Genomic DNA, 138253 nt, shown 5'->3' with positions numbered 1-138253 from the left:
AGGGTAAGTGGTAGTGTTTGAAAAAAATGTACTGAAAGAAGTTCGATCCACCTTCCCCCACCCCACCCCACTCGACCCACGAATTAAGGATTTTCGTGTTTGGACTATGGACAAATACTCTTTTTGTTTTGCTTGGCAAGTGTTTTTTGTTGGAATTTTTTCCTCTTTCAATTAGACCCCCCCAACCCCATTTCAAATTGCTTCCGACGCCATTGAAACTCTAGCAAAAAAGGACACATGGACCATGCTCTTTGTATCTCGTCATTTACTGTAGTAATTTCAATTCGAGCATCTGATGGATGGGAAGGGGTGTAAAAGAACTTGTACTCTTGTAAGCAAAAGTAAACTGTTATGAATCTCCTTTGCTTTTGAATGAATCACTTCCTTTAATACATGTAGTTCGCTTATTATAATAATATTTACCAAAAAAATAAATAAATAAATAAATAATAAAAACATTTACCGACTACCTAGTAGAAGTATATTTTTTATAAAAATAAAAATAAGTAACTTCAGGTGCCTGTGTTCAGGACGTAGACTCACCTACTGTAATATGTACCACACTACGGTAAGATTCTTTACTATGATCCTGCTTTACTTAAGGTAAAAATAATAATAATAATAATAATAATAATACTTTATTTTAAGAGGGTAACCCGATTAGTGCAATGCACTAGTCTTCCTCGGGGCCCTCTAAGCATGTACACAATAATACAATAATAAAATCATTGTACAATAATAAATAATACAACATGACGTAAAAATACAAGCACATATAGATTTCAGGAGATTTTAGTTGCGACACGTTATTATGAATTTTTCTACATTTTTACGAAATGTGTGTAAATTCTGTGAAAAACGTATGTACAAAGGTAATTTGTTCCATAAATGAACACCGGAATAATGAAAAGAATTTTTAAATTGATTTGTTCGATATTTCGGTAGTTGAAGGTCAAAAATGATATTGAATTGGTTATAAACATGTATATACATGTATTGTACAAACTGATTTATGTATATACATTAAACCTATGAACTGTTCTTGGTAATAAACTATACATTACAATACTGTTAAAGAATGTATCATGTTGTAAATTTTTAATTTACTAGGGGGAGGTAAATGCAAAGTTTACAACATGATAACTGTTGTAAAATTTGCATTTACCTCCCCCTAGTAAATACAAAATTTACAACATGATAAATGTACCCTGTCCTTGCATGGTAGGTCACCGACCAAAATAACCATTTTACCGACAATATGTATACAGTTACCTTCTTTCCTCTTTTGCTCCCTCTTTCGGAAGTGTAGTTGCATTAAAGCTACCATAACTCAACTTTCGAATAAAACGTATTGCTTATTGTAAAGAACAGACGATGTACATATATTATTATGCATTTCAAATTAAAAGAAGAATTGGATGGACATGATTAGAGAAACACGTTCTAGAAGTGATGGGGTCTTACATTTTGCATGTTTATGCGCTCACTCAAGGATAGCCCATATGTCGATGTACATGTAACAGGCACCAATAGTATAATAATATCAATTGGCATATTTCTAATGGAACCATTGTAAAAAAACTCGCTTAAACATAATCGTCTGATTTTTTATTTTGTTGAGGCTATACATTGTGTAATTACTATAAGTACACAACGTTACAATTGCTAATCCAAGGGTAACTTTTTGGAATTTAATCTACATAATTCTGGGATACTAATAACTTCAGTTCAACTATTTGAAGTATATACTACATATTTTTTCGTAGATCTATAACATTGTTGAAAATTAAATTTGTATCTTTTATCAAAAAAGATTGTTTGTGAAACACAAAATCCATGCATCCGCATATGGTACCCCAAAGTCAAAGGCCAATGTAGGCAAAAAATCCTAACTCCAAGAAGAGTTCAAAACTGGTGGTACCCAAAAGAAAGGTCTTATCACAAGAAATGCAAATGGGAAATATATAAGTCTGAAAAAAGACACTCAGAAAAAGACCATGGTCAAAATTTTTTAAGAGATCATACTCCAAAGTCAAGGCCATGACATACAGACATTGATTGCAAATTAAAAAAAGTTTCTGTTAAAAGGAATATGCATGTGAAATATGAAAGCACCAGCACCCATTTAAAAAAAATTAAGTTGGTTGACTATAATTTTTTTGTCAAGGTAAAAAGGTAGGAAAATGTTGCTACATGTTCTCAAAGATGTAGACACATGAAATACGCATGTAAAATATAAAAGCCCTTGCATAAAACGTTCGGAAATTATTGCAAAGGTTAAAGTTTGGTAAAATTTGCAAAAGTAGGTCAAACATCAAAGTACCAAGGTAAAGGTCAAATAAATTGATATCCGAAGAGAGGCCTGCCACATGAATAAACAAGAGGCCCATGGGCCACATCGCTCACCTGAGTAAGTTAAGCTATGCTGTTCTTTCCCAGATCCCTCCTTTTAATACCTATTGTGACCCCTCCCTACTCCCAGGGGTCATGCATGATTTGAACAATTAAGAATCTACTATTCCCCAGGATGCTTGCACATACATGTAAGTTTCAGCTATTCTGGTCCAGTGGTCCAAGTACAAGTCATCCGTGTACTCTGACAAACGAACAGTAAAGCACTGACAGCCTTTCCCAGTGCTGGCCTATTAAAGAGGGCAATAGGAAGATTATTATTCTGGGACAGGGAAGTCAAAGGACAAATCCGAGCTTATGGATGTATCCATTAATATTACATTTTAATTTTCAAACATTTTTTTTAATCTTTAATGTAATTTTCTTTTTCAAAATATTAATTTTTACTTTTTGATGAAATTAAAATTACATCACGGTAGAATTAAATAGCCCGTTGAATACATCTACAATACATTTTACATGCAAGTAAATCAGTTAAACGTAAAGATACCTATTACTTAAATATGTAATTCTTTTCAGGGGATGCTCTCTCCTCCATGGCACCTGATCCCACCTCTGGCGTTTCGGAGGTCCATGTTTGCTCTGCTACTATTTTGTATCGTTTTATGGACTTTTGATCTTGAATACTGTTCGTTTTCTCCATATGTTTCATTCCATTAAGTTAAAGTATGACAAGGTTTTTTTCCTATTGTTGTATTTATTCCAAAGGCCTTAAGACATCTACTTTTTCCTACTTCAAATATTTAAATCAATTAATCTTAGCCAGGTTTAGCACACTTTCTACCTTGACATAAATGAAATTCATTGCCCTCAATTATCGGCCACCTACAAATAATACACTACAAAATAAAACCGTTGACGGATTAGCATTGTTCTAAAATGAAGTCTGATTAAATATTCGTTTTACTAACTAGAGTAGATATAGCGGCAAGCGTATTAAAAACCTTTGGACCATTCAACACAAAGATTAACCCGACGATTTGTTTCTTTTTTCTCCTGGATAAGGCACCCTATTGCCAGAGTATAAGATCCTTGTCAACGTTTTAACGCCTGATGTTTATCGACGGGTAAATCGCAGCAAATGTTCCCATGCTTTAATTATAAATGAGGGACGGGACATCTTAATTAAACCTTCTATATTAAGGTAGGTGGTAATGTATCTAGATGCGTTGTTAATAGCCACAATCGGGATCTGATGCATACGCTTAGACACGAACCTGAAATACCCCTGGTGCCTAATCTTCAGGAATGGATAGCTAAGGAGACTGGATTTTAAGGCGATGCTTTTATAAGTATATTGGTAGGTAAAAACAATTTTAAGTAAAATCGATACGCAAAAATTACTGAAAATACCGAAGAAATTAAAAGGAATACCAATTACTAGAAATAACTGATATTTTTGTCTGCGATCATCGAAATCGGAGGGAATTATAGGTTTCTTTTTCGTCTGTCTGTCAGTCTGTCCAACTTGGTTTTCCTCGTTTTTTTTTTTTTTTTTACGAAACGCATACAAATATTGAACTTATTTTCGGTATATAAGTGTATATTGTTTCTTCTATCATGTTTTAATGGAACAAAGTTATACCGAACAATGACGAATGAAGCTGAAGTACTAGGAGTTCAAATGCTAGGTATAGATTACACTTTCTGCCTTAAACTTTAATTCTTAATTTGAATGATAAAATACATGTACAATACCATTACTCGTTGAACTTGGCTTTGTTTGCATATGTTGGATTTTATTTATTTATTTTTTGGCAAAGTAAGATTTTCATGAGTAAACTTTTGAATTTGAGTTTTTTTTAAATTTTGACAATTTTCTTGCATTTTGTTAGACGGCCGTCAGTATCTTCATCTATCCTGATGAAACTGATGTACTCCTTATCAGAAATATTCATTTGTTCTTAAAAACTCAATTTGAAGATATCAATAATTTCTACATTCAAATTCTTGGAATATTTAACTTTGTTTTGCGAGGACCCCAATATAGAAAATTAAATTTCTGTTGACAGGTCATACAAATTTTTATGTGGACAACGATTTCATTGTCAAAGCATGTGTGCTACCGAGTAATTAAATACCTTACAATCAAACATGTGCATTTAAATCTTATGTATTTGCTTTAATTTAATCAATATTTGTTGAAATGCAGAGATTACGGTGTCACCGTGAAATGGATTCTTATGAAGTTTCTCCAATATATATAAGTGTTCAAATTCATTTTGAATATTAAAAGCTTTATTAAAGGACCCTTTATTCTTCAGCTGCCTATATATGTATAGATTTTTTTAAATCTTAAAAAATCTTTCAGATAAAACCTTTTCACTAAATGGATACATTAAATATCAGGACTATATTATATTAGTACTGTTGAATCTAATCAAATATACTTTTAAGAAAACATTTATCAAATAAATGTTGGCTACTAGTATATCAATATCCAGGAACTCCAGAAAGTCCAATAAGATTTAACCTTGACTTTTTTAAAACCTTTCTTTTCATAAATATAAAAAAAGCAACCCTTTACTCTAATACATGTAATAATGATTCAAAGAAATTTGTATGCCGAAGAATATTTTAAGAATATAAATCATATTTCAAAGACAGGCTATTTAAAATACATGTAATAGTCTTTCAAAATTATATCTACTTTTCAGATTGTGAACAACTACCATGCCTATCATGTGGCCTTGTCCAGGAAATCCAAAATGTAGAAAAATCTACCTCTACGGTCGAGGACTGAAGGCGCATATCGCTTCCTGTAAGCATGCGCAGTCCAAAAGAGTTCGCGGAAGGCGGGAAGCTTTGGAGACCATGTTCAGTGTGGTGTGTTTTACAGAAAGCAGGAACTTAGGAAACATAACTCTGGCCAGACGGAAGGTGCCGGACTTCAGATACGAACCTGCTACCCTGATAAGAATTTAACAATGTATGGTAGCTTTCTAATGCTAGTCATTAACACTATTGTTCAGTGAAATTTAATGTGATGAAATATCGTAAAGCATTTAAAGTCCTATGTGTAAGTGCTAGAAAAATGGATTCTAAGTAAAGAATATGAAATGTGTTTCAACCCTTTTACTTAGAAAGAAATCCTTAATTTTGCTGCATATAAACCGGACTTTTTACGAGCACGTCTTCTACTAAACATGATATCTTGAAAATAATCAGGAAAATTAGATTGCTGAAAATGTTTGAATATAACCGAATAAATTACATTCTACTTTTATTCATTAATGTACGAATCAAATATGATAATAAAATGCAAAAGGTTTTTTTCCCCTGTTGTTTCTTCAAGCAAAATGTATTGTTTGTAATGACTTTATCTTTGAAAAAGTGAGGGTTTTACAAATATCATTAAGCGTTGCAGCTGCAACGCTTTAAACCATGAATCATTGCATGAATGGTTTACCTTTTCAAACCGCTTATGCTAAACCGCTGCTTAATGAAAGAATTATATCATTAAGCGGATGAGCATGTCAACTATTAATGCAACGATTTATGACATTAAGCGTTGCGTTGCAAGGCAACGCTTGATGATATTTGTATCATTAAGAGGAGTTGTATCATTAGAGGTTGATACAATTCATAGGTACACTGCTCAATAACCCTAAGGTAGGATTCTCCTCTGGTTTCTGACTAGATGAACTATTCAAAGTATATTTGCTTATATGTCTTATATATTTAGGTATAAGAGATTTAAAAGACATTTTTCTTTCCTCATCACAATTGTACAACTTTAAATAGAAATGGTAAACTGCGTTTGAAAACTAACAGGGACTATATTTTTGGAGGAATGGTGGCGTATGAAAATATTTTCGTTTCTGTCTCTCAAAATTATTATAGAAAAATTATTCTAGTTATTATTTTTACACAATCAAAGACTTGCAGAAATTTTCAAATGAAAGTTAAATTAATAATAAGGGACTAAAGTTTCAAAATATATAAAATAAATATGATTTTTCAAGCAAACTAAAACTATGTTAGCTTTTAAAAGCTTCAAATCTAAGTACAGATTTGAGCAAAAAATCCATTTTTTAAAAAAAATGAAGAGTTTTTTCTTTCTTAGTAAACGATCACTGTATTGTTTTGTATCATTTTGTACTTTATGTGACAACTTTACCATATGTGAAAATAAGAAAAATTTTAATATAGAAAGCACATGAAAATAACTAATATATCCTAAAAATTAAGAAAAGTAGAGAAAATTCGTATTAGCCAATATCCCTTTTAGTTAAAATATTTATGTCAATTTGGTAATATCGTCTTATATATAGGCCCTTCATGGTAGTATCTTTTTATGAAAAAAGAAAAATCTTTTGAAATAGAAGTAGGCATCGCAGGATTGGCAACAGTAATTTTATATTCTTAATGTCCCGAAAAAAAGGTAATGACCTTGACCTGACCTTTCCTCTAATATAAAACGGTCAAATTTAATTTCACTGATACCATCACTTAGTGATATTGTCTTCTTGATTCTGTGAAAATTTCATTAATTTTTAAATACAAGAAATATGAGAAGAATCCTACCTTAAGTTTCGAGTAGAGGTGTAAAGTAACAGCCTTCCCTTAACATTCGATGGGATGTAAAGCAAAGAAACTAACAAACCCAAATGTGTACATTCATTTATACATTTATAATTTACTTAAATCTATTGAATAATTTCTCCCTTACTTTAAAAAAAACATTGTCGTTTAACAACACTAGGCATAATACCTGTAAAAATTTCTTGATCAGTGACTGATCCATCAATAAAACATACCAAGACGTACACATCTATGATACGACAATTATTTAATCTTTTCAATCCTATATTAAATGATTATTTATACGGATATAAACAGAAACCTTTCTTTGGTTGTTAGTAGGGGAACTAACGTCGCAGCGACTGGGGAGAGAAAGAACTATATGCGGTATATTGCATATGTTTGCCCCCACAAAAGTCAAATTTTGAAAACTTCCTGATATGTGCTGAATTCAATAAATTGTACGAGAAATATAAGTTAACAGAAAATATTATAGTTCCAGAGCAGTGTATTCACAATTTCTGATTTTATGACGTCACAAACTAGTCCGATTTTATATCCTTTTTCAGAAAGAGGACAAAATGGACAAAATTTCAACAATTTAAGCTTTAAAATTTATAGAGCGCATGTGTGTTCAGGAACAATATTGACATATTTCATTGATATTATCATTCTACACATTATATCAAAATATTTATCCTGAACACACATGCGCTCGGTGACTTCTATTTAAAATATCGACGAAATATGTACATTTTTCTGCAAAATTCATAAAAAACTAAAATTTACGTCATATTTGTGACGTCATTACGTACATATGACGTCATTACTTATGAAATTATTCAGTGCTTTGAAGTCAGCATATACTCCCCTGTTTAAGGACTTAATTAAATATTACTCCGTCAAAGTTTGATTTTGGGGGGCAAATGTTGGTTAATACCGCATATAGTTCTTTCACAACATAACACCCAGACATTGGTTAGGTATTCTTTCTTTCTGCAAAAGCTACGACGTTAATTTCGTTCATTTTATTGTTAAAATGCCTCCAGGTTCTCGATGCTCGTCATAACTTTGATGTTTTGTAAACAAGATCCTATTATGAATTATATGAAAATAACGAACAGTATTCAGGATCAAAATTCAATTCAGACTACAAATCAGAAGCAGAGCAAATGTGGACCCCTAAAACATCTTTGGTCAATACAATCACCTTGTCGGCAAATAGATTCAGTCAAATGCTGACTGACGTTTTCCAGACTTATTGTTGGGCCATTATATATACACTGAATTGTCAACGGATTTTTCCAATATTTCTCGATCAGCACACGGCGGGTGTGGCAGGTTGGCAGGAGATGCTCACTTCTCCATGACTCCTGATCCCACCTTTGATATTTTGGAGGTACGTGTATGCTCTGCTTCAATTTTGTTTTGTTCTATAGACTTTTGAGCTTGAATTTTGTTCATATTTCCATAATATTCATGCGGTAATATTTGCAGAAATCGAAGTTTTGGGGTAAATATGTTTTCGATCGACATCCCAATTTGAAAACCATGGAAGGAATAATGATTTCAATTGGTCAATTGTTTATAGTTTAAGAAATTTTCTGCCTTATAGTTAAGGTAAGATATTGCTTAAGTTCATCAAAGAGCACACTGCCTCTATCATAAATTTCTCCATGAAACATAAAATATGTACTTTAACCCCTTCACTTCCGTACCGGTCAACTTGACCGGTGGCGCGTTAAAACACGACTTCGCGAAAATAAGATCTCCGTATCTATTTTGTGGTAGCATGAAGGTATATAAGCTATATATCATCTTTTTGGAAATTTTCTCTACTTTTTAAATATCTAAAAAGATTATATCTTGATTGCCGGTATTTAATCGATTTTACGTTGTAAAGACAAACGAGACTTTTTGAAAATTGAGTAATTTTCCAAAGCGATTGCCGATTTTCCAGACGATTGACAATTTTTTTCCTGATTAACTTTATAAGAAAGCATGGTATATTCTTAAAGCATATTTTCTCTACTTTTAAAATATGTAAAAATTATTGTTATTACTTTAAGGTATATTTTAAAAACAAGAATTTTCTTGCACTTATGTGTTTTTTCTCGATTTTATTCGTAATATTTAAACAAAGCTCAGTTTTACGTTTATTTCTGTGTTGAAATAGGGAAAACAAAATAAAGCTGGTAAAAGTAGAGAAAATTTCCTTTCCAACAAGCCCTTATAGGCCTTCTTACGCTCAGTATTTTCTTAATTACGATAATTTGAATGTGTGACCTTCGCATAGTTTTTATGGAAAAATCGGTCAATATTTACATGTAACGTCAAGGTCGATATTGTTGCGTCTTACTCGAAACAACAAATTCTTTTATAAGAGTTTTTTGACCATTTAAATATATTTTTTTTACTGAAATAAATGCATAATACAAAAAAAAAAAATAGATTTCAAAAAACAAATATATACTTTCGTTCTGCCTTTTGTGAAGTGAATGTTGATTTATTCATCTACATGTAATGATGTATATTTCATGAAGTGATATACAATATATTGTTAAAAATTGTAGATTTCCAAAACGTCGATCTTTACTAAAAAAAATCAATCAGATTTTTAATATTGTTGTATCTTGTTATACTGACTACTTATTAATTTGCAATTTTATTAGATCTATATTTAACAATACAAAAACTCGCATTTATAAATAAATACGACTCATCACTGTATGAGTTGATACGAATTGAAATAACCACGTGTTTCCGCTGTGGTAGCTGTAAACAAAAACATGATCCGAAATCTGAACGTCAGTTTTCATGATTATTTCACGACGAAGATCCTCACATCAATGAATCAAATAATACGGACATGCCTTTGGTATTAGCAGGTGAGAATACGTGTATATTGACTGAAAAGTTTAAGTTTAAAACGCATTAGTTCACGTTCAAAAGAAAACTAAATGTACACATGTACTAGATCTTTATGTTTCTGTGTGCATATTTCGTATCGTTCAGCCAATTTTGCATTGCTTTTGAACTTTGATGCTTTTGACAATCACTCGTAAGTTCAAAGCAAAATCAAAGTTGTCATAATAATGGATAGTTGTTTTCAGTATGTATGTACCAGTGTGTACATGTACCACTTTCACATTGAATTTTTAGGGTGCTTTCACCATATACAACAATACTTTCATCTGTGAATACCCACTTTCTAAGCCCACCATGAACTACGAAGGTCAATTAATATGTAAGGACGCCAATGAACAGGTAAATTTTTGTTTTGGTATTGAAAATTTCTGTATTTCTAAAATTTCAAAAAATAAAGTCTAATTTCATTTGTGTCATTCTCATGACATTGCATTAATTCATACTACAGGATTAAACGTTCTTTTTGAAAAATTTATCGATGTGTAAACTCTTGACATTTTACTCACAAACTGAATAAAAGTGCGAAGCACTTTTATGTTAAGTTTGTGAGTAAAATGTCATTTTTGAAAAATTTATCGATGTGTAAACTCTTGACATTTTACTCACAAACCGAATAAAAGTGCGAAGCACTTTTATGTTAAGTTTGTGAGTAAAATGTCAAGAGTTTACACATCGATAAATTTTTCAAAAAGAACGTTTAATTCTTGTAATTCCAATATCGAATTTTTAAAAATATTGAAATTATTTCTCTTTGAGGCCTCCATACAATCCGTTAGTTCTGGACGGCGAAGGAATACATTTTACCGCAAAGGAACGTAAGGCCTAGAAAAAAAATATGTCTGTTTCCGCGTAAACAGAGGTCTGGCTTTAGTCAGATTGCCATATATGCTATTTGTTTTAGTTCAGTAATTTTACCATGATGGTTTACTACAAGGTTGTTGAATTATCAGTCCTGATACATTGACTTAACAATATCATTTAACTACTTGGATCACATAATAAATACAATTTTAATTTTAAAAGGAAAATCAAATAAATGTAGTAATATTAGCATTCTTAATTTTATTTATAAATATAAATTTATATACACAATGACATGTATCTGTTTCAAAATATTTAAATCTTTTACAGGATAGAAGCTGATCACTTGTACTTGACAGCAAATAATAATGTTATGGACAAATCAAAGAATTTCCTCCAGTCTTACAGAGAAATGACAGTTGATAAAAGAATGGTGGACACAAAGTAAAAGTGCTCTTCAACATTTTGTTGAAGATTTCAGTCTGATTTGGAATTCATCTTGCAATATTTCTGGATTTGTAAATTTAAATATAAGCGTCAGATTTTCAACTTATTGACTAAACAGTTTTGTGTTAAATATTGCCAATGCTATCTATTATTATTATTTCCCTCCAAGATAACATGTCAAGTCTTTATTGTACCCCTTAAGCTCTGTTATACCAGAAAAATCTTGTAATGAAATCATTTAGTTTTTTTTCTTGTTAGATTAAATCCATGAAAATAAAGATTATTAGGGCCCCGCAAGGATTTGCGGGTGCCCTATAGTAATCACTCTGTCTGTCTGTCTGTCCGTCTGTCTTTCTTCCGTCCACAAATTTCCTGTTTTTTCTTAATAACTTTTTTTATGGTTGCCCAATTAAGATCAAATTTGGTATGGTAGTTCAATAGGCAGAAAGACATATTTTGATGCTAAGTTTGTTTCTCTATGTCCCTTGGTTTGGAGCTGGGGTGGTGGGGTATATTCCTTAACTTTATATAAGAATGCTTTGGCAAAGAGAGATAACTGCTGAAGATGTTTCCATTGTAAACTGAATGATGCAAGAAAATTTAGTAGGCCTATCTTTATCCGTCATTTTAAGATTAATGAAAAACTTTGTCTGCAACTGCTGTTTGTTTTGAAGTTAAGGTCAAGCCTTCATGATACATGTATTTGCATTCATTGAAGACTGGCATTTTATATAACACAAACACAAACTTCATTATTGTTTATATATACATTCAATGTTAGGTTGTTCTTTACTGCCAGTGCCTAATGTAAATATACAAGGATATTATTTACAGGTTTTTGGATATTCAGGAATTATGTTGAAAATTTTAAGAATACAGTTGCTGTTGCTTATTTCTTCATATATTTTTTAATCATTCCATAAGCTGCATCCTTATAATTCCACCCCATGGCGGGGCCCTTGCTGACTGGTCAGTTTTCTAGTTTTTAATGGCATCAAGTGAATGGATTTCTTGTTAAACAAAAAGATAGTATACATGTTTTGCAAGGACTTTGTAAGAAGCAGACCAGAATTCTTTCCTTGTAAATTTTGTCGTTCGCCATTTTTATTACGTCAACTATTAGATGATTTGTCCATGTTTGAAGCATTTCAAAATTGATATTTACTTACAGTTTAAAGCAGAATTCTGTACTGATATGACCTTGACCCCCCGAAGAACAAGAGTGTCAAGGTCAATTTTTAATACAAAAATGTTCTTTCATCTTTATGGCCCATATCTTATAAACAATATCATGAAATATACAAAAAGTGTCTAGAATGTGTCCAGAATGTGAAATAACAAACATGTATATAGCCAAAAACTTTAAAATGATGTTGCTAAGCAACCACTTAAAGGTCATTAAACAGATATTTGAAATAAAATGATGCATGGATATTGCAGTTTTGATCCCTTCTTGAGAGTATATTCAGAATTTTCCATTTCAGCATCCATTGTGTAAAATTATGGCAAGAATATTGAAAAGTGTTGAAAAAAATTTATGAAACTTTTGCACTTATTTGACCTTTGACCTCCTAAAAATAGTTCTAATGAGGTCAAAATTTAAGACAATTTATCTGTTGTATGTTCCTTGTAATTTTATGACCTCACATCTAACTTTTATATGTGCTGGGATGCATAAATGTTCTAGGATAAGTAAAAAATGAAAATTTCTGCCCGAAAATTAAAGAATTCTGCGTTGCTTAGCAACCTCTTTTAGGTAGTTATATGCAGAATTGAAAAAAGGTTTATGTGTTTCATGTAGTACAGTATAATGCTCTTTTGTTGGTATATCCCAAATTTCCTATTTCAATATACATCATACTTAATATTTAGCTTAAAGATGAAAAAGTATCAAAAAATTCCATAAAATTTTGCACTTAATTGACCTTTGACCTCAATTTTTACTAATAAGGTCAGTGGTTGAGTATCTAAACAGTCATAAAAAATCATCTGTAAGAAATTTCCTACAAAATGGTATGCATTATGCCTAGCTTTCCCCTTGGATAAAATAGTAAGAAATAATTTAATAATGCCATGTCAAAAGGCCTCCAAAATCACGTAAAATGCGCCGGAAGAGAAAGGGTTAAGGTTGTTTCCAGATATACTAGTATTTACGCCTGAAAGTATTGAAGAAAGGCTGCAGTCTTTAAACGTTGTCAGTTACCATTCAACAGATTCTGATTATAATGGTTGTTCCTTATAACATGACTGTCATTAATTGTTACAACACAGACCTTGATTCACATTCCCTTTTCCATGATATTCACAGCACATGACCTTTAATGAAACTTAAAGTTTAATGTAGGTAAAAACCCTAAAGTATATCCTATTTACAACAACTGATTAAAATTTTTAGCGGTTTTCTAGTAAAATGTTATACTTATTATTATAATTTGTCAAGTGTGTTCATTTGTGTACACGTAAAAACACAAAGAATCAATATCAATATTACTTGAATATTGTAGTAATTCATCATTACTTGCAATATTATATATGAACTGTAACGAAGGAGAACATCTAAACACCCACACCTCAATTAAGAATCAATTTTGTGTACATTAAAAAAAAATCTTTTCCATATAGAACGGTGCAGAGGCTCTTTAGTAATATTGTTTATTAACATAGATGTCTTTCACTGAGAATGTTATACGAGGTTAGCATTAGGAAAAATTCTTCATTTGTGAATTCAGCAAGTTTCTCGGAAGAGAGGGGTGGGGCTACACTGTCATATTCTTTCTTTTACTAAGTATTTTAAAGAGGGATTTATAAAATACAAAAGAGGTAAGTGTGCATGAATAAGATTTTTTCAATGCTTGCATTACAAGACTATGTATATATCAATTTTGTCATATAAATCACATTTATATTAATTATTTTTATTTTTTAACATGTGTCTTAAGATGTTTTACATTTATATTTTTATTTTTTATGCATATTTTTGTTCTAAAAGAGATAAATTATGTGGGAGTAAAATAGTGAAAATAGTGTGCGTAATTATTAGATCATTTGTACGTATGTATGGACGAGTCAATATTATTACGAATACCACGTGACAACAAACAGGAAGTTTAAGATACAACTGACTTAACATCGCTGACTGTGGACACTCGCTTGTTGAAAGACTTGTGGGAAGTCGACCGTCTTATTTCGGGCATTTGTGTATTGAGATTTGAGAAGAAGGAATAAATTGAGAAAATGCCGGTGGACTTTACCGATAAACAAGGTAAAGTCTTGTTTTATCTTTATACAAACTTCTCAATATACATGTAAGGCATTTAATTAAAGGCCAAACGTAATTTTTATTACTTGTATTTTTCTTTGTCAAATTTACTTTCGATAGACTTCATGAATTGTTCTGCCTGATTTTAGGTTTTTAAAATCATTTATGCATGCATATCCTTACTTGATCAAAGTGTTGATAGCGTATTAGGAAGGTAATGTATTTTTATTCTAGAGATTACAGGGAAATATTCTTTCTGTAAAACTTCCCCTAGCCCCCTGGATCATACATATACCGAATTACTTTTCCTAATTTTAGGTTAAAAATTCTATACATATCAGTTTAATACTAGTCAGTTTTCAACGTTCAAAATAGCATGTTAACACGGCATATTCCTAAATGACCTTATATATATGGACATAAAATAACTCCCTATAACGATATCTGTACGTAAGCTTGATACCATTTTTACACTAAATTTTAATTCTTTGCAAGTTTACAAACTTTTAGTTAATGGCACGCATTTACAAGATTTTGTAGTTTAAATTATACCAGTGTGCAATCAAGCTTCTATGTATGACAAGACCCCCTGGGCCAAAGTTAACCAGCGAAGCAATCAATTAAGATGTGGCCTAGTTCAGGGATGGTCTCGTTATGTGTAATAATAAGTTTATTTACTTCCATTTGGGGAAGTGTAGACAATGTCCATATTGAGAGAGAGAGAGAGAGAGAGAGAGAGAGAGAGAGTATTAAATTACTTCTAATTATAAAACTCCGGAGAGAATTATCATTTGCCTGTATAGGATGTATAAATCTTAAGATTAAACTATATCTCTAAGATAAGATCATTTGACAACTAGTTCCCGTTAATTATGCCACAGTGCGTTTGTAGTGACATAAAAATGTCTGGGTATCTAGGTCATGTCAAACATCAAAGTGTCCCAGAGCATGTGAATGTTTTTTAAACGACAAGCAGTTAAAAACCATTGTCTCCAATATCTATTTTATTGAGCGTTTGCACAACCTTTTCTAATATAATAGAAAAAAATCAACTAAAATATACTGAAAGATTATTAGTAAGGGATTTCCCCCTGACAGTTGCAGTTTGAAAGTTGGGGTAAGCTAATTTAGACTTTCCTATCATTAGCTATGAATGGGAGTCGACTGTTGTAATCCGGAAAACTTCATAAGTACCACTTACGTACATATGACAAAGCAATCATGTACCAAAGCTTCCTACTATAAAGTTATAATATAATCAAAACAAGGGAATGACTTAACGAGATAAATTTTATCATCAGAATATGCGTTTGCTCTCATTATTGGTCTTGAATGTGTTTTATTTATGTAATGAATAATTTTAGGAGGGAAGACATACGGACAACTAAGGAAGAAACAAGAGGATGCTCTGGACGAGATCAATAAGGTTTATATATAATTTCATAACAGTTACAAGTATTACTATATCATCGATTAATATCAAACTATAAAAATGTAGTGTTACAAAATGATCTGTTATAGTGTATTATAGCTAAAGATTTTTGTTTTAGGATTGTGTGGATGGTGGCGACTATAGCGATGTTGAAGATTTAGAGGAGAAATTAGTGGCATACAAAGGTTTGTATGGAGATTTATAGTCCCAGAGAGGGCATGTAATTGTGGAGGTAAAACTTTTGAATTAGAAATTGCTTTAAATGCGTGAGATAGTCAGAGATGAGAGCATGAACGAAGCTAAGTGCCAGATACATCAAGTAAACTCATTTAAATAAGCACAATTTTATGAAAACTAGCATTTTTCATTATTCTTAAAAAGCCCAAAGAAATCTTAATGAAACATAGAGGTGTGTCTATACATTATGTTGCATTTTTGTTTTGTTACAGCTAAGTTTATGGAATATGATCTGGACAACTCAGGAGATATAGGTAATTTATTAAGATTTGATCATTTTTATAATATCTATTTATTATAAAATCACTAAACCAAAATGATTTCTCCTTATTTTCTAAAGCGTTTACTGAAATTGTTACATGCAATGCTACAGTAAAACATAGTTTGCTATTAACATATTTTATCTGTTCTTCTCATAATTATATAATAATCATAATTTTGTTCTTTTATTTGTAATTTAAATCCTCAAAAATTATTTACCTTGAATTCTCCTTAAATAGACATAATGGAGTTGAAACAAATGATGGAAAAGCTAGGCCAAGCCAAGACCCACCTGGAATTAAAGAAAATGATAGCAGAAATCGACACCACTGACTCCGGCACAATAAATTACACAGAATTTCTCAGTATGATGCTTGGAAAGAAAAACTCCATCCTCAAAATGTAAGTGTAATTCCATCATTGTTTTATGCACAACTTAAAACTTTTTCTCTTTTCCATTGTCAAAATGTCCTTTGTTCTCAAATAGAACAAAAAAAAAAAAAACTCATCCCAAAGCCATGTTGCTATTTCAAGAAAATAGAATAAATATTAAAATAATAATCTTTAATTTGTAAAAAGTAGCAGAAATAATTATAAGTATACAATGCTTTAACATATTGCTCAAAATTTAAACAAAGTAATATCTCTGTTGTAGCATTTTGATGTTTGAAGAAAAAGGTAAAGAAAAAGAAAAACCAACAGGACTTCCCCCGAAAAAGTCCCTCGCAGATTTACCATGAACAATCAGGAATTTATACGAGCAGGTGCTGATAAAAGTGAATGGATAATTATGAACATATCACGAGAGAGAGAGAGAGAGAGAGAGAGAGAGAGAGAGAGAGAGAGAGAAATTTTGTACTGAATGATGGACATTACTTTGCATTTTTTTTACAATATAGTAAATGTTATATAAAAATTCAAACTTTGTGTTTATTATTTGTTTGTTATATATTATTTTAACATTTCCCCTTCCCCAAAACATACTTTTCAGAGAGTTTCCCATCACAGATGCTTCGTAATATGCAAAGTTTTCAATATGACGAATTAAACAAGACATTATATGTTCTACAATGTCAAAGATACTAATAAGTGACCTTGACAAGGAACGTACTTGGATGTATAGAAAATTCAAATGTTTAGGATTGATATAACGTCTTCATCTAATTCTCACTGAAAATCAAAACCCTCACAATGATCAACATTGCATGTCTATTCAGCTAAATTTTTAAGTGCAACAGACAAGATACTGATGCATGTGCAAATAATACTCACCCTAAATGAAATTAAAAGACAACTTTGTTTTAAATCCATGCCTTAATTGTACATAAACAAATTTAATAGATACTTCAATTTACATGCAAATCACATCATTTCCTTGAACTACTAAAATTAATTCTACTTGCTCTTAAGGTAAAATACACCATTGACACATGGACTAGTTTTGATTTTCCATCCCCTTTATTCCTGCAAAAGTTGGAGTTCGTATGATTAAAGAATTTTTTTGAAATTTTATGATGCCTGATTATGCTGTATATTTCTGAATTCTGATGAATCAAAATAAAAAAAATACCAGTCAAAGCTAAATATTTGTTAATGTTTTTTTAAAATCTTATCATTTTATATTTGTTTAAAGCTCCTGGTTTTGTATGCTCGTTTTTGTTTTGTGTAATAACATTTGATGCTATATATAATGATTTTAAATTATAACTATTTTGTCAAATTATCAATGGGAAGGATACATTGTAAAGTTCATGTAAGCTGCATATGACCTTGAATGCATCCAGTATCTAGTACACTTTCCTGTTTATACATAAATGAACACGGACATTTTGGACAAAGTTGTTACATCAATGACATAAAGATGACAATTACTTGAAGTAACATACTAAATTTTAACCATAAACATCATTGACATGATTCTTCGAACGTCCACAGCGTAAACACGATCTACATGCACTTGAAATCAACACGTGAATTACGTAACACTAAACCACTACAGAACTGATTATCAGATACCAGGTTCCTACTTCCTGTTATCTAAACTAAATTGTCAATACAATGACATATATGTATGTTAACAGTGAAATTTACAATTTTACACATTGATTTAATTTTTCTCAATGAAACTGTATGTGATTTCCTTTCCTGCAAAGTTTCGAAGAAATGGAGTTATTCTCTTATCAAACTTTTAAATTTTCTCTTTTTACTGAAGATTTTTTTTAAATTCGAGTTATCTTTCTCTGCTCTGTTATGTACACTATTACAACAACCGAGACGTTTAAGACATTTGGGTCTCAGATTTGTCCGCTTTGAAAAGTTCTGGATTTGCTCTAGACACTTAATATTAAGGAATGAGAGGTACACACCAATTCCGCAAAAACTTAGGCCACCATGAAATCTAATGATGATGGTCATTTAAGTATAACACAATTCATTTAAAAGCATGAAAACATATCTCTTGCTGTAGATTTTAAGATAAAAGGAAGTTTTCTCAGTTAAAACTTTATTTTCGTTTGATTTGATATATTCCACTGAACTCCAAATAAAGACAATCAGAGGCTGCTTTAAATTTGGAAGTTTAATAGAGAAAGACAATTGATGGCAAACTTATAACAAAACATTACGGCAAAAGTCATAACATTTAATTTCTTTAGCGTTATCTCTCCTTATTGATGTGGAATATTTTTATTAACTGCATATGAGTTTATGTCTTCCAGTTGATCAAAGGCTTGTTATACAATCTTTGCTAGTTTTCAATTTAAGATTTCGCAAATTCTACGGTTGATAAAAATATCTAGACTTATGAGCATGATTTGTGTTTTTTTAGTTTCACAATAATTATGTTTATTTATAAATAGTCACTTTAAAAACAATCAACGTACTTGAAATATAATCAGATTAAAATCACAAAATAACACGTGGTACATGTACTTGTGACAAAACTTACCTTGAAGTTCTTTCTTATGTCAATTCGATTTATTCCAGTAAATGTGAAATTAAAGACACCATAGACTGCCACATCTTACTGACTATAGACCACAAGGACCAACATGGTTGTATTTTAACTGACTTGTTTCATACCAATTTTCAGGCGTTTGTTCTTAAACAGAATTTGACTACGGAATGTCCTCTTTACCTGAGCAATTTACCAGGACTCCTGGGACCTTATTCACAAAGCCTCCGTATACTTACCGGACCCGTAAACTTTGCGGAAACGACCCGCAGTCGAAAAATTCTTATTCACAAAGCCTCCGTAAATACCGCATCCGTAAACGTTGCGGAAACTCTCCGTAAAACATACGTTTTTTTTACGGAAGGTTATGACTACCCGTAAAGATTCCGAAAATGAGCACTTGTTATAATATTTTCTAAGATTAATTGAAATTTTGTCTTTTTAAATGTAAATTCAAATATTCAAAAATGCAGCAACTTCATTTTTTTATGTGATTGAGATGAAAAACAGCTTGGAGCACAAAATATTTTAAAGTACACTGTAATAACATTTTAATGTTATCATTTGTATAGAGTTTCTTTTACTACGAAAAGTTTTAGAATATGCGATTCATATCAAATACAGTATGATTAGAATATGTTGTTCATATTCAATACAGTACAATACACTTACGACGAACACTCATGACGCCAATACAATTGTTACGTTATTTATGACGTCATATTGCACAGACATGGCGTTCCAGATAATGTTTCAGCGTTCTGTTTCAATAAGAAAAGACAGGGTTTTCCGAGATCGGTCACACCCCTTAGACATCTATGACGACACGGAATTGATTCGACGCTACAGAATGCCAAGATGGTGTATTCTTGAACTTATTGATACCTTGTCGAATGACTTAGAGCCTCCCACAATGAGGTCACACAGCATTCCTGCATCGCTGCAGGTATTTGCAGCGCTTCGGTTTTATGCTACGGGTTCATTTCAACAGGTATTTTTACTTCAAGAAACATTCATGTAGTGAGACATTTATATTTCTAAAATATTTAATTTGCTAATGTGTAGAAAATCCCATTTTTCAATTAAGTCAGTGATATATTAAGCATATATAAAGCGTTTCTTATAGACCCCTACCTTGTTATGACGGACAATTGCGATTCCTGAAAAATAATTAAAACTTACTATAATTGATAATTATTATTCCTAAATTCTTTTTTTTATATAAAAATTTAAAAAAGAAGCTCTATTTATTTTTTTTTTATTTAAAAAAAAAACAAAACAACTAAATATGCAAATGTTTGTATGATGTCATACTTTTCATTAGACAAAACCCCAAATAACGGTTGCAAAACTCTATCAAGTTTCTGTAACTAACAGCTGACTAAAAAACTTATTTATTAAATTTAGATATTTTGAAGCTCTTCACCTTTTTTACTTTATTTTTTTGGGTACGCTCCAAGAAATTGAATTAAATTCTTTTACAAATTAGTTATTTTAATTAAAATATAACATGAACACTGTACAAATCACTATACAGTGTATTTAGCAAAAAGCGACAAGCTCACAAAAATTTCATAGAAAATTCTTCACCGATCAATTGGCCTCTAAAATTAATTATATGACTAATAGCCTGGTCAGCGTCAACAAATTATATATATAGGACTATATATGTACATGTACATGTACAATACATAGACATGCATGATTATAATGTGGAAAACGATTAATTTTCTTCATACTAAAATAGAGTGCAGCTTTGTTTGCGATTTAGTCCATTGTGATCATATCGAAATTTAAATGTACATTATAACAGCATTGATTAAAATTTCTAAAATTCATTGATTACGCACATAACCCTATCCAACACTGTGCTCCAACAGGTTATTGGGGACATATCAGGAATAAGCCAACCCTCTGTGTCGAGGATTGTTAAAAAAACATCCAAAATTCTGGCTCAAAAAGTAGGAAATTATATAAAATTCCCAGCAACACCTACAGAACAATTGACAGTAAAGCAGGGCTTTTCCACGGAATTCAACATGCCCAACACTTTAGGCTGTGTTGATGGAACTCTCATTGCTATAAAGCCACCATCGGAAAGAGAAGATGCCTACGTATGCAGAAAGGGATACCATGCCATCAACGTCCAGAGGGTGTGTGACCACAGAAAGATGCTTACAAATATCGTGGTCCATTGGCCTGGCAGCACTCATGATGCTTATATTTGGAACAATTGTAAGCTGAGAGAATGGTTCTAGGGTCAGCCTTACGTTGGGCATCTCCTGGGGGATCAGGCATATGCTTTGCGCCAGTATCTTTTGACTCCATTAAGAAATCCTCAGACACAGGCTGACCGGGCTTTTAATGTAGCTCATAAAAAAGCACGACAAAGGATAGAAGACACTTTTGGTCGTTGGAAAAGTCGATGGCTCTGTATTCACAAATATGGTATGTTTCTTTAATATCTAGATGGAATTATTCAATGCCAATATTCTTTATTTTATTTTTTATAATGTAATTTTTTTCCCTTTTTTCAAATACATGTAAGGTAGCAACTAGCAAGACCAAGAAATTAGCAGCTTTTATTATTATACTCCGCGCTTCAAACGTGGGGTATATAACTATTTTATACTGATTAGGGTGTCCGTCTGTCAGTCCATCTATCTGTCTATGTCCGTCCGTCCGTTACAAACAGTACTCTATGGGATACCCATCTCTTATTCGCAATTTGTCAGCCATTATGCACCTCCTAGCTTACTTTTAGCACAACATGGACACCGCCATTCTTTCTGTAATAATTCAAAGCCCCCCCCCCTCCCCCGCCCCTGGAATTTGCAGATTTTAGAAATGTATGCACTAAAATTAAATGATACCGTAAGTATCCCCCTCTATAAAATGCATTAGACTTTTTTTCCAAGTACCGCATGTCTTTAAGAACAGTGGATGCCAAATAATTTTTTTAAAACATTATTGTCTTCATGAGGGAGCACTGATTTCAATCAATTTTAAATCATTTGAGAAATATCAAGCATTAATACTTTATACAAGGGAACTACAAGCCGGATTGAAAATCAATTAGAATTAATTGGTTGTTTTCAACGAGGTCCGCGCTGAACTTTTGACTGAACAGATGAAACATATGCTTTGTATTGTCAATCTTGCCAGCCAATATTTTTTTGGTCTAGGTGGACCCTTGACCGTTGCACTTCAGACTGCAGTGGATGTTATCACATCTACTGCAGTGCTTCATAACTTATGTGAAAAGCAAGGGTTCCCTGTTGAAATGCAGCAGGATAACGACGACAATGATACCGACGAAAGAGTGGACAACGATGTTCAGGATCGAAGTGGACAACAGATGAGGGCCATGATCATCAGAGATAGGTTTTAGGTAATACGTCTCTCACATATTTCAAATCTCTCTCTCTCTCTCTCTCTCTCTCGCTCTCTCAAATTGCAGAATGTGATAAAAAAATTATGTATTATCTAAAAAGAAGGTACGTTAAGCACCAAAATCCGCCTAGTCCCAAAATCTGGTTGTAATATTTATATAGGGTGTCTTGGATACCCCTGTTCTAAATCAATTTATTTTTTGAAAATATCTCAAACCGTTTTCCCTACACAACTCATTAAAAATGCAATGTTTTCTTAAGAAAATAACACTGACGACGTCATGACGTTCACATGGCGTTATCACATTTCAACGTAATGATTCCGGTACAGCGTAAAGAATTGTACATTTCTCAACCTAAAATATTATATTCTTTTAAATAAATTCATATTTAAATGTATTTTACTTTATTTTTTTTTAATTTAATCTGTTCTAAACCTTTCGGGTTTTTTTTTCTTTATATGAATTGATATTTACAATAACCGTGGGTCATTTAAGGAGATAATTTTCCTAGAAAACTATTTCTCCAAGAAAGCGTATTTATTGTAAGAATTTTTCCGCTCTCCATTTCCCTAAAATTCATGATATTTATTAAAATAATAAATTAAATTTTGAAATACATGTACCAGTATACCATACAATCATGCTTACCTTTTATTTACTTGTTATAGGTATATACATGTACGAGAATATACAATCATACATAATTACATGTATTTACGCTTGAAAGCGCAAGATGTGATTTTACTGCGTATAAAATCTTGACCGCAACATAATTATTATAGTTTTTATGCCAGTATTTTCCTGGAATTTTTTTCCTATTAAAGATTTATTTTTGCTTTAGCTAAGACATTATCTTTGCATTACTTTGTTTTGGTTTTATTACTACAATATAGTACTTTTTAACAGTATATAATCATTATTGATGTGAAGCTTACTTAATAAAGTTACATATTTTTTTTAAAAATAAAGAACCAACAAATATATTTATCTTACGTGTCTGAGAGAAAATATTCACAACAACGACAGCTATGTCACCCCCTGTCCTTTTGACAATTACGCATACTCTGTAGTTAGTATTTGTGGTAGTAGTGTCTGTTATTATGCTTCTGTAATAATGTACATTGCACATGTATTATTGTAACGTGAAGCGGTCACCCATCCAAGGGTTAAACAGGCTCGCCGTTGCTGAAAACCGGACACCCTAGTTAGGCATTATACGTTTCATATATACTGTCCGCTAACCCCCCCCCCCCCCCCCACTGCGCCTAGGGAATCTTCGACCCTAAGCTTAGCTAAGCATGAGTTCTCTCTGAGTGTCTGGACCTCTTCAGTACCGGAATAATGTCGTCCACGAATACAAAGTCCGTACCTGGACACAAAGTCCTTACCTTAGAGCTTGATGCTAGCTCTAAGACTTCCTAAAGCAAAGTCGCCAAACAGCAGAGTCACAACGCTGCCATCAATTTTGTACATTTCCTACGATTTTTAAATAGTTACGGTAAGCACTTATCATCAAACGGTTGCCAAAATATACCTGCATTTACATATATTTTCCTCCTTATACATGTGTACAAATGCATACACGTACGAGATATACTATACGATGAATTTATTTTTAGAAAGTTTAACAATTTAAAGAATGTCGATGTGTCTTACCGATCAATAAAAACCGGTGTAAAAGATTGCTGCAATTGAAACAAAATAATAAACATCTCAAAAATGTGAAAATGACTTAAGACAGTGGTGATAAAGGAGAAACAGATTTTGCTTAGCTCTCGGAATTAAGAGCATGCGCGGAACTAGAGGGGGGGGAAGTTTGGGGGGAGGGGTCAGGACCCCCTGGAATTAGGAAGGTTATTAAATTTATATACAAAAGCAAGAAAAAAGTTACCTTGGACCCCCCCCCCCCCCCTCGGAAAACGCAGACCCCCCTGTTAAACGCGAATTTCTACTAAATCGGTATGAAAAGTCAAAGGTTTGAAGAAGTAAAAGTCCTAATCCCCCCTCCCCCCCCCCCCCCCCCCCCCCCCCCCAACGAAATAGGTTTTTGAAGTTTGGGCGAGTTTAGGTTTTTTTTTGTTTTTTTTTCTCCTTGTCAAGAAATTTCTGGGTTGAAAGTTTTTTTGGGGACTGGGGGTGGACCCCCCCCCTTGGGAAAAATATCTGGATCCGCGCCTGAAGAGGTACATGGTAAATTACCTTAAGTCGCGGAAAATCAAAAAATATAATCGCGGAAAAGCAGTAAAACTTGTTTTGGAAACGCGAGATTTTTTTCGTGGAAAAGTTGTGTCGAATCGCGGAAAAGAGAAACGTTGTGAAAAGAATAGTGATAGACTCTACCATGCTGCAAAACATTCTCGCAGCTCTACATGTACATTAATAACGCACAACTTTGTTCGTGCAACTGCACATATAGTCAATTTTAACTTTGTGGTGTGGATTCAGAACTTTTAGGAGTCTTCTTGGGAAACTATGTAACAAGGTCACATCATAGAAGAGAACACCACCCCCCCACTACACCTCCCACTCCCCACCCCCCAAGACACTATATTTCTGAGACATGAAAACCGTTCCGTACAATCAATATATTCGTAGCATAGCTAAAACTAATGTTTTTTTTTTATCAAGTTTAATACAAAAAATATCTTTATTTTCATTTTTAACAGTCTGCCATATTTAAGGACCTTCTCTACACCAGTACAAAATGTTTTTTGGATATTGAGAAAAATATATTCTATAAAGGTGTTTGTAGTGAGCTTATTTATATGATTTTCAACATATGGTGCGTGGCATTTACCCCCAGGAAAAATAATCAAACACAACACAGTATCAGTGAAAAGAAATCACTGTCGTTTACTTCCATAGGGAAAATACATAAAAATAACATGTTCAATTAATTTATCTTGGCCTTTTAAAACATTTAGAATGCCTGAATTGATTTAAAATTGTGTAATAAACTGTGAATTTCTAATTTTAAGAATTTAGATCAAAGGGCAGATCACTCTAACTGCCAAAAAATACCATAGAATTAGTGTGCAGTGTAGAGAGGGTTCTTAATTTGATATATGTACATGTAATATGTATCATAACAGAATATAAGTCAACATCAATAAAACTCTTAGTTATTAATTAAGGGACGGCCGTTTATTTAATTTACGGTAGGGGTCATAATTTTCAGATTATGCACTTTTATACCGCTGTATGACAGAATGAGCTTTTCCAAGATGATTAGAGACCATTTTATTTCCCTGTAAATTTGACAAGCATAAAAATCAAAACTACGTAGTGTTTGGCACGGGTGTAGGTACCTCAAGTCAAGGTCAGATTATACTTCATTCCCTGAGGAGGATAGAATATTTATTTGCAATAATGGCTATATGCCTGTTTGTTTGTTTGTTTTTTGTTTTGAAAAACCTGCTACCCCCGTTCGAGAAGGAAATGTTCCTCCCTGTAAGAAGCTGTAAATCGATAATATTCCTCATAATTTTAGCGATTATAAAGCACGTTTTATTACTGACAATGCAATGTGATAAAAAAAGATTGAAAAAATCGCACTCTGAATTTTTTTTCTCTAGCAATAAAATAAATTTAGTTTATCGTGAAAATGGCAATCTGAGGTCGGCCTTTCGCTCATTTAGTCTGACAATCTTTTCTCTCCGATTGTTCTTGAAAAGATTTATAGAAGACACCACCCTCTTAAGTATACATTTTCTTTTAATATCGTCGATTAAAATTCAATTGTATTTACCGCTGTCTGTGTTCAAGTCGACGAAAGAAAATTCCGAATCCGATTTTACACAACTTTTTAGAACAATGACGCTAAAATGCTAAGTAAAATAAGGAAAGCAAGTCACGGGAAGGGACAAGGGGAGGGGGTGGGGGGATAGGTTAAGATTTTTTTTTTTTGGCAAGAACATGTTTATGAATCAATCCAAAAACTACGTTTCTGAATGTTACGTGTGGAATTATTTGAGATTATTATTCTGGTAAATTGTACAAAATAATAATAATAATAATAATAATAAAATTAAAAAAAAAAACCAAACTGTTCTTTCAAACGAAGGGGCCTACCTGCCCCCCCCCCATTTTATAATTAAATTACATTCTATACTTACAGTATAATGAACTTGTAACATGTATTATGCAATATGTACCACTAAATATATATAAAGGCATTGGTTTTTATTCACAATACCATTTTATGTAATACACTGAAAACAATGAAGCCCACTTATGTGATCTTTAATTCTTTATACAATCGGGTGTACGAGATATTGATATTTACAGCGACGATGACTATAGTTCTTACTTTGAAAACTTACCTTGAAAAAATAAATCTATCATATTTTCTTATGCTGGATTTCAGAACGTATTTCAGAAGGAACATGCAACAATTTATTTGTTAACAATTTTACAAACACTTTTTTAAATTTTAAATAAGTAGATCGATTGACTTTACTTAAACAACCAGACATCTCCATATTGATGGTGAAAACACATTTAACTTTCACGTCCACATAATCTCAGGATCTCTTCACAATTATAAATTGTCATATATCTTTCAAATTACTTTTCCTAAGGAATTTTGAAGTTCTAAATTAATATTATCAACAGCCACTTTTAAAAATAGAAAAAAACGTAAATTGTTTTACACGATCTATTGTGACGTCATCTATGAGTTTATTGCGTAATATTCATATTTGTATAATATTCATACACAGGAAAAATGTCCACATGTGTTAAACATATGTTTGGTTTCACATGTGTTCAACACATGTTTTATACATGTAATACATGTGTGTAAATAAACACATGTAAAATATGTGTTTCAGTTATATGTAAAACATATATAATATACACATGTTATACACCTGTGAGATAATATATATGTTAAACACATGTTTTTCACCACACATGTATAACACGTATTATATATATGTAATATATGTGTGCGAAAATACAGATGAATTATACATGTTTAATTTATATAAAATATATGTGTATTCATAAACACATATTATACACATGTTAAGATTTATCTCATATGTGTGTGTACATTTATTCAAAAGAATTTGTAAATGTTAGTAAAATTTTACTCATGTAAAGTTTTACTTTGTTTATCCCCCTCCCTTCACTTCTAAAAAAACTTTCACAATTGTTTTTTCTGTAATAATGCATTTATCAGACAAAATTGATAAAGAATGAATTCATTTTCTTTTCATTTTAAATCTTTTGGGCTTGGCTTACTTCTTGAGTAAAATTAAAATAATTCCGTATTTGTCTCCAGGCCGGTTTTGTCTTTTATTGGATGAAAATGTACGTCATTTTTGACGTCACTGCTGCAGCAGACGTGCTGGGTGTATTGGAAAGGTAAGTGATCTCCAAACAATTTTTAAAAGACTTTTAATTCATATTGTTTAAATATCATTTCATTATAGTTACAGGTGCGTATGAACTTTCTATATAAATGTAATACTCTTATCATTGTGACTTGTCATGCATTTCGTAAACCTAACGATAGTGATCTGTAATTAAGTAATTTTGGTGAAAAATGTTTCTGACTGAATGTAAGCACGGGCACTGGAAGTTAATGTAATATATAGTATGTGTATGTATAAAAAAGACCCTTCTTTTTTTATACATACACATACTATATTATTTATATTAACTTCCAGTGCCCGTGAATGTAAGCGGTTACATGTTAGGCTAAAGGCATTACTATTTTTTTATAATTTGTATACAGGTAAGTAATTTTGGATAAATTTGTTTCTGAATGAACGTAAACATTACATGTTAGGCTATTTTTTAAAGGCATTATTGGTTTTCCTTTTGTTACGTACTGATATGAAAGTGAAAGTAGAAACCTTGAAACCATTGTGACTGTCAGTTGGTGTTTATGTATGTTGAGATGGCTGTCAAGTCTATTCTTTCATCAACTTAATAACAAGTGTTTGTTTTATGGCCTATAGATGCATGCAGTAACTTGAGTTCAGTGTCACATTGCTGCGTCTAAAAAGCCCAAAGCTGACAAGACTGGCGATTGATCCTAAAGGTGATTTGACAGAAGATTGCATCTTCACAATATTAAAGGTAAAAATAAATACTACTTGCAATAAAAAATCAAAGTAAACATCTGTAATGACTCCTTCATGACAAAATATTTCTTGATACATTGTAATTTCTTTTTGTTCCTTTATAATTCTACATTTGTTGTTTGCACGACTTCATAAATAATAAGTCCAACTCAATATTACAATTATTTTATTCTATATTATAAAACAGTTTTAATCCAGTGCACTTTTAAAATATGGAAAGTATGAATAGAATTTGCTGGCTTTAAAAGCTATGAAACTGGTACATGTATATACGTACTGTAAATGACTTCAGGGGGAGGGGGGGGGGGTATTGAATTTTTGAATTTCAGTTAAAAATTAATAATAACAGTGACATCCAATTTTCAAGGTACAAGTACATGTGCATATATGTTGATTGTTGAAAGTACATCAGCTAGCTAATCCATTGGATATTTACATCTATTATGTACCGGTATTCATTACCTGACATTCATATGTGTTGATTGTTGAAAGTACATCAGCTAGCTAATCCATTGGATATTTACATCTATTATGTTCCGGTATTCATTACCTGACATTTATTATTTTTTCCAACACTAGAGAACATAGTTTCTGGTAAAATGTAAGATATTGATTAAGACTATTAAGAACCTACAAACATGTACTCTCTCTTTTTTGTAGTTGTAGTTTTGTAGTTTACTTAAGTTATGCTCAGAAGATATCTACTGCATGAATATTTGTTTTACAGGTTCAATATACAGCCAGCGTCTCATAAGAATAAATCCCAAGATCTAAGACATGCTTAAAAGCTTAATTGAAGGTAACTACACACTGTTAAATAAACTTTGTTATATTCTTCCCAACAACGTTTGGGATATCCTGGAATCACACTGTCTGTTTTTCTGCCTGTCTACTTCTCTGTAGTATTTTTTGTCCAAAAATAAAATATTTGTGTCAGAATCTTCTTAATTTTTGGCTATATGAATTAGTAATACTGTTTGAACATTCCAAATTTAATTGTCAAAATTAAAAAAAAAATGATTTTAATGACTTTATTATGAAGCATATCTTCCAACAGTGTAATTGTCTTGCAAATTACATCATAGGATTCCACAAAACACCTAGTATAGCATATATAACATTATTTTTATCTCTTATCATATCTCTGTTGGTGAATTGGGCATACATTTGTTTGCTGAACTTTAATATTACAACTGTACTTGTAGAATTGAATTTGTAATTAAAGAATTGTTTTATTTTTACTTTTGAAATTTTTGTAGAGACCATTCTGTGCCACAAAGAAATTGTTCAGGAAAGGGAGAAATGGTGGATTTGCATTTTGGGTACAGTTCAAAGAGAGTTCAAAATGGTCAAGCTCATGGAAGATCAGAGATAGAACAACTGAAGAAAACTGAAAGATACAGAAGGAAAAAGAACAAGAAATTATATGAAATAATTATGAAATTCGGAGGATGTACACAATTTTGTCTGCATTTGACCTGTAAAGATTTAATTCCCATTTTTATTTGTATGCTGTAATATCAAATAACTTGATTTTTCATAAATTTACAATAGAGAATACATGACAAATGTTATATGTGATATTTCAATTTTGCTTTGGACACTTTCATGTCAAATCATATAAATTATAAAAAAGAACATGGACTAATTATGTTATTCATTTGTACATGTATGCATATTTAACTATTTAATCATTTTGTGGAAATCTTATAATTGTACTCAACTTAGAATATGTAAAATATATGTATCGACAAATGCTACTGACTTGTTTGTATACTTTCCTGTTTAGAAAGTACACTGAAAAATAAGTTATTTCTCTTGATGAAAATAATATATCAAAAAAGTTTTGTAAGCATTTTAAGATATTAATTTTCAAATATTTAACCCATGAAGATAGATCATCGGAATATAATGGATTTTCATCTAAAGCAGAAATATCTGATTTTTAAATGTGTACAAGAATGTGTTTTTCCTTGTGATAAATATTGAAAGAGAACACATGTAACTATTTCATATGACTTACATATGCTGCCCTTTTCATATGATTCACATATGTGGACAGACATGAAAAAAGTATAAAAATGATAATAAGTACAACAGTAATATTATACACGTATAATTCACATATAAAGTTTAACATATATAAAACACATGTTTAACACATGTTTCATATGTATAAATATACAATGTGTTAATTTTTACACATGTTAAACACATGTGAAACATATGTTTAACATGTGTAAAAATAAACACCCTATGCATGTGTGCTCCTTTTATGTGTTTTACATGTGTAAAAAATATATGTTAAACACATGTTTAACATATGTTCAACACATGTGGACATTTTTCCTGTGTAGTCATTTCCAGGCGAGAAACAAACAATTATATCAGTTGCAAAACAAACATAAAAAGTGCAAAAAATCTTGCTTATTTGCACATTTTCTTATCTGCGTACTTTTACAATCTTTCTCTTTTTTATATTTTTTGTTTTTGGTGGTCATATGAACACTTTTACTTCTATCGTTAAGCATGCTGATCTAACGTTATCCCTATCGGTAATTTTCACCTGACGGGTGGCTTAAATATATTGTCTGCCTAATTTATTGTTCAGTCTATGTTCTTAATGATAATGATTAGATATAATTACTCATTTTGTAAACTTTTTATAAAATTTTACAGCAATTACGGTGCCTTAAATTAAAAAGTAAGTTCACATCAGATTTCTCAACTTGAAATCCGGAATAACATAAACTCAATTTTAACATTGGCCGCAGCAAACGCGATTCACAAGATGTTGTTAAATCGAAACATTGTTGCGTTATAAAAAAATATATGTAAGTTTCATGAATCGCGTTCATTGCGGCCAAAGTGAATTTTGCGATCAAATACATAAAAACTGCCATTTTTGGAGAATATATGGATACATGGTATGGTTTTGAAATTTACGTAGCGTTTGTGTGACGTTTTGGCGCCATTTTACATCCGTAATCAGATAGACCTGATCGTGTACAAAATATATCAACACTTTATTTCTGAAGATATCATTGTTTATTTTTGACGAATTTACTAGGCCGATGGTGGTAACAACCGTATTTTATTCTTTCTTTACATTTCTTTGTAGATTAAAAAGAAAACAGAGATAACTACGATGTCTAGAACTTATTGTTCATTTGTTTAATGCCTTTTTTCTGGAAAAATACATTGTATTTGCCAGAACTTTACAACTTACATATATGCTGTTCATAATGAATGGAACTTTTATGTTTTGTATGTACATGCAAATCAAAGAAAACAGTGGGTATAAGAATTAAAAGATTTATCAAGTGCAAATTAACATTGCTCATATTTGCATAAATGCACCATTGAACAGTTGAAATTCCGAAGCATTGCGTTCTGAATTATTACATGTGGCGGAAAATCCCCTAGCCCGCTCTTCCATCTCCAAGCGTCGACGCTCTATCTGAAGCCTGCCGAGTCTCTCTTTCTCCACATCTAGCCATTCCCTCTGAATCTTGATCAGTTCTCTCTGTAGTATCAAGCTACCAAAGAACAATCATTCAGTATACCCCAAAAGTCTACTAACGTATAGTTATGTCCAGACAGGTTTATCTTTTAAAAAGATGGCTGAGGTAGTGCTGTAACAGTATAAAACACAGAGGATCTCTGAACCAAATTTTAATTTGCTGAATCAGATTTTAAAAAAGACACATTGTTGCACGGGGGGGGGGGGGCACAATTCAGAATAATGAATCTATAAGAGTGTGCTTCACGTCGGCAATGGATGACTCTTTAACTCTTAACAACATTCTGTATTTTACCTTGCTTTCAATTTCGAGGTGAAAAATAAAAGGTCAGAAGAGCCAATGAGTACCTATACTTAAAAGATTTCCATTGTGTTACTAATTGTTTTTTACTCGTATAGCATCAATTCGGGCCTTTCAGTCTGGCGAGCTCGGAAAATATATCCGAGGTTGCCGCGATTTCCCTAGCTTTTGGAAAGATCCATGAAGGAAGATTAGAAAAACTATGTATTTATTACAATTTTAGAAATACAACTGTCATAGTCTTGGTTTTATAAAACCCGACTTACTGTTACTTTTTGTACATTTAAGTGCAAGTTAGACAATAAAACTCTAAACTTCCGATCGTACATTTATGTATGTTGATCTAGACTGGTATTGCCAGTGTCAATTTCAGAGCATCTATATTTGTATGACAAAACCAAATTGTTATCGTTCAGTGAGTCTATCTTAATTTAGTACTTTACCCAGAATTCCCGACCGTGACATCGAGCATGCGTATTCAGGAATATTAACTAACGTAGTTGCTAGCGCTCGAGAGCGCTAGTAAAAAGGTATGTATTCTAGTTTTAGAGCTAACTCAATAAAAGCGGAAATAGAGTTTCCCCAGAGATGTATGTAAGCCAATGAATGTCAGCAGTTTTGAGTGAGGGATCAAAAGTTTTACTGGTTTTAAATTAGAGCTAGAATACTTATTATTTAGAAGTTTTTGAACTTTTTCCCCGGTTTTTTTTTCTTTGATGAGTGAAATGGGGGGGGGGGTGGCTCCTTGCAAATCATATGCGGTTAAAAAAGTAAACTATAATAAAAACTGTAGTAAACTAATCGTTCAGTAAAAATTAGATGCATTTCAAATGTTTAAGTGTTACGAAATCTAAATATTTCTCCTAGTATACTAGTAAATTGTACCGCGCATACAATGACTTTTTTTCCTTTGATTTTTTAAATTTTCTTCCAGGCTTTTTTTGCAATTTGGGAACTTGCGCCCAGTGCATTTTACTTACTTTGTAAATAAATGAAGTTTTTTGAAAAGAACTATATATTTACTTCAGGGCACATAGGATTACTTCCTGGGGAATAAATTTATTTTTTAAACTACGAAAACTTAAAACATAAGATCTCATGTGTGATTTGCATTAATTACACTTTTATTGACTTCATCGCACAGGCACTTGTTTCTGTAATAATTTTTAACCCATTTTATAAAGAAATTATTATATTATGGGTTAAAAATATTCAAGAAACAAGTTGCTTCATTGCTATCGAAAATGGACGGGATTTCTTGGCATGCTACTCTGAAAAATGCAATCAAGGTGTTATTCAAATACTAGTATATAAAATCACCTCTCATCGGCCTCATATTAAGAAGGCCGCCTTTTCATTTTCTTCGCACAGAAAGCAGATTCTGGTGCTATTTCACTGATGCCTCCTTCCGTAGTCGTCTGTACCTCTTGTACTTCTTGTGGTGGACTCTCTCCAGAAACAGCTTTGCTTGGTGTCTGAGTGCATGGAATTTGGTACATGATAAACTTGATAATTTCTGGCTTGCTAATAACTCATGTCATAAAAAATTATATATATACATATTTTGTAGGAGGGAAATTCATAATAAGATCAATAGTTATGATCTGCATTTTTTTTCAATGAAGACTTCTAACGTGTTTAGACTACAGTAGTTTTAAGGGCATACTATCCCTATAATTGTAATTACAGTATCATCTCAGAATAAGTAACACAAATTAACCGTCAGTTGATACATATTTTTTCACACCCTCTCTAAGACGGGGGAAGTAACTAGAATTGTACATTCGGAAACGCGGAGAAAAAAAAATTAAAACACCGATATGTAACACTCAAATTCTGAATTATTATAATTATTTGTAATAAAGAGATTAGGCTATTATAATGATTTATGTAACCTATAGGTTGTGTAACCTTCCCCAGTATTATATAGTTTCCTTTTTTGACAGGTACAACCCCCCCCCCACCCCCACACACACACATACACACACACACCTTACATGTACATGTATATCTTGCCTCAGGCCAAAATAAAATTATAGTTTGTTTGGAATTGCCTCCCGCCTCATTGAAATGCCCCCTCCTGAAAAAATGTTATTGACCAAAAGTAGGAAGATTTTTTTTTTATTGAATCAATTTTTTTGCCCATTACATGTATCACATGCACCATACAAAACACAGAAATATAGTGTCAGATCTATGTAAAATTAGGGTTTTTTGTTGATGGTAGTTACTTATTTTAAAAGTCAGAAAATGTATTTACTGTTTACTGAGATTTTTATCAAAAATTTAAAATTTATCTTCAATTAAAAAAAAAAAAAATTTTCCTCCCTCCCTCCTGTGTCTTAAACCCTTCAGGCGGCAATTCCAAAACAAACAATTTTTTAAGGATGGCCTCAAATGAATTTTTTGAGAATATCGATAACATTTAAGGCTATATACATGTTAATAAAATTGTTGAAAGTCTTGAAACATATTGTTGAAAATTAAAGCAAATAAATGACGGATGAAATTAGGCTCACTTACAGGTGGAATCATGGTGTCTACATACGAGCTGAATCCAAAAATTCTCTCCTCTCCCATTACAGACACAATATCTTCTTCCATTGGGCTTAATGGTATAATCTCCAATTTTCCACTCCCCGTCTTACACCGTTCTTTCTGGACAGCAGAAGCTCTCTTCTTTGTGCCCCTCTTCACATCATCCCACTTCTTTTTAATTTCTTCGACAGTTCTTTTTGAGAATGAGACAGCATTTACAGATTCCAAAATTTCCACCCACGCTTGCTTTTTCTTTGCATTGTTGATCATGTCACTGAATTTTGAGTTGATAACATCTGAGCGTTCTTTAACTCCTTGAACTAATATTTCAAGTTCTTTTTCACTAAAGCGCGGTTTCTTTTTTCTATCTTCCATAATTTCAGCGTTAATTTGTCAGAATTTCAATGATGTCATTTTCTTAGTCATGACGTCACAATAGGTTCACGGGACAAAAGAAGTATAAAGAGAATCTATCTAAAACTATGTACAAATTATATGTTACGCCGAAAACGTTTATTATTTATTCATTATTTGTAAAATGTTGTTTATTCATTTATTACATATATGATTACCAGTTTCAATCGTGTATATTTAAAAAATAACCCCCCCACTCGACTACCCATTTACCCATTCACTAACTAATGATCACAAAAATATGAATAGTATCTTGATTTTAATTGTAATAAATAACCTTTAAAAAACTTTATATTTGTTCACTATAAAAATATATACACGTGATAAAATACTGTCTTATTCTTTTTTTTTTTCTTATAAAGTTATTACTCATTTAAGTTTTGATTCTATCCTGTTCTCATTTCATTTTTTTAATTTCGAGAATGCAACACATTTGATTAAAAAAATTAACAAAACACGCTCAAAACATTCAAGTTTTAATATGTTCGTAACTCTTTTTCTTCAATGCAAGTGCTCGTTCAGCGTGTTTCACTTGCGGAAACTTTCCGTAAATTTCGCAAAGTTTACGGAAGCTTCGTGAATACGCCGTAAACCATCCGCAATATTTCCGTAAACTTTCCGCAATCCCTCCGTAAACGCTCCGCGACTGCGGAAATTACGGAGGCTTTGTGAATAAGGTCCCTGGCGGGTGTGACTGGTCAACAGTGAATGCTTACTCCTCCTTGTCATGTTATCAAACCTATGGTTTTTAAAGGGGTTTATATTCATGCCCTCTTTACAGTTTTGTATTGTTTATATATATATACTAGTATTTTTTGATCGATCACTTTTCATTATCTATATACTTTTTATTGCAAAACACCGAACTCAATCACTTTCTCTCTCCTGGCAAATAATTACTGTACTAGCATTTATGTTCCAGAGGTATCAATAAACTAGGAAATGTTTTTGATTAAAATATATTTATAAAAAGGATATGACTTTAGTTTGATGTAAAATTTAAAAATTGTGACCTTCATCTTACACAGCTGCACTTTCTGTACTATGTAAAATATCTCCAAGCTATTTTTAGTGACATCTTTTATTTCAATAGCATTGACAAAAGTATCACTGAAACGATACTCCAAAATCTTCATTGCATAATTTATGACAATCAATTATAAAAAATTGTACGTTAATCTCATGTCCAAACAGAACTAAAACAAAAAAACCTCTGGAATGAAAAAAGCACACAAAAAATCCTGCAAGTAGTTTAGTTGAAAGTTTTTAAAGTAAATGTAGAGAAATACACCTGTCTTTATTCATTGTACAACGATGATAATACCAGAATATCAATGATGCAACTCAACATACGGTCGTTTGAAAACCATTCAAGTATCCCTATTAAGTTATGCCACTAAAGTATCAAACCATCGTTGAATATTGAATCATTATCTCTCATCGTCCTTGCAACTGATTTAAATTTACTACGATAAATACCATTACATATGAACAAAATGCTGTGATGGTTAGAAGCCTTGCATTCTGATTCAGATGTCTTTAGATCTTATATGTTAAGTCATTGAAAAGCAAAAATAGCAAGATTGGAAAAAAGTATATACCTTTTTATTATTATTTATGAGACATTCAAAAATAAGAAACAAATATATAAACAAATTGTAAGTATACATCTACATGAAAACTTGAAAAAGGGTCACACATTTTCAAGAAAATACGATTATTTAATAAAATATTTGCACCTTTTTTACGCTACAGGCGTATTTTATGGGGTTACATTTTTCTCGCTTTGGAGGGTATTTTGCAAAGTATGGAAAGCAAAATTGTTGCTTAAGATCACCAAGAAGGTAAGCATTAACAGCTATCAAAAGGACTGCATTATGATAATGCAGATTACATTTTACATTTCTTACCTATGTATTTATAAATCAAAACTTTCTATATATTTATTGCATCAGGAAAATTAGTTATTTCCATGAAAGTGCAAGCGACCGGTGTGACAAAAAAATTATATGTTTTTTAAAGTTTGAGAGACAATTAGATTTTGGAATCGCTGTTAAATAAGGAAAGTAAAAAAAAAGAATAGTTAACTTATTGAGGTGGATTTAAAACAAATTTTCTTCTTCAATACTTTTTTTTAAATACTTTTTGCAAACTAGTATTGTTTTTCATCATACAAACATGTAAATTTTACAAAATATAAGATAAAAAAATAACTATATACATTGTATTGGATTTCATAGTATATAATAGTTTCAAGTATTTTTTGTTTTCAAAATACTGAGGTAGAATCTATTTTAATCTGAAACAGTTTAGAACCATCACAATGGCGAAGGAACATGTTGCGATTCCAGTTCTACTCTACATTTACAGTAATTCCTGGGACAAAATCCTTGCTTACAAACTGCATTACACCACTCCGAACCACGTGACTGCAACTTAAATCTCAGGTCGACCGCTTCACACACAATCTTCCTCCGCACGGGATTACAATTACATGTACACGTCCGCTGTGGGCAGAATCCCTGGCGACAATTAATTTCACACCAGTCATCATATCCCTGTTTTAGGGACGGTGATAAGTCGTGAGTAAAAACAAAGCAATACCGGTCACACTTTGGGACGCTTGTTTTAGTACTTTTCACATTTTCTTCAGGTTGTATGGTGTTTAGAATGTCTGTATTTGGTCCATTTATGTCCATAAAGGAACTTGGAATGTTTTGCTTGCTTTGAGGGGTTGGATTCATTGTTGTTTGGGTCTCAGTTTTGTCTTCTAAATTACCAGAGGAGGGAAAATATGTCACTTCTGTACAAATAAAAGTAAAGTCAAAAGCCTGATGATCATGATCATAATTGTTTAATTCTTTTTATTTTGTATTATTTGGTATTTATTGTCATAAATTCAATACGATTTACCATGAGTCTTTTATAAATATGTCCTAGTTTTCTCTATTATTTTCTAATTTTTTTTTTCTTACCTAATTCTGACTTTGGCGATGAGCATGACAGAAAATCAGACATTGGTTTAACTGTGGCATCTACGTATTGCTGTAGATAGAAAGCGGCAGGCTGCCCACAATTTTCGTTTGCTGTTAAAACAAGACATGAGCGAACTGCGGAGGCAAACCTAAAATTTAAATGAGAGATTATTTGATACATGGCCTCAATGATAATCAAATTAAAATGATAATCTTAAAATGTTTCATAAATATGGGAAAAAAATTGAAATATTTCTTCAAGAGCTGTATAAATATTTTGAAAAAATAAAAAGATTACTTTTCAAATTATGTCTTATTATTACAAAAATATATAACATGCTTACCCACATAATTCTTTTGATATTCCTTTTAATTCCGAGAGATCAGACATTGGTAAAATGAAGTTTTGAATCAACGTCACTGCCTCAGTTGTACATTTCTTCATACTTCTATGTGAAGCTTCACTAAAGAGGCATTGAGCATGCTCAATATATCCTAGACAAGAGTAAAATAAAAAAAATCGTAAAATGATAAATTAAATGTTGATGTTTGTCCTCTTCATAATAATGATGTTCTCATTCAAGATATAAAGTTAACATTGAAAATGGTTTCCAGCATGCTGAAGCACAAACATTTATTATCATACATGTACTCTATGGCATGTATAAAAGTTATTTTTTGACAGCTATGTTGATTACTTTTATAGAAGTATGTCAATGCAAGAAACGTCATTTACACATAAAGGTTGATCAGCTGAAAAATGGATGAAAAGTCAAGCAAATCAGTTACTAGATTTATCGCTAGAAAAACGAACCTTGTTTCCCCTTGGTACAAAGAAAGGTGCTGGAGGATTTTGCAGTATCATAAAGAAGACGGTCTCCTGGATTGCATGCCGACATTTTACTTTCAGAACAACTGAATACTTTATGAAGTCCACTGAAATCAAATATATTCCATATATAAGCAAAGGTATGGACAAAATTTTGTATTTTTAAAAACAGTCTATTTATCATATACATCCATGCTTATACATGTAAATGCTCTTAAAACGTCAAACAATATTGTGATCGTTGTTCAGTAAACTCTTGGTAATAGATGTGATTGCAAAAGTTCGAGAGAAATAACATTATATTATTGTAAAATTTACATGTGAGAGCGCTTTTTAGATATGTTTTGCTTACCTGCACACGTTGTTGACTTTAAAAGATGGTGAAATATGCTTGGGAGTCGAGCTTGGAACTAAATCCCCCATGGTGGCAGTAAGAGGAGACCAGCATTTGTTAGCTGAGGTAATGTCACAAGTTTGACTGAGTACTCCTGTAATGACACAGAACCCTCTTCATAAAAAGTAAGTTAATACAATCAATGAAAAGGAACTAACATACATGGAATCTAGGTAAAGTACTTATTATATTCTCTTGATAATTTCTCTGTTTGTTCTAATTCAGTGAGATAAATCTATATTTTAACATTTAATTCAAATCATGCATTTGAAGACATTTTCTTAATGCTTCTTTTGGAAAAAAATAAAAAACAAATCATTGAGGTAATAAAAGACAGAAATTTATCATTGAGTTTCAAAATTATTTTAACATTTCTACAATGTATCATACATACCATTTGCAATACTGATACACAACAACGACGTTAATAAGAGCATTGGTTTTCCTGATTATGGACGAAAAAGAATGAGTTATCTTTCCTAATAGCTGTGAAAGTAGTAGTAAATTTTGACAATCGTTGATGGGGTTATGTCTTTTCTAGTAATGCCGTCTGAATGGCATTCCTTACGTTTTATTTGGAAAATCAGTGAAGCGTTCCTCATTACGTAAACAAAACATGACACACTTGGTTTGTTGTGGGTCGTGTTTTACATGCGTCCATCTGTCAAAGACGTTTCCTCGAGAAGGAGGTGAAATGTGTAAAGTACGTCAAAGAAGAAATATCGTGAAAATATTGTGAAAAAATTACATCTTTAAAATATATGTAATACTCAAGTCAGGCTTTTATGAAAATATATATCAATTAATTCGTAAATAAATAACAAACATGTAGGAGAAATTAATTGCCAGTGTTGATGAGTAATAAAAAGACTTCATTTCTTCCAATAAATATTTTGTCATTTATATTTATATAGATAATCGTTCGTGTTGATGCTTACGAGAAAGGCATAAGGCATAGGAAGGTCTATGATGTAATGTGTGGTAACAAATCAAACGATTGAGTGGTTGGACTCTCCACTCATTGACCTCAATTTTGATGAATTACCCAAAGTTTGAAAGAAATTAAAACTATCATGTTGAAAATTTTCACTTCAATGGGGAGAAAAAATTAAAGGAATAACACCAGGACAAAAATATTTCTTTTATTTTTTATTCACTTGTCATTATAACCTTTTAAAAAATCATTTCTGTGACAATTAATATAAATGTTTTGATTGTATATAGGAAAAAATGATGGTAATATACAATGATCGAACTGAAAAAATCTTAAAATTAAATACAGCATTTTTTTTCTTGAAAAAAAAAAAGGATGAAAAGGGAATAAAACACAGACCTCAGAAATTCTAGAGATGGGATCGGGGGTAATTGTAAATATTACATATTATCTGGTCTCACCCACCATATTATGTATTAATCAAGTGGACGGTACTACCTCAGTAAAATAAGTTAAGAAAAGGCCGAACAATTGGTATGGCACACATCAGCCAAAATACAACCCCAATTATAGGTTATAATTTGTTAAACTTCATTATAATGACCATCGAATTTTCTAAATAAACTACTGCAAAAGGGAATTGTTGAAATCCCTTGTTGCTTGTTGTTTTACGTAATTATGTTCCCCAAACGAAGTTGGGGAACATATTGTTTTTACTCTGTTTCTTATTATTATTATTATTTTTCTTCTTCTTCTTCTTCTTCCTGGGTACTTTTTTGTCCGGGAATGATCTCGTAAACTATACATCTGACTAAGGTGAAATGTTTTTAGGGTCAGTAGACATGTTATGTAGATTTGCGGAACGAAGGTCATTTTGCGCGCACGTGCTTGCAAGAGCGTGCACGTGCAACATGTGAAATGACCGATTTCATTGATATAGGCGTAACTTTTTAAATTTTTGATGAAATGCTTTGAAACTTATAATATAAGGATATATTAGAAGCATAGACAATATGACATAGTCAAAATAGCAAGATCTCACGCGCATGCACGTGCGCTTTGCTCTGATTGGCTGAAACTAAAGTCTCAATATCTTTCTTATTTTTTGACGAAATCCTTTGAAATTTTGAAAATGGCCATGCATAAGGGTATCCTACAAAAAGATATATAACAATTATCATGCAACACGTGCATGCACGTGCGCTGCAATCTGATTGGCTTAAACTTTAAATAGCTATAACTCCCTTGATTTTCAACCAAACAGGATGGAATTTGGAACATAGATAGATATACTGGACTACTACAAGAAAATATGGTCACCATGCACATGCATACACGTGCATGTACGTGCGCTGCAATCTGATTGGCTGAAACTTTAAACAGCTATAACTCCCTTGGTTTTCAACCAAACGGGGTGGGATTTAGAACATAGATAGATGTAATGGACATCTACAAGAAGATATGGTCACCATGCTCATGTATGCACGTGCGTGCACGTGAAATGAACACTTGAACGAGCGTATGTTTTTAATACTTTTGGATTAAATGCTTTAATATTTAGTATTTAAAAATATATAGATTGTGTAGACAAGATGATATGGTCATTACGCACATGCATTCACATGCGCACGCAAAATTTGAATGAACTTTGTACACTTCTGTGTAAACGTTATTAAAGTCTTAAATGCATCGAGTTCGTCTTATTTAATGAAGCTTACAGGGAATATGGCACCAAAAGGGAGTTGGGGAGCGTTTGGGGAACATCTGTAACGGTCCCCGTTACAATTAGCACTAGTTCCTTTGAGGATTTTTCACTTACATTGAGACATCATCATTTGTATGGCAATGCTGGTTATCTATAGTCTCTCATACATTTCAGTTGTTACTTGGCCAGTCAGTAAAACATCTAACTATACAACAGATGTGACAGACTCTGTGGTGTCTTTTGTAGGTGTATAACGAAGAATGAATCCTTATGTTCTCCTTCGCTTCGCTCATCCGAACATAAATTATTTCCTGTTCTAATATAAAAATAAAATAAAACAAAACACAGAATATAGGATAAGACATAGTTAGCCATTTATTAAAGTCAAATTGTACAAAGATCATCGCGTCCGTAGGAGGGCAGATCGGCATCCATTATGAAGGAGTGGGCGACAATGTTGGGCAGATTAATAAATAAAACTATTTGTAGAAATATAAACTCGTCCTGAGGTACATCCCACAAAGAGGCGCTTGCTTGCTGCATTTATTAGACGTATACATTTATAAACACAAGTCTTCAATGGTACCAAATCTTTACCTTCCTTCTACAATGTATCAAAGAAATAATTAATCAAATATCACAGAACAAGAGATATTTGAACACGATATTTAAAGTCCCCACTTCACTGAAAATTTATTTAAGATTTAAACGAGGCAATACCAGAGCTTAATGGTTTGGACTCCTTAAAGGAAAGTTATATGAAACACGCCTGAACATAATTATGCTTCCCTCGCCGCCCAGGAAAAACCATAGATTAAAAACAACATTTATGTTGAAAAAAACTATGGAAACCTGTAAGTCCGCAGCAATTGCGAGGTAAACGAGTTGAATGGCGGACTCATTCTCACAAACTTAACGCAAAAGTGTCATTAATTATAATGTACAATAAATTGACTAGTTTAAGTAGAGCTGTGCAAAATACATATATACTTGTCAAAATTTCTAAGTCCCCACTTATATTTTTTCAAAAATACCTTAACTTCAATTTACTAGTTCCTTACAAATTTACCTGTAATTTCTAATACTTACCTGTCAAAGCCAAAAAAAATTGTAATCGAATGTGTATTTACTCGACCGTGACCGTTTTTGTTAAAAAGCATGAAGTTCGAGTTACATATTTTTTTCGGGTGTATTCTTCATATTTTTACTTCCATGTGTTCTCCATCTTTAATTGATAACGAAAAACAGAAAAAAGCTTGAATAAAATGCGGTGTATGTCCACATAACAATGTGCAAGTGATGTTAAAATGGCCCAAGCTGGTCGTAGTTAACAAAAGTTATTTTTTCTTTCACTGTATGACTTTATTTTAATAAAACCTTTATAATTATCGCCCGAAAAACCTACAAAGCATAACTGAATTCCTTTTAATCGTTAGAAATCGCTAGATTTTCAACAAACACCACAAAATCATCCTAGAGTTTATCCGGAAAAATCAATGGAACCGGAACCGGAAGTGCCCTCCCCTCAATGTCAAACTGGAGAAGTGGGGAATACATGTAAGAAGACGTTATGTAACTATTGTTGACAAGGCACAGACAATTTCGAAAAGCCCCCTTGTCATCCTCATCTCAACCATAATTAGCATGTATGGAAGAAGATAGACCGGAGTGTGAGACAGCTTTTCCAGCAGCAGAATCTAGTGGAACTAGAGGACGATCTAGCCTCCACATGGAAATAAATTCATTAAAAGAATTTTTCTTAAATAGTGTGAACTCTTTGAGGAACAGTTCTCTTGCTGTGAATTCGTTTGAATGGCGTATAATGCAGTATTTAACGTTGTGAATTTTTAATTCTAGGGTGCCTTAACATTTCTGCCTATTGTGTTAATGCGCTTCAATAAAATAATTTGATTGAGAGAAAGTGTTTTTGCAACTTTATTATCCTGTATACTTATTAAATTATACTGTTAAAATAGTTCAATATAAGAGCATGGTAAAGCAAAAACTTGCCTGGGGACTTAGAAATTTTGACTAGTATATATTAGAAATATCTCTAAACATACATTAAAACATATGCGGCATTATTGAAGGGATTCTTAATGGAGAGCTATTCAAATCTGCAGCTGAAAGGTGAAACCAGTAACATCCTACATGTAATTGAGAAAGGCTTCCTGCCAATGTTCAACAAAGCTATTTCCAATATCTGAAAATACATCTAAATGAATCGTTGAAAATATATTTTCAAAAAACTTGTAAGTCGTTGGCTAACTTTTGTCGAGTGATTACAATAGCCAATTCCAAAGTTTAAATACCCTAAACCGAATGATGGAAACTTACTACGATAAACAAAATAGTGCCATTTAAATTGCCAACATCAAAATTCATTTAAATACCCACTTCGTTCAAGCCTTGCTGGTTCAGTGGATTAAGTGAAAGCTTTCAAAATCAAAGGACCCCGGTTCAAATCCACTGAGGCACACGTATTTTTTCCACTTTTTACAAACGAAAAGAAATTTATGTCTATTATCACCAAGTAAATATGTTTTCGTCACTTCGTCACCAACTTTAAACAAAAGAACAGATGAAAATTATTTAAGGTAGTCCGATCCTCAGGTTTATAAAATTAGCAGTTACGTAATCAAAAATACTCATAAAGTTATCTCTGAATCCACAAAGTTATGTAAACACCACAAATCACTTCTTATTTCATATCATGCTAATAATCATTGGTATCTAAGGCTGGATTCAAGAAAATCTTATTTCTCTAAAACTGTATTTTTTTTTTACTTTTATAGGGTACAAATGTCAACTTTTATCAGACCTTTTCTAAGACTTCCAAAAACCTTGAATCTTATAAAGATGAATATAATGAAAATTGTTGCATGAAAAAAATTCATTTTCAAGCTTCATTTTGATGCATTTCAAATTTAATATTAATTTTTGGAGTTATCTTTCCTGGCTGATGATCGGATATCCTTAAAACATTTCTGTTCTTTAAACAAAATAATGTTTGGCTCTAAAAATGTGAAAGTATAAATTAGGAGATTAAAAGGAATGTTTTAAAATTTATTTATTGATAACATGTGACTTATTTATAGCAACAATACCTGGGGTATGCACTATTTGTATTACAAACAAGGGCATATTTATTTTTCTCTATATTGATAATCTGTGATTATGAATGAGTTCAACTTCTCAAAACTGGCAATTCTCACAAGAAAGTTTAAAAAAATTGTTTTGCTCAGATATTGATAATGTGAATGATGTAAAGTATTTTTACTTATTACAAACACTTGTAGTTTTCATAGGGTTTTTGCAGTTGTAAGAAACCCTGTGAAATTGATTGTCTTAAATATAAAACAAGTTAAAAAAATAATTTTCACCATTAGTGAGTTTAAAATATCTGTTTGGGGAAATCTTAGATATGAATTTCTCCCACTTTTATAATAAGATAGATCTCCCACTTTTCATTGGATTGCATTTTAATAATTTTAAACGATCCATTTAAAACAATAATTTATTATTATGTTCAAATGAAAATAAGGGATCTGTGGGAAACAACACATTTTTTTCTTATAGTCTTATCATGAGAAGATCATAAACTCGAAGTTGAAAGAGGTATGTATTCTAATAAAGCACTGATATTCATGAGCTTAACTAAAGGTGTATTAATTTGTATATGCACAGCATCAAAAATGGCAAACCCCACAGTGATATACGATCCTGGCTTTATTACCTTTTCGCATTTAATTAGGTACTCTATAAATGGGTCAAAAAGCATACATAACAAACAATATGGCATACTGCGACTGTTGTTAACTCATTTTAACTCACTCAGAAGTTTCGATATGAAAAGTACATTATTTGAAATTAAGATTCTTTAATTTATAACACTTTATTACAGAAATAGTAAAAACAACATAACAAAATATACTGTGCTTCATACTCTACAATACAAAAACAATGTGGAATTCCTTGATAATAAACAACAAGATTTACATTAAGCATATTGACATCTGCATTGAGTTTGTCGACACAATGGTGAACGTTGTCTACACAAATTATTACACCAACCGTCCCCTGCCCAGCGCCTCCTTTGTCCTGTATACGTACAGACCAACTTTCTGGAACAGCCACAATTCATTGTACATACACTTGTTTGGCAACTCCCAGCACTGCAAGTTCTATCACATAAAAGGTCATATCGCTGTTTCTGTATCGAAGTAAAAAGACTAGAGTCCCTGAACCGGAAGCAGAATGTTTTGCAAGTTTGTGATACGTTGGCTGTCACGAGCTATTGTAGTTGTGGTAGTGCAAGAATTCTATTACTTTTGGAACAGATTCATTAATAGTCGATTGGTCACCGTTGTTTGAAACTCTTTCCTTTGTGTTTCTTATGGCATGTCAAACGTTGCAATATTTGATAATCTTGTGATGTATATTCAAAATCTTGTGATGTATGTTCGAAATCTTGTGATGTATATTCAAAATCTTGTGATGTATATTCAAAATCTTGTGATGTATGTTCGAAATCTTGTGATGTATATTCAAAATCTTGTGATGTATGTTCGAAATCTTGTGATGTATATTCAAAATCTTGTGATGTATGTTCAAAATCTTGTGATGTATATTCAATATCTTGTGATGTATATTCTAAAACTTGTGATGTATATTCTATAATCTTGTGATGTATGTTCGAAATCTTGTGATGTATATTCTATAATCTTGTGATGTATATTCAATATCTTGTGATGTATGTTCAAAATCTTGTGATGTATATTCAATATCTTGTGATGTATATTCGAAATCTTGTGATGTATATTCTATAATCTTGTGATGTATGTTCGAAATCTTGTGATGTATATTCGAAATCTTGTGATGTATATTCAATATCTTGTGATGTATGTTCAAAATCTTGTGATGTATATTCAATATCTTGTGATCTTGTGATGTATATTCTAAATCTTGTGATGTATGTTCTCTTGTGATGTATATTCGAAATCTTGTGATGTATATTCTCAAAATCTTGTGATGTATATTCGATATCTTGTGATGTATATTCGAAATCTTGTGATGTATATTCTATAATCTTGTGATGTATGTTCGAAATCTTGTGATGTATATTCGAAATCTTGTGATGTATATTCAATATCTTGTGATGTATGTTCAAAATCTTGTGATGTATATTCAATATCTTGTGATGTATATTCGAAATCTTGTGATGTATATTCTATCTTGTGAATCTTGTGATGTATATTCAATATCTTGTTATTTATATTCGAAATCTTGTGATGTATATTCGAAATCTTGTGATGTATGTTCGATAATCTTGTGATGTATATTCGAAATCTTGTGATGTATATTCAATATCTTGTGATGTATATTCGAAATCTTGTGATGTATATTCTATAATCTTGTGATGTATGTTCGAAATCTTGTGATGTATATTCGAAATCTTGTGATGTATGTTCGATAATCTTGTGATGTATATTCGAAATCTTGTGATGTGTGTTCTACAATTCAGTGATGCGTGGCTGGACCGGGAATCGAACCCGGGACCCCTATATCACTAGTCAGGTGCTCTACCTACTGAGCTATCCAGGCCGATATCCACGGCCCTAACCATTACACGTGCAATAAAATTGCATGACGCAACAGAAAAGTAAGGACAATTTTCATTGGTTAGAAATAACGAAAGTAGCCGGAGCGGTCGTAATGCACACATTGACACAACTTCGCAAGCATGAAATTGGCGAATTCAACCTAAAGTCAAAATTATAGGTAATAGAAAAATTGTTTTGGTATCAAGAAGCACTAAGTCAGTCATAACGTGAAAAGTGGGAATCAAGAACATTAATTTGATTTGTTTGAAGGTACATCAAAAACAATTTAGTGGCTTATTCAGTTATTGCTGGACTAAAGGATGTTTTATCCTATTTTTACGTCCTCATATTGTAGTGATGTTGATTAATCGGTATGATTTATTCTATATTGGTGCTAGTTAGAATAATCTAACTGTGTCTCGGGACAAACTCTCACCACGCAGGGTTCGAAATTGCATGGCCCAATGCAGCTGCATTGACCGTAGCACTAGTCCAGGGACGACTTTGCAATAAATAAATAAATAACACGACAAATTTTTAGGAGAAGGTGAATGTCAGGAAAAGATTAATTGCTATGCATCATTGAATATTGTCATTCACAAATTTGTCCAATTATTTTCATAGTAAATGTATTGAGCCGGGCTCATTTACAGGATAATGAACAAGGACTGTGGTGACAGTTTAAAATCACGTTCAGACGTTTAGAGAATATGTAATACACACAAAAATATCTCAATGGCATGTATAATATTAAATAGTTTTAAAAATAAAATAAAATATAGCTAGAAATTAACAGCGAAAAATATTTATCACGTATCGTTTTGGGGTAATCCGGTTTTATATACAAACAGAAGTAAATAAACACCGATGCAGCAAGATTAAGGTCAAACGTCTCTGCACTGATGTGTCCTCAGCGGTGAGATTTGCATCAAGTCATTAATGATGTTCCCTGCATTTGTGTTAGCCTGATAGTACAACCTTTATTTATAGAATCAATCTAATTCAAATTAGATGTTAGATCCGCTTGCATACTCGCTACACTAACATCTAACAACATCCCGTTGAGGGTCACGTCAGAGGTCAAATTCTATCAATTAATCAAATCGCAGCTGGCAAAATCATCATATATTGTTGAAGCAAATAAATCTTGAGGCGTTCCGAATTTAACCTCTTACGTGACCCTCAATGGGATGACTTGTTAGATGTTAGTGTGTTGAGTATGCGAGCCGATCTAACATCTAATTTTAATTATATTGTTTATAGAATATGATGCAGACAGGGATACCTGGTGAAAACCTTTCGCACCCGTTGAATTACTTTGTAAAATATTAGTCAAAGGAGCCAGGAAAAAATATTAAACAATTTAATATTATGATAAAAATATTCAATTTACTATTTCTTAAGGTGATTTTGTTTTCTCAACAGCGGCTGGTCACGTACCATACTTTTACTCGTAAACTCAATTTGGCGGTGAAGAAGCAGCATTTTCTGTTGCTCACCGTCGCTATAGCTGAGCATTGCTCTACGAGCAATGTGCCCGGCTAAAAATCATAATATTTGTAATGATATATCATATTCTAGACTTGACATACAATAAACAATGATAAGAATTATTGTCGCATATCTGCAGTGATTTTCTTTGATCTTTCTGTGGTGATAATTTATCCCATATCACATGTGTGATAATACTTTCCAAACATGTTTCAAAGTTTTTACACTCTTTATCATACAGTTTTAAAGGACAGTTTATGAGCTCATAAGTATATTAAATGGTTAATTTATCAAAACCTGCATTTAAAAATTCAGAAGTCTTAAGTTAAACCAAATTGTCCAGGGTATTCTTAGTAAGGTATGTCAAAGGTCATGGTTAAGTGACTTTGTAAGGCTGGTATTTTTTCTTTAGTTTTATGGCAATCAGTGCACATGGTAAATATCATAAAATTACCCCTTAAAGGTCTTATGCAAGGAGATAGCCAATCAAAATGAACAAATGTAGTTCTATGTATGATGTATATAGAGACAATAATATTTCTTTTCTTTTTTCATGAACTTTACGTAGGTCTACAGTTTTAATGTTGGACTCATGCACTAGGAATATCATATCAGCAGAATTGTGCCACTGAATCAAAGGGAACTCTTTTTTTTTTAGGTACGCATGATCGATGTAACTTCCTTGATGGTGTGTTGGCTGTTTGCCCATGTGTATTTCGGGGTATAGGTATGTTTAGTCTCAATTTTCTTTCTTAAAAGCTGCATAAGGGGTATATTTTTTCTGATCTCAAATTTTGTCTAAGCATTAATCTTTTTTCTCATTCATGAATTATCTGCTGAGAGTCTAGTTAATTAATTTATTTAATTAAAGCTATATAGTAACATATAGTGAAATTATTTCCTTGTGTGAGACCTAAAGAAAATCAGGTTACTCATTTTTATGACAATTTCTTTGATTTCAGGAGTAGCCTCCCCTTTTAAAGATCCAAAATGGTGATTTTACAGTGCGGCATGCAGTCTGTCATCAACGAAGAGTTTTGACACCTGTAATACCCATATTTCTACCATTCACCTCTGTAACCTTTGTTGAGTTCATCAGACTGGTAAGAAAAACAATATTGTTAATTGAAATAATTTTATCAAGATAAATAAAATAATTAATGAAAAAAAAATTACATGAACAGACTCCCTCATATAAGAAAATGTCACATTTTACACATTGCAATTATACATCATTTACATTATCCACATTTTCCCCATTTACACATGCAGTTGAATAGATTTAGTGCTTAATAATACATAGCAACAATTATTACATGAATCCTAAGACAATTCACAAAATACATGAATGCATTAAACTGTGAAATACAGATTTCGTACATTTAATTAAAATGCACAACATCAGTACCCCCCCCCCCCCGCCCCTTCACAATCTAAAAACTTTCTTTTTAATTCAAAGTCACTAGGCAACACTAAAGATTTCCACTTATTGCTTTTCAGTCCAAGACAGGAAGTTGAGGAATAAAGTTGACAGGACATCCTGAACTGTCCTCGCTACCAGCTTATGAGGGAACCAGCTGCAGTGGACAAAGTACGTTACATCATAGAATAATAGGTAAGTCTCCGGAGTAGTGTTTGTAGCAATTCTCGTACTTGGTCCTGCATCGAAGATTCAGGACTATTGATATTTATCTCTGCATGGTTTGGTTCTTCCCAGAAACATGTTACTGGTGGTGGTCCCTATATTCTTCTGGCTTTTGTGGTGAGGAATGTTTCATTTCTAGCTCTTTTCTGATCACATTTTGTCTATCTAGCTGTTTGTCTGTCTGTCTGTCTGTCCATCTGTCTGTCTGTAAACTTTTCATATTTTCGACTTCTTCTCTAGAACCCATGGACCAATTTCAACCAAACTTGCCACAAAGCATCCTTGGGTGAAGGGGATTCAAGTTTGTTCAAATAAAGGGCCACACCCTCATTCAAGGGGAGATAATTGGGAATTAATGAAAATTTGATGGTATGTTTTAAAAATCTTGTTTTCAAGAACCACTGTGCCAGGAAAAATGAAACTTATGGAGAAACATTCTCAGGTAGTGTAGATTTAAATTTGTTCAAATCATGACCCCCGGGGGTAGGGCGGAGCCACAATGGCTGACCAAAGTTTAACATAAAAATATATAGGAAAATTCTTTAAAAATCTTCTTCTCAAGAATGACAAAGCCATAATTGATCCTATTTATATGGAAGCATCCTCAGGTAGTGTCAATTCAAGTTTGTTCAAATCATAACCCCCGGGGTAGGGCGGGGCCACAATGGAAGATCAAAGTTTTACATAGAAATATAAAGGAAAAATCTTTAAAAATCTTCTTCTCAAGAACAGCAAAACCCTGATTGATCATATTTATATGGAAGCATCCTTAGGTAGTGTAGATTCAAGTTTGTTCAAATCATGTTCCCCGGGGGTAGGACGGGGCCACAAAGGATGATCAAATTTTATATAGAAATATATAGGAAAATTCTTTAAAAATAACCTTCTCAAGAAAAGCAAAGCCATGATTGGTCAAGGGACTACTTTTGGATTTAAACTTTTCAATAAAAAACCAATTTTTACTTTTTCCTAGCCACAGTGCTCAGGTGAGCGATGTGGCCCATGGGCCTCTTGGTTTTTTTTTTTTTTTTTTTTTAAAATGATCAATCATTAAATATAAATAAATCAGTTGTTAAAAAATTTGCTTCATATTTGAAGTGCTTTAAACCGACCCTTTGATGAAAGTGACCAGTGTTTTTTGCACCTTGGAAGGTTTATTGGTAAAATATAAGAAGGAAGTTATGATTTTGGTGTCACTATTGTTGTTATTTAAGTTTGATTTGATTTTTATATTACGAGTATTATGAAACTGTTATTTTGTTACTGAACGATGGTTAATTTTAATTGTGAACAAATGTACAAAGATGAGGAGTATAATATAGTTGGCTATGTATATTGCCCAATTTTTGAACATATTATGTAATAAATATTAATAACAACCTTTGAATAATTGGAAAGACAATATTATAAATATGATAGCATTTTTGTACATGAGCATACATTTTTGAAAGGAAAAATAAATTATTCAATTGCATTAAAAAAAATATTTTGTTTCATATTCTTGCGAATTATCAGATCATTCTTCTATTATTTAAATACTCTGTCATTATGAAACCTTGTTAATAATTAAGTAAATATTAATTGTACATTTGCACCAATTTTTACATGTTTGTGCAAAATTATATACAGGAACAATTCTGAACAAATATATGCAAGTGAGTTGTAAATTTGATATGTAATGCATACATTACAAAAACCCATGACAGTGTTCACTAAAATGAAATGTATGGACTCTTATATAAATACTTGGTATATGTGATATGGATATTATGGATGATATTTTTGAGAATGACACAAGTAATGAAATTTTTCAGCATTGAATTGGATTCTTGAACCAGAGCCATGTGAACCTGGTCCACCTGTACCTCTCATTGAAGACCTGTTAACATCACCAGAGTATGTTCATTCTGATACCCCTATGGTATGGTTACAGCATGCATTATCCCTGAATCCATTAAAAGAGCTGCATTGGCAACGAAACAACCCAATGTGGTCGATTGTAAGGAAATATAGCATATCAGCTTCCAACTTTGGTGCAGTTCTCAGTTCTAAGCAAAGGCGGTAAGACGTGTGATTAAATTTTTGCGAAAAAGACTTTTAAAATTACAGTCAAACTTTGTTATCTCAAACCCATTATCTCATATTTCATGGATATGTCACAGTAATTTTGAAGTCCAAACCATTTATAAAAGACTGGGACATTTTATTCTTGATAACTATTTATGTGTTATTCTTGAATCCACGGATATTTCCAACATTTTTCTTGGTCTCATTGAGTTTGAGATAATGAGGTTCGACTGTAATGACTAGATATTTGTACATAAAGATGCAGGAAATATAAGATTAATAACCAAAAATCATATTTTCTTCTCCAGATTGACATTGTCACTGAAGAAACAGCTGATGTCGGCTTACAATCTGGAGTCCATCAAGGCTGTTGCATGGGGTATCACTCATGAAGATGATGCTTTGAGAAAGTATGAAAAGGACTTAGATGCAGCTGTAGAGCAGTCAGGTATACAGCACAAAATAATATTCCTTCAATCTCTGACATGTTAACATTCATTGTGTCAAAACAAATAACAGGACTTATCCTGGTGACAAACAGAAATCAATTACTGAAGTCTAATTGTAAAAAAAAACTAGAAATATGTCCATAGGACATGAATGCCCCGCCGAGGATATATTAGTAAAGCAACATGAAATTTGTACATGTATAAAATTTGATCAGTTTGGTTCAGGCAGGGCTTATAGTTAGTTGGGAATAAATGTATGGCACACTAGCTGCAGTGGTCAAAAATGTAGGTCCAGCATCCAACCATGGCGGTGACGTTGACGCGTAACAACGTCACATCAATACAGGGCTTTTCATCATGTCACCTCTGTTGTTGTCAAGGTATTATCACTGAAACCGATATTTATACAGCAAACTATCATACCAATATTTTCACCCTAAAATTGACAGAAATTCTCTGCTCTAATTTGGTCCGCGAGTCTGGTAGTGTCCATCCCTAGATGCATCATCCACGCAAGTTTGGTTCAGGTAGGGTTTATAGTTACTTGGGAATGAAAATATAGGTCAGATCCAGCATCCGAAGCAAGTCTGGTAGTGTCCATCCCTAGCTGCATCATCCATGCAAGTTTGGTTTAGGTAGGGCTTATAGTTACTTGGGAATGAAAATGTACATGTAAGTCAGATCCAGCATCGAAGCAAGTCTGGTAGTGTCCATCCCTAGTGCATCATCCATGCAAGTTTGGTTTAGGTAGGGCTTATAGTTACTTGGGAATAAATCTGCTCCAAAAACTGTAATCTTGGTTTAGGAAAATGTAGATCCAGCATCGAAGCAAGTCCGGTAGTGTCCATCCTTAGATGCATCATCCAAGCAAGTTTGGTCTAAGTAGGGCTTATAGTTCCTTAAGAATGGACCTGCTCCAAAAACTTTAATTTGGTCACTCATCTGGAAAATGTAGGTCAGATCCAGCATCCGAAGCATGTCCAGTAGTGTTCATCTCTAGATGCATCATCTATGCAAGTTTGTATCAACATGTAAAGTTTGATAACACCATCTTGAATGGTATGTTTAAAACTGAGCTAAACACTATTTAAGAAAAGTCAGGTCAAGGTCAAAAAATGTTAATGCAGTTGCATAGCTCTCATCAATATCTATCAGCATATGAAGTTTGATGAAAATATCTTGGATAGTTTCTTTGAAACTTAGCTTTGAACAGAGCTAAACACAAAGTGGGACGGAAGGACAGAAGGACGGAAGACGGACATGACAAACACTATATGCCCCGGCCATATTCATGGCGGGGCATAAATATTCAGTTACCAACATATTCCAGAAAATTTGCTTTTTGAAGTGGAAGGATTATAAAAGCTCTACTTAGACTTTGTTTGCATTACAAAATCAATTGTATTATGGTTTGTTTGCATTCAGTAGTATTATAATTTTTTCTGAAAAGGATATGGTTGCATGAATCCGGAGTGTTGGGAGCTTCACCTGATGGCTTAGTTGTTCGACCACCAACATGCAGTGTATTTTATCAAACTCCAGAAGCCAAAGACGCCATTCCTAATATTGTAGAGGTGAAGTGTCCATATACAGCATCGTCTTCAACAGTAGCAGATGGGGCACAAAATTTGAAGGATTTTTCATAGGTAAATAACATTAAAAATCTGTATTGTCCAGTACTTTGAAATTAAAAATCTTGGTGAGTAAATGATTTCAAAACATGTATTAATTTACAAGTGCAGCTGTTCAATATGGTATGAAGATATTGAAAAAGGAGGGGATATGTACTGGTATAACACAACTTAAGTGTTTTTTGATTTTTTTTTTAGATCTTAAACAAGATACCCTGTGCCTGAAAACCAGTCACCCATACTATCATCAAATTCAAGGCCAGCTACACATATGTAACAAAACATTCTGCGACTTAATTGTGTGGACAAGAGTAGACTGCATTGTGATTAGAATAGTAAAAGACATTGAATGGACAGCAAATGTTCCAAAGCTGATAGATTTCTACATTAACATTTTCATTCCAGCACTGATGGAAAACTGAGTTCTGGTTTGAACTTCTTGACACTTAGTTTTGTACCTCTAGAATTTTCTAACAATGGAAAATGGGTAATCATGTTAAATGTGTTGAATGTTCCTAAGTCTCATAAATGTATGATATGATATGTCACAATCCATCATAAAACTTCTGGCTTATAAGACTATTTTAAATAGCAATGATGATTAATAAAATCTATGTACTACATAAAAAAAGAATATCAAAATTTAGAATCATTTTATTAATGAATTGAAGATGTTATTCTCAAAGTGAAAATGTAACATTTTGGTCTTTCTTAATAGATAAATTGTTGAAAACATGAATTTGTTGAGTTGTGCTTTAAAGGTAAATATACTTTAAACTAGAGATTTAAAATTATAAGTAAACCCTCTTCCAAATTATATTGTCAAATGAAGAATGGAATTGCCAAACATTCTTGTAATAAATCCATGCTAACAAAAGGGATTTTCATTTTCTGAAGTATATGTATTACAACATACTACAAAGTTAACAAATATAACCATTGACATTGATAACAAATCAAAATTTGCTTATCCCTTGCACTTTGGTATGAATATCTTCACTGTTTAGTGTATACTGTCACACGCCAATGCAAATTTATAATAAGTACATGTATCTTTAAGTAATTTCTTTCAAAAGTGGAGCTTGCAAGTTTACAAGACAAGAACAGAGTTGAAATATTTTTGTTGAGATTGGTCTGTAAGTAGATGGTATGTGACGGAGAATCTCGTAATTCTTTATCCTCTCGTTGGCTCTTTCCACATGAATAAGTGCTTTAGCAATCTTGTAACACAGTGCTGCTTCTTGTATGGTAAACTGGCCTCGTGTCGATAAAAGAGCTTTTATAATTAAGCAGACACCCTGGGGCAACTGGTCATGAATGGTGAAACCTTTGACCACCAAAATAAGGTCTCCAGCTTTGAACTTTCGTAAAACTTGGCTGTGACGTACAATAGCTACATCAGAAGTAGAACCTGGGTACAGCATGGAGCAAAATGTAAGTGCACCATTTGGAGGCACGCAAGTTACTGCTTTAAAAGTATGGCAACTTTTGTACATACTGTAGGCCATGGCCTGATTATCCATATGTGTTGGGATGTCCTGGATTGTTTCAATTGCATCCATGGATGCTCTAGCAGAGGAAAAATCCTCAAAAGATTTTGGCAGAGACCCTGAAAAAAAGTTGGAAACAAATTAATTTGATTATTTGTAATTGTGTAAAAAAATTGTGTTACAGTCAATCTTTCAAGAATACAATAAATTTAACTGCATTAAATTTTTGCAAGTCATTATGATAAATTTTAAAACAAACCTTTGCATTTAAGCTGACTTGGAAAACATTCTACGCTACATTCTACACTACGCCATCAGACAGCATCTTGTATAGGGAAAAGTCCACTAATTATTTTCCCATAGAACTCCATACAAACCTTAGGCCTTCTCAGTACTTTACTATGACAATTTCAGAAAAATCTTTAGCATCATTTCAAACTTTGTTCTAAGCCCTAACAAAAAATACTGAAAAAAATACATGGTCCCATGGCGTTTATAGGTCAAAATTGCAGTTATTTTCAACTTTTAGAGATTCGCAGTAAAGAACACGCGGCATAAAAAATCAACCCCCACTCCTAAAATCTTCCCTGGCATTTCTATAGTTTCTGTAATATTCCCTCATCCCATCATTTATTTCAAAGGTCATTAATTTTACTTTAAAATGAAAACAATTAAATACCTGATTTCAGCCAATGGCGTAACGCCTACCCATTCAGTATTCGGTTTAATGTTCCATAACAAACAAAGCCATGTGTGCATCCGGGGATTTGGTGCTCTCATTCCTATACTTACATACTTACCTGTCCCAGAATTAGTCAATTGTGGTAATTTCAAAGACTATACACCTACCTGTGAACATGTATGAAATTTGAGTCCTGTGACTTCAGTGTATTGGATACTGTGACCATCTCAAATGATGACACCTTACTGCTACCAGCACAATTCAAAGGAGTGAATGACGTCTGGGCCGGTGATGATATTTGGATATATTGGTGACTGTAAGAAATAAAATATTTGTACAATGAATTGTTTTTGTGCTTTAATGTTAATAAAGTGATATTAAGTCAAAATTGAGTCAATAATTTCATAAGGGTGGATTCTACCCAGAATTAGGTAAAAAGCTCCAAAATTGGATAAATCGTAGTTAATTAAGCAAAATTCAAAGGTTTTAAAAAGACTGATATAGAATTTTTTTATGCTTATGCAAAGGATATTATTTAAGACTCTGATATACTAATTGATTCTTATCTAATCCCTCCTATTGCTCAAGTATGTACAAAAAAGTTTCCCCACCCCCCAGTGAAAAACGCTTAAAGAAATAGCAGGTGCCCCCTTTTATTTTTGTTTACAATTAATTTAGACAAGTTTAAATCAATCCTTTTGATAACAAATCAAAGTTCAATGTCTGTAGTCTTATACTTTACAATCAGAAGCTACTTTTTGAATTTTATTCTAAGAAAAGGAGAATTTAAATAATTTTTTTTAAAAATTAAAGAAAAGCAAAAACTGACTTCAAACCCCAAAATGTACTATACAATAAGAGGCTGGAAAGTTAATAAATAAAAAATTTACCTGCAATGTACAGAAAACTGTCCGACAAAATACATCGGGTGGGTAGGGAGTCTCCATTTTCTTCTTATATAGAGAAAATGCCCCTGCTGATCAGAGACCTAACACTCCCAAATAATAACAAAATATGTTAACATAACAGTCAATCTAAGATGTTCATCCCTCAATGGCAACAAGTTTTTATTACAGTAACTGAAATTGTTAGGAAATAGGAAATCACAATTGGAATTCCTTTAAATGTACCTTCTCTTTGTTGTATTTAATATCGTGGATTGATATTGGCTTCCTTTTACTAGACTCTATTTTTAGGGCAAGCAATTCCTTTTCCAGTTGTATTTCTGTTGAGAGGCGCTGCATTTCTTGAGTACAGTTAAATGTGCAGGATACTGAGTAGTTGTGCTCTGATATCAACTGAAAATATATTGTAAATCATGTACAGTTAAAAGAACTTTATATATTATTAAAAATTATTGAAAATGTTTCAGTGTTGGTCATTTGTCATCATTGGTGTTTTAAATGAGCTTTACTTTTTCTTGATCTTGACATTTTGGTGCTTGTGGAATCTGCAACTGGTCCATCTGTGAAGATGACAGGGACTCCTCACTTTTGAGTTTTTTCCTCCTTTGTAAAATAATTAAACTTGAATTATTTTTTTATTCAGTTGTAAGCTACTCTGTTTATACATGTACCCTTTTAAAGTTTTTTAGTAAAATATTCTCAATTAAACTCCACCCACCCACCATCCAAAAACAAGATGTCGGTCACATTTTGAAAAATAATTTCACCTTTTTGTACATTCAGGATCAGAGAAATCCATGGCCTTTCCTTCATTCCATGCAAAATATGCAGGGTCCCCCTCCTTCTTACCATCCTTAAAGTGGCAGGAGCAGATGCGATCATTCTGATCTCCTGGTTGGCGATCAGCTCGTCTAAAAATATACATTATACAAAGACTGAGTGAAGGAGAATTAAAAAGCAAAACCTGTTCATTTAGCATGTTATTATCAAATAGCCTAAAAGACTTATTTTTTCATTATTTTTTTTTAAATGTTACATTTACATGCAAGTACAAGATAACCATGTGCATAAACCATGTAAACGGTAGCAGTATTTGGTAGTAATAATACGAAATAAAATGTAATAAAAACAGCTGTTAAACAAAAATTAATCTTGCTACAAATTGCACAGTTTTTGTAGTATGTACTCTTCATTATTCTTCTGCTATATTGATTACTACGAGATTTAACTTTTTAGCATGCATGTATAAATACTGTATCTGACAATGCAGCATCGTGACATATCGTTACAAGTACCTACAAATTTTGTCAATATATCTACGTTTACTGAGTTTTTTCCCTAGCAGGCCGAAATATCTCCATCATGTCACCAGGAACAACACTCGTGCAGCTCGTAATAAGTGCTGCAATAAACAAACTGATGATTGTGTTTTTTCTCACCTGCATGGTTTTCCCGACGCTTCAGCTACTTTCGTTATTTCTAACCAATGAAAATTGTCCTTACTTTTCTGTTGCGTCATGCAATTTTATTGCACGCATCACTGAATTGTAGAACACACATCACAAGATTTCGAATATACATCACAAGATTATCGAACATACATCACAAGATTTCGAATATACATCACAAGATTTCGAACATACATCACAAGATTATAGAATATACATCACAAGATTTCGAATATACATCACAAGATATTGAATATACATCACAAGATTTTGAACATACATCACAAGATATTGAATATACATCACAAGATTTCGAATATACATCACAAGATTTCGAATATACATCACAAGATTATAGAATATACATCACAAGATTTCGAATATACATCACAAGATATTGAATATACATCACAAGATTTTGAACATACATCACAAGATATTGAATATACATCACAAGATTTCGAATATACATCACAAGATTTCGAACATACATCACAAGATTATAGAATATACATCACAAGATTTCGAATATACATCACAAGATATTGAATATACATCACAAGATATTGAATATACATCACAAGATTTTGAACATACATCACAAGATATTGAATATACATCACAAGATTATAGAATATACATCACAAGATTTCGAACATACATCACAAGATTATAGAATATACATCACAAGTTTTAGAATATACATCACAAGATATTGAATATACATCACAAGATTTTGAACATACATCACAAGATTTTGAATATACATCACAAGATTTCGAATATACATCACAAGATTTTGAATATACATCACAAGATTTCGAACATACATCACAAGATTTTGAATATACATCACAAGATTTTCAATATACATTTCGACATACATCACAAGATTTTGACATATTGCAACGTTTGACATGCCTCACTTGTTGGTTTCTGTTCAGATACAGCCGGTTCTGGTTCACTTGTTGGTTCCTGTTCAGGAAACACCGGTTCTCGTGTACTTGTTGGATCCTGTTCAGGTACCGTCTGTTCTGGTTCAGTTGTTGGTTCCTGTTCAGGTATTGCCGGTTCTGGTTCACTTGTTAGTTCCTGTTCAGGTTTCGACGGTTCTGGCTCAACCCTTTGTTCCTGTTCAGGTAACACCGTTTCCAGTACATTTTTTGATTCTGTTAAAACCTTACCGCGATTTGATTCCCTTCTGGAAAACAGAGCTTGGTTTGGCTTTGGCATAGTATTTAATGAATCTTGTTCAGTTAATGAAATCTGGTTTGTGACTGCATTTTGTATTGGTTTTGACGTTATTAATCTGGTTTCAGACCCAAATTTCTTCTCTGTCTGCGGTATGGATGGGTATTCGGTGTTTTGCTTTGGTTCAACATTTACAAATGAAGTGCTATAGGGTTCTGAAAAATAAAAAAAATCATCATTATTTGAAAACGAATACTTCAAAAACAAAATTGTTTTCTTTAATCTGTCGAAGTAGTTTAATATAAACATCATCAAAAATATTCTCACCTTTAACTTCACCAACACAGGAAAAGAAGGATCTCAAAGGGGAAACAGAGGCGTCCATATACTGCTGGACATAAGATGCTGCATTAGTACCACATTGACCGGATGTAGACTGGACGACACACTTCAGAGTGTCATTGGAGTTACTTTAATAAGAGTAAAAATAAATCCTTAAAATGAATCAATCGTCTTAAACCATTCAATATATTTTATGTATTTTTATTAAAATTATACATGAAATTTTAAGATAATAACGTTTAAGCAAATCGAGACTCTTACAGTTCTATTGATTTCCAAAAGAGACATTTTATTATTTGAAAAATGCTAACTTACATGCAAAGTTCATCTGCTTTAGATGCCAGGTCGGTCAGCACTGAAGTTGGATTTGAGAATATTTCTCTAATAACAGTTATTATTCTTCCACCACATTTAAACGAATTATTTTTCATAGTTTGTGTAGTCAGGCATCTGAAGTGGTCTATGAACCCTGGATAAGAGAATAATTACAAATTATATTATACGTGTGCTCTACGCAAATTATTTTACATGAAATATTTACATGGAATCAAAGAGGTTTTATTGTCTTCAGTGAATTGTACAAATTAGGCAGATTGAATAAATGAATTGATAACATATAGCTGAGTTATCATAACTATTCATTACTTTATAAGTAAAACATTTTGAGTCTTCAATGGCATTTTCCAACTATTTCAAACGCCATGTTTTTGAAAGTTGTGCTTCATAGAGGTAAACGAGTAGAATAAACTATGGACGTTGTATGATTAATTAACATGTAATGATTATAATAAAAAATAAATGCTGGAGAAATGTTTCGTCATTTTAATGGGATAGTAATTATACCAACCTTGTTTTCCAATCCCACAAACAAATCTTCCGGACGACACTGCGGTTTCGTAAATGAGCCGATACTGTGGAGCACACCCTAATAACTTGTCCCCAACACAGTCATAGAGTTCTTTGAGTTTTCTACAATAAATTAAACGTAAATTCGTAAAATAAAATAGTTGAAAAATTGAAATTGCCAAACCTTCATTTAATCAGTGAAGCAAGTATCAACTCATTCTGAATTCCTACTACATTTTGTGTGGTAAAACTGTAAATTTTTGATTCTCTTTATATAAATATATTTTTATATTTACTTAGAAAAATAGACAAAATGACCTACAAACACATTTCTTGCACAAGCGTTTTAGGACTTCCTTTGAACTCCTCTGTGTATGCAGATATTTGGAACTTTGGAATCGACGAAAAAGACGCCATGCATTGCAAAGAACCGATTAAATCACATTGTTGACTTCTAACTCCGAAGATACCTGTGTTAGAAAAACATGTATATGAAAATATTTTCACCTGTTGAACAATTAATTAAAAAGGAAAAAAAGAAAAATTCACCAGTAACTTTCTTGTTATAAACTGAGAAAAAAATCTACGGAAAAATTCACACTTCTTAGAAAAAACAACATAAATTTGATGCAATTTAATGTACGAGGGCCGTTCAAAAATTACGCGGACTGTGCTATTATTTACTCTCACAGACGTCATATAGTTTTGAAATTTCACAGAAATATGTATCTTAAAGATTCCAATAAATTTTGGGCAAAATTTCTGTATTTTAAAAAAATTCTACTAAAATTATCGGTATATTGATATCGCTGATGGAGAGGTACGGAGCACGACAAAAAATTGAAGCAAAATCATGCGGAATCCAAAATTAAACTCATTAGTTTTCTATAATTCGCGATATTTTTCGACAATTTTCTCAAATATATCTTTAAATTGTTCTATTATTATGTATTTAGATTTCTGACGTGATATTTGAAGTACTAGCAGAAATATAGTGATTTTTCTCTGATGTGATTCCCGTGAAAACGACCGTGAAAATGACGTTTCCCGAATTGACGGCGCACCACACCTTTGTTAAATTATGTGTAATGCTCGAGATATCGCCAACATAGGTCCAAAATATGCATAATAAAACATGTAGTAAACTAGGGTATTCGTGACATTCGTCCACAAATAGCAAATTGAAATTTTAGACCGTTAGACCTCTGTAAAAAAGGCTATACGGGAGGACGGGAAGAAGATTATCGACGAAAAATTTATCCGGACTGTAAAGAACGTGATTGAGAGTCACCAGTACCACACTATATCTCATAAATACCTGCATTTTTTTTGGTTTTAAAACAAAAAAAGAATATTCTTGACTTAATAGATTTTCAGCTTGACAAGAAATAGTGTTTGGATGTTAAACAGATAAGATAACTCAAACTGTACAGATACTCTTGGGAAAATGTTGAGAAAATGAAAGCTCAATCACATATTTTTTTTATAATGCCTGTGACGTCGAAGATTTTGCTGCTCCGTGACTCAATGATATGTCCTAAAAAATCATTCAAAATTGATACCAATTTACAACATTTTGATACGAAATTTTGAAGACCATATAAATAAAGATTCTTTTATATTATGTGTGAAATTTTGCCCGATTATGTCGCCAGATATTTTTTCTGTGCAACAAGTCCGCGTAATTTTTGAACGGCCCTCGTATAATTAAAATTTTCAAACAAAAAATAACAGAATGCAGCCTTAATTTACAGTAAGTGTATTGTTCATTTGTAATGATTTTCAAGGAGAAGAAGCCTCTTAACCTACACTAATTAAGTTAACAAATTAATTTAATAAATTTTCTGTATGTGCTTTTGTATATTAAATTTAGTTTCTGAAAGTTAGTTTAGATACCGAAAAAAGCACTTACCAAAAATTATTAACAGGAGAAATTTATAAGGTGCCATCTTTGTGTTATTATGATTGAAAACTTTATAGTTCTACATTATATACTCTACCAAATGTCATTTGTAAGATATAAAGGTCAAAGCACGACGTCTGTTTTTGGAATATCTAATTATATTTCTTACATTATCATGACGTCTTTAGAAGAATATAGTTCCTGCTTTTTGTTGTGTTTTAGTCCCACGTATTTCAGGTAAATAAGTGGAAAGTATAACGCTAAAAACATGTTATCAAATCATATTAAAAAGGTAATCTCTATTGCACTGTAGTTGAGAGAAATAATTTTGTCTATGCAAAATATGACTATTTTACTAAGATTCAATTCTTCAAAACAACCTTTCAATTTTAAAAACTTTTCACATCACAGTTAATGGGAGTGAGTTTGCTTGATGTTGCAAGTTAAAATATGTTCTATAAATTCGCAGTTTGAGGGTATTCAAATGTATTTGTATCAAGGAAAATAATTATCTTCGAGGATAGCTTATTAACATGTTCGCTGTAAAGAAATTAAGCAATTACATGTTTTTGATTTTCAGCTCATAATTGAAAGATAGAAACTGGAAGGTACGGCAACTCAATAAGGAGAGATAGAAAATGTGATTTCTGTCATTTAAATGATATTGGAGATGAGTGTCAGGTTTTATTCATTTGTCCAGTTTTTCATGATTTAATAGACAGGTTGATCAAAGATTGTACTACCCCAGAAGACCAAGTGTCTTTAAACTAATACAACATTTTTGTAGAACATTATAAATAATTATGTAAATCAGCGGGGGAAATATACATATCATGTTATAATTTACGACTGGAATGTTTAAAAAAAATTATATACATGTAGCTAATTATTGAATGTGTATGTATCACAAGTTTGTAAGTGTATAAGGTGTTATTGTACTATGTTTGCAATTGATAAATATTGTACTGTGATGTTTATGGGGTGTACGTCCCACGGGAAAAGAACTGCACTAATTCTGCTCAAAACCTTTAAACGCAAACAAAGTAATTTGTTAGGCCAGTAGACATTCACCAAGTCCCTATACCTACTCCTCACCAAATATTAATTTCTGTGAAGGAGAACTTGTGCTTCAGCATATTCAAGAACTGGTGCAAATCAAAATTGGACTCTATAGAATAAAAAGTTTTGGAAAATTCAAAGATTTAAAAACTTTTCAAGCAGGAAAAACATCGAAACATGTGGCTTTGCTAAGCTTTCTATAACAATTCCTCACGTCCAGTCGTTAAAAACACCATAGACAACTGCTTCCTTAATACAATTAGAACTCGTAAAGTTTTATTCCTTACGATTGATCATCTACAAAATTTAATTACTTTTTAACTATAATGCTGACTCTTCATACAAATATGTATGGTGAGCTCGACACACAGAATAAAAATATACCGTTTAGCGGGTTATTTTAGCGGGGTGCTAATTTTGCTTATTTTGGCGTTTTGACGATAGTTCGTTGAAATTCTAATCGTTAAAATAGTCAGTACCCCTCTTAGTGTCCATCTGCAAAGAGCTGAAACCCTGCGTCCGCTAAAATAAATTACGCCAAACTTATTGGCATACCTTTGAGCGGGCAAAACGCCAGCCAAATTTTACACCCGCCAAGAAAACCCGCTATACGGTATTCATAATAGTACAAGTATTTCTGAGGCGAAAATTTGTAAAATATTTTTATCTAACCAGCTTCACGGGTACGGGATTTTTGTATGAAACGTCACATTTCATACATTTAGTACTAGTCCTATATTCGTGGATCAAGCGAAAATAGAAAGTAAAATAAAAATGACAATGACTATGTACTCTGTTAAAAAAATATTTGATGTTTTACCACTTTTATGGTATACATACCATTTTTTCACCGATTTTATGGTATACATAAAATCTGCCACATAGAAGCGAACCTCCTGTCTTGACCATAACCCCCCCCCCCCCCCCTCCGATATAAACAGCGAATCATGATAATATATTTATATGAGATAAAAATTAATATCAGCAAATCAGATCTAACATATTATTACTTAACATAATGTAAAATAATTTGTTCTCCATTCTTTAAGTAAGCTTTGTCACAAAGTTTAAAGAGGGAAAGTGAGGGACCAGGTAAATAAAATATATTAAAAACAAACAAACAAACAAAACAACAAAACCCTCAAAGATTTATTCATAAAACTGCAAGTATTCTTCTTTATGTATGGGATATATTAGGATATATTAGCGGTCGGATCTCTACTATACTCAGGGTTAAAACAAAAACCTGGTTGAGGGGCATATGGATACTATCTCTCTTCCCCCTTTCAAAAGTGGTGATGGATACGATATAAACCTCAATCTATGACTTCAATGTATACATACTTATAATCTAACGTGTTGTTGATGTCTCTCTATCTCCCTTTTTCAAAGTATTTTTGAATTTGTATTAGCTTATAATCATATACAATAGCAAATACATGGTACACGAGCTTTCACTGAATCCCGAGTGAAGTGAAGATTCATTATTATTTCCGCCCCCTCGAAATTAATTCAGTACAATACTTTCGCACAACTCTCTCAAAAATATTCAGAAATTTATATCGACCTAACTCTGTACTTATTAATATAATCTTTGGAGAAGTAGCGATAACAATGTTCCTGGTGCAAGGGGGAAGAACTCCGAAAGGTGTCATAGTTCATAGCATATGCATCAAATCTTTCCATAAGTTTTAATGGCCTTTAGGACGAACAAAGAATCTTTTCGATAAACCTCGAAACAAGAAATCAGCGGAAGGAAAATAATAGTAAACAGAAAAAAAATCAACTTTTTTCGCTTCACCGCGCGAAAGCATAGACGTAAACATATTGTGACTGTTCCTTTGTCAAGCACTCGGTATTAAAGATTTAAGTCACCGGTTTTCGGATGAGACCCCCCCCCCCCCCACCCCCCCGAAAAAAACGAAGCGCCGCATATGTTAGGTGTTGACACGATAACAAAACCTCACTGCTCAATGGCAAAGAGTGTCAAGTATACATTTGTAAGTCAACATTTGGAGCCCTTCTCCGGTACCGGATATGGACGTGTCAATAGAATTTATGGAGATAACGAACAGTAGACCATTAAAAAATCAATAGTTTCATCAGATATCATGGTGTAGTAACCATCTCCTGCGAAAATTCAGTGTATAAAAAATGGCTTACCAATTAGTATGAAAATCGTCAGTTAGCATTTGACTTAATGACAAATTGTTCGTTATCTCCATATCCTTCATCGCTGACAAGGTCATTGTATCAACCATAGAACTTACGAAATGAGGACTTTAAACACGACTGCTAATATTCTTGTTTCAGCAATTTGTTTATCAATAAAAATTTACCCCTTTTTGGATATTTTTAATAGCTAGAGCATGCTCTCGCGAATCAACCGAGATATATATGCAGGTGAGGAAGGTATACTGTTGAATAAGTCATGGAAGTTGACGATGAAAAGTTATTGTCATCTTGTTTATCATAAAACTTGGCTGTTAAATTACCATTAACGTCTTTTTAAAGTAAAATAACTAAATATGAAACATATGTCAGACTCTGTTGCATTTTTTTCAAGTTCTCTAGGATACTGTAAACGTATAACACGTGACTTTGTGTTCTTTATAGTGCTTTTGACAGAAAGAAACTTTCTCTAATTTAAGTAAGACTCTTAATCTCTTGCCCATATATGCACTTATATTCATTAATAAGAACATATATAAATTAAATACGCTAAATCAAACCTAAGGTAACTTGTTCAAAATCCAATTTTGACACACGCTAAATATGATACATTTACAGTATATCGAATTGGCATATGAATAGAAGTAACTTTTGTTAACTGATAATTCGTCAGTTATATGTATCTGAGTGTTGCCTTGAAGGTCACAGCAAGTGTTTTCCTTTTCTTGAATACAAGTTTTCAAATAAACTGTGTTTCATATGGATATAAAAATGTTTCCTAATAATGTGTCGCAATTGGTTCCTCAAGGGGATTCCGATAGATTGGTGGAAAACCAGATCTCCAAAATCTAAACAGATATTGTCAACTTGAAACTCAGGCACTTTTGAATATCAAATTCACAGTACTTTTAAGTACAAGCAGAGTTTCTGTTTAAACGAAATTTGTAAATACCGAATGTCAAGGAAAGTACAAATTCAATCTTTATCGAAAATAGTACTTGTCTTCGATGTCAAACAACTTGGATTTTAATTTATCATGGGAACTGATTGTTAACTGTGTTGAAAACTATGGATCATTTTCTTGAAAATAGATATTTGAAACACTGGAAAAAATTATCAAATTCATTCTTAAATTTACACACGGCACAATCTGCCCGTAGAAAATTGGTAGAGCGTGAGAGATATTTTACAATGGTCATCTGCGATGACAAATCTTTATTCTTAAGAATGTCAAATAAGCTTTCAAAACAGACATTGAAGAAAATAAGCTCATATGAAAAAGATTTATTTTCAAAGAAAGACATCAAAACACATACAAAACGTTTAAGTAGGAAAAGGTAACAAAAATCATGAAGAATGTCCACCGATGTGCAATGTCGTCTGACCTGTAAATACATAGACTGTTTATAACACACTATCTCTTTAAATGTAGCATTAAAACGATGTGATACATTTGTACATTAAAAATTAAAGATTGTTATTATAATCAAAACATAAAAGAAGTGAATGAATGAACGCTCTAAAAGTGTATATAAAATTATCAAAGTGACGTCTACACAAAATTTTATTACCCTGCAAAATGCTTTCTTTCTTTATTTCAGTGATACTGTCTAAGATCTGAATGGAGCCAACAAAGACCATATACATTCGATGTCATTTTTAGTCGGGGTTAAATTGAGCAAAGTCTTAGCTGGCTATTGGTGTAATCAACAAGAGGCCCATCATCACCTGAGCATCATGTAACAACTTTCTAACAATTGAAATTGGGTAGCGCTTTAAACCAGGGGCCATGACACACATTTTGAAAGAGGTTTAATTGCTCATTATAAGTATATACACTTAGCATGCTAAGTTTGGTTAATATATACCCTAAAGCAGAGAAGGAGGAAATTCAAATGTATCTCAATGAATCAGTGGCAGTAAGCAATAATTGATAGTGTCCACACCAGACAGGAACTCCTGACCCTGGGGCCACACATTTAATTATTTTGAAAAAGGCACCCTTCAACATCACAAATGTTTGATTAAAACCAAGGAGCAGATTTCAAAGCATAATTCATTTTCAGTACATGATCATTAGAGCCTCCCCCTCTACAGTACCTGATCCAGGGGCTTTGAAGTTTACAATTCTGGAAGAGATGCCCTTCCTCCTCATAACTAAGTAGGTACCTCATCTGATTAATACCCAGAAGCAGAGGAGAAGATTTTTTCATAGAATTACTATTATAAAATCCATTAAGCCCCTCCCTTACACCAGAACCCCTGACTCTCGGGCAATGAAATTTACAGTTTTGGAAAAAGCACTCCTGCTCATCATAACTATGTATGCAATCAGTCTGCTTAATACCCAGGAACAGAGAAAATTTTCAAAGAATTAATGCATTTTCACTGTATATTCAATAGAGCCCCGTTCTAACACCAGAGCCCGTGAATCTGTGGCCATGAAATAAGGGAACTTGCTCAGCATTACTATGTAGATTGTTAATTCAATACCCCGGAGCAGAGGGGACGATTTTCAAAATATTAATGCATTTTCACCACATTCAATGGAGCCCCACCCTAACACCAGAACTCCCTGTTTCTGGGGGTCCTATTTACAAATTTGAAAGAAGGGACCCTGGTCATCATAACTATGTAAGTATGTAATTAGTTTGTTTAATACCCAGGAGCAAAAAAGAAAATTTTCTGAATGAATGCATTTTCACTCAATAATCAAAAGAGCCCCGCCTTAACACCAGAAACCCTGACCCAGGGGCCATGCAATTAACAAATATGGAAGAAGCACTCCATCTCATTATATCTTTACATTAAGTTAGCTTGTTAAATACCCTAGAGAAGATGAGTGGATTTTCAAAGAATTCATGCATTTTCATTTATATAATAATAGAGCCTCACCCTAACACTAGAATCCCTTCCCACTTGGCCATGAAATTTACAATTTTGGAAGAGAATCCTTTCTCATTAGAACTATAAATGTTTGTTTTATAACCAGGAGAAGAGAAATATATAATCAATTGCGTCCTATACGAACCTGAGAACCCCTAATTATAACCCATGATTTATGAAATTCACAATTTTAAAGATTTAATGAATTTTCACTATATAATCAATAGGGCCCCGCCCTATCATCAGAACCCCTGACCCTGATGATCATGAAATTCAAAAATTTGAACAAAGGGACCTTGCTCATCATAACTGTGTTACTATGTAGTTAGTTAGTTTAATACCCAGGAGAAAAGACGAAAATTTTCAAAAAGTAAATGTACTTTCACTGTATATTAAATAGATCCCCGTTCTAACACATGAGTCCGTGACCCTGGGGCCATGAAATTAAAACAATGAGGAAGGGACCCTGCTCAGCATAACTATGTAGATGGTTAATTTAATACCCAAGAGCAGAGGGGAAGATTTTCGAAGAATTAATGCATTTTTACTATAATCAATAGAGCCCCATCCAAACACCGGAACCTCTGTTCTTGGGGTTCTGAAATTTACAAATTTGAAAGAAGGGACCTTGGTCATCATAACTATGCAGATATGTAATTAGTTTGTTAATACCCAGGAGCAAAGGAGAAAGTCTTCAAAGAGTTAAAGCACTTTCAATACATAATCAATAGAGCCCCGCCCTAACATCAGAAACCTTGGCCCTGGGGCAATAAAATTCACAATTTTGGAAGAGGCACTCTTCCTCATCATATCTTAACATTAGGTTAGTTTCTTTAATACCAAGGAGAAGAGGAGAAGATTTTCAAAGAATTAATGCATTTTCACTACATGTATATAATAATAAAGCCTCACCCTAACACTAGAACCCCTTCCCACGTGGCCATGAAATTCAGAAGTTTGGAGGATTCACCATTTCTCATCAAAACTATACATTAAGTTTGATTAATAATGGTAATTTCCATTCCTACGTCGATACGATATATCCTGGTGAGTTTGAGATAAAAGATACCACAGAGTCCAACACTTCTGTTTCATACTTTGATATTTTACTTGAAAGAGACACTAATGGTAATCTTACAACCAAGTTATATGATAAACGTGATGACTTTAATTTTTCTATCGTCAACTTTCCTTACTTATGCAGCAATATACCTTCATCACCTGCATACGGAGTATATAGATCTCAGTTGATTCGATACGCAAGAGCATACTCTACGTATGAACAATTTCTAAAACGAAGTAAATTATTGACAAGCAAGTTGACGAAACAAGAATATTAGCAGTCTCGTTTAAAGTCATCAATTCGTAAGTTCTGTGGTCGATACAATGACCTTGTCAGCAAATACAATTTATCATTGAGTCAAATGCTGACTGACGTTTTTCATACCATTTCTTAGTCCATTATTTATACACTGAATTGACGACGGATTTTTTCCGTTATTTCCTGATCATGACAAGGAGCACACGGCGATTGTGACCGGTCGGCAGGGCATGCTCACTCCTCCACGGCACCTGATCCCAGCTCTGATGTTTCGGGGGTCCGTGTTTGCTCTGCTCCTATTTTGTATTGTTTAATGGACTTTGAGATTGAATACTGTTCGTTATCTCCATATCCTTATTATACCCAGGAGCAGAAAAGAAGATTGTCAAAAAATTAATTCTTTTTCACTTTATAATCAATAGAGCCACCAAAGCCACTGACACTGGGGCCATCAAATTCACAATTTTGAAAGAATCGACTTTGCTCATCATAACTATGTAGATAGTTTGTTAGTTCAATACCCAGTAGCAGAGATTGATTGATTGATTGTATATTGTTTAACGTCCCTTTTGAGAATTTTTCACTTATATGGAGACGTCACCGTATGTCGGTGAAGAGCATCAAATTTAGACCTATCCTCGGCACTCAGGGCCTTTGAGCAGTGAGGGTTCTTTATCGTGTCAGCGCCTACCGTGACACGGGACCTACGTTTTTAAGGTCACATCCGAAAGACCGGAGACTTTCACTTCTGATGCCGAGCGCTTGGCGAAGGAACAGTCACTACCTATTTTTACGTCCTAGGTTTGACACGGCGCCGAGAACGAGAATCGAACCTGGACCTCCCGGTCACAAAGCGAACGCTCTACCACTAGGCTACCGTGAACGGTAGGAGCAGAGAAGAAGATTGTTATAGAATCAATGCATTTGCACTATATAATCAATAGAGCCCCGCCCTGGGGATCATGAATTTAAAAATTTGAAAGAAAGGACCTTGCTCATCATAATTTTGCTACCATGTAGTTAGTTTGTTTATTACCAAGGAGCAAGGAGATTTTCAAAGCGTTAATGCGCTTTCACTATATGTTCAATAGAACCCCGCCCTTACAAAAGAACTCCTGACCTGGGGTCATGAAAATAACAATTTTGGAAGAGACACTCTTCCTCATCATAAGTTTACATAGATTTAGTTTGTTTAATAATAGGAGTAGAAGAGAAGATTTTCGAAGAATAATTCATTTTACTATATAATCAATATAGTTCCGTTATACCATCAGAACCCCTTCCCCTTGGGTCATCAAATTCACAATTTTAGGAGAATGGACCTTGCTCATTATTACTATATTACTATATTATATTTATGTAGTCAGTTTGTTTAATACACAGGAGCAGAGGAGAAGATTTTCAAAGATCAGAGTTAATGCACTTTAAATATTATGTAATCATAAAGCCCCGTCCTAACACCAGAACCCCTGACCATGGGCCAATTTTAGAGGAGACACTCTTCTTCATCATAACTATATATTGAGTTAGTTTGTTTAATACCTAGGAGCAGAAGAGAAGATTTTCAAAGAATAATTCATGTTTACTATATAATCAGTAGAGCCCCGTCCAAACACCAGATTTTTTCCTACTGGTTGGGGGGCATTTTTTATTGTTGAAAAATGACCCCCGGTCATTAGTTGATGGCGATTATTATTATTACACCGGTGGATACATCGCAAGACCACCAGTTGTACCTTTTAGTGTGGAATTCTTATTCGCTTCAAGTAAAGAAGTCATGTGCATATAAATTTTAGGACATTCATGCCAGCGCCTACCGTGACACGAGTTACATTTTAGAATTCAAAAACCAGACATTTTCCAAAATAATGTGTTTTGCAAAGATACATACTATTGTTACAAGTAATGCCCTTGGTCAGAGGTTTCATCGAGGCTTCCATATAAGAACGTGTATAAGCTGCTGCTTTGCCACCACACAGAGTCTGGGCCTTATCTTCAACACAGGTCATAAATTTCTCTAACACTCTGTGAATTTCATATAGAAATAGATTAACCAATAAATTTTAACAAATTTAAGTTTCATATATATTACCAAACACTTTTATAATTATATAATTTATTCTATATATATATATACAACACAGGTCATAAATTTCTCTAACACTCTGTGAATTTCATATAGAAATAGATTAACCAATAAATTTTAACAAATTTAAGTTTCATATAATTATATTACTAAACACTTTTATAATTATATAATTTATTCTATATATATATATATATATATATATATATATATATATATATATATATATAGAGAGAGAGAGAGAGAGAGAGAGAGAGAGAGAGAGAGAGAGAGAGAGAGAGAGAGAGAGAGAGAGAGAGAGCACTTGAAACAAACAGCACTGTATATCCTAAGTGTCTGATCTACAAGGTAGATACAAGTTGGAAGTTTATAAAAGGCACCAAAAATGCCAAACTACTCGAACAATAAAATCGTCAAATTTTCTGGCTGCCCTGTCCCTTCTTGAGAATACGTCAAGAAGTGAGAAAAATAAAGGAAAAACGTCAGGAAGTGAAAAAATAAAGGGAAAATAAATAGCACTGCTGCTAAACTATCATTTACAATGTTACGTATTTGATTTGAAGGTTTATAATCAACGGTAAAGAAGAAATTCGGATCGCTATGAAATACGTCCGGTCTGTCAGACGTGCCCTGCTGAAGTGCGATTTACATAATTGAACGAGTTAGTCCCCATATCGCACAAAACATTTTATCAAAGTTGTAAAAAATTGTAAAAAATGTTTTTTTCAAAACATTTCAAAGTAAACAATTTAAAAATATTTTTTAAAAAATTTTCTCTTCTTATTATAACATTTTGAACAGGTTTTCAAGAAGCTTATGGTAAAGTATTTAAGAAACATTTCATTAAATGTTTTTGAAACGTTTTAAAAATGATTCGAATGGTATATTTAGTTTTTGGAAAATCAATATTTTCATAATATATTTTTAAAAAAGTTTTGAAAATATCAAGTAAAACATTTGTGTTATATATATATATATCTGAAACATATCTCATATTACGTTTCAGAACCATTTTGAAGGAACATTGTCAAAATATTTTTAAAACATTCTTATTATTGCTCATAGTTAAATTTGAATATTTTCAGCCTTCTTTTAAAAACATTTATGAAAATGTTTTGTCTTTTATGAAAATTTTATGTCTTCCTATAACTGAAACATTTTATTTTTACTTTTGTGAAACATTTTAAGAAAATTTTCAAAATGTTTTTAAAATATCCAAATCATTGCTAAAATTAATAAATTTTGTAATGTTGAACATACGTTGTGAGAATGTTTTAAAGATCAATCATGTAATTTACATGTAACATGTTTAATTTTCAAAATGTTGTAAAAACATTCTGATTTTTTTTATATTTAATCATTTAAATATTTTCAGCTTGGCCATGAACATGGTTTGTTTGTTTGTGTATTGTTTAACGTCCCTCTCGAGAATTTTTCACCCATATGGAGACCCCACCACTTGCCAGTGTAGAGCTGCAAATGTTTTCCTGTACTTGGCATTTACAGCCATTGAGCAGAGAGGGATCCTTTTCATGCCAAAACTTTATGTGACAAGGACCTTTGTTTAACGGTCTTATCCGAAGGACCGTGTCCCACAGTGGGTTTCGAATCTGCGACGTAACTATGATTATTTTTTAAAAACAAGAAAATGTTTTCTCTTCCTACAACCGAAACATTTTATAAATAATTCTATGAACATTTTAAGAAACATTTTCAAAATGTTTTTGAAACATTCATATCATTGCTGATAGAAATACATTTTGTAATTTTGAGAGTACGTTGACATTTAATTTGACATGTTTTATTTTTTTTTCTTTTTCTAGACTCAAATTTCATTTACCATTGCTACAGCATTTTGTAATGTTACTTTCAAAGTGTTCTAAAACATTTATCAATGATTTATGAAAACCATTTTCTCAAAGTATACAGTTTGAAAAAAAAATATCGAGAATATCCAGATGCTGAATCGTATATATAATATGCCGCGGTAATTTTCTTTTTCTATTAATATATTAAAAAAAAATCTTTTTGAATTTAAGGCAGGTACAAAGTTCACTGTAGAAAAAAGATACATTAAAAAATTAAGAGAATGAAAAGACAAATAAATAAATACGATACTTAATAAATAAATGACTCAGTTTACAATAATGAAGTCTTGTTTTAAATATCGTCTTCATCATATTTTTGATTCATGTGACTTATAAATTAAAAAAAATGTCGGCCAAACATGAAATATTAAGGGCATGTCTATTTAAAATTTTATTTTCATTCGTGATTTTTGAAATTATGTAGAATAAATTATATAAATATGAGTTCGGAATCCCTTTCGTTGTAAGAAACCTCAACAATTTCTAAATTTTCTAAGCTCTGTCAAATATATCTCCATCTAAAGCCAGGTTTTCAATCGTTCAGTATTATTCTTCGTTAATCTCGTTAAAATCTAAGTATTTGTATCATTATTGCGTCCATCTGCTAGGAAATGACCAATAACGTTAAGTATGTAACCATCTGTACCCACTATCATCATTGGCTTCAGGGGTGGTTGACATTTGTAAGGACTGTATGTTTGGCGCTGGAAACAGTTGTTAAATCTCTTTTTATATAAATATCTGTGACATCTGTAACATGGGCTGCAACATCTTCGCCATCGGCAAATAGTTGCTTTACGAAAATTGTCAAACTGTTGTTTCAGGAGACCTGTCAGATGGACATAATAATAATGTCTGATATTCCAAGAGGATTATCAAAGTCAATTCATTTTAGCTTGTTCAACACATTCATTTGAACGTTGTTGAGGAAATTCATTAAATATGCTTTGTTAAACATGGTGTGTTCTGACACTCTTGAAAGCATCTTTGTGCATTCTTCTTTTAACTCACCTTCTTTTAAATGTTTCTTACAGCACCTGGTACCTTCAGGTATTATTGTACCAGATTCTATGAAATGTGTTGTCCTTATGTCTTCATTTATCACAACAAGATCTTTACCCTTTTTACAAAATTGATATCAAATGCATGCGAAGACATACATGTACTACGAGGAACCTCCAACTCAGTAACGTTTGGACTACCAAAGGATGAACACTTTAAACAATGTACATCTCTTTTTTTAGTAATTTCTTATAGTTTTAAGAAATTTTTATTCCAATTTTTATGTTGGTTTTGGGTGGTTGTGATATGCGTAGGAGTTGTCAAACACACTTACCCTCTCATGTTTTCCCATTGCGCTAATTTAATACGGAGCGATAGTTCAACAATTTGAAACCCTTATCATAAAAATTCTACAAAGCACTATGTAAACAGTTTATCATTTATCATTAAATTGGATTTTTATCGCAATGATTCGTGGATTTCTTTAAAAAAATATTTTGAAATTTTTAGTCATCGTAAGCCACAAAAAGGCTTTTAAAGTTTTAACCTTTGATATTATATGAAGGAAAAGATTTGTCGCAAGAAACGAACTTGTGAAATAAAAAAAAAATCATTGCCTCAAACCAATCAAAAGTTAAGTGCAAGGTCGAAGTTTTTGAACACAAACAGATAAACGGACAGACATGGATAAAACTAGATACCCTCAAATCTTCGATTACGGGGGCATAACAATAAGTTATTTTCTTTTTGTCCTTTATTCGAATCGCAAACACTTTCATTGATATAAATCGTTTTAAAAGTGTCCATGTTGAGGGCTCCGTATTGAAGCTTATGGCGAGAGTTGAAGTTTTATTTAATGCAGGTCAAGCTCTAAAGATTAATGGCAAAATATCACAATCGTTGGTAGCAAAAAGAACGTCTAGTCCCAAGGAATTCACATGTGAAATAAGAAACCTCTACTTCTAACTATAAAAAATTATGAAGGTAAGAACTCTCTCTACGCTGCAAACTTAAGAGTTCTGATTCTATGGTATTTTTCTGCAGTTAGAGTGTTCTGTCCCTAGATCTAACTTCTAAAAAATAGAACTTTACACTATACTACTCCATATGTAATCAATTCATGTATTCTTAATATTTGAAAAAGTCAAGGTAAATTAATTGAACTCATTATTTACATTCGTTTTCTCTACGGAAGTAAACAGTAGTGATTTCTATTCACTGATACTGTGTTGTGTTTGAACATTTTGCCTGGAGGGTAATGCCACGTACCAATAAACTGTAAGACATTAGATTAGGATTGGATCACTGGTCAGTTTCAGTGTCATTAATATTGTAACCCAGATATGCAATTTTCCTTGTGGGAAGCGTATTGTAGAGTATAGTGGTTTGCAGCTTATCCAGACCAAAATTTAAATTCTAGTAAACAAGATTTGAGCATTCTCCTATTGCTGATTTTTATCATATCGGCAAAAAAAATTAAGTTGTCAGGACTTTTAGCTCTGATCGGTGAGTATACATTTCTAAAGAAAGTTTGGGTATATTGTTGTGACTCATGTCCGTCCGCTAAGTTTCGGGGGGTATATAGTTTTTTGTCATGCCCGTCCGTCTGTCTGTCTGTCTGTCTCTGTCTCTCTGTTTGTCTGGCCGCAAAAACTTTAACATTGTCCAAAGCCTTTGATTTAGTGGGGCTATGACTCTCGTAGTTCACATGCGTATTTCTTGTGACAAGAGTTTTCTTTGTGTACCACCAAATTTGACCTTTTGACTTTGGAGTTTGACCCACTTTTTCACAAAAAATCCAAACTTTCACTTTGGCTATATCTTTTGAATAGTAGAAACCAGGACATTTATATTTCACAAATATATTCTTTGTGGAAAGACTTTTTATTGGATACCAACAACCATTTTGACCTTGACCTTGGAGATTTGCATCCTTGTGAAAAAACTTTAACTTTGGCCATAACTTAGGAAGGATAGGGCTTTCATACTTCACATATGTGAGAAGACCCTTCATTGAATGCCAAGACTTTGACCCTTTGACCTTGGAATTCGACTTACTTTTAAAAAGCAAACTTTGACCATAACTTTAAAAGGTTTATGGCTAGTGCTTTCATACTTTACATATTTCATTTTTGTGACAAGAACTTTCTTTGGGTACCACCAAATTTGACCCTTTGACCTTGACCTTGGACTTTGACCTACTTTTCAAAATTGGTAACCTTGACCATAACTTTTGAAGGGTTAGGACTAAGGCTTCCATACTTCTCATGTGTATTTTTTGTGGCAAGGCCTTTCTTTAGATACCAATAATCTTGAACTTTTGACCTTGACCTTGGAGATTTCCGTATGAATAACATTAAATCTTGGCCATAACTTTTGAACGCCAAAGGCTATTGATGTCTTGCTTCACATATGTAATCCTTGTGACAAGCCCTTTCATTTGATATCAAGAATTATGACCGTTTGACCTTGACCTTGGAGTTAGACCTACTTTTTAAAATCGGTAACCTTGGCCATAACTTCTGAAGGGTTAGGGCAAGGCTTCCATACTTCACATATAGTATTCTTCGTGGCAAGACCTTTCATTGCATAGTAATTGCCTTGACCTTGGAGATTTCCGTACTCATAAAAAACTTTAACCTTGGCTTACCTTCATATTTCACAATTGTATTTCCAGTGAGAATACCATACTTTGGATACTTGCATATAAGAAAAGTATAATCTTCTCTATGTTACCATATGGGGGCATCCGTGTTTCACAAACACATCTTGTTCTTTTTTAAATACATGACCTCTGTTCTAATAGTATATGATTGGTTTTTTTTGTTCGTATATGTGTTAAGAAGAGACAATGTGTTACATGGATTTGAAGTGATAACACATTTACTTTCTTGATGATTTGTTGCTGAAATAAAATTTCTTCTTTACATTTTTTTGTCCGGAGGAAGGTACAGCGCATCCTGAAAATATGACAAGTTTTACTGTTCGTTTTGTAGATTATTACCTGCACCTTTCACTGAAAACATCAGAATCAATTTTGTGTTTTTTGTGTTGATAAGTTCTGGATAGTATTTCTGACAAGACTGAAGATTGTTATGATCCCACACAAAGTTGGTCATCACACATTGAAAGTTTTCAATGAATCCTATTAAACAAAGATATTTTTTCATCAACGAAAACCTTTTAATTTTTCTGTTTATTATCATACGTATGAGCAAGATGAATAAATCCATAATGTTAATGGTTTGAAAAAAAGTTGTAAATCATTAAATTAAGATGTGTCACAAAAGTTTTCGCGATATTTTCAACTTTAATTATTTCAAAATATAATTTTATTTAAATATACCAGTGTTAGTAATGTTTAAAATATTTTTTTATCAGTTTTGTAGAATAAAGCAATGCATAAGTATGAGTACCTTGTTTCCCTTCCGCACACATATATTTCGTAGCAGAAATCAGCAGGTCAAATTTCAAAGGGAGGTTCTTTGTAGGTACACACCTTTTTATGTCCTGAAAACACGACACTAGCTCCCACTGGATACTGTTCATTACAATCAAAAAGAAAAAAAAGGCAATGTCAGAGACATTCTTAAAAAATATCTAAATGAGACAACTGATTGTTTTGTGGCAAGAACAAAGAAATCAATTGAAATAAAGAACTGTTTTTCCTGAGCAATAACGGAAAAAATCTCGCAAGAGTATTTTGCATTCTTGTATTTTAATAACAGCATTTTCCAAAGAATTTGAATAAGTTTTCTTTTGCTTGTTTGCCACGTTAGATCAATATAAGAAAAACAAAATGAATGCACAAACCTACATTGTTCCTCTACGGCTTCTTGAGGATTACGTGTTTTGTAATAGTTTGGTGAACTTATCTTTTGCGTAAAATTTATTACAGATGGCTTCAAAACACAATCTTCAAGTCCTGAATAGTTACACATTTGACCAAGGGTTCCTAAATGAAATTCAAAAAAGTTTTCTTTTCTGATATTACAATAAAGTAATAATAGCTGCTACGACTCGTGAGTTTATTCAAAGTGTATGCCGGAAGAAAGATTAAAGATGAAGATAAAGACCTGTTTACTTTGACAGGATCCTTGTACTTTCATAAAGTAGACTTTATCCTTAACACCTAAGAAAAGTAGAAATGTTGTTGTGTATTAATGAGCAATATTTAGACTATAATAAAAAAATCAGAGTAGAAATGTGAAAGAGCAAAACCAACTCACCAGTATTGTCAGTCAATGATAAGCACAGGAGTCTGAAGTTTTTATCGTCATGTAAAAAAAAATCCGGAAAAAAAGATTTCCCACCCTCAACTAAGAAAAACACCAGGATGGCAACGTGTTTTGGGGGGACCCACCTAAACAAATAGATCTGGGCTTGGTCAGAAAAAAATCCCGACTAATCCAGTATCCAGAGCGTTTGTGTTATTTATTCAAGTTAAATAATCCAATCTGCTTGACGACTACGGGCCGTTTCTGGCCATTTTTCCACTTTGACAGCTCATCCTTGACTCCATGCAAAAAACCTGAAGTGATATCGCAGTATATATTTGACGTATATAAAAGCTTGTTCAAATAAAATAAAATAAATAATTGTTCATCGTTATTTGACTCAGTTATTTTAAATATATTTAAAAGAACTTTAAAAAGTTATAAATTCTTTTTCTTACTTATATATCGATATGTACCAGGGACAGATAATTCAGTTTTTATAAGGCGCCAAATTTAAATCACTAAAAAGCCAAGTCGACAAAGAGCCAAACAGCTAGACTTAGCGACCATAGCAGGCATTATTTTGTATAAATCAGATATATGATCAGATATGGTAACATAATATTGTACATGAAGTTTTACATGCAATTCCTTTTTTGTTTCTTTTCTTCAATATTACGTCAAATATTCACTGCGATATCACTTCCGGTGTAGTGGCATGGAGTCCAGGATGAACTGTCAAAGTGGAAAAATGGCCAGAAATGACCCGTAGTCGTCAAGCAGATTGGATTTTCAACTTGAATAAATAACACAATCACTCCGGATACTGAATTAGTTGCGAGATTGTTCTGGCCAAGCCCAGATCTATTTGTTTAGGTGGGTAACCCCAAAACACGTTCCCATCCTGGTGTTTTTTTAGTTGAGGGTGGGAAATTTTTTTTTCGGATTTTTTTTTTTTGGACGATAAAACCTTCAGACTCCTATGATGATAAGTGATGTTTTCAGAGTTCAACACATTAAACTCACTCGGTCGATGAAACGTAAACATTAACAAAATCAGAGCTCATGCACTGTTTACAAAGTATTTATGTTTAACTGAGCGTGCTCTGTTAGTTCAACTCGACACAAATCACTGACAATACTGGTCAGTAGGTTTTGCTTTCTCAGATTTCTATTTTGAAATTTCTGGATGATAGTTTTAATATTGTTCATTGCATATGTCATATGCAACAACATTTCTACTTTTCTTAAGTATACTTCAGGAAAGTGTAGGGATGTGCCTTCCAGATGAAATAACTTTTTCGTGTAAAATGCTATAACAGCGTATTAATCATTATATTAAACAGAAAATGTGAAAAAAAATATTAACTTCAAATGTGGTCTTAGCCCCTTTAAAGCGATATTAAGTGGTTTTATTTAACAAAACGAAAGAAACAAAGTATTTGAGATTTTAGAGATTGATTCGATTTGAACTTTTAAAGATAAAAGCATTACTATCAAAGTGCACATGCAATCATCATTGTTGCTAATGACATAATGGAGATGACAAGAGTTTTCAAGCTCAAAAGTAAATTCATTGCCTGTGTGGCTTTGTTGTTAGAGTGTATGCTCTAGAGTCGCGGAGTAAGGAGACAATCCTTAGTTCGAATTCCACTTTGGGACGTAGAGACAGGACTTTCAGATGAGATCACATTAACCGAGGTCCCATGTATTAGGGCTAGGGTTAGGTGTAGCAGTAGGTGTTGGCATGAAAAAGATACCTCACTGCCCAATGGCCCCGAGTGCTGAGTATAAGACAAAATGGTGGCGTCTAGACGTTAAACAACAAACAAACAATGGAAAAGCAAATAAATCAGAGGCAAAGCAAACTCAGACCTTTGAAAACGTTAGAGGTGGAATCAAGTGCAATAGAGTAGTAAGCATTCTCTGTCGACCTGTAACACCCACCCTATGCTATTCGTCATGATCGAGGAAGAACGCAATACTCCGCCGACCATTCTGTGTGTAAATAATTTCCTAATAAATACAGTGTAGCAGCAGGGTTCTCCACATTTGAAAATTTACCAATGGGGGAAGCTGCGCAAAGGCGCAATGTGACAGAAAACACGAATGCGTGTTAGACTTCCTAATCTTCATTAATCAATTAATTGGTTTTATGATTTTTAATCTTAACCACTGCAACACAAAATGATGAAATAACCAACACTTTTTAAAGCTTAAAAGTATTAATCAAATTGAAAAGGATTATGTATCTTACTTTACAAATGTACCAAAATTTGCCCAAAACTGTAGTAATCTTTTGAAGGAATTTAAGGAAAATTCTTTTGAGTAACCATGGCAATATTATTCATAAACTAATAATTATAAGAATTTTTATAGCCTGTTGTATGAAGCGTTTTGTTTAAACATTACTAAAAATTATGAATGGGTAGTGATTTTTTTAAAGTTAACACACAAATGATTATTTGGATCAGTGTCCCTTTTTTCTACACGTTCTTTTTTCTAGATATTGCATTTTCAGTGAGTGTTCCCCTTTGTTTACTTCTCCACGTGCCCAAATGTTAAAAATAGCACCACGCCAGTTTCATATCAGCGGGAAGTAACTCTAAAACTAAGACTACAATCGAGACTTTGGCCATATGTACATTTTATCAGAAATATAATAAAGTTAAAGCTTTAAAAAACAGAGCTTGGAAAATTGATTAAATACAGAGGAATATGACATTTTGAAAGATTATTTTTTTCTGGCAAAGAAACTTGAATTGCATGCATGACGATTATCATGCTCCTAATCGTCATCTTTTATAAACCCATTATCTAATCATGTTGTGAACATGTTGAAGTTCCCCCAAATTATTTACATGTGTACAAGGTCATCTTTTTTTTATTGTCTACATTATGATTTTTAGGGTCATGATCAAGTAATGAAAATAGTAAGATGATATAGTTGGAAACAGATACATTAGATTTAGTTACGTTCGAAAAAGCCGTAACGTTTTCTGTATTGTCATAATTCTATTTGTTTATTTTGTAAAGCGAGTCGTCCCCTGGTTACATGTTTAAATCAATGTTATGATGTTTTGACAACCCCCTTCCCACAAATAATAATATCATATTTTATTCAAATAATTAAATTTTGCGTTGTTCACGACATAAAAATTAAAAATTAATAAAGTTAAACGAAAAAGACGTTATTACATTTTATTTTTATCCCAACACAAAATGCAATCAACCAAAAATTATAACCTTAAAATTATGTTACCACATTTTACGTAATTACATTATTCGACGCCGAAATGTAATTACACAAATGCAATATTACCAGTTTATTACATTTTGCATTTTTATAACATTTTGTGTTGTAACATAGCACTTATTCTTAAACCTTTAAGTATAATTTGGTTTGACTTACCTGATAAACAACAAAACAACAGAAAAATCATTTTCCTTGACCACAAACTATCTTGCTTAATCTACTGTTTAGTTTAATTGATATATTCAGAAAAAATGTGTTATTTCCATCCTCAATTAATAGAGGGACAGGAACGGAAATTTATTAGAGTTTGATAGAGCATAGTGGAAACACTAATCAAATAAAAAAAATTAACTTAGAGGGAAACAAATACTTAAAGGTTTAAGAATTCGTGCTAAGATACAACACAAAATGTAATAACAATGCAAAATTATTATGTAAAAAAAAAAAAAAAGAACAAAAAAAAAAAAACAACAACAACAACAACAAAAACAAAAACTTGGAATATTTAATTTTTCGTTATTTCATTTTTAATAACGCAAAATGTGATTTTAGATTATTATAATATTAGTTACATATAATTTTACTTTAAATCTTGATTGTTGTAGGTTATCTAAAGTCATGCACCGACATCTGCACAAAAGTATTTGTTTTTATTTGATTAGTGTTTCCACTATGCTCTATCAAACCCTAATAAGTTTCAGTTCCTGTCCCTCTATTAATTGAGGAAGGAAATAACACATTTTTTTCTAAATATATCAATTACACTAAACAGCAGATTAAGCAAGAAATCAAGCGTGAAATAATGAATTATTTAGCACAGTTTGGGTGAATTATCATAACTTAAACAAAAGAAAGAGAATTGTTAGTGGTTCTAAATTTATTAATTTTTTTAAAAGATTTCATGAAGTTAAAATATGACATTGAATATTATAAATAAAATATGCTGATGCTGTCACTTTATCATTCTTTTATTTGATATTCTCTTCTTTAAAAGGAAACGAAAACTTTGTATTATTATTACACTACCCCTAGTCCTTTCCTTTTAGACTGGAAGTGACGATTAAAAATCTGTTTTTGTTTTATTTTTAACAAATTAAGATAAATAAATGCTTTAAAAATTGAGAGAGGAAAACGTACAATATACTAGTATGCAAATTTTGCAAAACTGGATTAAAGCAAAGTCGTTCATTATTTGGTAAATGAAAATGTACACCTCACAACATTTTTCACGCATAAGTCAATATCTATCATCATGGAGATTTTGTGTTTAAAATAATTTAAAGGCTATCGTTGCATGTCCTTGTACCCCTTACAGTTTTATGAAATCTCTTTGAAAAATCGCTCAAGCAAAATAATTCTGTAAAAATCAATATTAAATATTTGTAATAAGTGGATGAAATGTTTGATCTTATTGCAACAAGTGGATCCTTTGATAAACGACAAATAACGGAAAGAATATAACAAGTATATACAGTGCATCCAACGTAATAATATCAATTAATAGAGTACAAATGATATTTGTCCAAATAATTGTTAAAAAACCCATTATAGTTTCCACTCTTAAACAATGATCTGTATAGCATAAACGGTCTCTTCCTCTTTCCATCTGTCACACCTGTCTTTATGTATTATTTGAGAGGATTAATTAATATGAAGAAAGAATTTTGAAAAAAAAAAACTAATAAAGTGATGATATATTTATTTAGTTCAGAAATCATATAGAAAATTAAAGAGACAAATTGAAAAAGCAACAAATATCATGAAGAATGTCCCTCGATGTGTGATTGTCGTCTGACCTGTAAATATATATAAATACATATACTTTTTATTAGATACTACATGTATTTTTGTGAAAGCCTTACAAAGTTTGTAGAATCAAAACAAGGCATTAAGAACTTTATATTGATGTATACATGGTTTAAAGATTAAAGGATGTGATTATGATCCAATTGTAAAAGGAGTGAATGAATGAACGCCGTAACACTGTAAATGAAAATTCCAAAGGCAAATTGTTCTTTTTTCTGTTTATGTGCAAGAGGTTATCTTTCTTATATTCGGTTACAAGGTATAAGACCTGAATGTAGTCAGCGAGATTTTCCATCCATATATTCAGGTACATTTGAAAAAAGAAATGAAATTTTATACATTTGCAATTCAAATTGTCTAGACATGTATTTTTTTTTACTCATTTCAAACTCATTTATAATGCTCTCAAATGTTATTTTTAAAACAAACTCTATGTTTATCATGTATTAATTTATAAAGAATAAGAAATTATTTCATTGATGCATCATGTGTACAGCGTGTTCGTAACACATACGAAAATTCATTATGAAGCATATTCATGTTATTTTTTTTTTCAAATAAAATGTGTATTTGTAAGAATTTATCCATTACGATTTATACAGTAGGTGTATCTAGTATGGGTAAAGAATTTTCGATTTATCAGTTTATAATTATATATTACGATAATCAAGTTTGATTGGAACACATCATTTCATAGCATAAAAGATTTAGTTTATATTGTATAAGTTGCCTACGTCACAACGAGTAACGTAAAAATTGTAATAATCTGCTTGATGTTACTTTTAAAATATGCTCAATTTGAAGACACCTTTGAAGGAAAAATTGTCTTTTAGTCTATACCGAATGACGGAAAAATAAATTATAAGGAATGTATTTAATAGCTTCCAAACTTATACTGGTTTAACATGAGTTAAAAATTTTTTAAATTTATAAAGCGAATGTATTTAATAGCTTCCATAAACTTAAACTACTGGTTTTTTTAAAAAGCATGAAAGCATTTACGAAAGAAATGTTCAACGCTAATTTTATAACCCCCTTTGTTTGAAAGATAAAAGCCGCGTTAATTTATAAAGCGTACATTGTTTATTTCCCATCCCGTTTCCTCTAAAGTATATAGTTTTGTTATAACTTTGAGCTTTTGTTGCGTTAAAATAGCCTTTTCGAATTACCAATTTGTTCGTAATATGTGCTGATTAATTTTAAAGAACAGATACAATAACAAAATCATGTTCCTGTTTTACTATAATCACATTGTTTAAATGTATAGGGAGGCCCTTGGAATAGCCCGCTTAGCTATAAAAACCGACATTCATCAGCAACTTGATGCAATTTACAGTGGAAAAGACGACACATCGATGAAAGCATTTTGAATTGTTCAAGTTTGATACGTTTTTCTGAAAATTTTTTGATTTTCTGATTTATGAAATATTTATTCCTTTATAAAGTCGGCAATAATCGTGGTAGAATTGGAGATAATTTAATTGTGCTTGTAACACGTTCTTTTCATGAATAAAAGATTTATTTTATATTGAATAACTTAAGTTGTCTACGTCACAACGAGTTCTATCAAAAACTTAGTAGTCTGATTGACGTTACTTTAAAAAGGTGTTTGTATAGGAAGAATTGTAGTATTGTCTATACCTAATGGTTAAAATTTAAATTATATTTAATGAATTTAACAGCTACCCAAAATCATGCTTGTATAACATGGTTTGGAACAGTTTACACTTTTCTAATAAACCGCTTCGCGTTTTAGAAAGCGTAAAGTGTCCAACCCTTATTGTACAGTTTAACTTGAGTAGCTATTCAATTCATTCCATAGATGTAAAGAACGAACAGTATTTGAGCTCAAATGCCCATTGAACAATACAAAACAGAAGCGGAGCAAACATTGATCTCCAAAACTTAAGAGGTTGGACCATGACCTTTAAATAATTTGTTCTGTAAAGATACATACCATTGTTACAAGTAATGCCTTTGGTCAAAGGTTTCATCGAGGCTTCCAGGTAAGAACGTATATAAGTTGCCGCTTTGCCACCACACAGAGTCTGGGCCCTGTCCTCAATACAGGCCAAAACTTTCTTTAACACGCTGTGAATTTCATATAATAAATTTTAAACCTTACATTTTCATGAATATAAATTTAAAACTTTCTTTAAACATCCAAATTTTTAAGAATCATTTTAAACATAGTCTTATGAATAAATTTCAAAAGTTTTGAAACATCTAAATCTTATTTTTGTTTCAATAAAATAAGCTATGTGATAAATGAATCGAATTTATGGGTCTCAACATGCTTTTTTTTCATGTTTTAAATTTTTTTTTTGAAAATTGCCTTTTGCATCTGCTTTATACACCTCTGGAAGGAAAATACAGCAAGTATTTTAATATTGCAGCAAACCATGCGTTTCCTTTACATGTATAAAAATCATTGTGTTATTATGTTTTACATGCATTCTTCACTGGAAGCATCAGAACCAGCTTTGCGTTTGCTTGCTTTGATAAGTTCTGGATAGAATTTCTTACAAGACTGCAAATTGTTATGATCTCCCGCAAAGTTGGTCATCATACAGTGAAAGTTATCAATGAATCCTGTTGAACATAGATATTTATTTCAAAAATTTAAACCATTTATTTTTTATATCTGATTTCTGTAATTACAAATGTGAGCAAGATTAAAAATTAATTACGTTCATATTTAAAATATAAAAAAAAGATTTTGTAAATTATTACATTAAGACGGGTCATGAAATGTTTTGCGATTTTTTCATCTTAATTATTCTTTTCACTATTTTATTTCAATATACCAGCAGTACTTATGTTTACAATAGTTTATGTTTATACGCTGTATAGAATAAAACTATGTTTAAGTCTTACTACCTGGTTTCCCTTCTGTACACAGATATTTCACAGCAGAAGTCACCAAATCAGAGGCCAAAGAGAGGCCTTTTGAAGGATAACATCTTTTCACGTCCTGAAAACACGACACTAGCTTCCATTGGATACTGTTTTACAATCAGAAAGAAAAAAAATCAATATCAGGGACATCCTTATAATGAATAGTTGAATGACAAACTTGATTGTTTTGTTGCAAATGTCACATAAAGAAATCAATTGAAAAGTAGAACTGCTTTTGGTCGAGTAAAATCAATCATTTAAAATAAATCTATATACACTAACCTACAATGTTCATCTACGGCTTTTTGAGGATTAAGTGTTTCTATAAAGTCTAATGAACTGATCTTTTGCGTATAATTCAGTATAGATGGCTGCGATACACAATCCTCAAGTCCCGAAAAACTGCACTTTTGACTAAGGATCCCTAAATGAAATTTTAAAAGGTTTGTTTAATCTAAAAATCCTTATACACGTAACAAATAAAAGTTGAAATGTTTGTATTAATTCGATGTTTAACAATGAATTATAAACAATTGAAAACACAGATTTGTGTAGAAATGCCAGTTAACGTTCGTATTAATGATAAATTGTAGTTGCTGACAAAGTCATTTAATCGACAATAGAATGTCAGAGAGATCGCCTTTAAGACTGACTATCTTAACACATTGCAGAAAATGAAAGAATATTAGTATTTTCATTTAGCATTAAGTAGAAATCAAACTGTTCATTTCATGAAAAATTTATTCATATGAGGGCTGATAAAAATGTTCGCAGATCAGATATATTATATGAGTGCACTACATGTGTTTCAAGTAAAACTCACACAAATTCACACTTTCCAATAATAATAGAAGAAATTTGGTGTTTTCCGGTGGTCCTTTAAATTATAGTTATATTATTTAGATAAGACATGTTTCAGGGACGTTTACTTTACGTAGACTTTATGAAAAAAAAAACACGATAATTATACTATTTTTTCAGTTGCAATAGTATTCATTAAACGTCACTTGGCGAAATTTTGAATTTTAAAAATTGGAGGATGTACATTGTATAACACTTTAAAGCCATTTAGAGATAGAAAACGCCTAAAACAAAGCAAAGATTGTGGATGTCATTTAATGTCATAATGCACAAAGGTACAACAATTTATGTATACAGCCTGGAAAATGTCTAAAAATAGACTAAAATGCCCTAGATACTCCTGCGAATTGGCTTCAGATAAATATGACAAAAGTAATCAAATGTTGATCGCTTAATGAAAATGAAGGGCATAAAATTCTTGCTGATCAGTTCCTGCGATACCTCGATCAGTACCGAACTTAAATGAAATAGCAGATGCGCCTATGGATTTTGCATCATTTGAATTCCTTATCTCTTAGTTTCCGAAAAAGGATAAAGGGTATAAATTATTAAGAATATGGAGATAATATAAAGTCAGAGCAGCAGAGGTGGGAACAGGCATGGAACAGTACCTATCCCCTGCCGAGCAGCCACATTCCCCATGTGCTCCCTGCCATGATCGGGAAATAACAGAAAGATCTGTCGTCAATTCAGAGTATGGAGAATGGACAAACAATTGGTATGAAAAACGTTAGTCAACATTTGACTCAATGATAATATGCCTTGAAATAGATACTTAATTTTAAAGTAGAAAAAATTAGAAAAAGTCAAAAGAAATGAAAAATATCAAAAAAGTAAAAGCTAAACAGGATGAAAATTGTGTTCACGTCACTTAACGTCATGTTATTGCTCCGTGAACCATATGACCGCATAGTAACAACCGCTGTTTTGAACATTACCACAATTTTTTCTTAAATTCAAAATATCAGCATTGTCACAATAATATTGAAAGGTCTCATAAAGATATGTCAAACACAAGCTAGACCAAGATATAGCAGTTTTCAAAATACGTGCGAAAAAAACATGTCAGAGTTTTATATCTGACAATCAGCCTGTGTGGAGGAAGGATGTTTTTTTTCAGGTGAAATGTTTACTACTACATTTACCAAACACAACAATCCGCAAGCGATAATAAAGTGTTTTTTTAATCTGTAGGTATATAATTCATATTTCAATTGTGACAATTGGGCAACTGCCCGGTAGGGTTGTTTGCTCTTACATGACAGCTGGTCCAATCTCTGATGTTTCGGAGGTGCGTGTTTGCTCTGCTCCTAATTTGTGTTGTATCGACCTTTGATCTTGAATACTGTTCGCTATCGCCGAATATTTCATTGTAACTGCTGGTAAATGTCTGCTGAATATTCGTCCGAAATTTGAAAATAATCAGGGAGACGATCGATCTTTAAATATTCAATGTTCCAAAAATTGGTTTTAATTATCCTTTTATGTTCATTTCCATGATGAAAACTGTGTTCAATTATGCATTCAAGTGAAGAGAGGGGATCCCCTACTAAATTAGATAGCCAGAAACAATCGAGGTTTTTTTTTTAAAATTTCGAATCATTCCGTTCGCTTTCATTCAACGTAGAAATTGGTCAATCGCGTTTTACAAATAATCAAACACATCTGGTGGTCAGTGCATTAATTTAAAAGTATGAAATTTTAATTGTTATTCGAAAAAAGTTAGAAATTTAAAAATTGCAGAATTATTGAAGAAATCTTTGATTAGCAACGTATTAATTGTAAGTAAATAATAGTAATAAAACAATATATTATAAATTAATTTACCTGACATAATTGCCAACGATACAAGTAGAAAATATTCCATGCTGACTTATTTTTGTAAATTAATATGTATGAGTGGTTTTTTTTTATATAGGAATTGCAAAATTTCACTCGGAAAAACCAGAATATCATTACAAACCGACATGCATGATTGCTTAATGCGCAATATAACATGTCACTCATTTAAAAATTTTAAAATATTTATTTGAAAATATGCCTATTGTTTTAAGTTCAATTTCGTGAAACCAAAAAAAAAAAAAAAAATGAAATAAATATAAAATTTTACATAAAAAAAGTCTAAATTTCTTACGACATATTTGTATCACTAGGCATTCAACCTCTGACGAAAGGTTAAAATATAAGTTTTCTCTTTAAATAAATGAACTGCAGTACAAAATTATCAATAAGAATGAAAGTCATTGGCACTAAAATGAAATTGAATATATTCTGAATATATTCATATTAAAATTATTGAGATTTATTTTGCATTTATTCGGGAGGATTACAACCTGAAAAATGGGTAGCAACTGTTCCTTCGCCATGCGCTCGGCACTTTGAAGTGAAAGTTGCTCCTGGATGAGACCTTAAAAACCGAGGCCCCGTGTCAGCGGCAGGTTGGCACGATATTGCTCAATGGCCCTGAAAATTATTCACCGGCATATGGTGACGTTTATTTTGCTACACAATCAATCAATCACAATCTTAAGATATATTTTATTACATTAATTAACATTTGTTAATACAATAACTGGAATATCAAAATAATAATTACTTTTTAAAAAGTGTCCTATATTATCAAATGACCGAATTGATTGATTGTTGTTTGAGTTTTTTCGAGAAGTTTTCACTCAAATATATGCCGGTATAGAGCTTCAATTTCCAGAAAAGTGAATTTAAAAATACTTGTGTCATTGATGTCATAAGGGGGTGGATGCTTTTTTTTTTATAATGAAAATGAATTAGTGGTCGATCAAAGATGCCTTTTCCAAAGTTGTGATATGTGGAGCCTAATAGGGTTCCTATGGGTGTTAGCTAGGCTACTACTGATTATTGCTGAGTATTACTAATAAGTTGGGTTGAAACACATTTTTGTTCCCTTATTCTGACTGTGGGTATAAAGCAACCAAACTACATGTAAGCATGACCAGTGTATAGTTATGATGAGCAATACTGCTTCTTTCAAAAGTGTGAATGTCATTGCCTCTGGTTTAAAACACAAACTAAATTCAATTGTGGAAGTTGTTTTATGATGCTGCTCAGATAACCCACATGTATAAAGCCAATAAGACTTTGCAGTTTTAAAAAAAATATGCAGGAGTGCATAAACTGTTGTGAATATAATTGCACAATGGAATTTATGATAATTGGGATTGATAATGATGAAAAGGATTTTTGGAATTTAAGTCAAACTTAAGGACAGATGATACAAACAAACTTTTCTCAAAGAATTTGAAAATAACAAGTGGGGTCATGTTTAAATCAGTAAAATTAATAACTTTCTCCGAGTACTTTAATTCTAAATTCAAATTTGCATAAAAATGGAATTTGAAGTGAAAAAATATTTGTATGGATTAATAAGGATAGTTTAAGGAGGACAGACTTTTGAACATCACAGAAGGTTTACAATTTCTTAATATTCTAGAAATTTATCAATAGCATCATTTGCAATTAAATTATGCCAAAAATATATACCAATCCAGGCATCCATTTTTTGTTTGTATCATCTGTCCTTAAACGCCGATATCACAGTATAAGAAATCAAAGAATACCTTTTCACAGGTAATATACCTGTTTAATATGAAAGTCCAATTGTTTTCTTTCAAGTGAGATGAATAAAGAAAATACTCTACCAATCATGTGATGCCTACTTCTATTTCAATCGCTTAAAGATTGTTCCTTTTGCATAAAAGATATAACTATATCGGGTCTATTGCATGATATTACTAAATTTACATGAATAATTTGACTAAGTTGTATATCGGCTAATCCGAATTTTCTCTGTTTTTCTTATTTTTTTTAAAGCATATATTAGTTATTTTCATATGCTTCGGATTCTATATTTAACTTTTTCTTATTTTCACATATAATAAAGCTGTCTTATAAATGTTTAAAATGATACAAAAACCAAAAAAGTTTTGATCGTTTACTAAGAGAGAAAATATACATTTTATGGATTTTTGGCTCAAATCTGTACTTCAATTGGAAACGTAAATAGTTCTAGTTTGTTTGAAGAATCATATTGATTTGATATATTTTGAAAGTTTAATCCCTTATTATTATTTTAACTTAAAATGGAAAATTTCTTCATATCCTTGATTGTGTAAAATTTTCATACGGAACCATTCCGCCAAAAATATAGTCGCTGTTATTTTTCAAACATATTACGGAACAAACAACTGATTTTTACGTTAGCTTAGAATGCTTAAAGCAATAACAGAGATTGTCCAAGAGTTCTAAAAATATGTATGTTTTCTTTGAGCTTTTGAAAAATTTGTACTGACTTTGGGAACATCAACCCCAGCCAGCTGAATCATCCGTATCCATGCAGTCCTCTCATTTCCCGTCCGCTTGATTCATTCCAGATTTAAAAAAATTGTACACTTAACTTTAAATAGTTATTCGATCTTACCAGATGTAAACATTAATACTTCCTTGACCACGGTTGTATTATTATTATTGAGCGGCAAATTTGAACTAATAAAAAGCAGAAAAATGTTATACCCATGTTATGTATTTAATAACTTTAAAATTCAATTTAAAAAATGACACTCATTTTTGGCCAAATTATTCGATATAATCTGGTTTGGGTCAGTTCACTTCTAATAATCAGCTTCACGGATTATAAAGGGGACTTTAAAGCGGAAAGGGGAATTTTCAGGTCAATCTAAACTAATCATGTTTTACGTTGTTATATAGTAAAAGCTTAAATTTGAGTAAAAAAAATTAAATCGAGATGTTTAAGAAATAAAAAAAAAGTGAAATGATTTTATTTATTTCTATAAAATTTTGTCAAAAATCATTCATAAAATATATTATATAAACAAATTATCAAAGTAACAAATATCATTACAGATGTCCACTGTTGTTTAATTGTTGTCTGACCTGTAAACAAGAAAAATCAAATTAAATGAGAACAAGCTTTGTATATAAAGATCATCACTAACATGACTATGTTATTAGGTATTATTTTTTTTAAGGTAAGTCACTCCTGAAATTTGTTATATCAAGGATTTTTTGAGAAGTATATTTTGGATAAGTACTCATAAAGTGTAACTCAAAATCGCAAAGAAAATAGGAGGTCAGTGTGCATCCTACTGATCTACGGTACATTTACGTTGACCTTTTTGCACTTAAATTTCATCTCTTTGGTTAATTACTTTAACCCTTATAATATTTGATTAGATGTAAGCATGGCAATAAATATAATCTTATTTTACGTAAACAAGTTTGAATAATATTTATCATTAAACAAATCTTGCAAATTAATGCGCGTAAATTATTGTGTGACCTTTTTGCACTAAAAAATAGCATATTTGGGGTATTAGAAAACTTAATAGGCTATAAAAAAATTTCTTATATCAAACTTTTTACGACTTGAGTGCTGATCAGTCACAAGTATCGAGTAGTTTAAAATAATGAAAGAAAAAGGTGGGGTCAGTGATGTTAATTTTGAAATATTTGTCAAAATATGTGTTTTTCAGGCAAAAAATGGTGTAAATTTGACCTTGACTTGTTCAATATATTTTCATTTTTTGGAAAAGTTTGTTGAGGGAAGTTGTAAAACTTAGTCTAAAACTATAAATTAAGACCTATATTAAATATATTTAGCAATATCAAAACGGAAAATATCCTCCGAAAAAGTAAAAAATTTCCATTACATTAAATTTTATAAATGTGCAGATTTGCGGAATTTTCTGCTAAATATCCTTCCACCAAAAGAAATAGTCCCTCATAAATCTTGCTTCTTTGTAGATTTTTGAGCAGTTTTTTCATTGAATGTTAAAAAATTTACATTGTTGAATTTAAATATGTAATAAAATTTGACTTTAAATAAGTAGTTTTGAAGTAAAAGCTTCTGCGTTAACTTTTCTAAAAAGTTGAGGAGTGTCTTACCTTAACTGTTTGGGAGTGTGAATTAAATTATGAAATATAACAAAAAATACACAACATTACTTTTTTGTATACTCAAGTGTCCATGAGGTAAGTAATGCTAATAAATATTCTAGATGTTGATAAGCTTTTATTGAAAAAAAAGTTTTTTTCCGTCTGTGTGCTCAAACAACAAAATAACATATTTTTACCTGAATAAAATGAAATGAAAAGAAAAGATTGGTATCTTAGAACATTACCGATATATACAGAAAGCAATTGTTTTTTTTTTCACTAACTATACATGGAATATTTATTAAAAATTATAACATACATACCATTGTTGCATGTGACACCTCTCATTAATGGTTTGATTGTAGCTTGTAAATAAGAGCGAACGAATGGCACTGACTTCTCACCACACAGTTCTTTTGCTTTAATGTCCATACAACTTGTAACTTTTTCTGATATTCTGTAATTCATACTGTATTATTAAACAACCTGTATATACCATGTTAATTGTTGTCAAATGTTTACAATTTAGAAGTCTACAATTTAGGTTCCGATCCAGTAAATTTCTGGATTAACTCTCGATGGGTTTTGGTCTCTGTTAGAAATCCAGCAATTTGTATTGACTGTAAGGGTGTGACGTAAGCTTTGTTGATCTATCAGATGGCATTTGAAATGATGTAACCCAAATAAGCAAATTCAGTTAAAGAACACAATTTTTTTTGTAATCTTTACCCTGCATGGGCCATTCCAACTACCCTTGCACAATCTTGTGCATTTATGTACATATTGAACTCGCAAATCCTTTGCATAAAAAGGTAATTCTACATTCAATTACGGTTTTTTGGGCCTTGACAAGTAAGCATTGTAGATGTGTAAGTTCATTGTGACTTGATGTTTAATGTAATAAAAAAATAGAAAAATAAAAAATAGAACATGAAAGTTTGATAGGAATAAATATTAATATTTTTACCTGCAAATTTCATCAGAAGCATCAGAACCTGTTTTGCTGTCTCGCTTTTCAATAAGTTGTGGAATAAATTTGAAACAGGACAGTATAGCTGTTTGATTAACTACAAATTTGGTCATCATACATTGGAAAATTTCAATAAATCCTTTAAAAAAAGAGAAAAAGTATACATTAATAACAAAACTTATATGTTTCAATTTTGTACGCTTCTCTCTCTCTCTCTCTCTTTCTTTTCTCTCTCTCTCATTTTTCCTTTTGTAAAACCATGGAAAAACAATATATACCAATATGCTTAAAATTTATATATTAAAAAAACAGAATTCAAGCTGAATTTAAATGGAACAATTCAAATATAGAGCAGATAAAAAATGAGCCTATTTGATATCAGAGGAGGAATCAGATGGTACGAGGGAGTAAACTTTTACTACCGACCGGCCACATTTGCTCTCAACCACAATGTAGGGCATAGTGATTACTATTCTATTAACATAGAAAGAAAGTTAGAAAGAAAGTTATAATGACTTCAATGGTCAACTTTTTCTTTATTTAGCAAGATATCCTTATGAATGGCATATGTGATATAAAACGGAAGCAACTAACAAACTGATAAAAATGATAATTTAATAAACATAATGACCTTAACAGCAAGTACAATCCTATATTTAGTCGAATGCTGACTTACTCTTTTCCACTAAGTGCAAAATTGTTATTTCCCCCAGTTTAACCATCATTGCAACTATCACAGTTTTGTCCGGTCGATACAGGGAAACTAACTCCTTCACGCCATTTAATGCTAAATCTTGATATTTTTAACCCGAGTTTGTTCTGCTCTCTATCAATTTTGTTTCGATGGAGTTCATAGCATGTTTGTTGTTCGGCATCACCATATTTCATCTAATTAATTTCAGTGAATTATTGGAATAAAAAATTGATACAGTATTCATATCTTTTTTAAGGTCTCACAATTTTGTTCTTTAAACAAAACGGTTTGAATTACGAATCTCTTACCTTGCTTTCCCTCCGAACATAAGAAGCCTCCAGCACTTACGGTTGTGTCTATAGTGAGTGTTCTTGGTGATTTACATGAAATCTTATTGTCCTTTACACAGTTACTTAATTCTTTTTGAAAACTGTAACGTAGGCGAAGATATATTTAAAAATTACAATTTAGTCGAATTGTAAACATGGACTGTTTATAATATAAGATATATAAAATTGAAGTTCAGAAGTGAAAGAATATCCCAATATATGCAAAGGTGGATGATAGAGGCATCTTTATACATTTAATGATTTTCTGATCAAGATAATTTTCAGAAGATTTCATTTTCGAAAAATCCTTAAAATCCTATAATGTGTTTCAACTAAAATGGATATATCACACTTGCCCACAAAATTTATCTAATGTGTATTCAGTTTTCAACACCTCCATATCTTGTGATTTCAACATTTCTGCGATTTCTTGGAGAGGGACTTTCTCAATGCATTGCATAATTCTTGTAGTATCACATTTTTCAGAGACTGTTCCTGGAAAGAAAGTAACTAAATATATGTGTGATGCATGACAATCACACCAACATACATGTAAATCGTGTACACATAGCCTGCTTACATTTGTAACAAAAATTCAAAATGGTTGTAAAAAACTGCCCTTGATAAGAAAATGTTTTATAGCATACCAATGTGAAATAGTATTTAGAATTATTATTTTCCCTACCTGATACGATGGCAAACGATACAAGAAGGATAATACATGTGCCATTACTACTGATTTCATAATTATAATCCAAGTTGAATTAATTGTATTATATGGGTAATGCTAATTTCACAATGGAAAAACCCTTACGGTTTGTGTGTACCGACAGATATGCATGACTGCCTCCACACGTCAGAAGGTGTGTATCAGAGGAATTTACAATGTTACAGATATGCAGATGACTTGGTCAAGGACTAGTAATTAAATCTTTTAATGCTAATGTAATAAATAAAACATTCTTTATCGAAACTTTTGATTAGTTAATTAATTAATTGATGGGCACATAAACACATTTTGTATGCTTTGTTCTAGTATTTTTTTTTTTATTTAAAAAGCCCTTTTCTGTAATTTTGTTTTTGCTCTCCCTCCCTCCCCCCCCCTCTCTCTCTCTCTCATTTTACAGAAATCATGATCCGCCTGACACAATTGTTGAAGTGTCTGTTCTTTAGTCGCGCAGTATAAATGTTGGCTTCAAGTTTTTCCTTTACAATTCAAAAGTAAAGAAATATCCCGATGCTTAGTCGTTTGTTTTGACCGACAGAATCTCTTAACTATGTTCAAATATTAAAATGGTCACCAACTCACGTAAGTGTCCGCTTAAACTTCTGTATTTTTGTTGAAAGTATCTTCAGTATGATTTTTTTTCTGTCCCTTACCATTGTCAATGTCAATTGGAACTGGGTCAAACCTATACAATTATCGGTCTTGAAAGTTGGAAGCATATACTAATAACTTCATTTTATTGCATGACCATTTGTTGGAACGAACATAATGTTTGAAAATCGTTTCTTTTTTTTCATGCATTTGTTTTACAAGTTCGTGTTCATATGGAAAAGATCCTTCCATGGCTTTGCTTACATGGTACATTCCTGATAATGTTTCTGCTTTAGCGCATTTTATACGCTTCAATAATGAATGAAAATGCATAAAAGTACGGTTTTAGACAGCTTTAATCAACGGCATTCGTTGCCGGTATTCTAAATGTAGTGCTTAAGTACTAGTTTTTTCACGGCTATCTATTTTTTTTTCTTTCAGATACAGGTTGCAGGACACGAAACTTTATACACACCCAAATCTTCACGCATCCATGTTTATTATTGAAATTAATGCTTCCATACTTTTGAATGCAGTGTTAATTACAAGTAGCTGGGATGGCGGTGGGGGGTGTGTGGGGGTGGAGGCTTTAGCCTTTACTTAGTCATGTATTGCCGCACGCAAGTAACTTTCCAATTTTTTTCAAGATCAAATTACAATTACAATTTCAATTTTTGATAGCTTGAGTTTATTTATCTAGATAATTGATTAAGTGTTTACATTAAAAGCTTCACGTAGAGTCAAGCTATGTATTTTAGAAAATAATTGACCATATATACCTTTATATTCAAATATTATAGAAGATCACAATAATATTTAAGAAATTGAAAAAAAGAGAAATATCCATCAACGGATATACGAGGATTTAATTTAATTCCATAGTTTTTGGTCAGAAATCATTCATATGTGTATGTATGTATATAAAGGAATTTATGTGATCTAAATATGTGCAAAATTGCGTATTTTTATTAATAACTATTTTGTGTGAATACATGAGTCCCGAAGGGATTTTCCGGATTTTATACTTAAGAGCCCTTTAGTTATGGCTATTAGCCTTATCCTTATCAAAATAACTTTTGGCTCCGAAAAGGTGGTTTACAAATTTTATACATAAACAAACCGTAAAGGTAAAAAATATCATAAGAGATGTCCACCCTGTTTCATTGTTGTCAAAAATCAAATTAATCAAATGAATTGAAGACAGGCCTTATATATGATAATCAGAAAAAGTCAAGACCGGTCTCTAGCCAGATAAAAATAAATGAAACTTCCATATACTTGTAGTTCAATACATATAAAATATAAGTTAAGAATGCACATTTAAATTAGGTCAGAAATAGCGGTATTAGTGAAACCCTTATGGGATTTTTGATTTAAACCGACTTTATAAAACTTATTAAGATTTGTTATTCTCTGTTTTTGCAAAGAGTATTATAATTGAGCTATGAATCTTCTAACTTAAGGATGCTACCAATTAATATATGATCAACGTACATATATTTTCTAAAATTATGCATTCTATTCCAGCAAATTTTAGATTAGGACAATTAAGAAGATCTAGATGTTGAAGTTATATACTCGTCTTGTTTTTATGCTCATGTAGTGGTAGCTGCAGAAAAACAAAAAATAACATAGATATCAACAAGGCACGCAAGATTGTTTTCGTCGGAGTCAAGCAGGTGATTGAAAATCTGGTCCAGAGTCTAATCACTCCCAACTCTTCACAGTACATAGAAAAATCAGCACGCCCTAAATTTTAATAAATCTGGTCTATGCAGGAAAATTACATGTTGTTTTTCATCTGATAACAAAATTCAGTTCCAGTCTCTTATCAAAATGCCCGAATTAGAAGGGGAGATTCTAGGGATTATTTTGCTTCAGCCATGATTTGACGTGAACCGAAGTGAAAAACTGTTATAACACCTGTGGATCTCTGCTTTATCTGTCCGAATTTTCTCAAGCAGAGAACTACAGTTCTGTAGCTAATGTAGTGGACGACAGCTTCACAAGGTGAGGTGAATAAATCATTGAGATTATGTCAGAAATTGTGACAGCAATGGACATACTGTAGAGGAGACGTTCTTAATTTCTACAGGCATAAGTTAACTTCATTTGAAAAAAAAATTGAATGAAGAAAATCTTTCCAAATTATTAATAACTGATTATGAGTAATAGTTTCCTCGGTGACTGTTAGACGGTTAGACCCTTACAGCTTATCTTCTCCATTGTTTGGCTAAATATATGTATGAATATGAATGAAGAGTTGTAATGTCCAACAGTATGTTCTCGACTCTATGCACGTATTGTTAATCTAGGATATTTGGAAATATGGCGGAATATTGAGACTCAGAGCCACAGTGGATCAACTGCGACGAAGGAACTTAATATACCTGACATAATGGCAAGTGATACAAGCTGGAAATACTCCATGTTTATTTATTTCTATTCATTCTATTAATTCAGGTTTGTTAACTTCATTTCATAGAAAATTGTAAATTTCAGACTGGAAAAACCAGGTTGTGTTCAAAAAACGACATGCATGATTGCTTAAGACAGTGAGGAATAAAAAAAAAAAATAGATTAACACCTCTAATCTGCTTCATTTAATTGATGTGTAGATTGATTGAACTTCATTTGAAGAAACAAGGACCTCTATCTTTCATTTAAAATTACTATTTTTGTGACATATTATTATCTCACACGTTTTCAGCTTGACAGTCTCTGACAAAAGGTTAAAAATAGAAATTTGCTTTTCATTAATTAAAAAGACAGTAAGCATTATTAATAACATTTATATGCAGCGGTCTTGAATTGAAAACACTACACTTACGTGGATATCGGAAAAAGCTTGGAAGCGCCATAAAATAAACACTCCTTAAGGTACATAAACGAATTTTTGAAATATTTGTAAGCAGCATCTTTTCTATCTATAATATACACCTTAAGTCGTAAGTTTTAATTTTTATGAATTTTCGACGTTTTTGTAAGCGATGGTATGTAAAGGCCGCACAACGCAAAGATGACGTTTTTTTCTTCATATGAATTAACTTTTTTAAAATGAGCGTTTGTCATCAAGATTTTCGACATATCAATCACGTATTATTTAAAAATTGTTCCGTAAAATTTACAATTTTTCCTTAATTCAATTTTATCGCAATTTTTCGTAATGAAATATCTAAACAATTAAGGTCTGTTGTAACATGATAGACAGACGATGTCTTTGGGGTTGAAGGGTTAGAGACATTAGACACTGGAGTAAGGAGGAATGTGGCGCGGTCATACAAAATTGATTTCTGGTGAGCAGATGACTGTTGTATAAAGATCTGGAGGTATGGTTACAATTCCTAATCTGATCTACTGTAGATCATTATTTTTTAGCGCCGCCTTTTTAACGCAAGATAGCTATTAGTTATTTAAAACGAAATAAATGTTTAAAACCTTTTTTTTTCAAAACACTTCATGGCATCGTAAAGTATATTAACATACATATGGATTTTATGACGTGGAAAATTGTTGAAACAAAAGACAAAATAGGTATAAAAACGGCTGAGTTATATTAAAACGTTTTTAATTGTCAAAGTTTTCAGTTAACATGCCTCTTTAATAACAAGCACTTATTCTGATTCAGGTTTAAAGAAATACATTTACATAGTTTTTTCTCATTTCTGATGTAATTTCATCAGATTTAAGATACTTTTGCCTTAGAAACCAATTTCACGTGGAATAAAAAAAAGTCATATTTGATTATATACCTTAATATAAAAATCACATTTTTCAAGAGCATGACGATATTTAGATAAAACATAATACAAAAAGAGAAATCTTTATGAAAGACAATTAGAGGATGAAATTTATTTCTATAGTAAATTGATCCAAAATTATGCATACAAAATATTATATAAACAAATTCTAAAAGTTGCAAAAATCATTACAAATGTCCACCATTGTGTGATTGTTGTGTGACCTGTAAACACAAAGAAAAATCAAATTAATTAAAAAATATTCTTACATATATATGTACATATCACTGGTACCTTTAAAATTAAAGTACTTCGCTATATCCGTGATTCGTTATACGCGTATGAGAAATTCGTAAATCTTCTATTGCTGAGGATGCTAAAAAAAAATTCGCTTCCTCCATGAATTCGCTATACCCGTGTTCTTACGAGTTTTACTGTATACGAGGGCTGTTCAATAAATAATATCCTCGGTGCTCGGAAAGAAGCAAAAGACGCTTTTCAGTGATTTTATCTTTATGATTTCAGTTATTATTCTATTTTAATGAAAACACATGTATATAATCAATATACGCAAAAAACGAGAGAAAAACATCAATACAGATGAATATAATTTAAACAAATTATGCACTCTATACTAAAAAGACTGCTAGTCTTACATGTATTCCTAAAATGTTCTCTGTGAATTTTGGCTTCTTGTACATTTCCATGTACATTTATGTCAATTAAAGCAATAACCAGATTTGTTTCCGATGAAATGCAGATAATTTATAATATTTCCCCACTTTATCTCTCACTAGAAAGAGACTAGTTTTAGTATTATACTGGTAAATGCAAATACTTTATTACTTATTAATAATAAATTATTGATAAAAAAGAATACTATACAAACCATTGTTGCATTGTTTGCCTTTCATTAGTGGTTTGATTGTAGCTTGTACTAAAGAATGAACAAATGGTATTGTTCTCTCTCCACATAGGTATTTTATTTTTTCCTTAATACAATCCGTTATTACATCTGCAATTCTGTGAATTCATTCAAATATCATTTTAAAAATATTTATATACGAATGATTAAATTTGATATTTTAATAATTTGTGATAAAGAGTGCTACAAAAGCGGAAAAGACGAAAGGAGAAGACTGGCTTCCACAATATCAAAACTGTTCCTGATATTTAGAATATCGGTAAGGAAGGATATGGAGAAAACGAAAGTATTCAATCTCAATGTCCATAAAACAATACAAAATAAGAGCAGAGCAAACACGGACCCCCGAAACATCAGAGGTGGGATCAGGTGCCATGGAGGAGTGAGCATCTCCTGCCGACCGGTCACACCTGCCGTGTAACTATTTCCAGAGACTGGGGGCTTCTTACAGAGAAGACGTAAACCTTACTGCGAAATACCATATTATTTTTCAAAAAAGTTTTCCGCTTTACATTAGTTTAAAAAATAGCAATTATCCTTATACTTTGAAAATTTTGTACGATATTGCTTTGCCAAAAAAAAAATTAACAACACGTACTTCTGCAAGGTTACATGTATATAGGATTTTAAGAGGAGGTTAAAGCTAAAAGATAATGAAATTAGTCCTTTGTTAAATGGAGCGCTTAGAAGTGCATGTAATAGTCTCATGTTCAAAATAATTGATTACTTGATTGAGTTATGAAGAACATGTACATGTACAATGTACATGAAGAAAAAATTACCTGCATTTTTCACTAATAACATCAGAACCCTTTTTGCTGTCTTGATTTTCCATGAATTGTGGGATAAATTTGAAACAGCCCATTACAATTGGTTGAAAATACACATATTTGGTCATCCCGTGCACACATTGGAAATTTTCAATTAATCCTTTCAAAAATGAATAAAAGCATATATTACAGAAATACAAAAGTTTCCATCATTTTATCTTTTATGCATATTTCTGACTGTGCTTTTTGTCTTGAAAAAGTTCTTCCAAATCTATTCAAAAATTATACTTTTATCAGAAAATCGCTACCGGTGTACATGAAATATATAAATATAACGAACAGTATTCAATTCAAACACAGTGCAAATCGGGAGTAGAGCAAACACGGATGTCTATAATGTCAGAAGTGGGATCAGGTACCATGGAGGAATAAGCATCCCTTACCGACTTGACATACCCACTATCAATCACCCTGTAGTGTAGGGCGGCGCAGCAATAATTCTATTGAAAGAGTATTAATCCCAACAAAAAATACTATAGTTAACTTAAATTGATTAAAGTAAATCAAAGTGTCAAAGTTATCACTATATTAAATCAGAGTTTTCAAAGTTATCACTATAGTAAATCAAAGTTTTCATAGTTATCACTTTAGTAAACCAAAGTGTCAAAGTTATCACTAAAGTAAATCAAAGTTTCTTATAGTGTCAAAGCTATCACTTAAGTTAATTATTGTTAACTATAGTAAACAGTAGTTAACTATATTATTTTTTGTTAGGGCTAAATGGCCGAATGGTCTTAAGGATGAATTCTTTCGAGCGCGTTGTTCCAGTACACTATAGGGTTGGCTGTTATGAACGATAACTAACTGCTGAAACTTGTTTTGAGCAGGCCTGAGGTATCTAACTGTTTCCACGCAAGTCAGTTTTAAGCATTTCCCAAGTGTTTCTTTGCTGTCAGTAGAATTTAGCACTAATGTAAAACTTATTTACTGTATAGTTGCGGACACTGTTTAACTACATATAATTAAAATTTTTAATTAAAATTAAAAAGTGAAAGCTACCCTCCTTCTTAGTTCTAACCTGATAAAATTTTTATGCTCGGTCGTTCCTCTTCGTGCTTAGTAACACAAATAAGATGATCAATTGTTGCATTTACTTGTAAAAAATATATATGTATATAGGAAGCGCAAAAGTGCGAACATAAAAAACATGACCTTATATTTTCTCCTTCATAACAATCGTCAAAGAGAGTTAAAAATATTCAATATAGTCTGTTCCCCATTCATTTGACCCTGTTATTTCAGGTAGAGTGAAGACATTCTCCTTCTTTTGGTCAACACTTGAAGAGCAGACATAGTCAAAATTACATAGTATCAAGGCAGGACATAGGGTCTTTCTAGACTATGTACTAAGACAAGATGCATTTCTATAAAAAAAAACTTAAGTCTAGCATTAACTTTTTGTATGATGCTAAATACAATATTTTCACATGAGAGAAACTTGTCAATACAGATTCCTGAATATCTTACACTTTCAGAAACTTTAATGACGCGACCATTACACAAAAATTAAGAATCTGTGATTTTTTTTTAGCTTTCTTGGAGGACCAAATAAAATAGATTCTGTCTAACCTAAATGAAGTAACAATATGTTGTCAACTAACGATGAAGAGGAATTGCCAAGAACAATACCCAGTTTTTTTAGCAATAATTGCAGAATCTCTGTGTGCATAAAAATAGCATTGTCGTCAGCAAATAGAATTAATATACAGTCCTGATCAATACTGACAGCCATATCGTTAACATATATAAAATATAAAAGAGCTCCTAACAAATTTACTTGAGGAACACCACAAATAATTGAATTAAAGTATGATGAAATATTGTTGACATGAATTTTGTGTCTACAATACAGGTAAGATTTGAACCACTCATTGAATAAAAACTCCTAAAACTCCTCACTTATCACATAAAATTGCATGGTAAACAGTGTCAAAAGCTTTTTGTAACTCCAACATTACCATTCCAGTATAAAGCACTTTGATGTATTACGGGTACTTTTAATAAAATATAACATATGTATAAAGCAAGTATCAGTTGAAAATTTGTTTCTAAAACCTGATCGGTATGAACACAACAATTGATTATTGTTTAAAAAATCAAAGAGTTGAACATGGACACTTTCCCAAAATCTTTGACACTATACATAGTATTCTGACTGGCCTATAATTTCCGACTTCAAGGGAATTTCCTTTCTTGAAGAGAGGTTTGACTCTTGCCATTTTAATATCTTCTAGTACAGTACCGGTGGTCATAGATTTGTTTACAATGGACATTTTAAGTTCTTAAAAATAACAAGAGGCCCAGGGGCCACATCGTTCACCTGAGCAACTGGCTAGGAAAAGCACATATCAGAAGCACATATCAGATCAGAACTGAAGTTTACTGGGGGGGGGGCTTGAATTTTTAACCCCCCAGGGGGTCATGATTTGAACAAACTAGAATCTACGCTACCTGAGGATGATTAATATAAACATTAAGCATGGCTTTGAAGTACTTGAAAAGAAGATTTTAAAAGGTTTCCCTATATATGCCTATGTAAAAATTTTAATTTGCCATTTTGCCCCACCCTACCCCCGGGGGTCTTGATTTGAATAAACTTGAATCTACACTACCTGAGGATGATTCCACACGAGTTTCATCTTTCCTGTCCCAATGGTTCTTGAGAAGAAGATTTTTCCTATATATTCCTATGTAAAACTTTGATCGGCCATTTTGGCCCCACCCTACCCCCGGGGGTCATTTTAACAAAAAAATACACTACCTGAGGATGATTCCACATGAGATTCATCTTTCCTGGCCAAGTGGTTCTTGGGAAGAAGATTTTTAAAGATTTTTCCTATAAATTCCTATATAAAACTTTGATCGGCCATTTTGGCCCCTCCCTACCCCTGGGGGTCATGATTTGAACAAACATGAATCTACACTACCTGAGGATGATTCCACTTGAGTTTCATCTTCCCTGGCCCAGTAGTTCTTGAGAAGAAGATTTTTCAAAAATGCCATTAATATTTCTCTAATTCATAATTATCTCCCCTTTGGAAAGGGCGTGGCCCTTCATTTGAACAAACTTGAATCCCCTTTACCCAAGGATACTTTGTAGCAAGTTTAGTTGAAATTGGGCCAGTGGTTTTTGAGAAGAAGATGAAAATGTGAAAAGTTTACGACAACAACGACGACTACAACAACTACAACGACGACGACGACAGACAACAGACAAATTTCGATCAGAAAAGCTCACTTGAGCCTTCGGCTCAGGTGAGCTAAAAAGCACCATCTTTTAAAAACCTTGCTTGTATACTATCTAAAACCAGCACTTTTATTTACATTCAAACTTTTTAGTTCTCTCTACTGGTATATAAAATCTTCCGCATGTCAAGAATTTAACTGCGGATATGGGCAGCAGTAAATATCCGTTTAAGTGATTAAATATATTCCTTTAATATTGATATTGCTTTACTAAGGGATGATATGTTAGTTTAAGAGTCAGTGTAAATCACATATATATTTCTATCATTATTGTGATACATGTAGCAATAGACCCTTATCACTTGCATATGGGATTTGTCTCAGTTGATTCAATCCGCAAGATCATGATATGCCTATGAACACATACGAAAAGTTTTTAAAACGAGAAAAGCAATTGACGAATATACAAGTTGATTAAAATAAAAATATCAATAGCTTTGCAAAGCTCATCATTTTGGTTAATGTTTGACAAACATAAACGACAATCTATCATTTAGTCGGATGTTGGCTGACCTTTTTCCCTAGTTGTAAGGCTATTATTTATAGTCCGACTTGTCTACGGAATTTCGTTTCTTTACGATTATGTCACGGAGCACACGGCGGTTGTGATCGGTCGGTAAAGGATGCTTACTCCTTTAAGGCACCAGATCCCAGCTCTGATGATTTAAGCTCTTTGTTTGCTCTGTTCCCGATAAATATTGTTTCAATTGACTCTTACAGCTTTATTATGTTCGTTATCTGTAATATTTAGTTAATAAAATTTATTGAATATACATGTATCGGGTAAAAAGTTTGTATTATCTTTCCATTAAGGTCTCGTCATTTGCTCTTTAATCAAAATGGTTTGAAGAACCTCTTACCTTGCTTTCCCTCCGAACATAAAAAGCTTGCAGCATTAAGGGTTGCGCCGACAAAGAGTGTGCTTGGTGATATACACGTGGTCTTGTAGCCCTTCACACAGTTGCTAAACTGTGTTTGAATACTTTGTCATTCAAGAAAATATTTAACAATTAAGATTCAGTTCAATTTTAAACATCAATTGTTTAGCAATTTCAGGTATTTAGATTGATATCACACAGTAGCGTTAAATAATATGTCACCCAGGTGGTGATGAGAAGACACCTTATAATTTAATTACATCCCAATCAAAGCATTCACAGATAAATTCAAATAAATTATTAGTTTTGTGTGTTTTGTTTTAAGTAAAATGAAAATATCATACTTGCCTACAAAATTTATCTACTGCGCTCTCCTTATTCATCCTCTCTATATCTTGTGATAAAAACATTTTTAACATTTCTTTTACATGTATAGAGAATTCGTTCATGCAATCCAGATTCCTTGTATTGTCACATTATTGAGTAACTGTCCCTAAAAAAAGAGTTCTTGGTAAAATTAAAGTGTGATAGCCAAAAATATCCCAAATTATGTGCAAGACGCGTGTTAAGAATACATTGATATACTGTTGTTGACTCATTTTTTCGTTGATGAGTATATTTACAATTCACCAGTAAGAAACATTACTATATACTTAGTAATAGTTAATAATCGTACCTGACACCATGACAATCAATACAAGAAGATTAAATACATGTACCATTCTTACTGATGTCATGATAACAATCCTAGCATGCTTACAATTAATATTGAAATATAGTTCATGTTTAATTCACAATGGAAAATCCTAACTGGACGGACAGACAGACGTGCTTGACTGTTTCCAGAACGTGTGTATCAGAAGAATTCACTGTCTTATTTACAAAGCTATTCTAATTATGCAAATAACTCGGTCAAGGACATGTAATAAGAATAATCTCTTTATGAAATTACGTAGACATTCTTTACCGAAAATAAATATTTCGAAATAGCATTGATACACATTAGCATTAGCACAACAAGATTTTTTTTTTTTGCATTCGCAGGGGTTATAAGGAAACATACAGAATATTCTACGTTATCATGCTAGAATTATAATCATGAAATCAGTAAGAATGATTTATTATTTTTTGAAAGATATAGTCTCATAACTGCAACGGTGTGTGCAAACAAATTTTCATAGCGTTACTCAATTTGTTTGCACACACCGTAAGATGTATGAGACTATATCTTTTAAGAAATAATGTTTCATTGCTTTAGTAACTCAGAAAATGTACGAAACGGATAAACATTTAAAGAAGTAAAACGTTTTTATTTTTTATATTTATATTTTCATTTTTTATTCGTGTGACAAGGTAAAATAGGCACTATTTAGACTTTGTTATGAAAATTCAACATAACGTATCTATGACGTCATGTGACTTCACAATCTGGGTCCATTTTACAAAGGGACTTACGACTTGAGCCAAATTTTATATTTTATATAACTTTGTGATAAAAATTATATCAAATTCATTTTAATATTTTTAAAAGAAGCGTGCTAAGATATTTTTACACAAATAACTTTGAAGGGAAACATAAATTTTGCATTTTTTAATTTTTTTTCAACTGAAGTTTTTGGTCTTTGTCGTACGTTTTTTTGTAAAATGGGCACCTGAACTTTCCAAATGGCTCATGCAGTTTGCTTTCCATATGCCAGAAAATCAGATCATGTGACCAACTGCATGTCATTGCAAATTGAATTTCAATTTCATTATCATTGTTAAATAAGGAAAGACATTAGCAAATGTAAATATTTGTGTATATCAAGTAACTCGGGAATTGATCATGTCGTGTAAAGAGAATATAGGTAAGACGGCATGTACAAAGATATGTAAAATGGAGTTTAAAAGCAGGTATCGTGAATATTACCTAAAATCCATATGGAGTTCAGTTAATTAAACAGGTATGATACTTTATTTTAATATACAGGTAAACTTCGACACACACGTGAACACAACCTGATTTGGTTGTTTATTTACTATATAAATGATTTGCAAAAACTTTTTCGACCTCGGTAATGTCGACTACCCCGCTTATCTCGACGTATTTCACAGTCCCAAGAGCAAAATTTACCTGGTATATGTCGACATCGGGGCAATTTTCTGCTCTACTTAACCTAATTGTTTGTCAGCTGGTCGCTCGTCACGCACGAGCGATTCCGTGTATCTCGACGTCGCCAGAAATTCACACCTTTCACACCCATGTTTTGACTACATACTGCTCTGTAAAAATGTGTTTTTTAGAGGAATCCCAAGCCCCCTAGGCGTCTCTAATACGTTAATTGTTTAATGTTTAGCTTGGGTATTATCATTGATAAATCTCCATTCTGCGTTAAAGTAAAATCGTTTATTTATGTCGAAATCTAACAAAACTTAAACATTTTATATAAAAAAGGAACTGAATAACAATGAACAATATACACATTGAATTTAATTTAACTTAAAAACTGTGGTATAAATGCATTCAACAGGAATCAATCAAATCTACGACATGTACGACTATTGCATCACAGTCGTAATATGGATGCATATGTAACATCATTAAGTTTGTTAAATGCGCAATTCCAATTAAATTTAGGTTTGAAAATGAAATGAAAATTAATGATGAATGATTATGAAATAAAAAAGAAGTGAAATGAAATTATTTTAAAAAATATATGCATTAATTTTTTTCCGTATCTCGGAAGTCGACTTTGTACCGTCCCGGTTTGGAATTTATAGAGCGCATTTCGTATCTTGTTCTGACAGAGCTAGTGGCACGCGGATCGAATGCTGGATGGAAAACGGTTTTTAGTAAAAAGAGATAAAAAAGAAAGCATTTCATAAAAACATTCGTGAAAAACATTAGATTTTTTAAATAAATATAGAGGGATAGCTGAAACAAATGAGCTAAAGTCTAATTGAAGTATTTGAAGATATGCCGGTACCTGTAGTTACAAGTCTGTTCAGTTTAGGTCTATGGTTTTACTATACAGTAAAATTATGGACGTCGAAACTCTGATATTCCTTTAATATCTCGACATTTTCCGACTGTCCTGTCGATGTCGAGATAACGAAGTTTACCTGTATTATATTCTCTTTCGAAGACAGTCAGCTAAATACATATTCCGGTCAACTTCTACTGTAATTCGTGAGAAAAAATAATGCAACAGAACAACAATAAGCTGGATATTTTAAAACACAAGAATTGTTCATATGAAAAGTTTGCCTTCTAAAATACTTGAAAATAGCTGCTAGAATTCCGAGAACCTTTGAGCAGGGAGGGATCTTTTTCGTGCCTATGTAAGAATTAATAATAGTTTACGTTTATCAGCGGTTTTGGTGAATTATCAAACTGAATTTTCCTTTAAAAAGTCCTTACGTGGTGTGTTCAAATCCACTGCTTGATTTACTTTAAAAATATGCGTAATTTGAAGTCAGTGTTTGGGAAAAATGTCGGATTGTTTAATTAATTATGGAAATTTAAATTATATTGATTAAATTTAATAGCTACCTAAATCCCGCTTATATAACATTGGTTGGATCAGTTTTCTTTTTTTTTTAATAAGCCTCATCGCATTAAGTGTCCCAATCCATATTGTACAGTATAACTTGACTTCTTGATAACAAACATATTTGAGCTCAAATGTCAACAAAACAAACTAAGAGCGGAACAAACACGGACATCCAACACACAAGATATCTGATCATGACCTTAAAGTAATTTGTTTTGCAAAGATACATACCATTGTTACATGTAATGCCCTTGGTCAGAGGTTTTATCATGGCTTCCAGGTAAGAACGTATATAAGTTGCTGCGTTACCGCCACACAGAGTCCGGGACCTGTCTTCAAAACAGGATAAAACTTTCTCTAACGCTCTGTAAATTTCATATAAGAATCATTTTAAACATATTTTTATGAATATGTATCAAAAAAGTTTAAAACATCTAAATCTTTTTTTTCTCAATGAAATATGCTATATGATAAATGAATCGAATTTACAAGGGTTGTTCAATAAATAATGTCCTCGGTGCTCGGAAAGAAGGAAAAGACGCTTTTCATTGATTTAGTCGTAATGATTTAACTTAAAATTCTCTTTTAATTAAAACACATGTCCATAAATTTTTTTTATCCAATTTCTGATTGTTTTTAGAACTTATTTTTGGGTATAACCCTTAGTATACTGGAAAATGGCAGATCTTGATTTCCTGGACTTAATTCTTTCTTCTGAAAGAAGTTTAAAACATGAAACAAGTCAAAAGTCGACAGATATGGCAAATATTGTAAATGTGAAAAAAGTAACTATCTGTTTATCCCAAAAACTTTTTTACTCTTCAGGGCGTGCGGGTTTGGACTCTGTCATGAAGAAATTTAATGTAGTGGATTCCTGATTCCGGTTCCTTCCTTTCATTAACCTTTCGATTTGTTTGCAAAACAATTGCTTTCTAGATTCTTCCAGAAATTAAGCTGCCTTCCAAAATACAAATTTTGGCAAGAAAACAAATAAAATTTAAGAAAATTGCATATGAATCTGTCTTTGTGCTCTTGCATTTCTTTGCTCTTCAAGATCACAGACCTTTGCTCTTTTTCTCAAGTACATCTTCTTGTATATTTTGTTTTGAGGGTTTTATGCAATAGATTCAAGTTTCATTATCTGTTTGAATTTCAAACAAACGTGGATAACTACAATTACTGATATTTTAAAATAATTGTTTAGATATTCTTAAACACTGTCGTTTTTACTCATTTTTCAAAATATAGAATGACTTTTGAGTACTAAGCTTTTTTTACTGTCAAACGTCTCTTTTAAAACAGTGTAAACTACTCCCGAAACGATGTCTATCACATTTGCTATGTGTCGTAAAGTAAATCATACATAAAAATAATTATTTGTTGAAATTTGACAACCAGTACATTAGTTGTTATAATATTTAGTTTGCAAGGACGGTATCCATTTTTGATGCCCATTATATTAATTCATTTTTTTATTATTAAAATCCACCTGCTCATTTGCCTATAAAGCAGACATTTTTTGTTGTAAATCTTAAATATTTCAGTGAATATTTCTTTGGGATTCGTAATGAGTTTTACAGCAGGTTAAATGAAAAGTTTAATGTCACTCTAGTTTAGTGACTCTTTACCATTCATTTGTAATGCAGTGTCTCAATTAGCCGTTGTTTTCCAGCATCTTACAATGAAACTTTTTGATGATAAGTGGTCACATAAATTGTTATAAATTCAATAAAGAATCAATAATGCGAAAAAGTCAACCTTAATGTCATAAGGTATCTGTATTGTATGACATACAGTTTAAGACATTATTTATTTAACAGCCCTTGTATTGGTCTCAACATATTATTTTTTTTATTTTTTGTTTGAAAATAGCCTTTTGCATCTGCTCTGGAAGGTAAATACAACAAGTATTTTAATATTGCAGCAGAACATGCGTTTCCTTTATAAAGATCCATGTGTTATTATGTTTTACCTGCATTCTTCACTCGAAACACCAGAACCAGTTTTGCGTTTTCTTGCTTTGATAAGTTCTGGATACAACTTTCCACACGACTGCAAATTGTTATGATCTCTCACAAAGTTGTTCATCATACAGTGAAAGTTTTCAATGAATCCTGTTGAACAAAGATATTTATTTCAAAAATTAAAACATTTTTTCCCTGATTTTTATAATACGTGTGAGCAGATTTAAAACAAGATGTGTTTGTGAAACACTGTCCGCCCGGCAACAACAAAATTTGAAAAAGAAGTAATTTTTACCATTTAGGTAACAGGCAAGGTCACAAGGTTATTGACCTTGGTGTCCTTTGAAAGAGCTTTATCAGTGGAGTATCTCACCAAATTTTAAGTTTATACCTCTTATGCTTTAAAATTATGACGAAGGTACGGAAAAGCTACTTTTCGCATAAAGGTCACGTCACAGTCAAAGTAACAAGGTCATTGACATTGATGTTATTTGAAAGAGCTTTATCAGTGGAGTATACATATCAAATTTAAAGTCTCTATCTTTCCTAGTTCAAAAGGCATAGCGAAAGTTAAAGTTTGCAGACAAAAAAAATATTTTTAGCATATAGGTCACTGTCAAGATCATAAGGTCATTGAACTTGGTGTCATTTGAAAGAGATTTAGAAGTGAAGTATGTATATCAAATATGAAGTCTTTATCTTTCATGGCTCAAAAGTTATGGCGAAGGTTAATGTTTGCAGACGAACAGACAAACCAACAGCTAAACAGACAGACATTACAAAAACAATATACGACTCGGATCTATCGATCCGGGTGCATAATAAATCAATTAAGCTCATGTTTTGAATTTAAATGATTTGTATATAATTACATTAAGACGTGTCATGAAATGTTTATCGAGATTTTCATCTTTACGCTTTTGAAAACTATTTTAGTAAAATATACCAGCAGTGTTAACAATTGTTTCTGTTTATAATCTATGTAGAATAAAACAATGTATACATGTTAGTCTTAGTACCTGGTTTTCCTTCTGCACACAGGTATTTTTCAGCAGAAATCACCAGGTCAAAGGTCACGGAGGGGCCAATTGAAGGATAACATCTTTTCATGTCCTGAATACACGACACTAGCTTCAATTGGAAACTGTTTATTACCAGCAAAAAGAAAAAAACCCACAATATCAGGGACATCCTTATAAAAAATATTTGAATGACAAACATGATTGTTTTGTGGTAAATGTCACAAAAAGAAATTAATTGAAATAAAGAACTATTTTTCTTGAGAACCTTTGTTGCATTACTACTGGAAAAAATCTCACAAGGTTTTTTGCATTATTCAATTTCAATAATAGCATTTTTCAAAGAATTGCAATTAGTATGCTTCTGTGTATTTGTCAAGTTAAATAAATAAATTTAAAAAAAAATGTATGCACTAACCCACAGTGTTCATCTACGGCTTCTTCGGGATTAAGTGTCTCTAAAAAGTTTGGCGATTTTATCTTTTGCATGTAATTCAGCATAGATGGCTGCGATACACAATCATCAAGTCCTGAAAAGCTGCACATTTGACCAAAGGTCCCTAAATGAAATTTAATTTTTTTTTTTTTGTAAAATATATTATAGTATTAATGGCTTCTACAACATGTAAGTTATGTCAAAGAATACACCGGGAGAAGATTAAAGATAACCTAACTTTGTAAGATCCTTGTACTTTTACAAATGTCCTTAATACATGTAACTTAGAAAAGTAGAAATGTTTTGTGTATTAATGAACTTGCTGAATGTGTATCACAGTCATATTTGCTGAATTATAATCCAAAAAATCAGCGTAGAAAAACAAGAAAGCAAAACCAACTCATTAGTATTGTCAGTCTATACATGTCATTTCTACACATTGAACTCACCCGGTCGGTGAAATGTGTATAAAATTAACACTTACAGAAATAATGCACTGTTTTCAAAAATATTTACTCGGCACAAATATTCCAAATATTGGTGAGTTGGTTTTGCTTTGCTTTCTAATATTTCTACTCTGAATTTTCTAGATGATAGTTTACATATTGTTCATTGCATGTGTAAATCGCAACAAAATGTCTATTTTTCTTAAGCTCTAAAACTCACATATTATTTAAAAAATTGCATTATCAAACATGTGCATTAATGTCAGTGGACTTGTTTAAAGATAAACTTTGAACTTTACTCGTTATAATATTATCTAATAATATTTTCCTTACTACTGCATCAATTAAGACGGTCATAACAAAATTTCGTAGGATCTAGTTTGATTTATTTTACCGATAAAGTGCTAGAGTAAATAAATCTACAGTAAGATATTGGAAAATAAACTTCTTGGTTTGATATCGGGGTACAGTGAAACCTGTCTAATCCGACATGCACTGGGAGATGAATTTTGTGTCGGAATAGACTTGGTATCGGAATGCACAGTTTAAAGAAACATAGAAAAGAGTAAAATGGGAACGAAATTAATTGTCGAAATTCACAGTGTGTCGGATTAGACAGTTTTCACTGTATATCAAGCATAATTTTTTCAATGCGTATGAAAAAGTGTTTTTTTTTTCAGATATGAATTTTATATGAAGAAAAATGATTGCGATTCGAATTAAGGACAAAGAAAACATTACTTATTGTTATGCCCCCGTGATTGAAGACTCGATGGTATATAGTTTTAGCCCCTTTCGTCCGTTTATCTGTTTGTATGCAAAAACTTTAACCTTGCACATAACTTTTGATTGGTTTCAGGCAATGAATTTTTTATATCACATGTGCATTTCTTGTGAAAAAGGCTTTTCTTTTATATAATATCAAACTTTAATACTCTAAAGGCCGTTTTGTGATCTACAATGAATAACAAATATCAAAATATTTCTTTCCCTAAGAAATCCACGAATCATCGGTAAAAAACTTGAACTTCGCCAACCGTTATTATTTTGCCCTGCAATAGAGTAGTACCGCTGTTACCATGAAGGGGCTAATAACATAAAAACACATTTTAGGCCAGAAAAAGTATAGAGAAAGAACTATTGCACTTTTGAAAAAAAAACAACTTTGTGAGTCTGACCCGTTTTTGCAAAATTTTACCAAATTTTAACCTTTGCCATCAATTTTTAACGTAAAACTTTCCTTTAGCTATCAAAAACTTTTATCCTTTGACCTTAAAATTTTACCTCCTTTAGAAACTTTAACGCTGGCCATAATTTTTGAACGGCTATATGACTTTCGCACTTCATATCTGTAATTCTTGTGACAAGACATTCCTTCAGATGTCATCAACTTTGACCCTTTGACCTTGACCTTTTACCTACTTTTGAAAACTTTTACTAGGGTTCATATATAACTAGAGCTTTCATGTATATTTCACATGTGTTTTTTTTTGGTAAAAACATTACTATGGTTACCAACATCTTTGATTTGCATTTTAAAAAGCGTTCGACTTTGCATTCAAGTGGGGGGGGGGGATCCACTACTAAATCTAGATAACTAAAAGTATTCAGTGTTTTTTTTTAAATTTCGATGAAAGATACGGACATACGAACAGTAACAAACAGTATTCAAAAATATCAAAGTCCATAAAACAATACAAAATAGGAGAAAAGCGAATACAGACCTCCAAAACATCAGAGATGGAATCAGGTGCCATAGAGGAGTAAGCATCCCCTGCTGACCGGTCACACCCACCGTGTGGTCTTTTTCATGTTTATGCCAGCGTGGCGCAGATGTTAGAGCGTCTGCTCTAGAGTCGCGAAGTAGGGAGTCAATCCTTACGTCGCGGGTTCGAATTCCACTGTGGGACGTGGAGACCGGTCCTTCGGATGAGATCGTATAAACCAAATTCCCGTGTCGCTGTAAGTGCTGGCGCGAAAAAGATCCCTCCCTGCTCAACGGAACTTAGTGCCGATTACAGGACAAAACTGGCAGCTTTTCACCCACAAGAGTGGCGTCTCCAAATGAATGAAAAATTCTCGAGAGGTATGTTAAACAATATAGCCAATTAGAAAACTTAAATTTAAATATTTAATAGTACTTTTATATTTACATCGTCTGAATATTGTTCTCCTTGATTTCTTAAGAAAACCCATTGCATTAATCACTGCATAAACAACATTAGGCATGTCGCCTGTACAGATTTCTTGATCAGTGGCTGATTTCAACAATCATGATCAGGAAATAACGGAAAAATCCGTCGTCAATTCAGGAGTAAATAATGGACTAACAATCGGTATGAAAAACATTAGTCAGCATTTGATTCAATGATAAATTGTATTTACTGACAAGGTCATCAGGTCATTGTATTGATCAAAGAACTTGCGAAATGATGACTTTAAACGAGACTACTGATATTCTAGTTTCATCAATTTGTTTGTCAATAATTTTCCTTTTAGAAATTGTTCATATGTAGAACTTTCTCTTGCGCATCAAATCAACTGAGATATATACTCACCGGCAATAGAAACGCAACACCCTAATTTTAGGGAGAAAATTATATACAGGTTATAACTATGTACCAAAAAAGTTAGGACATCTTTTACTTTGCCAAATCAGTTATTTAACGGTTGAATGAATTTCTTTCCATTACCGGAAGTTGCTTTTAAGCCCTTTTAACAGAATTCAAAATTTTCCATTTAAAATGAAATTTTAACAATATTTTAAGTTTCCAAGGTTTTGAAACTGTTAGTCATAATTATTGTACAAAAAGGCCGGGAAAAAATCCTTCTTTCTTTACCGGATTTGATGCCTATATTTGCTCAAAATGACTGATAGCAAAAAGGGGGGATGTTTTAAGAGTTATGTGTTACCTTCTAAAGTTTAATGATAACATTAAAAATGAATATATTTAGGTAAAAAGTAAATTTACAAAAAAATAATGCTCCATTTAAACATTAAATGTTATTTTAGACCTTAGAAAGAAACAAACGCCCGTTAAATCTTAAAAAATCCCCCTTCCGACCATTTAATGAAAACGTACTAGTTCGCCATATACAACAGATGCAGCCCGATTTCTACCATGTATTAAGTTTATCAATGTCTTTATCTGAGCGAAATTAATATTCTTGGGCATTTTTAGATACATGTTTTTCAGATATTGCGGTCGAATTTTCTCTAACCTGGCGTAGTGTAGCAACTTTTTGACTTCCGGTAAAGAAACTGCCATTTATGCTATTGAAACACATGAGCCTGATGAGTCGTTATATAGTGTACATTTGCATCTGCCTCTCTTTTTTTCTTTATTTTGAGAATCTCCTGCATTAGCAATGAAAATCAGTCATTTTGAGGAAATATAGGCATCACATCCGGTAAAGAAAGAAGGATTTTTTCCCGGCCTTTTAGAACAATACTTATGATTAACAGTTTCAAAACCTTGGAAACCCAAAATATTGTTAAAATTGTATTAAAAATGGAAAATTTTGAATTCTGTTAAGAGGGCTAAAAAGCAACTTCCGGTAATGGAAAGAAATTCATTCAACCGTTAAATTACCGATTTGACAAAGTAAAAGATGTTCTAACTTTTTTGGTGCATAGTTATAACCTGTATATAATTTTCACCCTAAAATTAGGGTGTTGCGTTTCTATTGACGGTGAGTATATAAACGCCGTATATTTCCGTTTGCTTTCACTCAATTTAGAATTCGGTCGATTGCATTTTTTTTTACAGAATCAAAAATATATGGTGGTCAGTACTTCAATTTAAAAAATGAGATTTTATTTGTTATTTAAAAGATAATACAAATTAAAAATTGCAAACTTATTGAAAAAATCTTTGATCAGCAACATATAATTGTAAATAAATAATTAAAAAACAATAATAACTTAATCTACCTGGCAAAATGGCAAACGATACAAGTAGAAAATATTCCATTCTGACTTACTTCTGTAAATTTATATGTACGAGACGTTTATGTTTACATCATTTTATAGGAATTGCGAACATTCACTTGGAAAAACCAGAATATGTTTATATACCTACATGCATGATTGCTTAAAACAGTGCGCAATATAACGTGTCACTCAGGTAACTTTTTACAAATGTTTATTTGATAATATGCCTATTGTTTTAAATTCAATTAAATTAGTTAAACTAAAACTTTACATACAAAAATCCAAATTTCTTGCGAGAATGATTTGTATCACTAATAATTCATCTTCTGACAAAAGGTTAACGTTTTCTTTTTAAATAAATGAATTGCAGTAAAACATTATAAGGAAGAATTAAATGCAGTGGTATTGAAAGGAAATTGAATATATGTATATTTATGATAATATTTTTTCAGGATAATAACTTGAAATCAACAAAGACCCATACTCTGTCAGAATGTTTCAAGTATAAATTATTGAGGTTTGTTTTGCTTCTTAAGATATATTTTATCACATTACCATTTGTTAATACATTAAATTTAATATCAAAATAATACTAATTACTTTTGAAAACGTTTCCTTTATTATGAAATGGCCGGATTGATTGATTGTTGTTTGACTCTTATTCTAGAAGGTTTACTCAAACATATACCGGTAAATGGCTTTAAATTAAGATATTCGATCGCTAAGTTGGGGCTCTATGAATAATATAGTGAAAATTAATTTCTTTAAAATCATCCTCATGCACTGTTCTCTGATCCTGTTTACCAAACAGATGAGCTGCCTATATAGCTCAGCTATAGCGGTGCCTCTTTAAGAAATGTGAATTTCACGGGTAATGTACCTGTTTAATTTTTTTACTTTCAAATGTAATATTATTAATAATTTAAAGATATGATATAATTTTTTGGAAAAAGTAGGTCCAACTTCAAGGTCAAAATTACGGGATCAAAATCATAGGCTGTTTGGAAAGTTCTTTAAGCAGATAATGTACATGTGAAATATGAGAGCACTATCTCTTCTCATTGAAAAGTTATGACCAAGTTTAAAGTTTTTGTGACAGATAGACGGGCAGTTCGACAGAGGGGAAAAATGTTAAACGAATACTTTAGTAAGATATAATGTCTCTTTGCTTTCGCAAAAACGGGGACAATAAAAAGCTGTTGCATCATCCTAAAGAGATATCCCCAATCAGTGGTCTTCATATACCCTTTCTTGTCCTTTGTATGACACAGTCTTTGCCTCTGAGATTACAAGTGCAAGTCTTAACTAGTCATTCTCTCTCTCCCTCTAAAGGTATGGAATCGAACATTACGGGGCAAACGACCATTTTTTGCGTTAGCTTAGAATTCTAAAAATAATTTCTGAGATGGCCCAAGGGTTCTTATTTCTGGAAAAAATATGTAGATTTTTCTTTGAGCCTTTGTAAAATTTGTACTGATTTTTGGGACATCACCCCCTTGACTACAAGCTGAATCATCTGTATACATGCACTACTCTCATTTCCAGTCCGCGGGATTCATTCCAGATTTAATAAATGTACCCTTAACTTCAAACAGTTACTCGATCTTACTATAATATGTTAAAAATTAACATGGCTTCAAGATCTAATTATCAGCTTTTACTTCCCCTCGCTTCCCATCACTTACCTTACTACGGTTATATTATTGAGCAACGAATTTGAACTTAAAAAAGCAGCGAAATTTTATACCCACATATATTTAATAACTTTTAAATTCAATTTAAAAAGTGACTCTCATTCCTGGCCAAATTATTCGATATAATCTGCTTTGGGCAAATTTACGCCTTTTTACAATCGCTTTGCGGATTATAAAGCGGATAAGCAAAGCGTAAAGGGGAATTTTCAGGTCAATCTAAATAAATAATGTTTTAATTTGTCGTATTTAAAGCTGAAGGTTGAGTTAAAAAGAAAATAAAATCGAGATGTTTAAGAAAACCAAAAAGAAAAAAAAAATTTAAAAGTTAAAGGATTTCATTTACTATATATTTTTTTCAAAAATTATGCATACAAAATGTTATATAAACATATTGTCAAAGTCACAAATATCATAACAGATGTCCACTGCTATTTAATTGTTGTCTGACCTGTAAATAAAAAAAATCAAATTAAATGAGGGCAAACCTTGTATATAAAGACCATCACCAACAATCACCTTTACTGACAATCAGTAGGGATGGGGATATTAAAAATTCTATACGTAAATGTATCTATAGATTTCTAATTCAAGAATTTTTTTGATATAAAACAAACAATAAACATGTCATTTATACGTTTTCTAGATTCAGGAATTACATTTTTTCATTTTAGGTTAATATTGAGTTCATTAATGACAGTCACAGAAAGTAACGGATATCCCTTGAATAAGACAAAAGAAAATTTTTTGCACATTTTCTTCTTTTAAGTTCTTTTTTATTTTAGTAATAAAAATAAAATATAACCAGAAAATAAAATATCACTTTTTTGTGTAATTTTTTCGCGACACTTTTTTCGAGTGTGAATTGAAAAATTTTCGAAATATAATCAGAAAATACACAATATCACTTTTTTGTATGCCCAAGTGTCTATGTGGTAAGAAATACCAATGAATGTTCTAGTTTTCGTAAGCTTTTTATTGAAAAATGGTTTTTTTTGTCCGTCTGTGTTTTCAAATAACAAAATAATAAAATTGATACCGAAAGCAAGTATATTTTTTTACTACCTATGGATTACTTATTAAAAATTATAATATACGTACCATTGTTGCATTTTACACCTCTCATTAATGGTTTGATTGTAGCTTGTAAATAAGAATGAACGAATGGCACTGCCTTCTCACCACACAGTTCTTTTGCTTTAATGTCCATACAAGTTGAAATTTTTTCTGTTATTCTGTAATTTATATATACAATACATGTATCAATTTTCAGATGTTAATAAGCGATTGATTTAACGTTTAAATTTTCAATCATTCTAAATAAAAAGTACTGCAGTACAAAGGCAAATGGCGACGTAAGGCTTCTTTAAACTTTATCGAATCTAAAACACCGTCCTTTTTATCACGGAAAGGATTCTATTTTACTATATAAGACATTTATATGTACCAGAGAGTACAATTCCATGTTGATGTTCTCTTTAATATCACATTGAAAATTGCAATAATTCTTTTCTTTAGAAAAAAAGGACGATTTTGCTCTGCAAACTGAATAAATCACAAGTATCGGTCCTATTGATAAGTCATCATATATGTTTTGAACACGAAGTATGTCTACAATTCAGTCACTGAAAGCCCTTCCCTAAAATCAATGTGCGTTTTGCAGTTCTAAATGAAGTTAGATTCATTTCTATTGCTATGATATGTCATCATACACTATGTTTTTGCCATCAAGGTATGTCTACAATTTAGGTTCCGATTCCAGTAAATTTCCGGATTAACCCAGATGGTTTTTGGTCTCTGTTAGAAATCTACATCTTCGCTAGCCAAGGCTTTTCGGTCCGCACCGCTCCCCATAAATGGGGAGCAGTGCGGACCGCAAACCCTTGGCTAGCGAAGATTAAAATCAAGCGATATTTGATAATTGTAAGATAGTGACGTAAGCTTTGTTTATCTATCAGATTGCATTTAAAATGCTGTAAACGAAATAAGCAAATTCAGTAAAGGAAAACAAACTTTTTCTGAACTTTAACCTGGATGGGCTATGCCAATTACTCTTGCACAATCTTGTGTGGTTATGTGCAACTCTTTTTTTCTTTTAATGATTTCTTTTTCGGTTTTTATCAACATTGAAAGGAAGAAAACTAATCGAACATTTTGAATAATACACCCCAAAATCATACTGAAGTCGTAAATCATGCTCTTCAACAAAAGGTCATTCTACATTCAATTACAGTTTTTGGGCCTTGACAGGTAAGCATTGTAGATTGAAGGTGATATATGTAACTTAATTGTAAATTGATGTATAATAAAATAAAAAAAATTAGAGTATGAAAGTTTGAAATGTAAAAATGCTAATGTTTTTACCTGCAAATTTCATCAGAAGCATCAGAACCTGTTTTGCTGTCTTGCTTTTCAATAAGTTGTGGAATAAATTTGAAACAGGGCATTATAGCTGTTTGATTTACTACAAATTTGGTCATCACACATTGGAAATTTTCAATAAATCCTTTAAAAAAAGAAAAAAAAATTTAAATTGATAACAAATATAATTATGTTTCAATCTTTTACTCTTTTATGCAATTAAATCTTTTCCTTGTGAAAAAATCAATTTGACGCATGTGAATATTTATTCTATCAAAGGAATGTTACCAATATGCATGAAATTTAATGCGAAACAAACAGAATTCAAGCTCAAGTCTCATGGAACAATTCAAATCGGGAGCAGTTAAAAAAACCTTTTGATATCAGAGGTGGAATCAGATGGCTCGAGGGAGTAAGCATCTCCTACCGACCGGTCACACTTGCTCTCGATCACAATGTTACATAGGGCATCGTGATTAATATTCTATTGCCATCAAAAGCAAGTTATGATTTCAACAGTCAACTTCTTTTCGTACAAAGCAATATACCCTTATGAATGACATTTGTGGTTCACTGATAAAGTGATAAAAATGATAAAATCTATTTTATGGTAATAATTTGATCGATACAAAGACCTAAACAACAAGTACAATCCGATTTTTAGTAGAATGCTGACTTACTCTTTTCCACTAATTGCAAGACTGTTATTTCCCCCTGTTTTTCCATCATTGCAAGAAGCACAGTTTTGTCCGGTCAGTTCAGGTATACTTTCTCCTTGATGCCAGTTAATGCTAAATCTGACGGGTTTTTTTTATTTTGACCCGAGTTTGTAATGCTCTCTATCTATTTTGTGTTGATGGACTTTCGAGCATGTTTCCTGTTCCGTATCTCCATACTTAATCTAATTATTTTCACTGAAGTATAGGAGTAAAAGATTGTTACAGTATTATCTTTCCGTTAAGGCCTCACAGTTTTGCTCTTTAAAAAAAGGTTTGAAGAATATCTTAACTTGCTTTCCCTCAGAACATAAGAACCTTCCAGCATTGACGGTTGTATCTATAGTGAGAGTGCTTGGTGATTTACAGTTATTCTTGATGTCCTTCACACAGTCGCCTAATTTCTTGTGGAAACTGTAACATTGATGGAGATATAAATAATTGCAATTTAGTCTAATTTTAAACAAAAACTGTTTACAATATCAGACATATAAAATTGAAGTAAAAAAGCGAAAGAATATAGCGGTATATTTAATAAGAGAAAGTTTTATTTTAGAGAGGTTTATTTACGATCTATTATAAATTTAATGATTTTCCTAATCAAGATCCTTACAAAATTTCATATATTTCGTTTTTTTGTATTTAAATTTAATTAATATTGGATACTGTATAAAGGGTTATTTATATTATTATTATTTTTTTTATTCTTGTGCATTGAAATTGTTTATGTTGATTTCTGCCCTTTAAATTCATGAAAACAATTTTGCCCCGTGTGTTAAATTCGCCCAGTCCTTTTTTGTTTACAATTTAGTCTAATTTTAATTAAAAACTGTTTACAATATCAGACATATAAAATTGAAGTAAAAAATGTGAAAGAATATAGCGGTATTCGTAGAGGTGGATGAGAGAGGCATCTTTATAAATTTAATGATTTTCCTATCAAGATCCTTACAAAATTTCAAACGTTTTTTGTATTTATACTAAGATGGATATATCATACTTGCCTACAGAATTTATCTAATGTGTGTTCAGTATTCAACGTCTCCATTTCTTGTGATTTCATCATTTCTACGATTTCTTGGAAATTGAATTTCTTCATACAATTCATAATCCTACTATTATCACATTTTTCAGGGACTGTCCCTGGAAAAAGTAACAAAATTAATGTATTCATGCTTAAAAAACACACAAACATAAATTGTGTACACATAGCCGCCTTACATTTGTAACAGACATTCAAAAATAGTTGTAAAATAAAGATGTCTTCAGTAAGTGAATATTTAAAAGTGAATATTTACAATATACCAATATGAAACATGATTTGATAATTCTTATTTTCCCTACCTGATACAATGACAAGCGATATAAGAAGGATAAATGTATATACCATCATTATTGATTTCATGATTATAATCCAAGTTGAATTAATTTCATTATAAAGGTAAAGTATATTTCACAATGGAAAAACCATAAGGATTGTGTGTACAGACAGATGTGCATGACTGCCTTCAAACGTCAGAAGGTGTGTATCAGAAGAATTTATAGTGTTTTATTTACAATGCTACCGTTATTCTGGAGATTACTGACTTGGTCAAGGACTTGTTAGTAAAATCTCTTTTCAATGAAATAAATATCACTTTCTTTAATCAAAACTTAGCATTTTGAAATAGGATTGATGAACGCATAAACAAATTTTATATGCCTTGTTCTTGAATTTTTCCTTTCAAACGCCTTTTTCTGCCTGTATATTGTTTTTGTTTTCTCTCAATACAGAAACAGTAGCCCACCTGGTGCATTGGTTAAAATATCGTGGAGTATGGAAATGCTGGTTTCAGTCCAGTGCAATTCCTTAAGGATTCTTCTCTTTGACTATTAAGAAATATATAATTATGCATATGTATAGAAATTGTAGTTTTCATTTGTTCTAACCGAAATAATTTTGTTTTGTCCAAATATTGAAATGGACATTCCATCACACAAACTTTTGCTTAAACTTTTTTTTTTGTGAAAAATCCTTATTAATGCGATTCTCTTCTCTCCTTTAAACATTATTCAGGATGTCAATTTAAATGTAAATGTATCGAAAAATAAAGCTGATTTCTGAAAAAAGTTTGTTCAATGTGTTATTTATCCTTATAGGACATAATTTGTAGATCACCACCGGCAAGTGGTGGCGTCTTGATATGAGTGAAAAATTCTCGAGCGGGACGTTAAACAATATACAATCCATATTATGGATATCATGATACCATGGCAGTCATTATATCGACCATAATATTTACGACAAATTGACTTCAATAGAAACTAGCTAAAGTTTACCACATCGCTGATAGTATAAAGACATGAGTAATTCGTGAACATGATATTGAAAGGAAATTGAACTGTTCGATTGTAAAAGAATTTATATTTATTTTATATGTATGTGAAGTAACATTATAATTAAGTGATAAATATATATTATTATAACAGTAACTTGATCCAAAGGGTAATATCGCGTCTTGTTTGGTCTGATGATCCGCGCCTGTCAATGAGACGTGACAGTCATTATATTTCGACTCTTTTGATGATATTGTCAACGAGACGTGACAATTGACTTCAAGTTACTGTTATAATGATAAATTTTATATACCACATTGCTGATCTAGCTAAAAAAAAGCAAAATAAAACTTAAGAGATCAATTGTACAATAAAACAGAGCATAATAAGAAGGGACATTTAAATGAATAAATATATGTGTTTTACATGTCATCAGTTTAGATAGTGAATTATAAAAACTAATTGATAAATAATCATATCTGTGATTGTGTTTTCAACAGTAAAATTGAGCTTACACAAAGTTATATAATAAATAATCATATCTGTTTACTGTGTTTTAAGTATTAAGCTTCATCAAAGTTGTTGATTTCAACGAATTTAGAAAAACGCACAATGGTCTCTAAAAAGATAGTCAAAACGCAAGTAAGCAGAGATACATTTGTAAATTATGTATATCATTTTCACAATCCGCCAGACAAAACAATGTCAAGGTTTCAAAACAGACAGGTGACTGTCTGAAGTAGAAGGGCAGTTATTTTGTTCCTACTGGTTGGCGGTTTTTATTGCGTTTGTCGTAATTAAAGTACGAGATTGAAAAGAAAGAAAAACATTTAAGGAGGAATGCCACACCAACTTTTTATTTTATAGATCTCTGAGTCAACTTTTTTAAAGAATGGTTTCAGCATTGAAAGGCCGACATTAGTTCTCAATTATTTTATATGATTTTTTTTTGTATTTTTTCAAAGAATATTAAAAAAATTATTTACTTCCAAATTAGATGCTTTCTTGCAAAAATTTTGCTGTAAATGAATGCATCACATTAATACCTAATAAAATATGTAAAAAAAAAAAAAGCTGTATAGATTTTAAATTTTTTAAAATAAAAAATTATTGATGAAAAAAAACCACATATTTGTGCATATTTTTTAGACTTGTGGTTTAAATCTTTTTAAAATCAGTCACAACTGGGGAGAACATGTTTGTTCATCACATTTATAAAAGAAATTGAAACGAAATAGCCAAATTTTAGAGAAAATATTTTTTCTAAATTTTGGCCAATCCCGATCAAAATTAAACCGATCCCAACTATGATTGTACAATTATTGAAATAAATAACATTTCCCCAAGAACACTAGTCTGATTACGTGTAGTAAGTGTTAAAACATAATTGAACTTGAGAATCAAATTGATTTCTTCATTGTAAATACAGGAAAGAGGCAATTAATTAGCATTTTATCATTTTGTGTTAATTTTGATCGGGTTCAGTTTAATTTTGATCGGGTTAGGTCCAATTATTAAAAAAATTAATTTCTCTAAAATTTCTCAATTTTATTTCAATTTCATTTTAAAATATGATTGACAAATATGTTCTTCTCAGTTGTGACTAGTTTTATGGTGTTTTTAACCATAGGTTTAAAAAATATTCACAGATAATGTGTTTTATTTTCTTAAATATTTTTATTTATAAAAAATTAAAAAGTCTAACCAGCCTTTCTTTACATATTTTATTAGATATTCATATGATGCCTTCATTAACAGCAAACTTTTAACTCGAAAACATCATATTTGGATATAAATAATTTTTTTTATTTTCTTTGAAAATATATAAAAAAGAATTAACAAAAAATAATTAAGAGCTAATATCGACCTTTCAATGCTGAAACCATTGTTTAAAAGGGGTGACTCAAAGATCTATCAAATAAAAATGTGGTGTGGCATTCCACCTTAAAGCAAGTTATGACCACAATTAAATATTAGTATACGTAAAGGTATTTCTTTGCAGAGTTTCATAATTTTGCAAAACCCCCAACTCTGTTTAGTTCATGTATAACTTAAGGCGAGTTTCTTTGGTTGATATCTTGTATGTGCATGTGTGCATGGTCTGAAAAATAAATTGTTCTTAACTCTTCTCTTACGCATTTAATAATTAATTTTAGCCAGAATTAAAGCTGAACTTTAAGGGAAGTTTTATTGATTGAATACATGCATATGGAATTAAATCCGTGTTACTGATACTTCAGATTTATACATATTGCATCGAATAATGTAACAAATAAACTGTTAATTACCGTCTTGTTTTTGATTCCCAGAGGAAGCAACATTAAGTAAAATATTTCTGTTTATTTACAAATTCAAAGAACACAGAAACAGATTTATATTGCTAAGGTTACTTCCCCTGTTACTGATAAAGTTATAATAACAATCCAAACAAACGATTTTAATTGCATTTTTGTGGAACGTTTTGATTTTCCTGGTTATTTTGATCATTTAAAATCAAACAAATTTTTTTTTCGTATTATCTAAAAGACTCTAGGTGAGAAATAATATGTTAATTGCCACTTTAAACATTTGATCACCCTTGGCCCTATAGCATATGTAGTAAAGTAGATGTTCTTGTCTAGAGTTCATAGACCAAGTTTAAGGGAAGATCTGTAGTATTTACTCTCTCTCTATCTCTCTCTAAAAGTATGGAATCAAGCGTTATTGGACCATTTCTTTCAAGAAGCTTAAGTTTGATAAGAATGTTTTTATTAATTTTCGAAGTGACATAAGGGCTGGGACGATACAACTTTTTCTATATCGATACGTATCAAGATATTTGAGCCACGATAGGATATGTATCACGATATATTTAATTGCTAATAAGATATTTTTTTGCATTGAAATAAACAAATTATTTATTTGCAAATAAGAATAATTTATTCAAAATAGTTGTTTATAAATTGTAAAACAAAAATATTTTACTCAAGTGGTGTTCATTATTGTTTATTTCATATCCATATTTATATTTAGCTTATTTATTTTATATATTACACCCAAAATGTTAAATAAACAAAACAAAAACAAAAAACAGAAGTAAGATTTTTTGGGCGATATTTCGATAATTCTTCATATGTTTCGATATGCGTATCGTCCTCACAGATATCACGATATATCGATATATCGTCCCAGCCCTAAGAGACATCATGAAAAAAACTTGCTTATCTTTGAACCTTTGTTAAAATTTTACATACTGATACATAAACTCAAGTCTTCAAAATCTGTATCTAAAAGAAAATTAATTCTATTACTTCTCTCTTTATTGCCAACTACAATAATGTTCTCACTTTACTAGGATAAGAGACTTCACAAACAACGAAACCGTCATGCATCCAAGTTATTTATTTTATTTAATGCTTCTATACATCTCGCTATAGTGTTTATTAGTGGGGCGGAGTCTCTTAAGCATTTAACTTTGTCGGGTATTGTCGCACTCAATTACCTTTCCAAATTGTTTTTGAAGATCCATTTACAATTTCAATTTTGAATAGCTTTAGGTAAATTAAAATGATAAAATTAAAAAGGAGAAGTATTTTAAAAGGGAAATGAGAGTACGCAATTTATTCTGTAGTTTTTTCTTCAGTCATCATGCATACAAAATATTATATAAACAAATTGTAAAGGTCACAAATATCATAAGAGATGTCCACTGCTGTTTAATTGTTGTCTGACCTGTAAACACGAAAAATCAAATTAACTGAAGACAGGCTTATATATAAAAATCATCATCAATTATTTTACAATCTGTAGGGATGAAAACATTTTAAGCATGATAGGCATTCTATAAGAAAGATTTTCCATAGGACTGCTTAATCAAGAAGTATTCGAGTATAAAAAATTTAGCATATAAAAGTATGGATGGATCAAAGACGTAATAAAGCTGGTCATACCCCTAACAGATTCAGGAATTACATGCTCTTTTCAGCTCAATATTGAATCTATAAATAAATAACATTAACTAACTGATGTCCCTTGAAAATCTCAACAGAAAATTATGCTCATTTCAAATTCTTTTCAAATTATAATATTCATGAAATTAAGAGAAAATAAGTATCGTTGTAGAAATATTTTACGCTCTATTTAGAGCTAGGTTTAAAACAGGTAATATGTTTCAAAAATCACATAAAATTTTTCTTATTTTCACAAAATATCTTTTGTATGATCATGTGTCCAGTTTTATTCGTTTACTATAATTTTTCAGAATTAAAGAATGTTCTAATAATGATAAGCTTTTTATTGATACATGTTTCTTTTTTTGCATGTGCACTTTATTATTATATAAAAAAGGCATTAAATTTATTTGCAACAAATAACCAGAAGGATGAATTAAACTAAATCAACTTAAATTTGCGTGTTTCTTAAGATATTTTTAAACTAATGTACAGTAGTTGTTAGAGTAAAAAAAAAAAAAAGTTTTGGTATCATACCATTTTGTTTACTGTGTGGCAATAAAGTATTACTAACAATGAATTATTTATTATAAATTATCCAATACATACCATTGTCGCATTTTATGCCTTTCATTAATGGTTTGATCGAGGCTTGTACATAAGAACGAATAAATGGTACCGTCTTTTCGTCACAAAGTTCTTTTGTTTTATCTTCCATACAAGTTGTTATTTTTTCTGTTATTCTGTAAATTCATACAATAGCAACTTTCAAATGTTAATAAACGAATACAGTGTAATTTAAAGTTTCAATTTTGAATTACACTATACTAAAGGTACTACAGAATAGAACAAAATGCGACGTTTGCCTTGTTCGGTCTTTATCACAACTAATCTAAAATTCTTTTCCTTTCCCTTTTTATTTTAATTTTTGAACTCTATTTATAGAGAAAGGTCTCTATTTTTCTACAGAAAATATGCATATGTATCTGATAGTAAAATACCATAATAATTTTGCAAATAGTGTTTTCTCTGACATCACTTTAAAATGGCAACATTTCTTTTATTTAGATTATTTGGACGATTTTCCTTTTGCAATAAAAAATAAGGATTCAACAAAGTTGGAGAGTATATATCAATTCAAAGTTTAAAGATAACGTAAGTAGTCTGCTGTTGAACGGAGTCCCTAGAATAAAGAGTCTCAAGTGAAAAAAAACACCTATACTTTAAATTCTCGAAGCAAGGTTTTGTTTTGTACTGTTTTAAAACTAACTTTTGTGATCAATATAAAGCTAAGTACATAGAATTAAAAGCATTATAAAAACAATTTCTTCACTGAATTAAATTTAATTTAAGCGTTTCATCAGAAAATACAGGACCGTTTTAAATTGTAATTCTAAATTTGCAGTATTTCATACTCTAAGTATTCTCCGTTCAAACAAATTTAAATCAGGATATTTTCTCTTAAAAGAGCTCTCATAATCTTTGTTGAAGATTACAAGTTTTCCATCTGTTGCTTAGGTCTTCGGCAGTCTCGTTTAAAGTCATCATTTCGTGAGGTCTATGGTCGATACAATGACCTTGTCCTTGTCAGCAAATAAATTTATCATTGAGTCAAATGCTGACTGACATTTTTCATACTAATTTTTATTGTATTATTTAAACCCTGAATTGACGACTGATTTTTCCATTATTCCCTTATCACGACAAAGAAAATACGAGGGTGTGACCGTCAGGCAGGGGATGCTTTCTCCTCCATGGGACCTGATTCCACCTCTGATGTTTTGGAGGACGGTATTTGCTCTGCTCCTATTTTGTATTGTTTTATGGGATTTTGATCTTGAATACTGTTCGTTATCTCCACACGTTTTAACTCTAATATCCAGTAGATAGTTTCCGCTAGATATTGATTCTGCGGCTTAAAATGTCACACTCTCTGGTTTGTCTTGTTCTACAAGGTTGAGGCGTGGACTACAAAGGGCTTAACCCAAATATTTTGTTCCCTCTTGCCTGCAATAACAAACCTATAAAAGATCTTCTGAAAAGAATTCTAGAATCCTTAGATTGGTTCTGCAAGGTTTGATAGCTGATAACCTTTCATTGTGTGCCATGCAGTTCCACATACAGATAGATTCCTTCCAGAGTGGTGAACAAATTTTAAAATGCGGTAATTTTGATGACACTAAATATGTTATAGCCATCAAACCCCGTGGGGATCCGGGTTAGAATAGGTCCTCAGTACCCCCTTGCTTGTCGTAAAAGGCGAATAAATGGGGCGGTCCTTCGGATGAGACCGTATAAACCGATGCCCTGTGTCACAGAAGGTGTAGCACGATAAAGATCCCTCCCTGCCGAGCTTAGGCAAAAATTTGCAGCCCTTCACTGGCAATGGTGACGTCTCCATATCAGTGAAATATTCTGGAGAGGGACGTTAAACAGTTTACAATTACAATTATAGCCATCAAGTGTGTTTACACATTCGGTTCCGGTTCTAGTAAATTCCCGAATAAACATTATAATGGTTTTAAAATTCTCTATCAATTTCTAATAACTGTAAAGATTTCACTAAGCTCTGTTGATCTTTCGAACTATATTTATTTAAAGCCATACATGGCGTAACTGATAAAAAAAAATATTTTTGTGAAAAATATAAAATAAGTAAAGAAATATAGTTAATACATTGAAATTAAAACTTTTCATACAATTCTGAACACGGAGAACACCTCGTTTTATCTAAAAATACAATTTTATATTCTCTGTAATGTGTTATTATGTTCCCCAAACGAAGTTGGGGAACATATTGTTTTTACTCTGTTTCTTATTATTATTATTAAGGTCTTCCGTCTTCACGGAAGACCTTATAGTGATTCTACTGTTTCTTATTATTATTATTATTATTTTTCATTTTTATTTTTTTGACCTTTTCAAATCGCGTTTTCTCGAAAACTACTCAATGAATTTCAGCCAAATTTTCAGGAAATATGTGTTGTACCATGCCATTTTGAAATATGAAAAGAAATTGGAAAAATTCACTTCCGGTCAGGAATTATTGCAAAATTTCATTTTTTCCACTAAAAACCTATTCCGTGAATGTTCTCAGAAACTATAAAAGGTAGGATTCTCAAACTTTCAGATATGATAGAGGTTGGTTTGTAGATGTGTGATAAGAACATTTCGTGTGTCGTCGCCACTTCCGGTCGTCACAGGAAGTGATTGAAAAAGGGTAATTTTTTGAACTTTTTTGTTTTTTGACATTTTTTATTGATATTAAAAAGAATAATAGAGACATATTTGAGAATGATAAATATGTAATTTGATTTAGAATCGAAAATGCCCACCTCGAGATATTCGCATTTAAAAATTTGAAGTGGTGGTCCCCAATGGCGTAATGGTAAGCGCGTTGGATTTCCACGCTGGCGACCCGGGTTCCATCCCCCATATGTCCGAAATTTTTTTTTATCACTTTTTCATTTCGATTTTACGTTTTTCTTTTAGAATCGGACGGAAGACCTCTCGTTGCTCGCAACGAGTTTCTTTTCTAGTTAAGGTCTTCCGTCTCCAACGGAAGACCTTATTGTTTTCGTACGGTTTCTTTTTCCCTTTTATTATTCCAACCAATTTTGTGCACGCAAATTCTCAGAAATGGCTCGTCCAAATTTCACGAAACTTTCAGATCTGGTAGGTATTGATCTGAACCTTATTGGAAATTTTTTTGATTGATGACGTCACTTCTTATCTCGAGATATTAAGGATTTTCTGATTTTCAGAGGGTCGGCTTGTCCAGGAAACTCCTCCGAAACGACTTAAGATATCGACTTAAGATTTTCAGTGAAAATAAAGGAAGGTTTGATGAGTTGTAATTGGGTCTCCAAATCTTTCTAGCGCAAAAGGCGCCGGAGCTCGGTAGGGCCCGAAAAAATGTCTCAGAAATATCTCACAAAATTTGACACATTTTGTTTCATATCTTCTCACCTGTTCATAATTTGTTAAAGCATATTGAAGAAAAAATGTACAAAATTATAATACCTTTCATTTGATACCAATAAAATGGGGCTGCCCCTCAAATAAGGGGCTCAGAGGGACCAAAATTCTTTTATCTATAACTCTCTAAAGATCGATATTTTGTTATATATTACTGAAGCAAAAGTAGTCATCTTAACAGTTTGCAACAATATATCATAAAATTTTGGTCATATGTTATGTAATTAGGGGTCACAAGGGGCCAGAATGTCAAATCTTTGACGCTTTATATCTCAAAAAGGGGGAATATTTTGAAAAGCAATATTGAAGAAAAGATTGTCAGAATAATGTTCTAAACAATATTCAAACTTTGAATTTTTGTAAAACGGCCCCATTAAGGACTTGTAGGGGTGGCCCCTAAATATTTCCATTTTGCATATCTCCACAACGAAAAGAAATCTCTGAATAGATACTGAATAAAAAATCTTCAAAATCACAAGACTTTTAATTTGATACCAAAAAATGGGACTGACCCCTCAAATTAGGGGCTCAGAGGGGCCAAAAGTCTTTTATCTATAACTCTCTAATGATCAATATTTTGTTATATATTACTGAAGCAAAAGTAGTCATCTTAACAATTTGCAACAATACATGATAAAATTTTGATCATATGTCACGTAATTAGGGGTCACAAGGGGCCAGAATGTCAAATCTTTGACGCTTTATATCTCAAAAAGGGGGAATATTTTAAATAGCAATATTGAAGAAAAGATGGTCAGAATAATGTTCAAAACAATATCCATACTTTGGATTTTTGTAAAACGACCCCATTAAGGACTTGTAGGGGTGGCCCCATAACATTTCCGTTAAGCATATCTCCACAACAAATAAAAATCTTCGTTTAAATACGTTTAAAAACGAATAAATACTGAACAAAAAATCTTCGAAATCACAAGACCTTTCATTTGATACCAAAAAATGGGGTTGACCTCTCAAATTAGGGGCTCAGAAGGGCTAAAACTCTTTATCTATAACTCTCTAATGATCAATATTTTGTTATACATCACTGAAGCAAAAAGTAGTCATCTTAATGATTTGCAACAATATATTATAAAATTTTGGTCATATTTTATGGATATAAGGGTTGCAAGGGGCCAAAATGCTATATTTTTTATGCTTTACGTCTCGAAAAGGGGAAACATTTTTATAAGTCATATTGAACAAAAGATGTTCAGACTATCGTGATAAATATCAGAAACTTTAAATTTGATGAAGAAAAACTTAAAGTCTTTCTCTTTTAACTAATATCTCAGTCAAAATCACATCTCAACATATCGAGAAATTCAACGGAAGACCTACTCGTTGCTCGCAACGAAATCTCATCTAGTTAAGGTCTTCCGACTTCCTTCGGAAGACCTTATTGTTTTCCTTCTGTTTTTTATTATTATTATTCTTTTTTCATAGTACAGCCGATATCTCAGCTATGCGTGGACAGATTTCAAAGATTTTCTCAGGGAAGATGCATCATGAGAATATCTCCAGACGTGTTTTTCATTTTTTCAAAATTCACTTCCGTTCGTGATTTTTGGGGATTTTTGTATTTTTTAAAAGGCATTTTGTCCAGCAGTTTTCTCGAGAACGGTTAAAGATGTGAAAGTGAAACTCACTGAGGTGATAGAACATCGAACTCCGTTCTGGGCAACGACCTTTATTTTTCGTCGTCGGCACTTCCTGTCGTAAACGGAAGTGAATTCAAAAAGTCACATTTCTCAACTTTTTTGTTTTTCAATATTTTCCTTTAGTATTTACAAGGTTTATATTGTGTCGTATGAGAATTCTAAATATGTGTTTAGTATCTTGATGCGTACATATATTAAAAAGATATGACCGAACCAAACTTTGTCCCACTGTCTGGGGTTCGAATCCCGCTGTGGGCGTTCGATTTTTTTTATCTTTGTTTCTGTCTTTTTTCAGTTGCAAATAACTTTTCTCTCTTTTTTAACATGTATGGAAGATTTTGCCGATTTTTAAAAGCTATTTTTGAGATATTTTGAGGAAAGCATGTAATAATCATGAGGTATGTTATGAGGCTGCTGTAAATGAACGTAAACGAACAAAAATACATTCTGAAATTTTATGGGATGACGTAGCATAGAATTCTAATGAAAATCGGTCGGAAGACCTGCTTGTTGCACCAGCAACAAGAACGCATCTAGTTATTATTATTTTTCTTCTTCTTCCTGGGTACTTTTTTGTCCGGGAATGATCTTGTAAACTGTTCGTCCAAGGTAGGTAAAACCTTTTTAGGGTAAGTAGACATGTTATGCAGATTTGCGGAATCAAGGTCATTTTGCGCGCACGTGCTTGCAAGAGCGCGCACGTGCAACACTTGAAATAACCAATATAATAGAAATAGTCGGAACTTTTCTATTTTTTGATAAAATGCTTTGAAACTCATAATGTAAGGATACATTAGTAGTATAGACAAGATGGCATGGTCAAAATAGCAAGATCTCACGCGCATGCACGTGCGCTTTGCTCTGATTGGCTGAAACTAAAGTCTCAATATCTTTCTTGTTTCTTGTCATAATCTTTTGAAATTTTGAACATGGTCCTACATTATGAAGATCTACAGCACGATATATTAAAATTTTAATAAAAGCATGCGCATGCGCACGTGCTGTAATCTGATTGGCTAAAACTTTAAATGGCTATATCTGCTTTGTTTTTTGACGAAATGCTTTGAAATTTAAAACATAGTCATGCATTACGATATCCTAAAATATGATATAGAAAATATTCATGAAATCACGCGCATGCACGTGTGCTGCAATCTGATTGGCTGAAACTTCAAATGGCTATAACTCTCTTGTTTTTCAACCAAACAGGATGAGATTTAGAACTTGGATAAATATAAGGGACTCCTACAAGAAGGTGTAGTCATTATGCACGTGCTTGCACGTGCGTGCACGTGAAATGAGTAAAATAAAAAAAATACACTCGAATGAGTGCATTTTTTAATACTTTTGGATTAAATGCTTTGATATTATTAAAATTTAAGATAGTGTAGACAAGATAATATGGTCGTTACGCACATGAACACGCGTGCAATGCCTATTTTTTAAATATATTTTGTATTTTTCTTGGAAGACCTTGATTAAGTCTAAATTCCATAAAGTATTTCTTATTTAATAGAGATAACAGGGAATATGGCACCAAAAGGGAGTTGGGGAGCGTTTGGGGAACATCTGTAACGGTCCCCGTTACAATTAGCACTAGTTTAAATCTTTTGTATTTTCTTCCGAGTCGGAGAAAATTCCGAGAATCCAAATTAAATTGTGATTACTTTATAACGCAATTGACTTAGATTTTGTAATCTACGGAAAACTTTTATCTTTATATAAAGTAATGATACAAATAATAAGTTCTTATAATTGTAGTCTAATAATTTTTATTGTACATACGCCATATATGGCTTTAATGTTGTATAAGCCAAATAAGCAAACGTAGAAAAAAAACGAATTTTTGTGAATTTCTTTCTGATTAAATCTGAATCTCTTTCATAATTTTGAGCAGATATGACCACATTTTCATTAATATCTCTTTTGTTTT

General features: G+C 31.9%; 13 protein-coding genes and 1 long non-coding RNA gene across 15 annotated transcripts in view; 4 read left to right on the top strand and 10 right to left on the bottom strand.

The window, feature by feature from the left end:
- The first annotated feature begins 3610 nt into the window (after nucleotides 1-3610).
- LOC134242396 (uncharacterized) lies at nucleotides 3611-5684 on the top strand. The gene is made up of 2 exons (XR_009986856.1): nucleotides 3611-3712; nucleotides 5070-5684. It is a non-coding gene; the product is annotated as an uncharacterized LOC134242396 (long non-coding RNA).
- An 8531-nt stretch (nucleotides 5685-14215) lies between these two features.
- Nucleotides 14216-17223, top strand: LOC134242394 (allograft inflammatory factor 1-like). The gene is made up of 6 exons (XM_062724467.1): nucleotides 14216-14374; nucleotides 15736-15797; nucleotides 15922-15988; nucleotides 16253-16294; nucleotides 16541-16703; nucleotides 16957-17223. The coding sequence occupies exons 1-6, from the start codon at nucleotides 14347-14349 to the stop codon at nucleotides 17039-17041; spliced, it is 447 nt and encodes a 148-aa protein (XP_062580451.1). The 5' UTR covers nucleotides 14216-14346; the 3' UTR covers nucleotides 17042-17223.
- A 2764-nt stretch (nucleotides 17224-19987) lies between these two features.
- Nucleotides 19988-32041, top strand: LOC134242408 (putative nuclease HARBI1). Its single transcript, XM_062724477.1, has 5 exons — nucleotides 19988-20200; nucleotides 21135-21407; nucleotides 21513-21702; nucleotides 22440-22645; nucleotides 31865-32041. The coding sequence occupies exons 1-4, from the start codon at nucleotides 19988-19990 to the stop codon at nucleotides 22643-22645; spliced, it is 882 nt and encodes a 293-aa protein (XP_062580461.1). The 3' UTR covers nucleotides 31865-32041.
- A 2949-nt stretch (nucleotides 32042-34990) lies between these two features.
- LOC134242365 (myb-related transcription factor, partner of profilin-like) lies at nucleotides 34991-35728 on the bottom strand. The gene has a single exon (XM_062724427.1). The coding sequence runs from the start codon at nucleotides 35478-35480 to the stop codon at nucleotides 35010-35012; it is 471 nt and encodes a 156-aa protein (XP_062580411.1). The 5' UTR covers nucleotides 35481-35728; the 3' UTR covers nucleotides 34991-35009.
- A 2074-nt stretch (nucleotides 35729-37802) lies between these two features.
- LOC134242393 (uncharacterized) lies at nucleotides 37803-40191 on the bottom strand. The gene is made up of 6 exons (XM_062724466.1): nucleotides 40112-40191; nucleotides 39676-39811; nucleotides 39309-39430; nucleotides 38839-38989; nucleotides 38495-38643; nucleotides 37803-38322 (listed from the first exon to the last, which is right to left on the bottom strand). Exons 1-6 carry the CDS (start codon nucleotides 40152-40154, stop codon nucleotides 37838-37840), a joined length of 1086 nt encoding a protein of 361 aa, XP_062580450.1. The 5' UTR covers nucleotides 40155-40191; the 3' UTR covers nucleotides 37803-37837.
- Nucleotides 40192-47995: 7804 nt separating this feature from the next.
- Nucleotides 47996-55981, top strand: LOC134242364 (uncharacterized). 2 transcript variants are annotated; one of them, XR_009986854.1, is made up of 8 exons: nucleotides 47996-48137; nucleotides 50109-50177; nucleotides 50413-50553; nucleotides 50951-51065; nucleotides 52910-53156; nucleotides 53471-53610; nucleotides 55062-55257; nucleotides 55441-55981. XR_009986854.1 is itself a non-coding variant. In XM_062724426.1 (5 exons), exons 2-4 carry the CDS (start codon nucleotides 53014-53016, stop codon nucleotides 55109-55111), a joined length of 333 nt encoding a protein of 110 aa, XP_062580410.1. In that variant the 5' UTR covers nucleotides 47998-48137; nucleotides 52910-53013; the 3' UTR covers nucleotides 55112-55257; nucleotides 55441-55981. The 2 variants fall into 2 exon arrangements, 1 of the variants encoding a protein (XP_062580410.1); XM_062724426.1 differs by lacking the exons at nucleotides 50109-50177; nucleotides 50413-50553; nucleotides 50951-51065 and having other exon boundaries at nucleotides 47998-48137.
- LOC134242363 (uncharacterized) lies at nucleotides 55881-60030 on the bottom strand. The gene is made up of 7 exons (XM_062724425.1): nucleotides 59759-60030; nucleotides 59087-59230; nucleotides 58829-58922; nucleotides 58545-58712; nucleotides 58305-58402; nucleotides 57582-57728; nucleotides 55881-56851 (listed from the first exon to the last, which is right to left on the bottom strand). The coding sequence occupies exons 1-7, from the start codon at nucleotides 59836-59838 to the stop codon at nucleotides 56830-56832; spliced, it is 753 nt and encodes a 250-aa protein (XP_062580409.1). The 5' UTR covers nucleotides 59839-60030; the 3' UTR covers nucleotides 55881-56829.
- Nucleotides 60031-60685: 655 nt separating this feature from the next.
- Nucleotides 60686-64095, bottom strand: LOC134242406 (proteoglycan 4-like; the record flags this gene model as incomplete). Its single annotated transcript, XM_062724476.1, has 6 exons — nucleotides 64059-64095; nucleotides 62469-62616; nucleotides 62148-62269; nucleotides 61616-61769; nucleotides 61286-61428; nucleotides 60686-61173 (listed from the first exon to the last, which is right to left on the bottom strand). Coding segments are annotated over exons 1-6 (1092 nt in total), but the record flags the coding sequence as incomplete, so codon positions are not given.
- Nucleotides 64096-73385: 9290 nt separating this feature from the next.
- On the bottom strand, nucleotides 73386-84141 carry LOC134242368 (uncharacterized). The gene is made up of 5 exons (XM_062724430.1): nucleotides 84073-84141; nucleotides 80257-80398; nucleotides 79860-79984; nucleotides 79448-79588; nucleotides 73386-73512 (listed from the first exon to the last, which is right to left on the bottom strand). The coding sequence occupies exons 1-5, from the start codon at nucleotides 84101-84103 to the stop codon at nucleotides 73505-73507; spliced, it is 447 nt and encodes a 148-aa protein (XP_062580414.1). The 5' UTR covers nucleotides 84104-84141; the 3' UTR covers nucleotides 73386-73504.
- A 1352-nt stretch (nucleotides 84142-85493) lies between these two features.
- On the bottom strand, nucleotides 85494-91368 carry LOC134242367 (uncharacterized). The gene is made up of 6 exons (XM_062724429.1): nucleotides 91309-91368; nucleotides 88903-89044; nucleotides 88603-88727; nucleotides 88173-88314; nucleotides 87680-87813; nucleotides 85494-85712 (listed from the first exon to the last, which is right to left on the bottom strand). Exons 1-6 carry the CDS (start codon nucleotides 91346-91348, stop codon nucleotides 85624-85626), a joined length of 672 nt encoding a protein of 223 aa, XP_062580413.1. The 5' UTR covers nucleotides 91349-91368; the 3' UTR covers nucleotides 85494-85623.
- Nucleotides 91369-94288: 2920 nt separating this feature from the next.
- On the bottom strand, nucleotides 94289-97498 carry LOC134242369 (uncharacterized). The gene is made up of 4 exons (XM_062724431.1): nucleotides 97382-97498; nucleotides 96377-96518; nucleotides 95733-95866; nucleotides 94289-94407 (listed from the first exon to the last, which is right to left on the bottom strand). Exons 2-4 carry the CDS (start codon nucleotides 96493-96495, stop codon nucleotides 94322-94324), a joined length of 339 nt encoding a protein of 112 aa, XP_062580415.1. The 5' UTR covers nucleotides 96496-96518; nucleotides 97382-97498; the 3' UTR covers nucleotides 94289-94321.
- An 11195-nt stretch (nucleotides 97499-108693) lies between these two features.
- LOC134242405 (uncharacterized) lies at nucleotides 108694-115401 on the bottom strand. Its single transcript, XM_062724475.1, has 5 exons — nucleotides 115274-115401; nucleotides 114856-114980; nucleotides 113845-113986; nucleotides 112104-112237; nucleotides 108694-108832 (listed from the first exon to the last, which is right to left on the bottom strand). Exons 1-5 carry the CDS (start codon nucleotides 115399-115401, stop codon nucleotides 108816-108818), a joined length of 546 nt encoding a protein of 181 aa, XP_062580459.1. The 3' UTR covers nucleotides 108694-108815.
- Nucleotides 115402-124669: 9268 nt separating this feature from the next.
- Nucleotides 124670-125903, bottom strand: LOC134242404 (uncharacterized). The gene is made up of 3 exons (XM_062724474.1): nucleotides 125784-125903; nucleotides 125444-125582; nucleotides 124670-124853 (listed from the first exon to the last, which is right to left on the bottom strand). The coding sequence occupies exons 1-3, from the start codon at nucleotides 125842-125844 to the stop codon at nucleotides 124670-124672; spliced, it is 384 nt and encodes a 127-aa protein (XP_062580458.1). The 5' UTR covers nucleotides 125845-125903.
- Nucleotides 125904-130213: 4310 nt separating this feature from the next.
- LOC134242403 (uncharacterized) overlaps nucleotides 130214-138253 on the bottom strand; it is a 9445-nt gene continuing 1405 nt past the window's right edge. The window contains exons 3-4 of the mRNA XM_062724473.1: nucleotides 131294-131427; nucleotides 130214-130466 (exon numbers count right to left, since the gene is read on the bottom strand). Coding sequence (XP_062580457.1) covers nucleotides 130381-130466; nucleotides 131294-131427 — 220 coding nt within the window. The 3' untranslated portion in view covers nucleotides 130214-130380. The remainder of the gene's footprint in view (nucleotides 130467-131293; nucleotides 131428-138253) is intronic.

The sequence above is a fragment of the Saccostrea cucullata genome, unplaced genomic scaffold (assembly GCF_032062105.1).
Source record: "Saccostrea cucullata isolate Sc308-1 unplaced genomic scaffold, CSIRO_AGI_Scuc_v1 ctg268, whole genome shotgun sequence".
Taxonomy (NCBI): Eukaryota; Metazoa; Mollusca; class Bivalvia; order Ostreida; family Ostreidae; genus Saccostrea; species Saccostrea cuccullata.
This window is presented reverse-complemented; position numbering and strand designations above follow the sequence as displayed.

Coding starts and splice junctions, on each gene's coding strand:
- LOC134242368 (XM_062724430.1), bottom strand. CDS start 84,103: ATGATTTTTCTGTTGTTTTGTTGTTTATCAG. Junction 80,399..84,072: donor GTTGTTTTGTTGTTTATCAG/GTAAGTCAAACC, acceptor AATTTCATTTAG/GAACCCTTGGTCAAATGTGT. Junction 79,985..80,256: donor GCCGTAGAGGAACAATGTAG/GTTTGTGCATTC, acceptor TGTAATGAACAG/TATCCAGTGGGAGCTAGTGT.
- LOC134242367 (XM_062724429.1), bottom strand. CDS start 91,348: ATGGAATATTTTCTACTTGTATCGTTGGCAATTATGTCAG. Junction 87,814..88,172: donor GCTTCCAGTGAAGAATGCAT/GTAAAACATAAT, acceptor TGAAATTCACAG/CGTGTTAAAGAAAGTTTTGG. Junction 85,713..87,679: donor AGGCATTACTTGTAACAATG/GTATGTATCTTT, acceptor ATATATTTACAG/GTCAGACGACAATCACACAT.
- LOC134242404 (XM_062724474.1), bottom strand. CDS start 125,844: ATGAAATCAATAATGATGGTATATACATTTATCCTTCTTATATCGCTT. Junction 125,583..125,783: donor ATCGCTTGTCATTGTATCAG/GTAGGGAAAATA, acceptor TACTTTTTCCAG/GGACAGTCCCTGAAAAATGT. Junction 124,854..125,443: donor ACATTAGATAAATTCTGTAG/GCAAGTATGATA, acceptor TCAATGTTACAG/TTTCCACAAGAAATTAGGCG.
- LOC134242408 (XM_062724477.1), top strand. CDS start 19,988: ATGGCGTTCCAGATAATGTTTCAGCGTTCTGTTTCAATAAGAAAAGAC. Junction 20,201..21,134: donor GCATTCCTGCATCGCTGCAG/GTATTTGCAGCG, acceptor GTGCTCCAACAG/GTTATTGGGGACATATCAGG. Junction 21,408..21,512: donor ATGCCATCAACGTCCAGAGG/GTGTGTGACCAC, acceptor GAATGGTTCTAG/GGTCAGCCTTACGTTGGGCA.
- LOC134242369 (XM_062724431.1), bottom strand. CDS start 96,495: ATGATGACCAAATTTGTAGTTAATCAAACAGCTATACTGTCCTGTTTC. Junction 95,867..96,376: donor GCTTCTGATGAAATTTGCAG/GTAAAAATATTA, acceptor TATGAATTACAG/AATATCAGAAAAAGTTACAA. Junction 94,408..95,732: donor AGGTGTCACATGCAACAATG/GTATGTATGTTA, acceptor TCTTGTTTACAG/GTCAGACAACAATTAAACAA.
- LOC134242364 (XM_062724426.1), top strand. CDS start 53,014: ATGGTATGGTTACAGCATGCATTATCCCTGAATCCATTAAAAGAGCTG. Junction 53,157..53,470: donor CTCAGTTCTAAGCAAAGGCG/GTAAGACGTGTG, acceptor TTTCTTCTCCAG/ATTGACATTGTCACTGAAGA. Junction 53,611..55,061: donor TGCAGCTGTAGAGCAGTCAG/GTATACAGCACA, acceptor TTTTCTGAAAAG/GATATGGTTGCATGAATCCG.
- LOC134242363 (XM_062724425.1), bottom strand. CDS start 59,838: ATGACGCAACAGAAAAGTAAGGACAATTTTCATTGGTTAGAAATAACG. Junction 58,923..59,086: donor GATCCTGAATGTACAAAAAG/GTGAAATTATTT, acceptor TATTTTACAAAG/GAGGAAAAAACTCAAAAGTG. Junction 56,852..57,581: donor AATTTCATACATGTTCACAG/GTAGGTGTATAG, acceptor ACTTTTTTTCAG/GGTCTCTGCCAAAATCTTTT.
- LOC134242393 (XM_062724466.1), bottom strand. CDS start 40,154: ATGCTCTTATTAACGTCGTTGTTGTGTATCAGTATTGCAAATG. Junction 39,812..40,111: donor GTGTATCAGTATTGCAAATG/GTATGTATGATA, acceptor GTGTCATTACAG/GAGTACTCAGTCAAACTTGT. Junction 38,323..38,494: donor ATCGCCAAAGTCAGAATTAG/GTAAGAAAAAAA, acceptor TTATTTGTACAG/AAGTGACATATTTTCCCTCC.
- LOC134242394 (XM_062724467.1), top strand. CDS start 14,347: ATGCCGGTGGACTTTACCGATAAACAAG. Junction 14,375..15,735: donor GGACTTTACCGATAAACAAG/GTAAAGTCTTGT, acceptor GAATAATTTTAG/GAGGGAAGACATACGGACAA. Junction 16,295..16,540: donor GGACAACTCAGGAGATATAG/GTAATTTATTAA, acceptor CTCCTTAAATAG/ACATAATGGAGTTGAAACAA.
- LOC134242405 (XM_062724475.1), bottom strand. CDS start 115,401: ATGTGCAGCTTTTCAGGACTTGATGATTGTGTATCGCAGCCATCTATG. Junction 114,981..115,273: donor GCCGTAGATGAACACTGTGG/GTTAGTGCATAC, acceptor GGTAATAAACAG/TTTCCAATTGAAGCTAGTGT. Junction 112,238..113,844: donor GTTTCGAGTGAAGAATGCAG/GTAAAACATAAT, acceptor TGAAATTTACAG/AGCGTTAGAGAAAGTTTTAT.
- LOC134242365 (XM_062724427.1), bottom strand. CDS start 35,480: ATGGAAGATAGAAAAAAGAAACCGCGCTTTAGTGAAAAAGAACTTGAA.